Source organism: Odocoileus virginianus, chromosome 3 (assembly GCF_023699985.2).
Source record: "Odocoileus virginianus isolate 20LAN1187 ecotype Illinois chromosome 3, Ovbor_1.2, whole genome shotgun sequence".
NCBI lineage: Eukaryota > Metazoa > Chordata > Mammalia > Artiodactyla > Cervidae > Odocoileus > Odocoileus virginianus.
In genome coordinates, this window is record NC_069676.1 from 39,854,566 (window position 1) to 39,989,160 (window position 134,595).

The 134,595-nt window shown below is 49.7% G+C and overlaps 5 protein-coding genes, 2 long non-coding RNA genes and 1 pseudogene across 14 annotated transcripts in view; 3 read left to right on the forward strand and 5 right to left on the reverse strand.

Annotated features, from left to right (window-relative positions):
* The first annotated feature begins 7,042 nt into the window (after positions 1 to 7,042).
* On the forward strand, positions 7,043 to 16,706 carry LOC110142303 (uncharacterized). The gene is made up of 3 exons (XR_011486829.1): positions 7,043 to 7,141; positions 13,518 to 13,617; positions 16,299 to 16,706. It is a non-coding gene; the product is annotated as an uncharacterized lncRNA (long non-coding RNA).
* Positions 10,623 to 11,995, forward strand: LOC139034378 (MAP3K12-binding inhibitory protein 1-like). Its single transcript, XM_070465230.1, is given in 3 exon segments — positions 10,623 to 11,100; positions 11,102 to 11,777; positions 11,876 to 11,995. Coding segments are annotated over 3 exon segments (960 nt in total). The 5' UTR covers positions 10,623 to 10,875; the 3' UTR covers positions 11,935 to 11,995.
* Positions 16,707 to 20,028: 3,322 nt separating the features above from the next.
* LOC110142286 (histone-lysine N-methyltransferase PRDM9 pseudogene) lies at positions 20,029 to 23,687 on the forward strand (annotated as a pseudogene).
* A 38,833-nt stretch (positions 23,688 to 62,520) lies between these two features.
* On the reverse strand, positions 62,521 to 72,670 carry PLPP2 (phospholipid phosphatase 2). Of its 3 annotated transcripts, none has more exons than XM_020901401.2 (6): positions 72,541 to 72,670; positions 69,285 to 69,436; positions 68,852 to 69,126; positions 63,634 to 63,691; positions 63,242 to 63,418; positions 62,521 to 62,994 (listed from the first exon to the last, which is right to left on the reverse strand). In XM_020901401.2, exons 1-6 carry the CDS (start codon positions 72,590 to 72,592, stop codon positions 62,845 to 62,847), a joined length of 864 nt encoding a protein of 287 aa, XP_020757060.1. In that variant the 5' UTR covers positions 72,593 to 72,670; the 3' UTR covers positions 62,521 to 62,844. The 3 variants fall into 3 exon arrangements, with proteins under 3 accessions (XP_020757060.1, XP_070321333.1, XP_020757061.2); XM_070465232.1 differs by having other exon boundaries at positions 72,582 to 72,657; XM_020901402.2 differs by lacking the exon at positions 72,541 to 72,670 and adding an exon at positions 70,104 to 72,193.
* A 5,226-nt stretch (positions 72,671 to 77,896) lies between these two features.
* Positions 77,897 to 100,498, reverse strand: MIER2 (MIER family member 2). Of its 4 annotated transcripts, XM_020901404.2 has the most exons (15): positions 99,580 to 99,925; positions 92,476 to 92,566; positions 91,758 to 91,900; positions 89,609 to 89,734; positions 89,118 to 89,241; positions 88,582 to 88,673; positions 88,257 to 88,326; positions 82,224 to 82,375; positions 81,918 to 81,999; positions 81,755 to 81,849; positions 80,522 to 80,646; positions 80,310 to 80,443; positions 79,200 to 79,620; positions 78,996 to 79,028; positions 77,897 to 78,813 (listed from the first exon to the last, which is right to left on the reverse strand). In XM_020901404.2, exons 1-14 carry the CDS (start codon positions 99,622 to 99,624, stop codon positions 79,025 to 79,027), a joined length of 1,704 nt encoding a protein of 567 aa, XP_020757063.2. In that variant the 5' UTR covers positions 99,625 to 99,925; the 3' UTR covers positions 77,897 to 78,813; positions 78,996 to 79,024. The 4 variants fall into 4 exon arrangements, with proteins under 4 accessions (XP_020757063.2, XP_070321334.1, XP_020757062.2 ...); XM_070465233.1 differs by lacking the exons at positions 78,996 to 79,028; positions 99,580 to 99,925 and adding an exon at positions 100,447 to 100,498; XM_020901403.2 differs by lacking the exon at positions 78,996 to 79,028 and having other exon boundaries at positions 99,580 to 99,923.
* A 6,424-nt stretch (positions 100,499 to 106,922) lies between these two features.
* LOC110142292 (eukaryotic translation initiation factor 1) lies at positions 106,923 to 107,349 on the reverse strand. The gene has a single exon (XM_020901409.2). The coding sequence runs from the start codon at positions 107,332 to 107,334 to the stop codon at positions 106,993 to 106,995; it is 342 nt and encodes a 113-aa protein (XP_020757068.1). The 5' UTR covers positions 107,335 to 107,349; the 3' UTR covers positions 106,923 to 106,992.
* Positions 107,350 to 110,708: 3,359 nt separating this feature from the next.
* Positions 110,709 to 120,375, reverse strand: SPMAP2 (sperm microtubule associated protein 2). Of its 3 annotated transcripts, XM_020901407.2 has the most exons (8): positions 120,004 to 120,373; positions 119,092 to 119,208; positions 118,879 to 118,950; positions 118,398 to 118,459; positions 117,677 to 117,743; positions 116,485 to 116,602; positions 114,176 to 114,335; positions 110,709 to 111,092 (listed from the first exon to the last, which is right to left on the reverse strand). In XM_020901407.2, exons 1-8 carry the CDS (start codon positions 120,309 to 120,311, stop codon positions 110,854 to 110,856), a joined length of 1,143 nt encoding a protein of 380 aa, XP_020757066.2. In that variant the 5' UTR covers positions 120,312 to 120,373; the 3' UTR covers positions 110,709 to 110,853. The 3 variants fall into 3 exon arrangements, with proteins under 3 accessions (XP_020757066.2, XP_020757067.2, XP_070321336.1); XM_020901408.2 differs by lacking the exon at positions 118,879 to 118,950; XM_070465235.1 differs by lacking the exons at positions 110,709 to 111,092; positions 114,176 to 114,335 and adding an exon at positions 115,626 to 115,904 and having other exon boundaries at positions 120,004 to 120,375.
* A 13,471-nt stretch (positions 120,376 to 133,846) lies between these two features.
* The window catches only part of LOC139032393 (uncharacterized), a 4,657-nt gene continuing 3,908 nt past the window's right edge, over positions 133,847 to 134,595 (reverse strand). The window contains exon 2 of the long non-coding RNA XR_011484916.1: positions 133,847 to 134,078. This is a non-coding gene — a long non-coding RNA (uncharacterized lncRNA). The remainder of the gene's footprint in view (positions 134,079 to 134,595) is intronic.

Below are 134,595 nucleotides of genomic sequence, written 5' to 3' on the forward strand. Positions count from 1 at the left end.
AAGGCTGAAGCCCTGGTGGGTCCTGAGGGGACACGGCTCCTGTTAGAGTGGTCCTGACCCCCACACTACCACCCCCGTGTTCCAGAGGCCAAAGAGTCAGAACAGGTTCTGAGGAGATGGGGCTCCCGTCAGCTGTGCTGGCAGCCAAGTCCTCAGGCAGAATGCACATCCCCAGGGCGGCTCAGAGAGGCGGGCTCACATTCCCTTCCAGCCAATGGGAGAGTGCAGAACAAACCACCCTCACCTGTTCAGTGGAGACCCCACTTTTCTGAGGGCAGTTTCACTGCCTCCATTAAACTGGGGAAAATCAAATTGAAACAGAACCAAATAACCCATGACTTTTCCAAAATTGTTACAGAACAATTAACTGAAAACCATATGGAATGAAATGACTATAAATACAAACTTTAAAATGCAAAACTATCAAAATTACTGAAAAACATAGAAGAAAATCTACATGACATTGGCTTTGGTCTGCAGATCATGAGCTTTGAGTTTAACCCACAAACAGCAAGTGCACGAAAGAAAAATTATTGAGGACTTCAAAAAGTTAAAGATTTCTACTCTGAAAGACCTTATCCAGAAAGTCAAAACACAACCCACGAACTGGGAGAAAAATATTTGTAAACTACATACCTAATAAAGGATCGGGACTCAAAATAGACAAAGACCTCTAAAAATAACCCATTTTAAAAAAATGGGTAAGAATGTGAACAAACACCTGGCCAAAAAAGATATACAGATAGTAAATATTGCACAAGAATTAGATTAAAAACATCATACTACTAGGGAATAGCAAGTTAAAATCATGAGATATCACACCACACCTATTCAGTTCAGTTCAGTTCAGTTCAGTCGCTCAGTCGTGTCCGACTCTTTGCGACCCCATGAATCGCAGCACGCCAGGCCTCCCTGTTCATCATAAACTCCCGGAGTTTACTCAAACTCATGCCCATCGAGTTGGTGATGCCATCCAGCCATCTCATCCTCTGTCGTCCCCTTCTCCTCCTGCCCCCAATCCCTCCCAGCATCAGGGTATTTTCCAATGAGTCAACTCTTCGCATGAGGTGGCCAAAGTACTGGAGTTTCAGCTTCAGCATCAGTCCTTCCAATGAACACCCAGGACTGATCTCCTTCAGGATGGACTGGTTGGATCTCATTGCAGTCCAAGGGACTCGCAAGAGTCTTCTCCAACACTACAGTTCAAAAGCATCAATTTTTCGGTGCTCAGCTTTCTTCACAGTCCCACTCTCACATCCATACGGGAGAAATATCAATAAACTCAGATATGCAGATGACACCACCCTTATGGCAGAAAGTGAAGAGGAACTAAAAAAACCACACCTATTAGGACAGCCTAAATTCCATATACATGACCATATCAACTGCTGGAGGAGTGAGGAACAAGAAGTCTCCCTCACTGCTGGTGGGATGTATGTACAGCCACTTTATAACACAGCTGGGCAGTGTTTTCCAAAGCCAAAACACTGGATCCAACAATCATGTGTTCAGTGTTGTCAACTGCTTTGAAAATTTATCCCAAATTCAAACAAGGATGCAATTATGCACAGCAGCACTATTCATAATAGCTAAAATTTGAAGAAAAAAAATCAGGATATCCTTCAACAGATGAATGCATAAGCAAAGTGGGGTACATCCATGATAAGATGAGTAGAATATGCCACCCCAAAATATGCCTCTCTGGCATAAGGATTATTTCAGTCTAACTTTAAAAAAGAAAAAACAGAAATCTCAGAAAACTAAGTAGCAATTGCCCTTTTGTGAAGGACATTTACAACAGAGAACTCTACATATTTAAGGGCTATCCTCTTTGCACCAGAAATAGGATAATTAAAGCTCGAGTATCTTATCATTGGAGAAGTCCAGACTTAAATCTGCAACAATCATATGCTTCTTTACTGTATTTTGCATGATAATGTGTCATAATGGGCTTTCCCCCTTCCCCAAAGTCTCTTTTATTTTTCTCTAAAGATCGTATTTGAGGTGATGGCTTTGGACATTTCAGGGAGTGACTCAGGTTTCCTGGATAGTTCCCCTATATACAGGAGGTATCAGTCAGTCAGTCAGTTCAGTCACTCAGTCATGTCCAACTCTGCGACCCCATGGACTGCGGCACGCCAGACCTCCCTGTCCATCACCAACTTGCAGAGTTTACTCAAACTCATGTCCATTGAGTCGGTGATGCCATCCAACCATTTCATCCTCTGTCGTCCCCTTCTCCTCCCACTTTCAATCTTTCCCAGCATCAGAGTCTTTTCAAATGAGTCAGCTCTTTGCCTCAGATGGCCAAAGTATTGGAGTTTCAGCTTCAGCATCAGTCCTTCCAATGAACATTCAGGACTGATTTCCTTTAGGATTGACTGGTTTGATCTCCTTGCAGTCCAAGGGACTCTCAAGAGTCCTCTCAACACCACAGTTCAAAAGCATCAATTCTTCGGCACTCAGCTTTCTTTATAGTCCAACTCTCACATCCATACATGACTACTGGAAAAACCATAACTTTGACTAGATGGACCTTTGCCATTAAAGTGATGTCTCTGCTTTTTAATATGCTGTCTAGGTTAGTCATAACTTTTCTTCCAAGGAGCAAGCATCTTTTAACTTCATGGCTGCAATCACCATCTGCAGTGATTTTGGAGCTATTAAACTTCTGTTTTTCTCCTGGAGGTGTCTCAAACTCTGACACCATGCTTTTATAAAAGAACGAGAGAATGAAGCTAGGCTCCTGAAGGCCACTCCTTCTGGTCTAACTTGCTTCTATCAGTGTTGCAATGAAAAGGAAAAAAGAGAAATGATTTTCTTTTCTTTCCTGAGAACAAAGAAGATAAAGAGAACAGTGAGCAGGCCTGATCCCTCCAAGCTTTTACTCCACTGTTCCTAAGCTACAGTCTGTAACTAAGCTTGCTTTTCTGCTCCCTAACTCTGCATGGGCTACATCTTGCATCGATTATCCTTTAACTCCATTCTACTTACATCCTGGTGCTTACTTTTCCTGCAGACCACCCCTTGTAGTTTTCTTTCTTTTTCCTTTTCAGAAAGAAGGCTGCAGTGCGATAAACCAGAGACAACCAGACCCAATTATTGAGCTACCTGATATTAGCTCTGACTTTTGTGGGTTTTTTGTTGATGTTGTTGTTGTTTTATAATTTTATTTATTTATTATCTATTTTTGGCTGAACTAGGTCTTCCTTGCTGTGTGGACTTTTCTTTAGTTGAGGAGAGCAGGTGCTTCTCCTCATCACAGTGTGAGGGCTTCTCATTCAACTATTGAGCCCGGGAGCCACAACTGCTGCGCCCACATGCCGCAGCTACAGAAGCCCACAAGCCCTGGAGCCTGTGCTCCACCACAAAAGAAGCAACACAATGAGAAGCCCTCGCACCACAACAAAGAGTAGCCCCCACTTGCTGCAACTAGAGGAAACCCATGTACAGCAACAAAGACTCAGCACAGCCAAAAATATAAATAAAATAAACAAAATCAACATTTTAAAAACTTAAAGTAAAACAGATAATCAACAAGAACCTACTGTATAGCATAGACAACTACACTCAATATTTTGTAATAACCTACAAGAGGGAAAGAATATGAAGAAAAATAGATATCTGTATCAAGACTAGGTCAGCTGGAATGTAAGGGTTGCTGATGGTGACTGGTTCTGACTCAAGGCTTCAATCAACTGAAGCTTGGGCTCTGTCACTGGCCCAAGGCCTTTCATGGACATGCCTGTAAACTGAAAGTGTTAGTCACTCAATCGTGTCAGAACCTTTGTGACCCCATGGACCACCAGGTTCCTCTGTCCATGGGATTCTCCAGGCAAGAATACTGGAGTGGGTAGCCACGTTCTCCTCCAGCAGATCTTCCCAAACCAGGGATCAAACCCAGGTCTCCTGCACTGCAGGCGGATTCTTTACTGTCTTAGCCACCACAGAAGCCTGAACATGCCTGTTCCCATAGATTAAAGTTTCCCCAACTTTGCAGTTTGGAGAGACACTGCTCTGGAAAGCTCCATGGTGTTCTCCATAGTTCTGCAAGTAATACACTTTTCCTTCCCATGAGCTTTGGCTGGGTTGTACCTTCTGGCTCAACACCCACCAAGAGGTAAACTCACTTTTCTGGTAACATCTCTCCATCCAGACTCCCAACCAGCACTCTTGGCCCCACTTGATAATAATTTCTATAGTCAGTCATCTTGCTTCCAATACATGAAAATAATGTTATTTTTCTATGAGTAAAGCTAGGGAAGGATTAGAAAGTATCCCTATTTTATCTTGTGAAGCCAGTAGATGTCAAGCAAACTCACCTCTGTGAATCCATTGTCCTCCCACTGGATGCCTCCTTTCATGGAAAACACTTGCAGGGCTTTGGGGTTTTATTTATATCTCATTTCTGAAGTCTTTTAATACCTACATTAAACATACAGATTACTCATCAGTGCCAACTTCTGCTTTGAGGTTAAAAATCCTCCAAATTTTTTCTAATATTCTTATTATTCCATTCGTTGCATTTAAATCTTTGACCATATGTTGTTCCTCTTGTGTCTCATCAGAATTTACTTAATTACGCAATTTTCCCCTGGAAAAAAACTGTACTCATCATACACAGTTCTTAGAGCCAAAACTGGATTTTACAAGGTAGGGCACAGGTGAGCCTACGAGAAAGTTCAGGGGCACTACTACAGTCTGGTAAGATTCTAGCTCAGGGTTACAGTCTGGTAAGATTCTAGCTTAGGGCACTGGAAGAAAACATCCAGCCTAAGGTCGCACCGCCCACTTGAGGCTCCAGGACTAAAACGCGATGCCTAAAGGCAGGCGGAGAAAACTAGCTATGAAAACTGCAGAGATGCGCCTGCGCACTGGAGGCCTCTTGACAGACACGCTGGGGACCCAGAGCAGCCAATCCCCGAGCGGTGGGGCGGGGCCTCCATCGCGCCCCGCACCCTCCCGGAGCCTACTGAAGGGACTGCCTCGATCGCAACGCAGGTTGGTGGCTGGTGCCTGACAGGGCTGTACAAGCCGGTTCCTCGCCCTTCCCTTCGCCTCAGCCAGGGAGGACTGGACGCCTCCCAGTTCCGAGCGAGCGCCGGGCCGAGGTGGGCAGCGCCGGAGGACAGCGGGGAGACTGACGGGAACGCACCCTGCGAAACCCTCATAAACCCTTAGCCTGACGACTTCAAATTCCAGGGTGAGAGGCCCCAAATCCCGTCAGCTTTGAGGAACCTGAGTCCTAATCTGAAGGAAGCTTGCGTCTCGTCAGCTTCAGGGACTACAAGTCCCTTCACCCGCAGAAACACCGAATCCTGTAGTGCTGAGACACCCCCCCTCCCAAAATGCCTAGAGGAATCCCAATTCCCCTCAGCCTGAGGAACCTTAAAAATGGCACCCGCAGAGAGACCAAATTTCCCCAACTCAGAGACCCTGAATACCTCAATCCCTTTATCCTCAAGACTCCCAACTGTCCTGCATGTCAGAGACCTACAGTGTCTTAATGAGAGACCCCAGAGCTCCTTAGCTTGAGAGAACCCTGATTTCCTTTTCCTCAAAGATCCCAAGTTCTCTCAACCTGCTCATTCTACATCAGCAAAAAGACCCCCAATCCCCTCCGTCTGAGGAACCCCAGTTCCCTCAGCCCGTTGTGACCCAGATCTCACCAAGCTGAGCAACCTGTCCCTTTTAAGTAGAACCCACGTTACGTCCAGATTTTCCTAGAGTCCTCAGGCAGAGAGCCCCAAAACCCTTCTTGGTGAAGTATTCCCTCTCCCACACTGGAGCAGAGCCCTGGTTTCAGCCTGACCCCAGTCCAGCAGTTAGGGGTTTCCAGGTCTCCTCAAGAATCCCTCCGTCACCCACAGACACATCCCTCCCAGTGCCTTCCCTCAGAGGGGCTGAATTGTAGGGGAACCAAAGAAACCAAATCTAGTTCACATTAGGCTGATCTGTCATAGCTAGTCAGGATCCATCCATCCCACCAACCCCTACCCTGACTTTCCCCGCACCTTCCTGCCCTGGACACTCCACCCAAGGCAAACAGACCTGGATCTAGACAGTGGTCTGGGCTATCTCAGCATCTTCTTCCACAGGCACCTTGGCATTGAGGCAGTCCCATGGCCATGAGCCCGAACAGGTCCCTGGCAGAGAGCACTGAGGGAGATGCAGGGAGAACAGAGTGGAAGCCCACGGTGAGAGGTGGAGGCAGCAAAGCTGGGCTCTAAGCCAGCTCTATAGGAAGGACACAGCGCTGGTCCCTGAAAGCACCACAGACTGCTTGCCCGCGCCACTGAGTGAACTTCTCTGTCAGTGTACACAGTAAGGGAGTGCCTGGTCCTGTCTGAGACAGTGGGGTATAGTGGGGCAGAACAGGACACTAGCATCGTGAACTGCTCTGTGTCCAGGGAGAGTTAGGAAAATGCTCAGTGTTTGCTCAGTTAAGCAGGACACAGTCAGGAAGAGAAAGTCTTCATCCCTGTCTCACAGAGACCATCCAGTAGCTTCAGGCTACTCCCTGCACAAAAGGTGGAGGAGAAGGCCCAGCTCTAAGGTCTGACTTATATTAGTAAATCACTGATGAAATCTATTATTTTCCTTAGGCCAAAGATGCTTTCAAAGACATTTCCATATACTTCTCCAAGGAAGAATGGGCAGAGATGGCAGAATGGGGAAACATCTGATATAGGAATGTGAAAAGGAACTATGAAGTGCTGATTGCTATAGGTAACAGGAAGTGCTGGGTGCCTGTGAGCCTGGGAAACATGAAACAGGTCTTCACCCTCAGTGTTCACTTGGCCCGCTCTTAGGTGGCTTCATCTGCTCACAGTTCCCTTTTGTGTGGAGACTAACCTGGAGGAAATTTTTATTTTGTACCAAAGGGAGGTTGACCCTGCAGTGCAGAGCTCACCTCTTGCCTTATTCTAGATTCTCCCAGCCCATCCTACTGATTGCCCTGACTTTGTAACACTTTCCATTGCCTCTATGCTTTATTTCTCTTTCTTAGAACAAATATTTTGCTTCTTTCCAGGTCTCAGAGCCACTCGACCAGCTTTCATGCATCACCGCAGGCAGGTCATCAAACCCCAGGTAGATGACACTGAGGATTCTGATGAAGAATGGACACCAAGGCAGCAAGGTGAGGGGCCAGGAGGATTTAGAGGTGTCTTCCTGAAACCAGCCTGGGCTTAGGTCTCAACTACATCTCAGCCATTAGCAAAGAAAACATAAGATTCACCAAACTAGCAAGATGCAAAGCACTGTATTATACAGTACGAGACTATCCATATGAAGTTTTTAAATATATAATATAATTAGCCTCCCCTTCTCTGCCATCGTACGTGCAGTTGACTCTGCTCCTCACCAGCTCTTCTCACAAGACTTTCAGGATCAAGTGATTCCTGGCCAAGAAACAAGAGCAGAATCGTCCCACTGCCCCACTGGATTCTAATGAAAACTGGTAGTAAAACAAAAAGAGGACATTGCAGAAGAACCAAAGTAGGTCTATAAGGAGCCACACATGAGGTGGCACACATATTTATGCTGTCAGGGTCACTTGCATCTTACGATATCACTGTGAAAACATCACTAATGCATCCATTTGTTTTATTGAAAAAATTATTTTTCTCTTTGTGTCAGTGTTTCTGCGCTAGTCCTTTGGCTCAATAATAATGAGATCTTTTGTTGGAAAAATTATATGTATTATTTATGCAGTGAAAAATGGTGAATATTTAAAAATCTAAATGTAAATAAGAAGTACCAAATTCAGCAACAGAGGAGTAAGGGCTGACATGTGACTTCACTGTGTCTTGGTTAGTTTTTTGTTTGTTTATTTTTTTGTTTTTGTTTTGAATTCTGAACTGGAAATTAAAAGATCTGAAGTGGCAGAATATTGATATAAGCCTGAATGAAGGAAGGTGGATGTATAGGTTTTTCAATATAATTCTCAGTAGTTTTATGTTTTGAATTTACCATTCTTTTTCTTTTTAAAAAGAATTATTTTTGCTAAACATTCTTAATGAAAGGCAATTAAAGAAATCTTAGACTATAAATTCACCAAAGAGATTCATAATACTAATCTCATAATAATTCAGTTATTGGAGTAAATCTCTTAGAAGAGGAAATTATTAACATATTATGATAAGATACATTATGTATGTATGTATATAAAATAACACCACATGATCTTCTTACCCTGAGGTGAAACTAATTCTTTGTTTGATTCTGGGAAAGTGTTTGAGAGAACTATTTATTCTCCTGATCTTTCCCACATTTCACTGACCAGAGACAGCATCAGGTAAATAAAATGAAGTACACTCATTATAAAATAGAAGTGAGCAGCTCTCTTTCTCTTCTGCTGCTCAAAGAGTTTAGAAGCGGTAATCTGCCTAGACTGGAGAAAACAATTTAGATCATTCTATGATTCTCCATCTATGGATTTCTGTTCTCCCAGATTCTTTTTTGTTATTTATTTGTTTTTGGCTGTGCTGGGTCTTCATTGCTGTGCATGGGCTTTCTCTGATTGTGCTGAGTGGCTTCTCTTGTTGAAGAGTGCACACAGGTTCAGTAGTTGTTACACACAGGCTTAGCTGCCCCGCAGAAAGTGGAATCTTCCTGGACCAGCCATCGAACCTGTGTCCTCTGCACTGGCAGGCAGATTCTCATCCACTGTGCCACCAGGGAAGTCCCTCTGTTCCCTGAGGTTATTAAAACTAGTGAAAGGATGAAAACCAAACATTTGGTTGTCTGCAAAGGTTTTGACATGAAGAGAGATTCTTCATAGGGAACATATATCCCATGGTTCACCATACCTCTACACATCTTTATTTACCCTCTTAACAATTTTTGAGTGTATGGCACACTACTGCGAACTATATACACATTGTTGTACAACAAATCTGTAGAACTTTTTCACCTTGCATGACTGAAACTCTATATCCATTGAGCAACAATTCTCCATTTCTTCCTCCTCATAGCCCTTGGCAACCACCATTCTATTTTCCATTTCCATGAATTTGATTAATTTATATACCTTGTATAAGTGGAATCATACAATATTTGTCTTTTATTGATTGGTTCATTTCACTCAGCATAATATCCTCAAGGCACACCCCTGATGTAGCTAGCATATGACAGAATTTCATTCTTTTTTTTTTTCATTCTTTTTTAAGGCTGAAAAATATTCCATTGTGTAAATGTGTATATAAAATATATGAGGTATATTTTATATATAATCTTTATCTGTTTATCCACCAATGAAGATTTAGGTTGCTTCTACATCTTGCCAATTGTGAATCATTCTGCAATGACCATAAATGTGCACACATTGATTCAGGATCTTGTTTTCAATTTTTCGTGGATATACATGCAGGAATTGGATTGCTAGATCACATAGCAGTCTGTTTCTAATTTTATGAGGAAACTCCATACTGTTTACTATAAAGCTTGCAACATTTTACATTTCCAACAATAGTGTGTAAGGGTTCCAATTTCTCCATATCCTTACAACTTGCTATTGTCTCTTTTATTCATATTGGCCATCACAGAAGGTATGAGATAATTTCCATTGTGGTTTTAATTTGTATTTCTCTATTGATTAGTAATATTGAGCATCTTTTCATATGTTTGTTGGCCATTTGTATATCTTCGGAGAAATGTCTATTCAATTCCTTCTCCCACTGTGTTAGTCAGTTCAGGCTGCCATAACCAAACAGACTGCAAAAAAAAAAAAAAAAACCAGAATGCTTGCTTTAACCACAGAAATTTGTTTTCTTACAATTCTGGAGCATGGGAATTTGATATCAGGATGTCATCCTGGTCAATTAAGTTCTCTTCCTGGCTTATAGGCAGCCTTCATATTGGTATGTGCTTAATCCCTTATCAGATATGTAGAATGGGCTAGTTGCTCAAATGGTAAAGAATCTGCCTGCAATTCTGGAGACCCAGGTTCAGTCCCTGGGTTGAGAGGATCCCCTGGAGGAGGAAATGGCAACCCACTCCAGTATTCTGCCTGAAGAATCCCATGAACAGAGGAGCCTGAAAGGCTACAGTCCATGGGGTCGCAAGGAATCAAACACGACTGAGCAACTACACTTTCACTTTCTATCAGATATGTATTTTACAAATATTTTCTACCATTCTGTAGGTTACCTTTTCACTCTGTTCACTGTGTCCTTTGCTGCACAAAAGTTTTAAGTTTACTGTAGTCCTGTTTATCTATTTTTACTTTGTTATTAATATTTGTGCACTTGGTATCATATCTAAGAAATCATTGCTGATTCAATGTTGTGAAGCTTCACCCTTGTTTTCTTCTAAGAGTTTTATCAAGTCTTACATTTAGGTCTTTAATCCATTCTGAGTTGATTTTTCTACATGATGTAAGATCTTCATTGTTTTGCACGTGTATATTTTGTTTCCTCAGCACCATTTGTTACCCGGATTAAGCATTCCCCGTTGTCTTGACACCTTTGATGAAGAGCATTAGACCATGTATCCAAGAGTTTACTTCTGGGTGTCTATTCTGTTCCACTGATTGGTATGTCTGTCTTTATGCCAGTGGGCTTCCTCAGTGGCTCAGCAGGTGAAGAATCTGCCTTCAATACAGGAGACACGAGTTCACCCCATGGGTCAGGAAGATCCCCTGGAGAAGGAAATGGCAACCCACTCAAGTATTCTTGCCTGAAAAATCCCATGGACAGAGGAGCCTGGCAGGCTACAGCCCAAAGTGTCACAGAGTCAGACACGACTGAATAACTAAGCATGCACTTTATTCTAATACTACACTCTTTTGGTTACTAAAATCAGAGGTCTCCAGCTTTGCTCTTCTTTCTAAGATTGTTTTGGTGTCCTCTGAGAGCCCATATTAACTGTAGGATGGATTTTTCTTTATCTGAAAAAAATCCATTTGGGATTTTAATAAGAATTGCATTGGGCACTTTGGTGTTGGTGGGGGCAGCCTCAGAAAGTGTCATGGCTGCTGCCGCCGAGCTTAGTCACCCGACCATCAGTGACAGGAGCCTGGAGCGGAGCTGCAGCCCCAACCTCTCCCGAGACATAGTCTGTGAAGTCTTTCGCTCCTTGCAAAACCTGGCTGGACAAGTTTGCCCCTTTGAAGCTTAACCTCAGAGATGATGTGGTGAAAATTACAATCGATTGGAACAAGCTCCAGAGCCTCTCGGCACTCCAGCCCGCTTTTCTATTTAGTGCACTTGAGCAACACGTTTTATATTTACAGCCTTTTTTAGCAAAACTTCAGCCTCTGATTAAAGAGGAGAATGCAACTGTTGTTGAAGAAATAGGAAAAACAGAAACGGGGAACAAGAATGAAGTAAATGCCAACTTTCCCATTGGATACCTGGAAGAGGAAGAAAAGCACAAAGACTGTGATTCAGGAGATGTGAAAAAGACACAGATCCATTTTGATCCAGAAGTAGTTCAGATAAAGGCTGGAAAAGCAGAAATTGACAGACGAATATCTGCATTTATTGAAAGAAAGCAAGCTGAAATCAATGAAAACAACGTCAGGGAATTTTGCAATGTTATTGACTGTAATCAAGAAAATAGTTGTTCAAGAACTGATGCGATTTTTACTCCTTACCCTGGGTTTAAAAGTCATGTAAAAGTTTCTAGAGTTGTGAATACATATGGACCACAGACTAGATCTGAAGGAACTCAAGGGTCAGGTCATAAACCTAACAGCATGCTCCAAGATTGTGGTAATCAGGCTGTAGAAGAACAACTACAGAATATCGAGGCTCACTTGCGATTGCAAACAGGTGGCCCAGTGCCAAGAGACATTTATCAGAGAATCAAAAAACTTGAGGACAGAATCCTTGAATTGGAAGGCATCGCTCCTGAATATTTTCAATCTGTAAACTTTTCTGGAAAAAGAAGAAAAGTTCAACCACCTCAACAGAACTATTCACTGGCTGAACTTGATGAGAAAATTAGTGCCCTCAAACAAGCTCTGCTCAGAAAATCAAGAGAAACAGAATCCATGGCGACACGTCACCTTCCATGAAAAACTCCTCTCATTGTCATTTATTTTTTTAGATATGTGTGTGTAACTTACATATCCATTTAATTAATTGCAGTGTTTTTATTAATAGTAGACTTACCTCTGAAATCAAGGTTTATTTTCATGTGAGTCCACTTTGTAGCAAGCAGTCTTTAAATATTCCAGTATACTTTAAGATAGTTAATGTGTTGAAAGTAGCATTGTTGGAATTTATTCCCTTCTGTTTTAAAGGAGGTATTTTGAACATTGAAAACCTTAATTAGAAAGTACATCTTTGTGTGTATGTGTGTTTATCACAGAAAGGAAGATTTATTTTGAATAGTGATGTTTAAGACTTTATATTTTTAATGTTGATGTTAACCAGTTTTAGTTTAAAACAGTAATTTGTACATAATAGGCATTCAATAAAGTTTGAAATAAAAAAAAAAGAATTGCATTGAATCTTTAAATTGCTTTGGGTAGTATGAACAGCTTAATAATATTAAGACTCCAAATCCATATACATGGGATGCCTTTCTATTAATTTTATCAGATTCCTTTTAGCAATACTTTGTAGTTTTCAGTGTATAATCTTTCATCTCCTTAAGTTTACTCCTAATTATTTCATTCTTTTTTATGCTATTATAAATAAGAATGTTGGGACTTCACTGGTGGGCCAGTGGCTGACTCCACACTCCCAAGGCAGGGAACCTGGGTTCAGTCTCTGGTCAGGGAACCAGATCCCATATGCTGCAACTAAAGATCCCACATGCCACAGCAAAGACCTGGCACAAATAAATAAACATAACTAATTTTTTTAATTTAAACTTAGCTCTTGACTATAGCTTTAAAAAATTAAAAATAAATAGGATTTTTTTTTTTTTGAATCATCATTGTTTGTGCATGGAAAGATATTTGAATGTTGGTTTTGTATCCTGCAATTTTCTGTGCAGGTTTTTGTGTGGAATTTTAAATATTTTCTACATGTAAAATCATGTCCTGTGTGAACAGACACAATTTTACTTCTTTCTCTCCAAGTTGGAAGACTTTTGTTTCCTTTCCTAAGCTAATGCTCTGGCTAGGACTTCTAATATTTTGTTGAACAGAAGTATTGAGAGTGGGCATACTTGCCTTTTTTTCCTGATCTTAGAAGTTTTCAGCTTTTCATTATGAATATGATGTTAGAGGTAGACTTTTCATATATGACCTTTATTATATTGTGGTCACTTCCTTCTATTCCAAGTTTGTTGAATATCTTTGTCATGAAAGGCTAGTAAATTTGTTAGACATTTTATGAACATCAGATGAAGCACAGATGAAGTTTTATCTTTTTTAATTTTGAGAAAATTATGTAATGCTCTCATTGGAAGCATAGGAGTTGATGATACAGAAATCACTTTCCATTCCTCCTTTGGTAATCCTTGTCCTTGTCACTCTCTGGCTCAGAATTCTTGTCCTTAATCAGAATGGAGTTTGGAAATATTTACCAACCAAAACACTGATTCTCATCATTTTTTAGGAAAACCTTCTTGGATGGCCTTTAGAGTGGAGTACAGTAAACACCAGAAGGTATTTCCCAAATTCTGTTGACAAGAAAATCCTTACGGATCCAATCACAGGTAACAATAGGAGAATATGCCAAGATCCTAGAAACTGCTGCTTTCCTCTTCTGAGTCTTTAGCACAATGTCTGATATCACCACCATTTTTATAGTTAGTAAGAACAGCAACAATAGTAGGTTGTTCTATTGTTACAGTATTTTCACAGTATTTCAGACTTTAAGCATTTTACATGAATAAACTTACTTAAACCTTAAAACAATCCTACAGTACCTACAGGTAGGTACTATGACCATTACAGATCAAGAAACTGAGGTAAAGAAATGTTTGATTATATGCCTGAGATCACAGTGTCACTGGTAGTGCAATCTAATCCAAAATGCCTTCTCTAAACCCCTTATAAGCCGATTAAAACTTTCATAGTTCTATAGTTTACACTCTCTTATTTATACATCTTTATATCATTCATCTGAGAGATGGTTTCAACCTCAGTTCTTTAGTGCTGTGGTAAATGAGAGATGTGCTAGGATGTCTGACTAAGGGAAGCTTACAGATATATTGGGCAGTTTGTAGAGTGGATGGTCCAACATGAAGAAGGAGATAGGATCCCCACCCTCAGACCTTCCTCCTCCAGTAAGAGGAATCAGCTTACAACCCTGACAAACCTCAGGTTTGATGACTGAAAATCAATAAGAAAATAACTGAAGGACTTCACATAGGTTACCCCCTTCCTTTTGAGTAGAAACTCATCATCTGGAACTGATTTCAAATGCTCTTTCTTGAAGGAGGACGTAACAACTCCTTCCTCTGAGCTCTGATTAGGCAACTTTAGTGTTTGGAATCATTTGTTTAGCGTGCCCCTGATTCGTGAGCTTTGAGAGCCTAACCCAAACCATTAATTCTCAGAAGTCCAGGCCCAGCTCAAAGCCCCTGGGCCCCCTAAATGTTTTGTGAGTGAGTGACTCCACATTTAAACATTCATCTAGGAATAAGAAGATCAAGGAATGCTGAAGATAGTATCTGTGAGCTAGACTGCAAATACAGAAACAGTTGAGGGGGTAAATTGATGGCAGGAATGGACTCTCACATTCATACTGTATTAAATAGCTCACACAACAATTTGTTGAAGGTTATTAAATTTCATGTCCACTATAACATTAAGAATTAGCATGTATACCAATTTATGGATCAGGAAACTAAGGAGAACCAGCTAGTTGTACAGCCTTGTTCAAGCAGAACTGATGGCACCAGCTACTTTAATTCTGAACACTGTCTCTAGCATGTGGCAACCTGAAATTTTCAGCTCATTTTCTCTAGCCTTGGTATGTTTCTGCCAATCGTCTTTCCTCTTCCCAAGCTCATTGCTTTGTAACCTCATTCTCCAGATGTGTTTTGTCCCCTCTGTACTTTTCCACACTTCCTCGTCTATCAAAGGGCCACTATTGAATAGAAAATACCCCCGGTTTTCTCTATGAGCCCTTAGCCCCTTATTTCCCTGACCTTGTTGATTTTCCAGCTATTCTCCCTGCCTTGCTCTCACTTTCATGGAGAAAATTGAAGCAAAAGAACCTTAAGATATGAGTTCTAGTTTTGATTCACTACCCATTTAGGTCCTTTATTTACACTCCAGTGTTCAGACACACACATACACACACTCGCACCAGGTATTTCCAAGAATTGTCAAAGTGTTAACTAAAGACATACATGTAAAAACACTTCATAAAGTCCTAAAGAACTAAAGAAATGCATGTTGTCCTTTACTATGTGGCTCTTATACAGAAAGGAATGTCCAGGGTGCCATTAAGTAAGAATCTATAAATGAATTGCCGGGAGCTGCAAAATTGCTCAAGACAAGTGGCTCTAAGCAGGCCCAGAAACCAGTGCCCCCTCCCAGAGAAGCAAGTACCTCTGAACAGCACCCCAGACAAAAAGTGGGTAGGAGAAAATAATTTGGGGAGTTTAGTTCCTCTAATTGCTATAGAAAGGCTGATAATTATGGTGTGGGTATGTGGGGTGGACTTTGGGTAGGCATGGGTTTAAGCTGGACTGATCTGAGACCTGAAGCCCTAGGGCCATGGGAAAACCTTATACATTTTCTGAGGTCCTGATTGCTCATCTGTAAAGTGAAGATAAGAATACATAACTCATACAGTGTCTGAAAGCATTACATTAAATATAAAAGTGTTGACACAGACAAGTTGTTCAATAAATCCGGTTGTGATAATAGGGACCATGCTTTGTTAGGCCTCTGGGCATAAGTATATGTGCCCTCAACATATATTTTCTGAGCAGATGTGTCAGTGAACTATTTTCTAAGTAAAAAGTTTGGGAGGGTAAACCTACTAACGGAAAGTACAGGAAGCTAACACTGAACTGGGCATCTGTGGTCAGTGTGGAGCCTCAGCCTGTCTGAACCAGTAGTTAAAGGGAGATAAAACAAAGTATAGAGAAGGGATTTCCTGGTGGTTAAGTGGTTAAGACTCCATGCTTCCACTGCAGGAGGCATGAGTTCCATTCTTGGTCAGGGGACTAAGATCCCACATGCCATGTGGCTTGGCCAATTAATAAATACTGTAACACTAAAAAATAAAAATCAGTAAATAAAAATTTTTTAAATAAATGTAAAAAAACTTTAATAAATTGTATAGATGGATAGGTGGGAGATCTCACACTTTCTGATAAAATAGCAACTAACTCTCCAGACCCCACCAGCCTTGCTCAGCTTCTCTTCTCCATCTTAGAACCCAGAAGAAAGGAGACTGAAGTGAAGATGTACAGCCTACAAAAAAGAAAGGGCCATGTGTCCCAAAGGTCACCAACCCCCAGGATGACGACTACCTCTGTGAGTGACCCTGCTGGCCCATTCACAGACAAGGTCTTGGAACAATAATCTCACCTCACCATTTGGTCGCCCCATCATCCCCCTCCTCTATGACACGGGGTACAGGATCAAGGCCAGATGCCCTGAGCGCCCTTTCTGATGGTCTTTATGACCAGCAACATCATGAGGGGATGTCTCCCCTCATCCCTGTTGCTCTCACCTCCAGACTGTGAGAAGTGTCAGAACTTCATCAACAGCTGTGCTGCTCACGGGCCCCCTCCCTTTGTAAAGGACTGTGTAGTGGAGAAGGGGCATGCCAACTGCTCAGCCCTCACTCTGCCCCCGGGTTAAGTGTCACCATCGGGCATCCCTGAGGCTGGGCTTGGAGTGTGGAATGAGGCGTCTGATCTGCCGCTGGGCCTGCACTTTGGCCCCTACGATTACAAACCAGACTTTGGCCAGATTACAGACAATAAAGAGGCAGCCAAGAGCGGATACTCCTGGCTGGTGAGAAACACCCCTCTTCCCCTGTTCTCTGACCTCCAATCGCTGTGTGGCAGGGTTGCGGGGGGGGGGGGACCCCACGTCTACATGCGAGGCTGTGGATGGTGATGACACAGTCAGCCCTGTGTCCTGTGTGCACTGTGCATGAACATGGGACTTCTGTCTAAAGATCAGAGGACAGGTGGGAGCAGCACAGTGGTACAGGCACACAGAAGTGGCTCCTCCCATGTGGGGCCCTTGCCCTGAGTGGACCAATAGACTCAGACATGGAGTGAGGATTAAGGAGCTTACCACGTGGTCACGACTGGCAGTTGAATCCATGCAGGCTAAAGAGCACTGATGACAGCAGAGGGATTCTATTACCTCCCACAAAAAAAAAAAAAAGAGAGAGAGAGCTTTTAACTCTTTTTCTGACACTCGATCACCAAAGGGAGAAACTGCTATGAGTATGTGGATGGAAGGGACACATCTTAGGCCAACTGGATGAGGTGAGTGCAATGAGTCTGCAGGTTCTAGAGGACGCTCCTCCCTCAAGCCCATACCCGTTTCCTTCTCAACCTGCCTCCCTCAATAGCTTTCACATCTTCTTCCCTCTTTTTCCTCCATAACGTGCTCTTTCATTGCAAGGACATTAGAAAGAAAGAAATAGAAATATAGTATATGCCCTCAAAATATAAATCTCTATGCTGCACAAAACTGGGGTACTTGAAAGCAACTTGAGGAGTTTGGATTCACCAGGGACACTTTAACTCACCTAATTAACACTTATCAAGCTTTCTATGTTCCAGTTTACTGATTTTTATTTTTTAGTGTTACTGAAGCAGATCACACAACCCATGTCCTTTTGGAGTACATACTGTAGACAGACATTAAACAATTGATTTCAGGAATATGTAACTTTAATTTTTCTATTTTTGAAGAACTGCACAGTGCCAGGATAACCTACCATGGGGGATCTTGAGTCTGTGAGGGGAGCAACCTCCCCAGGCTCGGTTCCAGCGAGAAATGGGCCCTGAGGCCTGGAAAGGAATGCAGGGCAGGATGGCCGTGACCAGGGCCTTTCTCTGAGGGCCTCTCCTTTCATCAGGGGAGGCAGAAAGTGGATAAACTATTATTGTTCTGTGTCTCGAGCTAATTCAGAATGCTCTCCAAGTTTCCATGGGGAGGAGGGCTCAAGTGAATGGGACCCTGAATACACACAGGGAGACTGGAGAAAAGCCTCGGGAGAGAAGGCAGGCTGGGGTGAGTGCTGAGGGGTGCATGCTAACCTAGAAGCACCAAGTCCTGTGGAATGAAAGAGAACTTAATTTAGAGTTTAAAGGAGCTAGAGGTCACCAGTCTTGTGACCAGTCTAGGTGGAAACAGTGTGGAACTGGGCTCTGGAAAATGGCTAATTAGGTAAGGAGAGAAAAGCATTCCAGCCAGGAAGAGGACCAGAAACAGGATCTGGAAATAGGAATTCACACAGCATGGTCAAAGGTGTGAACAGAAGGTCCCCAGGAGGGGCAGTGGGAGCAGTGATGGCCTCAGAGCCTGAAGGTGAGGAGCTGGGTGTGGGTCTGACATGTGGAAGGAACTCATTATCTGTGGTTTCTTTCCCTTTTCCAGCCTCCACCCCAGGTATGTGAACTGTGCCCAGGACAACGAGGAGCAGAATCTGGTGGCCTTCCAGTATCACAGGCAGATCTTTTACTGAAGCTGCCGGGTGGTCAGGCCGGGCTGTGAGCTGCTGGTCTGGTACAGCGATGAGTATGGCCAGGAGCTCGGCATCAAGTGGGGCAGCAGGTGGAAGAGTGAGCTCACTACCAGGAGAGGTAAGCATCACCACTCTTCCAGCACCCTATGCCATCCTGGGGAGCTTCCCTGGCCCAGCTCTAAAGCAGAGTACAGTCCAGTCTGAAGTCAGTGAAGTCTCAATTAAAATGCCTCAGAAATTGTTTCACTTCATATGACTGTTAGGAAAAAAATTTTATATTAAAAATGTTAATTCTAATTTTTAATATTTCATGCAAAAAAAAATATGTAACATCACCTTCTGCTGAAAGGCTTAGAAGCAAAAAGCAAGTTTTCTAGCACCTACCAGCTCTCTCCCCTTTACCTGTTTCTTCCTCATTTCCTCCCATTTCTAAGTGACACATGTACAGTGATTTGCATTCAGTTACTGTTCCAGTTTGTTGTCATGTGAGTTCATACTCTGTGCCAGACAGGGCTCCCTGCACTGAAACAGACAGAACCACTGCCTTGGGGCAGCATGGCTTCATACCAGACAGGGGCTGGTGCTCTGAGGAAAAACAGTCCAGGAAAAGTGCCTCAGATCAGTGTGACCAGAAGAGGGGTGTGGCGCAGTGACAGCTTATGGTGAACAGTGTTGGATTCATGATCTCTGAAGAAGGCTTAGCTTTAAGACCAGGGACCAGGCTTGATCACTCAAGAGCTTTTGTGTAGCAGAGTTTTATTAAAGTATGAAAAGGAACAGAAAAAGCTTCTGACATAGACATCAGAAGGGGGATGGAGGGTGCCCCCTTGCTAGTCTTAGCAAAGGAGCTATATACTTTTCAATTGGCTATTAACAATAAATCAAAAGAATGTCTCAAGTCTGTAAAGGTCTTACCAGACCCACACTACCACAATATATATTTTTAAGATAACAGGATTAGAACTAAAAATAGAAAGATCTTACCAGACCCACATGGACATCACCAGATGGTCAATACCTAAATCAGATTGATTATAATCTTTGCAACCAAAGATGGAGAAGCTCTATATAGTCAGCACAAACAAGACCGGGAGCTGACTGTGGCTCAGATCATGAACCCCTTATTGCCAAATTCAGATTTAAATTGAAGAAAGTAGGCCAAACCCACTAGACCATTCAGGTGTGACCTAAATCAAATCCCTTACAATTATACAGTGGAAGTGACAAGTAGATTCAAGGGATTAGATCTGATAGAGTATCTGAAGAACTATGGATGGAGGTTCGTGACATTGCAGAGGAGGCAGTGATCAAAACCATCCCCAAAAAACAGAAATGCAAAAAGGCAAAATGGCTGTCTGAGGAGGCCTTACAAATAGCTATGAAAAGAAAAGAAGCAAAAGGCAAAGGAGAAAAGGAACGATATACCCATTTGAATGAAGAGTTCCAAAGAATAGCAAGGAGAGATAAGAACACTTTCCTCAGTGATCAATGCAAAGAAATAGAGGAAGACAATAGAATGGTAAAGACTAGAGGTCTCTTCAAGAAAATTAAAGCTACCAAAGGAACATTTCATGCAAAGATGAGCACAATAAAGGACAGAAATGGTACAGACTTAACAGAAGCAGAAGATATTAAGAAGAGGTGGAAAGAATACAGAGAAGAACTATACAAAAAAGACCTTCATGACACAGATAATCATGATGGTGTGATCACTCACCTAGAGCCAGACATCTGGGAATGTAAAGTGAAGTGGGCCTTAGGAAGCATCACTACGAACAAAGCTAGTGGAGGTGATGGAATTCCAGTTGAGCTATTTCAAATCCTAAAAGATGATGCTGTAAAAGTGCTGCACTCAATATGCCAGCAAATTTGGAAAACATAGCAGTGGCCACAGGACTGGAAAAGGTCAGTTTTCATTCCAATCCCAGAGAAAGGCAATGCCAAAGAATGCTCAAACTACTGCACAATTGCACTCATCTCACACGCTAGCAAAGTATTGCGCAAAATTCTCCAAGCCAGGCTTCAATAGTACATGAACCGTGAACTTCCAGATATTCAAGCTGGATTTAGAAAGGCAGAGGAACCAGAGATCAAACTGCCAACATCCGTTGGATCATCAAAAAAGCAAGAGAGTTCCAGAAAAACATCTGCTTTATTTACTATGCCAAAGTCTTTGACTGTGTAGATCATAACAAACTGTGGAAAATTCTTTAAGAGATGGGACTACCAGACCGCCTTCCTCCTGAGAAATCTGTATGCAGGTCAAGAAGCAACAGTTAGAATTGGACATGGAACAACAGACTGGTTCCAAATTGAGAAAGGAGTACGTCAAGGCTGTATATTGTCACCCTGTTTATTTAGTTTATATGCAGAGTATATCATAAGAAATGTGGATGAAGCACAAGCTGAAATCAAGATTGCCAAGATAAATATCAATAACCTCAGATATGCAGGTGATACCACCCTTATGGCAGAAAGTGAAGAAGAACTAAAGAGCCTCTTGATGAAAGTGAAAGAGGAGCATGAAAAAGTTGGCTTAAAACTCAACATTCAGAAAACTAAGATCATGGCATCTGGTCCATCACTTCATGGCATATAGATGGGGAAACAGTGGAAACAGTGACTGACTTTATTTTGGGTGGCTCCGAAATCACTGCTGATGGTGACTGCAGCCATGAAATTAAAAGACTCTTACTCCTTGGAAGAAAAGTTATGACCAACCTAGACAGCATATTAAAAAGTAGAGATATTACTTTGCCAACAAATGTTGTCTATTCAAAACTATGGTGGTCCCATAGTCATATATGGATGTGAGAGTTGGACTATAAAGAAAGCTGAGTGCCGAAGAATTGATGCTTTTGAACTGTGATGTTGGAGAAGACTCTTGAGAGTCCCTTGAACTGCAAGGAGATCCAACCAGACACACTTGACAGGAGACAGATCTTGCACTGTCAACAGTAAGATGATTAGTGGGGCAGGCCTTACCATGACAAACAAGCTACCTGACCAAAAGCTTCCTCTTTCAGCAGAACCAAAGCCCAAGATCCACACATGTGCCTCCTGCTCTCTGGCCTTCTCCAGTCAGAAATTCCTCAGCCAACATGTTCAAATGCAATCACCCCTCTCAGATCCTCCTGAAAACATCTGCAAGAGACCGCCTCCAACCAGGAGATCCCTGCCCAGGCAATCAGCAGCAGCAATATTCTGATCCACACAGCTGGAGTGACAAACCTGAGAGTCGAGAGGCCAAGGAAAAGCCCCAACCTTTGCTGAAAAGCCTAAGGCTGAGGAGGATTTCAAGGGCCTCTTCCTACTCATCCAAAGGACAAATGGGGTGTTTCAGGGTGCACAGGAGAATGAGGGAAGAGACCAGCACAGGCCAGGAAGTGAATCCAGAGGACACAGGCAAATTATTCATGGGGGAAGGAGTTTCAAGAATTATGAGTCAAGTATGGAGACTGTGGGCAAGGCTCGAAGGATAGATCAAGTCTCATCACACACCAGAGGACACACACAGGGGAGAAACCCTGTGTTTGCAAGGAATATGAGTGAAGCTTCAATGAGAAGTCAAGTCTCATTAAGCACCAGAGGACACACACACGGGAGAAGCCCTATGTCTGCAGGGAGTTTTGGTGAAGCTTTGGTCGGAAGTCAACTCTCATCATACACCAGAGGATACACAAGGGAGAAGCCCTGTGTTTGCAGGGAGTGTGGGCGAAGCTTCAGTAAGAAGTCAACTCTCATCACACATCAAAAGACACACACAGGGCAGAAGCCTTGTTTGCAGGGAGTGTGGGCGAAGCTTCAGTCAGATGTCACATCTCATCACACACCAGAGGACACACACAGGGGAGAAGCCCTGTGCTTCTAGGGAGGGTGAGTGAATCAATACCAATAAACCACATCTTAGCCACAGGAGGATTACTGTAGCCAGCACACCTTAGCCCTGATGGGGCCTCAAATGAGGTCTATGACCCATCACACTCCCCAAGAGTGTGATGAGAGACTTCCCTGGTGGTCCAGTGGCTAAGACTCCACGCTCCTAATGCAAAGACTCATGTTCAACGGAACTAGGTCCCACATGCTGCAATTAAGACATAACACAGCCAAATAAATAATTTTTTTTTTAAGGAAAGAGTATGATGAGGACAGAACTAATTGATTAAATAGACTTTCCACTTTCATGACATGAGAGGAGGTAAACAGCAGAGGGTTTCTTTAGTATTCTGGAGATGTTCATGCCAGTTCCCTTCATGGTTTTTTTAACTCCTCTTCTAATAAATTTTGTCTCCAAACAAATCTGAAGCCCAATCTACATACCTTATTCTCCCATTATTACTGAGAGCATTGGGGTCCAGTGGGAGCTGAACCCCCAGGAAGGCCATAAGTCTGGAGTTACCTCAGACTGGACACTAGGTCGCTGGATAGTCAGTTCCTGGGTTCACGAAGAGAAATCTAGGGTTTGAGACAGACTCACCAGGGAAGGGAATTCCCTGGTCTCCTGGGAAGTGTGGTCTTTCCTCCTAATAGGCCTCCAGTCTTCTTTGGCCTCTCCTGGTTCCCCTCTGGTTTCCTCTGACTTCTGTAGCCTCAAAGGTGAAGGCCACATGGACGTCTGTGTATGCATGCATGCATGTGTGCATACGTTTGTGCCTGGCTCAGTCTGGGCCATCTGATCTCCTTCACTCAGTCTTTGCTCCTCCCTCAAGGTCATCACAGCATCTGGACTTCAGATTCAACCACAGTGGGCCAATTCTCAGCCTTGCCCTCACCAGCTGTGTGACCTGGGGCAAGGTGCTCAACCTCTCTGTGCCTCTGTTCTAATCTGTGATACAGGATGGGAGCACCAGTGTTTTGGTCTGATGCATAAGTACAGGGAGAATCTGGCTGAGAATGCAAGCCCTGATTTTGCTGTTCTTTGTTATATCCTGCATGTCCTTCAGCATCCACATCTTCCAGGTCTTCAGAGCTAGACAAGGAAGGGGCCATAAGAGAAGGAGATGTAAGGTCAGGGACGCTAAGGGAGGGTGACCTCCCTTCCCACCACTGCCGTTCCCACTGAGCCGGGCAGTCCCAGAGCCCCTCCACACAGGCAGGCAGTGCTGACAATCGCCCACCCTGTCAGGAACGGAGTCCGGAGCCGCATGTGCAGGAAGCGGATAAGCCAAGTGTCTCAGAACCTTCCTGCCCAACCCCCATCCCACCCTCCACATGGAGTGTCCTTGAAGCCCACACAGTAGCTTCTCTAATGCACGGGCCTTGTACCTGAGCCCAGGTGCTTAAGTCAATGCCGTCGCCCCCTTGAAATTCTTAACTATAAAACATTTCATCCTTACCCTTAACTTTTATGAGTGAAGTCTAATGGACTACATGGTGCACTAAGAGCAGAGCAGACGCACACAGCACGGGCCTCAGGGCCCCAGCAGTGGAGCTGAGCAGGCTGCACGTGGGGATGAGGTGGACACAAAGCATCCCCCAGGTGAGTAAGGGTGGTGACCGTGCCAGGAAGCCACACTTGCTTAGACCCAGAGCTGAGTTCCAGCATAGGAGGCAAAGGTGTTTCTTAGAGCTGACCACACCCTCCCCTTTGTGAACGACCTCTGCTCTTGTCCTGATCCTTCCAGGATGTATTCAGGAGGCTGAAATCTGCCTGGTCACCAGAAGACACCAAGGAGAGTGTGGGCCATTGCAAGGGGAGACAAACCCCAGGACTGGGGGCAACCAGCTTACAGTCCCTTCCCTGTGCCAGGCTTGTGAAGCATCTCTACATGAATCTGTCAATAATAACCACCCACTATTCTCATTTCTTTCGTACTTTCTTAAAGGAATATGTTTGTCTGTGGCTTTGTTTCCCTACAGGAAGGAAAGCAACACAAACTTTCCATCTTCTGTGGCTTTTGGCAGGGGCCATGGGAGGGAGAGTTAGGGGTGATGCAGGCAGAGGGGCTTCAACTGAAATATGGTGGGGACCCAGAAACTTGCAGGGGCTTCTCACCCGCACCTCCCACCAGAGCTGGGCCTGGAATCCCCTGGAAGGCTGAGTAGGTCAATGCCTCTTCCTCCCCTCCCCTCCTCTGGCTCCCCCCTCCCCTCAAAAAGCTCACTCCTATGCCAGCCCACAACACTCCCAAATCCCCCATCACCCACAGCCCCGCACAAGCTCTCCTTCACAGAAGTGGGATGACCTTCATGGTGGCAGTGATAGTGTGTGACTCCAGAGCTTCGGGTCTCAGCTCACCTCGACAAGGGGGCTGGTGGTATACACACCCTCCCAGTCCTAGGGAGCTGCCAGCAGCCACGAGCCACAATCTGGGAGTGGGGGAGTGGGGATGTGAGCTGTCTGAGGCCCCATCCTGTCCCCACAACACCAGCCAGGCCTCCACCTGACACCATGACTGCCCTGCATACAGGACACCAGAAGTCATGGTGACAGGACAGCCAGCTGCCTCCACTGCCCACTCCACTCTCACCGCAGCGGCCCCGCAACTGGACCAGCCCCACCGGCTCGCTGCTCTGCTTGGCTGCCATGGCTTGGGGACCCTGGCTGAGCAGGTGAGGGTGGAGCACCAGAGGATAAGCCTGTCTTCAGCTGCCATACCCCGCCCTGGTCGCCGGTCCTGTGAGCCTGGCTAGTATCTGAAGCCGGGCTGCCTTTGGGATTAGGACATCACAGAGGCTGATCTCAAAGCTCAGACTCCTGAAAACTTACCAAATAGGCTGTTTTAGTCCTTTTTTAAAATAGGAGGTTTGCCAGCAGTGGTGGGGGAAAATTCCTTGGTGGTGCAGTGGTTAAGAATTCGCCTGTCACAAATAATTTCATAATTTGTATGGAAATACAAAAAACCTCGAATAGCCAAAGTAATCTTGAGAAAGAAGAATGGAACTGGAGGAATCAACCTGCCTGACTTCAGACTATACTACAAAGCCACAGTCATCAAGACAGTATGGTACTGGCACAAAGACAGAAATATAGATCAATGGAACAGAATAGAAAGCCCAGAGATAAATCCACGAACCTATGGTCACCTTATCTTCGACAAAGGAGGCAAGGATATACAATGGAAAAAAGACAACCTCTTCAACAAGTGGTGCTGGGAAAACTGGTCAACCACTTGTAAAAGAATGAAACTAGAACACTTTCTAACACCATACACAAAAATAAACTCAAAATGAATTAAAGATCTAAATGTAAGACCAGAAACTATAAAACTCCTAGAGGAGAACATAGGCAAAACACTCTCTGACATAAATCACAGCAGGATCCTCTATGACCCACATCCCAGATTATTAGAAACAAAAGCAAAAATAAACAAATGGGACCTAATGAAACTTAAAAGCTTTTGCACAAAAAAGGAAACTATAAGCAAGGTGAAAAGACAGCCCTCAGATTGGGAGAAAATAATAGCAGACGAAGCAACAGACAAAGGATTAATCTCAAAAATATACAAGCAACTCCTCCAGCTCAACTCCAGAAAAATAAATGACCCAATCAAAAAGTGGGCCAAAGAACTAAACAGACATTTCTCCAAGGAAGATATACAAATGGCTAAAAAACACATGAAAAGATGCTCAACATCACTCATTATCAGAGAAATGCAAATCAAAACCACAATGAGGTACCATTATACGCCAGTCAGGATGGCTGCTATCCAAAAGTCTACAAGCAATAAATGCTGGAGAGGGCATGGAGAAAAGGGAACCCTCTTACACTGTTGGTGGGAATGCAAACTAGTACAGCCACTATGGAAAACAGTGTGGAGATTTCTTTAAAAACTGGAAATAGAACTGCCATATGACCCAGCAATCCCACTTCTGGGCATACACACTGAGGAAACCAGATCTGAAAGAGACACGTGCACCCCAATGTTCATTGCAGCATTGTTTATAATAGCCAGGACATGGAAGCAACCTAGATGCCCATCAGCAGACGAATGGATGAGGAAGCTGTGGTACATATACACCATGGAATATTACTCAGACATTAAAAATAATTCATTTGAATCAGTTCTAATGAGATGGATGAAACTGGAGCCCATTATACAGAGGGAAGTAAGCCAGAAAGATAAAGACTATTACAGTATACTAACACATATATATGGAATTTAGAAAGATGGTAACGATAACCCTATATGCAAAACAGAAAAAGAGACACAAATGTATAGAACAGAGTTTTGGACTCTGTGGGAGAAGGCGAGGGTGGGATGTTTCAAGAGAACAGCATCGAAACATGTATATTATCTAGGGTGAAACAGATCACCAGCCCAGGTTGGATGCATGAGACAAGTGCTCGGACCTGGTGCACTGGGAAGACCCAGAGGGATCGGGTGGAGAAGGAGGTGGGAGGGGGGATCGGGATGGGGAATACATGTAAAACCATGGCTGATTCTTGTCAATGTATGACAAAAACCACTACAATATTGTAAAGTAATTAGCCTCCAACTAAAAAAAAAAAAAAAAAAGAATTCACCTGTCAATGCAGGAGACATGGGTTTGATCCCTATCTGGGAAGATTCCACATGCTGTGGAGCAACTAAGCCTGTGCTCAACTACCAAAGCCCAAGTGCCCTAGAGCCTGTGCTCCGCAAGAAGAGAAGCCACTGCAGTGAGAGGTCCAAGCACAGCAACTCAGCAACTAGAGAGCAACCCCCACTTTCCACAACTAGAGAAAAGCCCATGCAGCAACTAAGAGCCAGGACAGACAAAAATAAATAGATCTTTTAAAAACAAAAAAATAGGAGCTGGCAGCATTCTCTGGTGGTCCAGTGGCTAAGACTCTGGGCTCCCAAGGCAGGGGGCCTAGGTTCAATCCCTGGTCAGGGAACCAGATCCCACATGCAGCAACTGAAGATCCTGAGTGCCACAACTAAGACCCAGCGCAGCTAATTAAATAAATACTTAAAAGTTCATCCATAACTAAGAGAAAGCTCCTATAACATTCTGATAAACTTAGAGATCTTATTTTGCAAGTACTTGTGGTTGACAGCAACAATTTTCTCACAAAAGCAGCTGTTTAAAAAAAAAAAAGTTTTAAAATTACAGAAACTAAAAGCCATCTACAAGTATGTAGGGAACACCAGTTACTACAGTATCTGGCCGCCATACACAGGAATGCATGTGCGTGTTTTTTTTCTACAAAAACTTTGAGCCTCCACCTTACCTTCCCTCAGGCCTCTGTTCTGCTCACCATGAAGACTGTGCTTTGGCCTCATGACTGAGAGGTTTCCCTTTAACTCAGAGAGAGGCAGAAGAGTGGGGGCTGAGGCTGGGGTGCTGTCCAGCCTGCAGTGAGGAGAGAAGTGTGAGTGCTCCCCTTCCAGGTCCAGTAACTTAAGGAGGCCTCAGAAAAGACACCCAGGAAGAAGCGTCTCAAACACCTTCCCTGTGGCTTCCATGGTTACAACACATCCTATGTCTCGGGGTTGGGCTTGTGGGTTAACAAACCTTCTCTTGTTGGACATGAAAAGTGTCTTCCCAGAGAATCTGTCCAGATCTTGGCCTCGGTTGGTGCAAATTTAACATGGAGGGTGTTCAGGGCCCAGGGAAGTTAATTCTCGAGCTTCCTGGGTTTAGGGATACAGCGCATCCTCAACTCCACCCCTCCCATGGTCACAGAGCCTTTTCTTCCAAAGGAAGGTGTTTGGCAACATTAGCCACAAAGATACATACTAAGGAGGAGAAAGACCTTGGCAAGTGGGGCTGGTTGCTCTCAGGAGACCAGAGGGGCCTTGGACACTTGGTGTTGGACCTCTGCCCTGCCTGCTTCTCCTCCTTCTCACTGAGTGTGCAGCTTTCTACTCCTGGGTGCCTGCCAGCTAGGGGCTCCCAAGTCACCTCAAGCTAGGGTCAGTGATGTGTAAGCTGGATGCCAGGGAAACCAAGTCCCAGCAGCAGGTCAGTGCACTGTGGACAAGGGCCGGCCTCACTGGACAGTAGGCCCTGTCCCTTCACGACACCCTCTTCGGATCCCAGGAGGAGGTGCTGCTGCCCCCAATGCCCACCTGGGTCTCAAGAGGTAGAAAAGAGACAGGATTATCCCTCCCACTTCCTGTCCAGAGAATGACAGTTCCCAAAAGTCGGTTCAGGGTGAGCAGAGCGAGTGCTTGAGTCTCACAGGGTCCTTGTGAAGAGGGGTTTACTCCTGACCAGATCCTTCTTGGCTGGTTCTCATTCTGTGTTGTCTCCATATCAAATCTCACAAGGACAAGGCAGTCCAGGTGTTCACAGTATCACTGGCCCAGGGACTGACGACCCTCTTTATGGTGTGTTTATCATGGGCAGGGAGACAGGGTGGCTGCTGTGACACTGCCTTGGATGAGAGAAGAGACTGCCTAGGTTGCGTTCCCTGTGTGGCTTTAGAGGTTACTGGCAGGAAGGGCACCATCTCTTTTACTAAATATTTCAGACAACCACTGAGTTCTTTTTGGTTTCTGATTTCAGATTTCTTTGATATGGTCCATTTTAAAAGTCTATACTGAATTTGTTACAATATTGCTTCACTTTTATGTTTTCATTTTTTGACAGCAAGGCATGTGGGATTGTGACTGAGTCCAAGCTCATGCTGCTTGCCGCACAACAGGGCAATAAAGCAGAGCTGAGGTGTTGAGGCAAGGAATATGACTTTATTCAAAAAGCTGGCAGACTGAAAAGATGGCAGACTAATATCTCAAAGTAACCATCTTGTCAGGGTCTGGATGCTAGTGTCTTTTATATAACACAGAGCTGGAGAGGCGAGGAAATGAAGGAAAAAGGCCATTAATCTTGCAAATATCTCCTGGAATGGCCACCTCAGGAGGGGATGTGTTAACTTCTTCATTCCTGTAGCCATCCACAGGTGGACAGGGCCCTGAACAAAGGGAAAGGGGCAGGGTTCCCCAAGGCAGCCTATTATGCATGGACAGTATCCTTGTAGTAAACAAACCAATGGGAAGCAAAGGTTAAAGTAAAACATTCAACATGGAGTCAGATTTTGTTCTTCCCTGTGACAATTCCCTACTGTCAGTGTCCATTCCACAATTTTATGGAAAAGGGGGTGATGACTGTCCTAACTGCTTCATCAGTTTCATCTTTGGGGGAGTGTCCACCATCAGTACCAGTGTTCCAAATGTTGAGATTTGTCTTCCTTTGTTGTTCTTTGGAAAGTGTCTACTTCACATCTGTAGACATAAAAATATTTATAACCTAAGTTATAAATATAGAGAGTTATGTTCTATTCAGTAAGAATCTTTTACAATTTCAAAACCAGAAGGCAACATCTAAAGTTAAGGAATTTAGCACTTTTCCATGTATGGGAAGAGTCACCTCATTGAAATCATTCCCTTTCATATGCATCTCACCATCTGGGGCCAGTATCCTGTATTCTCCTTCCTGAGTTTCCTCAGGGCTCACCATGGGGAGTGGCTGCAGCCTGATGGCTGCTAGACTGCAGGTATTCTCTCTCCTGAGTTTCCTGAGGGCTCACTGTGGGGAGTGGCTACAGTCTGATGGCTGCTATAAGGCAGGTATTCTTCTCCTTCCTGAGTCTCTGGGGAACTAAAGTACGAATATAAAAAAAAAAAAAAATCTTACTGCACTGAAGGTTCCCCTTGAGATAAGCAGGGGCAGCGCCAGGACTGCAAAGGGCTTTTGTGGTTTCAAGCAGTAGAAACCCTTGTTCTGAGCGTTGGGACTGGGACAGGGCCGGGGGAGTGAGGGAGGCAGCATCTCACAGCAAGGGGGCCTTTCTGGGATTGTGGGGTTGCCACTATCTGCTGTCCAGGGCCACCCCTAACCGGGGTCACCCATCAGTGGCCCCACCCCTCTGCATCACTCCTGCTGTCAGGCCCTCCTCCCCATGGCTGCTCCCATCCCCTCCCTGCTCAGCTGCCTGTTGTCCTTTTCAACTCCCAACTCTTGCCCCTGAAAACAGGAATCTGACTGATCATTCCAAATACAGGCCCAAACTCTCCCTCCTGGGGCACTGTCCTGCTGACAGACTCAGGGACGCCTGAGCCACGGCTTCTTGGGAAGCTTCTGTTGGTGTCATGGCCATATACCCAGTTCTCCGACCTACACCTGGGACTGAAAAGTACCAGGTGTTTCAAAGGAAAGGAAGCCAGGAAGTTCTCCTTCCCCTCCGGGCCTGCAACCAGCAGCCACTAATGCTGCCTCCTCTGCCCCGACACTGCTCAGTGGGCAGACAAGCTGTGTTCTGATCACCCACGTGAGGCCAAGGCCGTCTCAGACCCTATCAGTGGACCAAACATGAGAGGCTTGGCTCTAACCACCAGGACACAGCTTCCTAACCCCTCAGCCCAGCCCCCACCAACCACTTCTCTCCCTCTGATTCGGGTACTTGGCCTATCTCCTGCCTTGTGACCATTGTCCAGACAGGACTCCCTGGACGAGGGTTGGGGAGAAGGGAGGACAGAAGGGGCCTGGGATCAGAGCGTGATGGGAAGGTGGGAGTGTGGAGCATTGCCCTCCCCTTCAGCACTTAACAGTTTCCCAGTCCCTGAAATTAATCACATCAAGGGGAACCTGTTCCCCCATAGTGACAGTCACATCGAAGGATGCCCTAAAGATTTCTGGAAGAATAAACAAACCATGTGGAAACTATTATAATACTGTGGTGAAGTATTTGAACTGGAACTTGTATCATCAGATGTCATTTGATCATCTCCATCATGAGTGGACTACAAGGGGATACATCTAATCTTAGATTTTATGTTATTTTGCTTTGTCACATTGGCTGAAACTATCAACTCCCCTCCCCTTTGTCCCCACAGGAACCTCTGTGATGCGAGTCTCAGCATCGGATGCAGATGGCAATAAGGAAGCTGACAACACAGACAACTCGGCCATTGCCGACACCCTCAGCCAAGACCACCCAGTGCCACGTCACATAAGCTAGCGCATGGAGGCCACCAGCATGCCCACTGCCGGGCTAGACCCACAGGTCAGGGATCGGCAGGGGCCCACCAGTGCTGCAACCAAATTTACACTTGTCCCCGCCGGCAAAGCACTGACACACCAGCCAATCAGAACAGGCACCAGCGATAAAGACACAGGACACGACATGGTAAAACCCCTAGAAGAGAACACAGGCAAAACATTCTCTGACATAAATCATACCAGTGGTTACTTTGGTCAGGCTCCCAAGGCAACAGAAATAAAAACAAAACTAAACAAAGGGGACCTCATCAAACTTACAATCTTTTGTACCATAAAGCAGAGGAAACCATAAACAAGATGAAAAAGACAACTTCCAGAATGGGAGAAAATATTTCCAAATGATGTGACCAACAAGGACTTAATTTCCAAAACACACAAACAGCTTATACAACTCAACAACAACAACAAAAAAAAAAACCCAATCAAAAAAAAAGGGGCAGAACTAACCAGACATGTCTCCAAACATGAAATATACAGTCACCAACACCACCGACCCTCTGGCTCTCAGCCTGACTGCAAAGTCCAGCTGAGGCCAGCAGACATCCCATGAGCTATGCTGTATGGCAGCCCCTGTGTCGCTGGTAAGCAGCAGTGTCACAATGCAAGCCAGCAGTACTCAGCCTGGCAGATTGCTAGAATCAGTGGGGACACACTGACCCATGAACACTCCCAGTTCTGAGCCAGGCAGTGACCTGAATGGGCAGACGAGTGAAGAAAGCAAAGTCCACAGTTCAGACAAGATCCAGCCATCCCCAAGCAGGGAAGTGGCCCCATCTCTGGCCGGTGCCCTCGGGATCACCTGGCTTAAGAATAAAGAGGCTTCAGGCACAGCTGGTGGGAACAGACTTGGAATTGCTTTTTAAGACATTCAGGGCAGGACACGCAGGTGAGTGAAGGCCAGAGGGAATTCACCATAAAAAACAGAGTGTCTGGGGAACAGATGGGCTTGGGTGGAGCTGAGCCCAAGGGGGCTGGGAGTCCGGACTCAGAAACCCTGTATGCCTCTCTCCAGTCTCGGCCTCCTAATCTACTTAACCCCCACTCTGCAGCCTGATGTTGTCCGTCCTGTGCAGCTCCACACTCAGACTGTCCATTCATTCAAAAGATACTTGTTTAGCACCTGCCTCTGGCCAGGTCGTGTTCCAGGCACCAGGACAGCCATGAAGAGACAGACAATAACCCCAGTCCTTGGGGAGCAGAATCTCTCCCAGAGGCCAAACAAATCCCTCCTGTGGCCACCGCCCCCAGCCTCACCCTCAGCCCACTGGCCAGCCCACCCGGAGCCTCAGCCCGAAGACACGTTTCCATCTGAGTATCTCCTCTCGTCCAAGAAGGCAACTCTCTGGATTCATTGCCCATCAGCCTCTGGCATCCCATGCCCTATGTCCTTCTCAGCACATACCACCATCTGAAATGGCCTCCCCGTCACCTGCACCACCTCAGTATACCTGGCAACGTTATGTCTTTGGTGAAGGAAGTTCCCAGATGCCTTCACAACCTTTCTGTTGAGTTCTCACCACAAATTCCCATCACGGCAGCCTGGAAGAGCTCTCTGACAGGTGTGGAGCAGGGGTTCAGCAGGCCAGGAGGGGTGGACTCACATGGACCGCTCTAGTGTTTCAGGATAGGACAAGGGCCTCCCAGCACCGGCTTGGACCTGGATGTCAGGCAGACCAGCTTCATTCTCCCTGGGACCACAAGGGGGCGAGTCTCTTATTGCTGCTCAGGGTCTTGGCTGCCCGGGAAGGACTGTCAGTTCCAAGGTACTGAGCACCCTATGTGCTGTTACCCGTTGTACCTGCGTGATCTCAATTCCCCCAGGCAGAACTCTTTGGGCTACATGCTTGGAACAATCAACAGGAGTGGTTTAAAATCACAGTCCAGGACCTCCCCGCACCAGCTTGGACCTGGATGCCAGGCAGACCAGCTTCATTCTCCCTGGGACCACGGTGGGGGCGAGTCTCTTGTTGGTGCTCCACAATCCAGGTAACACAATCCAGACACAAAAGGCCCCACATACCTGCCATGAGGCCCAGGGGTAACACCAGGAAGCGAGCTGCTTATCTCCTCCTCAGCATCTCGCGTCTTCCTTAGCGCAAGTCGTGCCCTCCTGATGCCAGGGGGCTGCTGCATCTCCAGCATCACATCACACAGTCAGAAGGGAGTGGGAGGAGGAGGGCAGGCCCACCAGCAGAACTGTGCTTTGCTCCCAGGAGCCTAAAGGTGCTGAGTGGACACTGCTGGCCGGATCCAGTCAGGCAGCTACCACTTCAGGGGGTCATGTGGTGAGCATGGCATGGCTGGCCCTTAGGCTGGACCACCTGCCTTTTCTTAGCCCGCTGCCCTCTTAGGTTCCAGGGGAAGCCTGCAGGCTGGTCAGGGGCCCTGGTGAGGTCTCAGAAGCACCTGTGGCAACACCCTGCCCGGCCCTGTGCTCTCCCAGGACTAGGTTCTCCCTTGGGGCAGAGAAGGTGTGAGGGCTCTAGACGGGGAGGGTGACAGGGCAGCCACCAAAAAAGGTTTGATTGTTGTTGTTCACTGGCTTCTGACATCTGTACAAGGAAAGGTTACAGAGTGGAAACGATCAGCCCGTCGACACTGCTCGTCCCAGACGTGGTCCTGGCATCCCTCTCCTGTGTCCCACACCAGGTGTTCCAGCACACGGCCCCTCTGCACCTCGGCTTCACCCTCTGTGACACCGGGACTCTGACAGCGACAGCCTGAGCCTGTGACAATGACGAGGTGAGCTAACCCTTGTAATGGAGTAAAAACGGCTGCCGATTCAAACCATGAAGCTATACTGCCTCCCCCCTGGTCACCAGCCACTACTCACCCCTCACCTCACAGGGCAGCGGCCTCCTCACTCTGTACTGGGCTGCACAGCTGCCGGTGTGTGGAGAAGTTCATTGATTTAATTGTCCCTCGTGGGAGCAGCATGATTGTTTCTGGTCCCATCCCCATGACTGTTTGCCTAAACAGGTGTGTGTGTCTCTGTGGGGTCACCTCCTAAAAACACAAACCCTGCCAAAGCTCATCCTATTTACATCTCAAACACACACTTACTGGTTACCTCCAAAGCAGTTGTAGCCAACACACAAACTTTGCAGAGAGGTCTCCTTCCCCAGCTCAGAGGGAATCTTTAAGGCTCAAACTGACCAGGCTCGCTATCCAATCATTAGAACATGCACTTTAGTGAGAAGAAAAAGGGCACCACACCCAGAGCAACACAACCCGGCAGGCAACGTTATGCAGACTGTAAACACAGAATGCCCTTATTTGTATCTAATCTGTTACAAAAATCTGTTCAGTATGCACATCATGTGATATTTTAATACAATGACAGGATTCACGCCTGTATGCTCAGCCTTGCCTCTTCCGTCATTTCCGCACAGCCCGGACCCTACGCTGTCGGTGTGGGGGGGTCCTTGCACCTTGGGAGTCGAAGGCCAGAGCAGGTAGGAGGAAGGGGAGTAAACACGACCACAAGAGTGTCACCCCGCACTGTCACTCTCAACCCGGGGTCGCTCCTGCCTGGGGCGCCTCCACGAGACCTGTCGGGGCCTCCAGCAAATCCTGACAGCCCAGGGAAGGAAAACGAGCTGGACCCTGGGGGTGGTCGGGCTCCTCCTGCGCTGCCAGCGCGGACTTCGGCTGGAGCCCTGCCGGGTCTTTCCCCTACCGCCCGCACCGGGTCCTGCGTCCCTCCCGGTCCTGCGCGCCCACTCCGACCCGCGCCCCCTCCCCCATTCCGTGCTCCCCATCCCCCGTCCCGCTCCCCATCTCCCCATCCAGTGCCCCTTCCCCCATCCTGCGAGCCCTCCGGGTTCTGCGCTCTCTCTCGAGATCCCCGCCGGGTCCCGCCCAGCTCTCCACCCCCAAGGTTCCCCAGCCCAGCCCCTCGTGCCCCACCCCCACTCCCACCCCCACGCTACAGGGTCACTCCGCTTGCTCCCGGGAGGAGCCTCCGTGACCCGCAGGTCTGCGCACTGATTGCTCAGTTGCCCCCCACCCCCACCTCAGTTGCCATAGTTTACTCCAAGGCGCTGCCTCTACATGGGTTGTGGAGACAAGGACGCCCCACAGGTCCAGGGCAGAGGCGTGGAGCCGGGCCGCCGCCCGCTGACCGCACACGTGCTGGACACTGCCTCAGCTCTCCCAGCCCTGGGACTCTGCCTCTGTCCAGACAGGAGGACCCTGGCCAGCAGTGGACCGAGCTGAAGAAAAGGTAGGAGGGTGGTCTGGGGCAGGGCTCGAGTCCGGAATACCCCTCACCCCACCCCCCCAGGGGCCCTGCACCAGGGCAAGGTGTGGACACGGATAGCAGGTGACAGGGCTGACCTGACCAGATGGGCCCCCTGCCGACTCTCGGAGCTTCTGTTTCAATAGGCTGAGTAGTCCTGGTCAGGACTCAGCTGCGCTGGCAGAGCTTACACCCGGAGTGCCCGGAGACAGAGACGGGCCTGTCTCTTCCTGCCCACTGGCCAGTTGAAGCCTGAGGAGGAATCGGCAAGGCCGGGTAGTCACCATGACTGGCGGGTGACCTGTGCTGGGCAGCTCTCAAGTACTGGACGTTTGTTAGGTTCTCACTACACCCCGTGTGCAGACCCCACAAGCACCCTTTTCACACATGAGGAGACTGAGAGTGAGGCGGGAGACACCTGCCCCTGGTGGACCCCAAAGGTTCGGAGCCTCAGGTTATGGAGCCCTTCATGAAAGGGGCGTCCAGGTCACATCTGAGCTTGGAGGAATACACGGAGCCACTCCCTATCTCTCTAAACTGCGCTAGTAAATGCTGCCAATGCTGATCACAGCACAGACACTTGAGAGCATGGCTGCAGTGAGCAGAGGCCCTCAGAGCCTCTGGCGCTGCAGCTGCAAACAGCCCGCCATGCAGATGGCAACCTGGGCACAGTTATTGACCCAGAAAGCCATGCGCAATGTAGTAAACAACAAATACACCTTACAAGGGCTTCCCAGGTGGCACTAGTGGTAAAGAACCCCCCTGCCAACACAGGAGGCTTACAAGACCCAGGTTCGATCCCTGGGTCAGGAAGATCCCCTTGGAGGAGGGCATGGCAACCCACCCCAGCATTCTTGCCTGGAGAATCCCATGGCCAGAGGAGCCTTGAAGGCTACAGTCTATAAGGGTCGCAAAGAGGCCTACACTTAGCACACATGGACACCTTATGGCTAGTAAAAAACAAGTTTTTTTTAATTTGTAAATGAGCACACTTACGCATAGAGAAAATCTGCAAAGTCTTTGCGTCAGGGCACAGGGGACGGGCAGGTTCTCTCCCTTTTCTTCTGTGTGATTCCCTAAGGACAATGACCTTTTCTTCTCTCTGACTCCCTAAGGACAGTGAGGCAATATAGCCCTGGTCCTGGACACTGCCCTGCTGCAGAGACGTCCAGGCCCTGCTCACCCAGATCCGACTCAGGCCACTGGGCACACAGACCCAGGAGGCCCAGGCCAGGATGGCTCTGCAGCGCCCCCGCCTCTCCCCAGTCGCAAAGACCCACCCGGATTGTCCCTGCCCTGGGCTCCTGCCGCCAGGCCAGGTGAAGGCAGGCACCTACAAGCTGTCCTTCAACCCTGAGGGCTACTGGAAGAAGAGTGGCCAGGAGAGCTTCTACCCATATGTGGAGGAGGGCTAGACGGGTGGAGGCCAGTGATGCACTGTGACCCGCAGGCCTGTCCTACCCCAACCCCTACCACTGAGCACCTGCTCTGAGCTCCCTTGACCACAACACACCCATGCCACCTCACCCCATGAGAAATTAGTCCGCTGGGGGCTGTGTGTGTGATGCTTTAGGGGGAAGAAATAGTGAGAAACAAGTCCATGGGTGTTTTTGTTAATTTTAATACATATATATATTAAATATATACTCCCATATTTGACAGAGTATAGTTGACTTTGAATGTTTCATGTGCACAGCAATTTGACTCTGTGATCCATATACACACACATTATTTTTGAAATGATTATCCATTCCATGGTATTAAAACATAGTGACCATAGTTCCCCTGTGTTATATGTAAACCTTTGCTGTTTGTTGCATATCTTTCTTTTTTAATTAAAAATGTAGCATCCTATTCCTACTACATCAAACAAGTGGAATCCAATGTGAAAAAAATTCTAGTAGGGCAAAATTTCATAAGGTTTCTAAAATAGATATACACATTATTCATATATATGGATACAGAAGCTTTACTACTACAGGTGATGAGGGCCAGAGAAAGAACATCAGAGAAAAAGGAGAGATGTAGGGATTGGAGAACATCAACTAACTGACATGGGGGCTCTGAAGAGAAAATATGAAAGTGAAACAAATGAGGTCAACATAAGAAGTCATCATACAGTTCAGCTGTTTAAACATAGATTTCTGTTCAGTAGACACCTATGTGGGTCTCTGGCCAAAGAAGAAAGCAGTACCTGGGCATTTGTATTTTTCAAAAAATTCCAAGATAATTCTGATATGCTCCTGATTTTGTAAAGTGATTAGAGGTTTTCCATGGTACTTTTGGTGATATAGAGTCCTATTATTTTTCCCATTGACCATTCCAAGACCTTCTGCATTTGCTTAGGCACATTCCACCTCAGTTCACATCCCAGGAAGCTGTATCTGCCTTAGGCTCTGGTTGCCACCACCCACCCCACCCATCCCCGGGGAGCAAGTGGTGGGCAAGAAAAAGTGTTGCCAACTACAACTTGACCACAGGGCACTCAAGGCACCTAGAATTCACAAGGCCTGGGGTTATGTGAATGACAGTTGACTTCAGGAAATGTCCTGGGGTGGGTATTGCAGAAATAAATTCCAGACACAACCGACTCTCAAGAAGTCAACCGCCACCAATAAATTTTCCTCACACCCCTTAAGGAAAAACAAAATGCACCTAAACCTCCACCGCAAGAAACCAAACTCAGCATCCTTAATTGCTGCAGGAATGTCAATCAGAGCCACAATGGGAAATCAAATCCATCAGTCACAATGCTCATCCTCACAAGTCTACAAAGAATACACGCTGGTGAGAACCTGGAGGAAAATGAATCCCCTACACTGTATGTGGGGGGAAAAAAGTTGGCAATTGTCAGTGCAATGGACACTCTCCGAATAACTGAAACAAAATTCTCAAGAGGCACTAATGCTAGGACTTGGCATCCCCACACCTGGGCCTATATCCTGAGAAATTCGTCGATCAAAAGGAACCTGCACCCTGACCAAGACTGAAGCACAAACTCTAATAACCAAGACAGACAACCAACAAAATCTCCAAGAGGTTAAAGCTTGTACCAAATGTGGTCTATATATACGATGGACTATTGTTCAGCCATACAAATCCACCACTGAAATTAGGGAGTTCTGACAATGGTCGTCACACAGATAGACTTTGAAGGGTCAGACACTATAGGAAATCCATCAGGCAGAGGAAGACAGTCTCTGATGCACCTTCCAGGCAGAGTAGAAACTGACACACTAACACATTTACAACCAGAAAAGAGTCTGAGAATTCAACGCCCAAGAAAAGGTCCCCAAGGCAGGGTGCGGGGTGGGGGCGAGGGGTGGGAAGGGAGGGAAAAACCAGGAAGACATGGAATTCTGTATCTGCAGTAGATCATCCTCTTCATTTCTTCCTTCCTTCCTTGCACATATACACAGAAATCGGTATCTCTAACCTATACCCAGAAATTTGTATCTCCAGGAGGGTATCCACAGAACTTATCTCCCACCTTCACTCATTGTATACACAGAAAACTGAGTCTGAGGCGCATATTCCTCAAGGACCTGATGCTAAGTCATCTGCTCCACTTCTAGAGTGAAAAATCTAGAAGAGAATACAGATCACCCCTAGATACATCATACCTGAATCATGCAGCTGTACACTGACAACAGTCATAGTATTATAAATTGACTCTACTGCAACATAGCATGGGCGTGATATTAAAGAGAAGGGAAGAAAACCAGTGCTTACTTTCTTCACCCCGATCCTGCTGACTGGGGCTGTGATCCCATCCTTGGAAGCCTAACCAGGCTTGGGTCCCACTGCTGGACTTGGGTGGCTTTGAGATAGCCTGGCAGGGTGCTCTTCATTGAACCCTTCTGAAGCGGCTGCTGTCTGCTTTGTTCTGGATCGGACCAGAGTCCCCGCGGAATACAGGCCTCCAGGGACTTGGGGGAAAATATTACCAAGGAGATCAAACCAGTCAACCTTAAAGGAAATCAATCCTGAATATTCATTGGAAGGACTGATGCTGAAGCTGAAGGTGCAGTACTTTGGCCACCTGATGCGAAGAGCCAATTCATTAGAAAAGACCCTCATGCTGGGAAAGATTGAAGGCAGGAAGAGAAGAGGACAACAGAGGATGAGATGGTTGGATGGCATCACCAATTCAATGGACATGAGTTTGAGCAAGCTCCAGGAGATGGTAAAAGACAGGAAAGTCAGGCATGCTGCAGTCCATGTGGTTGCAAATAGTTGGACACAACTGAGTGACTGAACAACAACAATTACCAAGCCTACACATGCCCAGGGAGTTGGTGGCTCAGAGGGTAAAGTGTCTGCCTGCAGTGCGGGAGACCAGGGTTCAATCCCTGGGTTGGGAAGATCCTCTGGAGAAGGAAATGGCAACCCACTCCAGTATTCTTGCCTGGAGAATCCCATGGACAGAGGAGCCTGGCAGGCTACAGTCCATGGGATTGCAACGAGTCGGACACGACTGAGCAATTTCACAGCTTCACAACACATGCCCTGGTGCTGGGCATTCTGATTCAAACCTCCTTCCCAAAGTGCAGTTTCCTGGGCACCTAAGCACCCTCAGCAGGGTGCCACGGTGCCAGTAGTGATTAGTCTGGTGGGGGCTGTATGTGTGATTCTTTAGGGGGAAAAAGTAGTGAAACACAAGCCCTTAGGTGTTTGCTCAGGCACTTTCCACTCTAATCGACAGTCCAGGAAGCTGATTTTCTCAGGAAATACAGATGTGCATTAAAATGTGCAGCCACCTGTAAACATTTCCTGAAACTACAACTTGACCAAAGAGGCTGACCAGCATCTCTAATTCACAAGGCCTTGGGTTTCTGTTAATGACAGCTGCCCTCAGGAAATCTCCCAGGGCAGAAATAAATTCCAAACACAACCATCTTTCAAGAAGCCAATTGTCACAGGTAAATTTTCCTCACACCCTTTAATGAAAAGGATAAAAAAAGAAACAACAAACACAAACCTCCACCACAGGAGTAGATGCACAGCATCTCTAATTGCTGCAGGAATGCCAGTCAAAATGACAATGGAAAATCAAATCCCAGGAGTCAGACTGGCCATCCTCACAAGTCTACAAACAGTAGATGCAGAAGAGAGCCAGGAGGTGAAGGAACCCCATTACCTGTGTGGCGGGAATGGACATTAACAACAACAACTAGAAAGGACAGCCTCTGCATGTCAAAAAAAGAAAAAATTCTGTCAAGAGAGCCAAACCTAGGATCAGACATCCCCACACCTAGGCCAATAACTTGAGAAAATCATCATTCAAAAATACACATGCACGCCAACATTCACTGCAGCACTACTTACAACAGCCAAAATAGAACCTGCACAAGGTCCACTGACAGATTAAAGGATAAACAAGGTGTGTTACATACGGACAATGGACTAGTAATCAGCCATGAAAAAGTGCTACTGAAATTATGAAATTATGCCACTGGTCATCAGGTGGATGGACCTTGAAGGATCATACACTAAGTGAAGTCAGCCAGACTAAGGGAGACAACAGTCTTTGATGTCCCTTCTAGGAAAAAAATTTTTAAAGATACAGAGGAACTAATTTACAACCCAAAAAGAGACTCTGGGAATTCAAACACAGAGGGTTCCAATACAAAAAAAGAATAGGATGAATTAGGAGGTAGGGACTTACATATACACAGAAAGCTGTAGCTGTAATAGATAATCCAAAAGGATTATCTCTTTCCTTCCTTCTATATATACACAGAAATCTGTATCTCTAATAGATGCTTAAAAAGGGCCTGATGTTCAGCAAGTAGAACTTTGCATGACCTTCAACAATAACCTCTGTGGTAAAAGAATCCAAAAGAAAACAGACACGCTGTATGTATATGTCATAACTGAATCAGGCGGTTGTACACTGGCAGCAAGCAAAAACTGCAAATTGACTGTACTCCAACATAGCTTCAGTATGACATTAAAGAAAACAATAGGAAAAAAAGCAATGCCTAATTTATTCCCTACAACCTCCCCGATTTGGGCTGCTATCCCATCCCTGGAGCTTGAGCAGGCTTGTGTCTCATGTCTGGGTTGGGGTGGGTTGAGACAATCAAAATTTTAAAAAGATGGGTAACCTTGTGATTTCGGCCCCACAAAATACAATAGCCAAGACTGGGAATCAAGCTAACTATAGAACCACAGATGACTGTATACAGACGATGGGGTACATATACACAATGCAATATTTCTCAACCATAAAGAAGTAGGAAATAATGCCAAATCCAGCTTCGGGAAACAAAGCAGAGATGATCATTCTGAATGAAGTAAGGGACACCGGTAGAGATGAGTATCACTATCATATGATATCACTTCTAGGTGTAACCTAAAGATGGATACTATTGAACTTCTTGCCCAGAAACAGAGCCTCAGAGACTTAGAAAAGAAACTTCCAGTCACCAAGATATAAAGATGTGGGGCATGGAGAAATGAGTTGCTTCAGACTAATATATGCACACTACTATTTTAAAAAGACTAGGACCCACTGTATAACACAAGGACAATTACTCTACACTCTGTAATAACCTATGTGGAAAAGAAATCTCTCTCTCTCTCTCTCTCTCTCTCTCTATATATATATATATATATATATATATATATACATATATACATCTGTGTATTAATAGAAATGAAACTAGTTGTGGTAAAAGGAAAAAAAAAAGCCAACCCACAAGACTGTAAATCACCTATATACTCCAAGTTCAAATGATGAGATAAAAACAGCTAAAATGAAAAAGAAATGCTGCCTCTGTTTCCCTCAGGACTTAGTGACCTGGGCTGGTGCTATGTCCCTGGAGTCTGATTGGCTTGGGTCCCAAGGCAGGAGTATCCTGGGACTGAGAGAGCTGAGAGCATGTGGCAGGCAGTGTGCCTCTAAAATGAACCTGGAGTGCCTCTGGCCCTCCAGATACAGGCGGGATAATTTACTGGATTGGAGTTAACATATACACATTAATATATATCAACCAGATGTTCAAAAAGGACTTACTGAATAGCATAGGGAAATTTGTTGAACCCACTGTAATCACCCATATGTAAAAAAGAACCCAAAAGAGAGCAGATAAATGTCTCTGTGTTAATATAACTGAATCAAGTTGCTGAACAGCTGAAACAAACACAGTATCAGAAATCAATTATATTTCGATAGAAAATAACAAGGAAATTGCAGGGGGAAAAAAGAGTGCAGCAGGAAGAAGTGCTGTCACCTTGAGGCCATTTTCTGTTACAACACCATGAAGAACTCTGCAGCCGGGCATTTAATACTCAGGAGGATCCAGGTTGTTGATCAGTTGTTAAGTCTTTATGACCCCATGGACTGCAACATGCCAAGCTTCCCTGTCCTTCACCATCTCCCGGAGTCTGCTCAAACTTATGTCCATTGGATCAGTGATGCTTTCTAACAATCTCATCCTCTGCTGCCCCCTTCTCTTTTTGCCTTCAATCTTTTTCAGCATCAGGGTCTTTCCCAATGAGTTGACTGTTCGCATCAGGTGGCCAAGAATGGAAGCTTCAGCTTCATAAGTCCTTCCAATGAATATTCAGGGTTGATTTCCTTTATGAATGCCTGGTTTGATCACCCTACTGTTCAAGGGGCTCTCAAGAGTCTTCTTCAACACCACAGTTTAAAAGCATCAGTTCTTCGGTACTCAGACTTTTTATGGTCCAACTCTCACATCCATACATGACTACTGGAAAAACCATAGCTTTGACTATGCGGACCTTTGTTGACAAAGTGGTATCTCCATTTTTTAATACATCCATCCATACATGACTACTGGAAAAACCAGAGCTTTGACTATACAGACCTTTGTCGACAAAGTGACATCTCCATTTTTTAATATGCTGTCTAGGTTGGTCGTAGCTTTCCTTCCAAGGAGGAAAGCATCTTTTAATGTATATAAATGAACTTCTTTCCCAAAGAGATTCAGACTCACAGACTTAGAAAGTAAACGTCTGGTCACCAGTTAAGAAAGATGTGGGTCAGGGAGAAACAAGCTGCTTCAGACTAACTTACGTATGCACACTACTATTTATAAAATAAGTCACTAGCACCCACTGTGTAACACAAGGAAACTTATGTCACTCTCTGTAATAACCTATATGGAAAAGGAACTTGAAAATATGTATATACATCTATGTGGATGTGAATCAAGTTGCATTAGATTGAAAAGGGGAAAAAAAAAAAGGCCCACAGATTGTAATTCACCTATATACTCCAGTTCAAATTATAGGATAAAAACATTAAAAAAAAAAAAAAACTGACTCTATTCCTCTCAGCCATAGTGACCTGGGCTGGTGTCACATCCCTGGAGCCTAATTGCCTTGGGTACTAAGGCTGGAGTGTCCTGGGGCTGAAAGAGCTAGGAGCATGTAGCTGGCAGGGTGCCTCCACAATTGACCCGGAGTGCCTCTTGCCCTCTGCAGGGCCCCTAACCTCTAACCTCCTGATACAAGTGGGAAAGATTAAGAATTTGGAATTAACATATACACTGTAACATATGTCAAATAGATGATCAAAAAGTAACTACGTAATAGCATAGGTAAGTTTATGAACACACTGTAGTCACCTATATAGGAAAATGAACCTGAAGAGAATAAATAAACATCTATGCATAACTGAATCACATATCTGTACTGCTGAAACAAACACATCAGAAATCAAGGATATTCCAACATAAAATAACAAGGAAATTACAGGAAAATAAAAAAAGAATGGGGCCTGGAGAAGTGCTGCTTCCTTGTGGCCTTTTAATTTAATAACATCCAAAAAGTAGTGCCACTTGGTATTTAATATGCACAAGGATCAAGGGGCGGTAAGTAAAAAACATCTACCTTGGAGAAATGTCCTAGGTGCTGTCATTGAAAAAAGAATTCAAAACAAGACAGGTGTTCAAGTGGCCAATTTCAAAAGGTAAGTTTAATTCACACCCTTTAAAAGAATCACATGAAAAGATGCCAACATCACTAAATTAGAAACATGCAAACCAAAACTACATGGTTCACAATGGCCATTGTCCAAAAGTCAACAAACAATAAATGCCGGAGAAAGTGTGGAAAAAGGGATCCCTCCCACACTGTTAGTGAAAAGGTGAATTAGTAACAGACATTATGAAGAACAGTATACAGGGTTTTTTTTAGAAATGGCAATAAGAATGAAATTAGAATAGTCCCTAACAGTATACACAAAAATAAACTCCAAATAGATTAAAAACCCAAATAAAAGGACAGATAATATGAAATTCTTAAGGAAAAACGCAGAATACACTTTGACATAAAATGTGGCAAGTTTTTCTTTGACCCACCTCTTAGAAACATGAAAAATAAAACAAAAATAAGTAAATGGGACCCAATTCCACTTAAAAGCACTGGCACAGCAGAGGAAACCATAAACACGACAAAAAAATAAACCTCATAATGGAACTATTATGTGCAAACAAAGACACCCACAGGAATTTATCTCCAAAATATACGAACAGCTTATGCACCTCGATATCAAAGATACAACCCAAACAGGGGCACAAGATTTAAATGGATCTTTCTCCAAAGAAGACATAGAGATGGCCATGAAACAGATGAAAAGATGCTCAGCATCTCTAAGTATTAGAGAACTGTGAATCAGAAGTACAATGGGGCATTGCCTCACACAGGTCAGAATGATCATCATAGAAAATCTACAACAATAAATGCTAGAGAGGGTGTGAAGGAAAAAGATTGCTCCCACCTGCTGAAAGTCAGTAAATCCACAAAAGAGAACAGGACAAAGGTTCATTAAAAACTAAACAGAGAAGTACCATATAACCCAGCAATCCCATTTCCTGGGCATAGAGCCACGGAAAACCATAATTTTAAAGGACAGGTGCACCCCAATGTTCATGGCAGCACTATGTACAAGAGCCAAGACTTGGAAGCAACCTAAATGGATAAGGACAGATGAATGGGTAAACAGGATGGGGTACATACACACAGAGCAATATTGCTCAGCCATAAAAGGGGTGACATCATGCCATGTTCAGCAACAAGAAAGGAAGTAGAGACAATCACACAAAGTGAAGTAAGACAAAGAAAGACAAGTTATCATATGATATCACTTAGTGGTGGATTCTAAAAATGGAAACAAATGAACTTCTTTACCAAATGGAAACACCCTCACAACATAGCAAAGCACCTTATGATTACCAAAAGGGAAATTGGTGGGCAGAGGAAATGAGAAGGTGGAGATCAACACGACTCTTTGTAAAATAATCAACAAGAACCCACTATAGAATAAGGACTCCTATTCAACACTGTATAATAAACTACATGGGAAGAGAATCCAAAAAAAGGACATGGGCACCTAAAACAAAAACAAACACACCCTACAACATTGTAAGTCACTCTACACCAATACAAATTACAAGAAGAGAATGCTGACTCTCTTCCCTTCAGGCCTTAGTGACCTGGGCTGCTGTCACATCCCTGAAGCCTGAGCAGGCTTGGGTCCCTTGGATGGACTGTCTTGGGACAGAGGAAGGTGGGGAGGATATGCCAGCCAATGAGCCATGCCCCATAGATGTGGTGTGCCTGTTCCCCTCTGCACCCGCCCACAGTCTCCAAATCCAAGCGGGTCCTCCTGCAGTGAAACTACACCTCCTGCACCCAAAGGATGTGGAGCCTCTGCGCTGGAAGAGCTTTGAAAAGCCCCCTGGGCTCCATGCCTCCTGATAGTGAGGTTCCCACCTCCAGCCTCCTTCCTTGCTGTGGCCGCACCTGTGGATGAAAGCACCTTCCACCGCGTGGTGTTGCAGGAACTGGGATGTGTCCAGGAGACAGGGGTAAGGAAGGAAGGAAGAAGGAATGGGACACAAGCCTTGGGTGTTTCTTCTGGCACATTCCACTCTAATTGACAATCCAGGAACAGGACTTTCCCTAAGGCTCTGGTTCCCCCAGTAACCAGGGTAGGGGCACAAAGGCATGCTGCTGCCTCGTGGCCATTTCCCATAACAATAACTGAAACCTTTGCTCACGGGCACTTAATAGTCACTAGGCCTGTGGGCTATAAGTAAAAAACACCTGCCCTCAAGAAGTGTCCTAGGGGAGGTCAACAGAAAAATATTAAAAAAGAGAGCAGGCATTCAAGAAGCCAATTTGAATAAGTAAGTTTAACTCACACTGTTTTAAAAAATCACATGTGAGAGGACATCAGGCGCCCAGAAAAGCAGCCCATTGTCTTCGAAGGGAGGTAGGACAAAATATAAACAATAATAAGGGAGTCAAAAGAGCTACGGACGGAGACCCGTCCCGAGAAGGGAGTCTTAATAGAGGAAGTTTCCAATCACCAGGAAACCCTCGCACTGGCGGGACTGGGGGAAGTTTTCGGCAATCTAACTGGGAGGGAAAATTAAACAAGGCCCACAGATTACGTGCCTAAAAGCAACTCCCAGCAGAAAAGTACCCCAGAGCCCGCACCCGCCAGCAACAAGCGGGGGCGGAACGGAGAGGAGCGGGCAGCATTGCTTAGGGTAAGGACCGGCCCGAAGACCCTGAGAGCAATCGGAGGGAGCTTTTTAAACTGTGGGATAGCAAGGGACAAAATTAACCGGCCGGAACACACTGCCGGCTGTTCGCAAAACAAAGGGACTAAGAAACTCCAGAGAAGAGCCGGCCCACCCTCGCTGGAGGTAGGAGGCAGGGGGGAGGGGAAAAAAAAGATAAAAATAAAAAATCACATGTAAAGATGTCAACATCGCTAAACATGAGAGAAATGCAAATCAAAACTTCAAGGAGGTATCACTTCATACCAGTCACAATGGCCATAGGTGGAAACTACAAACAATAAATGCTGGAGAGGGTGTGGAGCAAAGGGAATCCTCCTGCACTGATGCTGCAATGGAAATTGGAATCAGCCACTGTGGAGGACTCAGGGCAGTTCCTTAGCATGAAAATGAGAATGAAATCAGAATGCTCCCTAACACCATACACAAACTCAGAATAGGTTAAAGACCTAAATAAACGGACAAATACTATGAAACTCTTGAGAAAAAGAGCACGCACCTTGACATAAAAATGCAGCAAGCTCTTTTCTGATCCACCTCATAGAATCATGAAAAGAAAACAAAAATAAACAAATGGGACCTAATAAGCATTAAAACCATCTGCACAGCAAAAGAAACCATCAGTGGAAGAAAAAGACAACCCTCAGAATGGAGAAAAATTCTTACAAACAAAGATACCTATAGGAAATTTCTCTTCAACACATACAAACCACTAGTACAGCTCAACACCAAAAAAACAACACAATAAAAAGTCAGCTAAAGAATAAATGCACATTTCTCCAAAGAAGTCATAGAGATGGCCATAAAGCCCATGAAACGATGCTCAGCATCACTAGTTCTTAGAGAAAGGCAAATCAAATATACAATGAGGTATCACCTCACTTTGATCAGAATGGCCACATCAAAAACCCTACAACAATAAAGTCTGCAGAGGGTGTGGAGAAAAGGGAACCCTCCTACACTGTTGGTGAGAGTGTAAACTGTTACACATACTAGGGAGAATATTATGGAGGTTCTTAAAAAACTAAACATAGAAGTATCCAGTGACCCAGCAATCCCATACCTAGGCATAGATCCAGAGAAAACCAAAATTTAAAAAGATACCTTCACCAAAAGATCATGGCAGCACTAGTTACAATAACCAAAACACAGAAGCAACTAAAGTATACAAGGACAGATGAATTAATACAGAATATAGAAAATGCAATATTGGTTTAGTGGTTTAATCGCTAAGTCATGTCTGACTCTTGCGAACCCATGGACTGTAGCCTACCAGACTCCTCTGTCCATGGGATTCTCCAGGCAAGAATACTGGAGTGGGCTGCCATTTCCTTCTCCGGGGGATCTTCCCAACCCAGGAATTGAGCCCAGGACTCCTGCATTGCAGGCAGATTCTTAGCAACTGAGCTACAAAGGGAGGCCAGTGCAACATTATTTAGACGTAAAAAAGGATGAAATAATGCCATTTCCAGTTATAGGGAAGAAACTAGAGATAATCAAACTCAATGAAGAAAGTGAGAGAGAAAAACAAGTATAGGATATTACTTCTGGTGGAATCTAAAAATGGATACAAATAAACTTCTTTACAAAAGAGAAACAGCTTCATAGAAAAGAAACTCATGGTTACCAAAAAAGAAAGGCAGAAAGTCAGGGAGTAATTAGCTGGTTCATATCAATATATACACCTTAAAACAGATGCTAAAGGGCTCTGCATAGTCACAAGTTCGAGAGGGCTATAAATGACACCTGCTCTCAAGAAATTTTCCTTGGGTAAATCATTGGGAAAAAAAATTCCAAACAGGGCCAACTTTCAAGAAGCCAGATTCAATAGGTAAATTGTTCTCACAAAATGTAAAATAATCATAAAAGCATGTGCAAAGATAGTTCACATCATTAATTGTTAAATCAATGCCAATCAAAAATACAATGAGGTATCACCTCATACTGGTCACAATGGCCATCAGCGAAAAGGTCTACAAAGAATAATTACTGCAGAAAATGTACAGGAAGTGGAATCCTCCTACAATCTTGGTGAAACCACTGTGGAAAACAGCACGGCGGTTCCTTGAAACACTAACATAGATCCTACAATCCCATTCCTGGCTTAAGTCTGGAGAAAATCTCACCATTCACAATAACATGTGCACCTTGATTTTCAGGGCAGCACTATTTACAATAGCCAAGACACAGAATCCACCAAAATGTCCATTGACGGAAAAATGAAGACCATGTGGTATACGTATACACTGGAATGCTACTCAGCCATTAAAACAGAATGAAATAAGGATACTGGTAGGGATGTGGATATACCGAGAAACTATCATACTACAAATACTTTTCAGAGAGGAAAGGACAAATATCCTAAGATATCACATACAGGTAGGATCCATAAGTCCATACCACTGAACTAATTTATAAAATAGAAACAGACTCACAGACTGAGAAAGCCAAATTATGATTATCAAAAGAAAGAAGGGACAGATAAATTAAGAGTTTGGGGTGAAAATATACACACTAATATATATCAAGTTGATAATGAAAAAGGGCCTACTGAATAGAACTGAGGACTCTACTGAACAAACTGTAATAACCTGTATGAGGAAAATAACAGAAAAAGAATAGATATACATCTATGTATAACTGAATCAAGTTCATGTACACCTAAAACAAACAAAACATTGGGGATCAATTCTATGCCAATATAAAATAACAATAAATTACAAATTAAATTACGTGAACTTGGTCTAGAGGAAATCAGACAGTGGTGACCCTATGAATTAGATCTATGACGTGCTGTGACATTAATGTGACACCACCAAAGGTTTTCACTCAGAACACAAAGCAGAACTCACACAAAGGTGCCTGACCTCATATGAATGCGACAAGATGAAGAGAAGAAAAAGGACCACAGGTTAATCAGAGTAACACCCTCCATTCAGATGCTGGAAATCCCAGAGCGGGCAAGACATACTGAGGTAAAGAACAGATACGGGGTCTCCAAGTACAGGATCCGGACCCATGTGAATGGGGTGAGACCCACACAGCCTCCAGACCCTGTGCCTGGGGTCACACGTCCACAGTCTCCAGGGTGACCTCCCCCAGACCCTGCACCTGGGGTCACACGTCCACAGTCTCCAGGGTGACCCCCCAGACCCTGCACCTGGGGTCACACATCCACAGTCTCCGGGGTGACCCCCCCAGACCCTGCACCTGGGGTCACACGTCCACAGTCTCCGGGGTGACTCCCTCCCAGACCCTTCACCTGGGGTCACACATCCACAGTCTCCGGGGTGACACCCCCAAGACCCTGCACCTGGGGTCATACATCCAGTCTCCAGGGTGACCCCCCTGACCCTGCACCTGGGGTCACACATCCACAGTCTCCAGGGTGACCCCCCTCACAGACCCTGCACCTGGGGTCACACGTCCACAGTCTCCAGGGTGACCCCCCCAGACCCTGCACCTGGGGTCACACGTCCACAGTCTCCAGGGTGACCTCCCCCAGACCCTGCACCTGGGGTCACACGTCCACAGTCTCCAGGGTGACCCCCCAGACCCTGCACCTGGGGTCACATGTCCACAGTCTCTGGGGTGACCCCCCCAGACCCTGCACCTGGGGTCACACGTCCACAGTCTCCAGGGTGACCCCCCCTCAGACCCTGCACCTGGGGTCACACGTCCACAGTCTCCAGGGTGACTCCCTCCCAGACCCTTCACCTGGGGTCACACGTCCACAGTCTCCAGGGTGACCCCTCCAGACCCTGCACCTGGGGTCACACGTCCACAGTCTCCAGGGTGACCTCCCCCAGACCCTGCACCTGGGGTCACACGTCCACAGTCTCCGGGGTGACCCCCCCCAAGACCCTGCACCTGGGGTCACACGTCCACAGTCTCCGGGGTGACCCTCCCAGACACTGTACCTGGAGTCACACGTCCACAGTCTCCACGGTGACCCCTTCCCAAACCTTGCACCTGGGGTCACACGTCCACAGTCTCCGGGGTGACCCCCCCAGACCCTGCACGTGGGGTCACACGTCCACAGTCTCCAGGGTGACCCCCCCAGACCTTGCACCGGGTGTGGCACAACCCTTGGTTAAGACACCAGGTCTCTGCTGGATGGGCCCCTAAGGCGGAAACAAGTGGGTTCCTGTGATTTCCTGGGATGGTAGAAAGAAGTGTAGGGTTGGTCCCCTCTCCCCAGACTTGCCGCAGAGACGTCCTCCTCCTTTCCGTGGTTCTGACTGATATTAACTACTTTTACAGCTGCACGATAGCGTTGAACTCACTGCCTTGGTTCTGGCAGGCTGGGTCCTTTCTTGTCCCCCTGAGGTGCTGAGAAACACATTGGGCACTGGAAGACGAGGGGCAGGTCTGGGCTCTGCTGAGTGTGGACTGTCTACTGGAAGGAGATCACAGCAGCAACCTCACCTGCTGCCCACTGGCTTTTTGCCTGATCCATGTGCCATGCAATCCATTTACCAAGTGAATCTGTCTCCCTTCTCACTATGGTCGTGCCAGTGAATTGGAATAACTACCAGGTAGCCACTTGAGGAATCTCCAGGAGCCCCAGGGAGGGTGAACCCGGCAGGGAGAAAGACCAAGAGCCCTACCGCAGCACTGACCCGTGAGAGGGCCTTGGAAGTCGGCTCAGAAGAGCAGGGTTACCCAGAGAAGCCCACCTTAGCTCTGGGACCCAGACATCTCAGCACTGACATCAGACGAAGGCACAGAGTTTTTCAGGACCAACGCCAGGCCGGTCTCTATGTCCTGGTGCACACAGAACATGATCTAAGCGTTCTCGTTGTAGAAAGCACATTACCTCATCTAACATGTTCAGCGTAGACAGAACTTGAAAAGGGAAAGGGAAAGTGTTAGTCACTCAGTTGTGTCCCACTCTTTGGGACCCCATGGAGTGTAACCCACCAGGCTCCTCTGTCCATGGGACTCTCCAGGCAACAATACTGGAGTGGATAGTATATATCCAGGGGATCTTCCCAACCCAGGGATTGAACCAGGGTCTCCTGCATTGCAGGCAGATCCTTTACCAACTGAGCCACCAGGGAAGCCCATAGACAAGACTTAGGTCTAAATCTACCATGTATGATAGAAGTTGGTCGGGTTTAGACTGACTTAAAGCTGCTCTCCTAGGGGGCACAGGTGCAAGCAGGGTCTCTCACTGTTGGACAGGGGGGTCTCACCCTCATTGGGAACTAGGATGTACATTTCTTGCAAAAAAAACCATCACTGAGCTCCACACTTCACAATTTACCCACATCAGGAAACTGAAATAACCTGTGTCTTTAAACATTTCAATGGGTGGGCAAAACAAACATGTTACTGATTTCTCTGGCTATAGGATGACCAGGATCCAGAGCAGAGCCAGAAATTTCTTAGAGTACAAGCCCAGTATCCTGTGAAGACAGACAGGATGTGACCTGATTCCAGCATCCTAGGCTTCCAGCAGGAGGCAGCCACACTGGAAGCCTTCTAGAAAAGGATATTCTTTATTATTTTTTAATTTTTTAATGAAGGATAATTACTTTACAGAATTTTGTGGTTTTCTTGGAGAAGGAATGGCAACCCACTCCAGTACTCTTGCCTGGAAAGTCCCATGGACCGAGGAGCGTGGTAGGCTACCGTCCATGGGGTTGCAAAGGGTGGGACGCAACTGAGCTACTTCACTTTCACTTTCTTTTAGTGAATGGAGTGATGCCCATTCTGCAGTGTGTGCAGTGAGGTCTGTAACATGACTGTAATAAACTTGTTTCTAGGACACTAAAATAAAACACAGTTTGCTAATGTTTTATAAGCTTACTCATTATCAAGTCACAATAAAACATGAAAAAAATCAGAAAAAAAAAAGAATTTTGTGGTTTTCTGTCATACATCAACAAGAATCAGCCATGGGCATACCTGTGTCCCTTCCCTCCCAGACCTCCCTCCCATCTCCTTCCCCACCCCACCCTTCAGCCTGTCACAGAGCCCCTGTTTTGAGTTCCCTGAGTCATAAGCAAATTCCCACTGGCTATCTGTTTTACACATGGTATTATGAATTTCTTTATTACTCTCTCCATACATCTCCTCCCTGCTCTCCTCCCACCGTGTCCATAGGTCTGTTCTCTATGTCTGTGTCTCCATTGCCACCCTGAAAATAAATTCATCAGTGCCATCTCTTCAGATTCCATATATACATGTCAGTATACAATATTTATATTTCTCTTTTTGACTACTTCACTCTGTATAATGGGCTCTAGTCTGAAAAGTATATTCTTTATCAGAATAAAAATATATTCTTGAAATTGCCAGCACACTAGCTATTATCTGCACACCTAGACTAAAATGTTGTTAAAAACTTGGCACCTGATCTTTGCAGTTCCCATTGGTACCTTCATGTTCAAATTTTCTGAGTAGAAACAAGCCATCCTTTCAAATTAGTTTCTTCTAATTCTGTTATTTGTTATTATATGAATGAAAGGTCACACTTGAAAACAATACAAGAAAATTCCTGCAAATAATTAGTGACTCAAAGAGCCCACAAGCTGCATATACTTTGTCTTCTAACAGTTTTATTTTTCTCCCTAAACAAACCTAAAAAAAATTGGCTCCCTGACTTGCTTGCTTCTCTGTTCAAACGGAGCTAAAATGAAATTAATACTCATATCAACAAGTAAGAGTTTTGAATTTTGAGATGTCATACCAGGGTAACAGGGGCTACAAACCACATTCTGAAAAATTAGCTTCATTTCGAATTGGATTTAATTACAACTTAAGTGGTAACATGAACCAAGAGCCTAAATATAGCAGGCAATATGTGAAGACAAATTTCGTATCTCGTATGTGAGAGTAAGGGCTTCCCTAGTGGTTCAGACAGTAAAGAATCTGCCTGCAATGCAGGAGACCCAGGTTTGATCCCCGGGTCAGGAAGATCCCCTGGAGAAGGGAATGGCTTCCCACTCCAGTGCTGTTGCCTTGAGAACTTCATGGACACAGGAGCCTGGCAGGCTACAGTCCATGCAGTCACAAAGAGTGGGACATGACTGAGCGACTAATACTTTCACTTTTCATTTTTTTTATGTGACAGTAAAAGTTTCTTGTCAGATCTGCAGCTGGTATGCACAAATTATTTTAGAATACTCTCCAACATAGACTGTCTCTAAGTGAAATTTATGAATTAAGAGGTGATCTATTCATTCCAGGCAGGAATAGTACATTACTTTGACCAGTCTGTAAAACTTACATATAATCCACTCAAAATTTCAAGTAACAAAACATTTATCTGAAATGTACAGGTTCCTGGGAAATTACAGGCTCTCATATTGTGTTCTGTAAGTAAACATTTTATCTGCCCTTTCTGTCAACGACTTTTCATAGTAACACTTTAACTCCTCAGTTGCTGATATTATTACCAAGATAAACTTGTCCTCCTGGGTGAGAGAGGTGGATTTGCTCCATTGTGATCGCTCTCTGATCACATGGGTGTCCCAATTTCTAGTTATGTCCCTACATTCACTTTTTCTTTTTGTATCCATCCAATTCTGCTTCTCAGATCTTCACAACACCCAATAATAAATACTTAGAGTCCCTTGGACTGCAAGGAGATCAAACCAGTCAATCCTAAAGGAAATCAATCCTGAATGTTCATTAGAAGGACTGATGCTGAAGCTGAAGCTCCAATACTTCTGATGTGAAGAGCCAACTCATTAGAAAAGACCCTGATGCTGGGGAAGACTGAAGGCAGGAGGAGAAGGGGACGACAGAGGACGAGATGTTTGGATGGCATCACCAACTCAATGGACATGAGTTTGAGCAAGCTCCAGGAGATGGTGAAGGACAGGGAAGCTTGGCCTCCTGCAGTCCATGGAGTCGCAAAGAGTGATTGAACAAAATCAGCAAGTTTGGATTATATTAAACACTCTTTCCATAGCTTTTCCTATATCAAAGTATTCAGAACATGGTGAAGCAGGGAGAAGGGTTGAGATTTTAAATGATTTATAAGGCCCCTAAAAAAAAAAAAAAAAAAAAATTAGACTGAGAAATCCTAGCATTTACTGGTCTATACTATACAAATGAATTACAATGTGTCTTTTTTTATGAAAGTGCAACAAATGACTAGAGTTGCAACAAAATTAGAGAGTTTTATTTGGAATGATTTGAGTTGAAATAGGCTAGATGAGTGCATATAAGGATGTATGGGATGATACATACTTAAGGAGGTATCAACAAGTATGTTTACATAAGTTGATAAAGTATACCTTTGTAAACAAAGATGAAACATTTAACTATCTTTTTCACCATCTGATCCTTCCAGAATTTGCTATCTCCACCTGACTCCCCTATGGACTTGATGGTTTACTGCCAAGAGATTAAAACTAGTTACACAAATCATGGTTAGATGTGTTCTCTTTGTTTTGAAATTGTTTCTGTCTCTCTCTTGTATGATCTTCTAAATGCTACCATCTGTATCACTTATTTTGTCTACTTTATAAGATTGTCTCTTGCCTTATCCACTGTGTAGCAAGGCCTCGGTGTAGAGAAATATTTTATATATTTAAAAATGGGGAAAGGAGTACATCATGGCTGCATATTGTCACCTTGCTTATTTAATTCACATGCAGAGCACATCATGCAAAATGCTGAGCTGGATGAATCACAAGCTGGACTCAAGATTGCTGGGAGATATATCAACAATCTCAGATATGCAGATGATGCCATTCTAATGGCAGAAAGTGAAGAGAAACTAAACAGCACCTTGATGAGGGAGAAAGAGGAGAGTGAAAAAGCTGACTTAAAAACTCAACATTAAAAAAACTAAGATCATGGCAACTGGTCCCATCACTTCATGACAAAAAAGGGAAAGAAACAGAAGTGGTGGCAGATTTATTTTCTTGGCTCCAAAATCACTGCAGACAGTGACTGCAGCATGAAAGATGCAGGACTTCCAAGGACTTGCTCCTTGGAAGAAAAGCTATGACAAACCTAGACAGCAAATTAAAAGGCTGAGTCATCAATTTGTCAACAAAAGTCTGCTGTGGCTGTAGGTGCCCTCCATCCACCCCACAGGGCAGAGACCACAGTCCCCTTATAGATTGTTACTAAATTAAGTCCTATGGACCCTACTCGGTCCCTAGTCTGGCCAGGGCTCTGCCTCAACAGGGAAGGTTTCCTTCTTCCATTAGTAGGTGATAATCAGTAGGTGACTATGAAACCAAAGCTGAGACCAACTCAGCACAGGCTTTATTCAGAGGCCAAAGAATGCAGAAGTGAGAACTAAGTTCTCAGGTCAACTTCTCACCCACCTGGAGAGAGTGGCTTGATTATAAAGAGTAAGGGCAAAGAAGGGGGTGTGAGGCTAATGATGGGGAGCCAGGTGCATTAGGGGGAGGGGCAGGGTTTTTCCAAGGGAGTGAGGTGCAACCTCCTTTTTTATCATTTTTTGGTTCTACCTGTCTGGTAATGGCAAGGTAGGTGTGTCACCTAATATGATAATACAGTAAAATCAACATACAATGAGACTCGAGGTCTACTGGGGGTCAGATTTGTTGCCATCTTGGTCCCAGCTGGTTCCATCTGATTTTCTTTCTGGTAGCTTCCTCTCTTCTCTCTGGACTCCTTTAAAGACTTCTGTTAACTCCTGCTAAAGGTAGGGGTTGGAGGGTTGTGAGCAAGGACATCCCTTTTAAAGGTGGGTTCCCGGGTTTTCAGCAAGGGCCTGGAGCAGCTCTGACAACACAAGGCTGAGATGGGCCGTCGGTCGGACACCTGCACTGGGCTATGGCCAGATGGGGAGGCAGTGAGCAAGGGGCAGGCGGTCAGGGGAGGTTCTGTGTTTACAGAGAACATAGGTCCAGATGCACACTGCCTGCAGACCCTGCTGCAGAACCTGACTTTTCCAGAAGATCCTGGGTAGGGAGGGGGTGTTCAGGCAGCAGGGAAGACAGCTTGCTCTGGATGTTTGTGTGGGGAAGGGGGGCACAGCAACAGAGGCTCTGCCTGCAAACCCCAGAACCACTCCCAGATCAGCTCCAGAAGTGCTCCTGGAGTGGCAAGAAGAAGCGGGTCTCCCACCTACTAGACATGGAGGAAGCAGGTGGGGTGAGCAGGGCTGGGTCTTCAAGCCTTGCAAGGGCTTTTTCTCTTGCAGCAAGTGGGGGGCTACTCTGTAGTTGAGGTGCACAGGCTTCTCATTCATTGCACTGGCTTCTCTTGTTGCAGAGCATAGGCTCTAGAGCGCGTGGGCGTCAGTAGTTGTGGTAACCAGGCTTATTTGTTCCGTGGTATGTGGGATCTTCCCAGACCAGGGATTGAACCCACATCCCTTGTGTTGGCAGGCAAATGCTCAGCCACTGAACCACCAAGGAAGTCCGGCACCACATTCTTTGACTTCAATCTTGGCAATATCTTCTGGATCTGTCTTGTCAGCAACAAAAGCAGAATAAACCAATGGAACTCCATCCAACTGAAAAGCTTTTCAGGGGTGACAAAGGAAACCCTCCACAAAATGAAAAGGCAGCCTACTGCATGTGAGACAATACTTGCAAACCATACATGTAAAAAAAAAGAGTTCATATTCAAAATAGACCAAGAATTCACACAATTCAAACTCCAAAAGACTGAAATCACAACTAAAAAATTGGCAGATTGATATATATACACTGATACTATCTATAAAAGAGAACTAATGAGAACCTACTGAATAGCAACAGGGAACCTTACTCAGTGATTTATGATGACCTAAACGGGAGGGAAATCCAGAGGAGATACACGTATATGGAGAGCTGATTCACTTTGTTCTACAGCAGAAACATCAATAAGCAACTATACTCCAATAAAATTAATTTTAAAAAGGTTTTTCATCATTAAAAACCCAACTCTTAGCTTTAATCTTTTATATTGTTTTCCTGTTCTCTACTGTAGTTATTTCCGTTCCAAACTTTATTTTCTCCTTCTAATTGTGGTTCGTTTTCCAGCAGTTCCTTGAAATCTAAGGTGCTTATTGAAGATTTTTTTCCTTTTTAATGCAGGCATTTCTCTCTATAAACTTCCAGCCTAGTACTGCTTTTACTGCATCTCACAAACTTTGGTAATTTGTTTTCATTTTTGTCTCAAGATACTTTTAAATTCACTTTTTATTTCTTCTTTGGACCACTGATGATTCAAAGTGTGTTGTTTGATTTTCACCTATTTGTGAATTTTCCAGTTTTCCTTCTACTGCTGATTTCTAGTTTTCTTTCACTGTGGTCAGAAAAGATTCTTGGTATATCAGTCTTAAGACTTGTGACTTGAGAATGTGCCATAAATACTTGTGAAGAATGTACACCCTGCTGTTGGGCTAAAAGTTCTACATGTGTTGCTTAGGTCTGTTTGGTCTGTGGTGCTGTTATTCAAGCCCACTGGTTTTTTGTTTGTTTTTTTTTTGGGGGGGGGGTCATCAGTTCTGTTAGATCTACCCATTATCTTAAGTGGATAGTATAGTCTCCACTATAATTGTATGGTTATTTCTCCCTTCAGTTTAGTATATGCAGAAAACTCCAGTTAATGGATGTAGATACTCAGCCACAAAGCATGTGGAGCTATCATCCACTGCTTAAGACTTTGACCTTAATCCCATCCTAACCCTGACGTCTGACCCTGACCTTAACCCCTAAAGGAAATCAGTCCTGAATATTCATTGGAGGGACTAATGCTGAGACTGAGGCTGCAATACTTTGGTCACCTGATGCGAAAAACTGACTCATTAGAAAAGACCCTGATGCTGGGAAAGATTGAAGGCAGGAGGAAAAGGGGACAACAAAGGACAAGATGCCTGGATAGCATCACCAACTCAATGCATATGAGTTTGAACAAGCTCCAGGAGATGGTGAAGGACAGGGAAGTCAGGTGTCCTGCAGTCCATGGGGTCGTAAAGAACCAGACATAACTGAGCAACTGAACAAACAAAATTAACCCCTACCCTTCACTTGACCTCAGAACCTTAACCCTAATTGAATTCTTAATTTTAATTCTCTAAATAGTGGAGAAGGGGTTAAAAAAAATTTTTTTTTAATTCTCTAAATAAGAATATCTCAATAGTATTCCTCTGATGACAGAAAATGTCCTTTATCTTCTACTCTGCCTTCAGTGACTGATAAACTGGATTTTTATTTTGTTAAGTTAAATTGAATTTTAAAAGCCTCGTGTCATCAGTGGCTTCCATATATGGACAAAGCACCACCTGGTGCCCTGGAGTTGATGTGAGAGGTCAGCATTTTCTCTGGAGGCCAAGAAGAGACGTGCATGGGGGGACCCATGTACCTTTATAGGTAGAAGCCTGTGGTCAAGCGATTCCAGCCTTCTTCCAATTGGAAATTCTTAGTGCCCTAGATTCACCCAACAATGTGGCTTTCAATTGTACAAACTGGGCCGCTTGGGTCCCCAAAAGTCACACTGATAAAAATGAGGCCAACAGAAAAAACTTAAAATTCTAAGTTTATGTCAGACATGGGAAGTCAGCAGGCTGACAGGAGACCCTGGAGCTGTCCAGCTGCTGAAAATATGCTGAAAGAGGCTTAAGAAAAATCACAGGTTTTAAAAGTTGCAGTACAAACTGCTCCCCCATAAGAAGCGCTCGACGGCTGACAGTATTCAGAGGGTTAAACAAGCAGGCTTGAGGCTACTAAGTTCCAGGAAGAATGCCAGTCCACATGGCCTCAGGGGGTGACCCCCGACATGTAGACCCCCCCCCTACAAATGGCCTGTCCTCGCTCAGACAGACATGAACATGGTGAGACATGAGGACACCACATCCACTGCTTTTGGTTATCCAGAGCTGAAACTTCTACAGTCACCAACATTACAAAGAGCTTCAACTAGGATTTTATGTTGTTGTAACTTAAACAGTGAATGAGCAAATGAATACATGATTTTTCAACTTAGGAAGATTTACTTAGGTAGAGTTTTCCTGTTTTGAATAATGGAAAATTTTTCAGAATGCAGTACAGAGTGACACAATGGATACCTATACGCCAGCAATTACTAAATTTTTCCACATTTTCATCCCATTTTTGTCTTGTGAAATACTGCTGGTCACAGCCCTTGATAAGTTTCATTCCTCTACTCTTCAGTGTGTGTGTGTGTGTGTGTGCGTGCGTGCGTGTGTGTGTGTGCACATGCACACTCAGTCACGTCTGACTGTTTGCAATCACATGGACTATAGCCCGCCAGGCTCCTCTGTCCATGAGATTTTCCAGGCAGGAATACTGGAGTGAGTTGACATTTCCTCCTCCAAGTACTCTTCAGTATGCACCTATAAAAAAGCAAGGATGACTTCCCATAAAACCACAGCACTGTGCCACACCTCACAAACAACAGAAATTCCTGCATATGGTTCAATACTCAAGTTAGGAGGGGTTTTCCAAAGCCTATTAACATCTGACGGTAGGGGGATGTTGAACATGGGGAGCATGCCATGAGATGATATTTACCTGGCTAAGAATCTAGGAGCTGCCCATGAGAATCATCTAAATACCACCACCACCATCCCCCACGGTATAGAGAGGAAAAAAGAAAAGTACAATTTTTGCTGTAGAACCATAAGGAGCATAAACCTCAGATTACATATAAGAGCTTTCCATAGCTCCATCTAGGTGTAGCACTATGTCCCAGTGTTCCAGTGTGATCATACACTGATGCCTGGATTCGTAAGTATCAGTGAACCTGAGACACAGCATCTCTGCTCTTCTCATAAGATGCAGGCCAGTGCATGCACCACCCCTCAAGGGCTGTAAGCTGCCTAAGGACCCTTTGGGGATGGACTCGACTCTGCTCTCATGCTGTGGCTCCTTGGGGTCTTTGTTGAACCCAAGACCCTCCCAGAGTCAAGGCCAAGAACCATACATTCATCTCCCTCCTCCTGCGCTTCTTCTGCTCCTCAAGGTCATTGGGGCAAGGGAGTTCTTCATCTCCAGGGAGGGTTGCTAGGCTCCATGTCTGCCTCCAAGCATTAAATTATCCTGCTCAATCCTGCAAGGGCTTCAGAGTAAGATGGGTTCTAGGTGCAGATAAAATGGAAACAGACACTTAAAAAGAAACCACCCAATTTGCTCAGATCTTTGATGAAGATTAAATTTCCTACTTACTCTGTGACTGCACAGATAAGCTCTATGTGCTCAGAAAGTCTCAGGGACACCGGCCCATCGGTGGCCAGGCCCAGAAGCTCGTGTCACCTTGGACACCTTCCTGGTGCCGGGAGTCCAGCCCTCGCTGTCTGCTTCACTTTCTGACTCCCACTCAGGCCCACGTTTCCCTCCACTGCCCATTCTCTAAATTTTTCCGAATTACGAAGTCTCCCCCACACTGAGGTTTCAAACCCATTTTCCCTTTTTGAGGTGTGTCTGTGGCCACATCTGTGCTGCTTCCCTGACATTCACTGATGTGGTCAGTGAGGTAGGGGTTCCCATTCCAGGGCAGAGGACGGAGGGGCTACGTACACAGGGTCCCTGCGGCGGGAGGGGAGGGGTCAGCTTCAGCGAGTCCTCCAGGGACTGAGGGAGTGGAGGGACTGGGAGCTTCAGGGGCTCAGCTGCAGGTGGGCACTGCTGAGATGGGACAATTGGGGAGCAGGGGTTCTGGTCTTTCAAGGGGAGCGACTCTGAGGCCTGGGCGGGAAGGGGGTGCATATATCCCTGAGCAGAAATGGGACAAGGAGCCTGCTCCAGGCCCAAACAGCACATGTCATCTTCCACATAACAACCCTGGCGGAATGGGGAACTGCCCCCTCACTGGACCTTGGCACAGCCCTGCACACAGTTGTCTCTGGAGTGCTGGCCACGATCCTACCCACATCCGAATCTCTGGCAGGCTCCAGGTCCCTCAGCAGACACCTCCTTACTGTGGAGACACTTCTCCGCCCAACCAGGACTCAGGCCTCTCCTAGCCTCTCAGGCCTTGGGGGCCAAACAAGAGCAGGTGCCTTTTGTTCAGGGCTCCCTCCCTCTGCAGGGTGACCCCCAACCTTAGCTTGGGCCTGCAGCAGACTGGGCCAGTCTGGCAGTCAGCTTTCCTTCCACTTACCTCCCACCTATGAGACCGGAATAGCAAGCCAGGCATGGCTGACCCACCCAGCTATGCCCACACCTGGGCTCAGGTGAGCCCCTGACCAGCAAGCCCCCCACCACCCCCACTGTAGGAACAGAGTCCTCAGAATGGCCAAAAGAAACAGGTACTGATAACATTTGTCAAGCAAATGCCCTATTTTACTAAAAACCCAAGTATACATTACATTTTACAAAAACAGCATCCATCAGGATCTCTTAGTCCCTTCCCTAAGCCAACAAAAGATGGGGGCTCTGAGGAAGGGTTCCCCTCCAAATGCTGGGGCTGCCCCAGGCACCCTCAGACCCCTGGTCCAGTGCACAGAAGGTGGGGTTAGTGGAGCCCCTGCCAGGATCCAGCCTGGGGCCTGTGCAGGGCCCTCACCACGATGCTAGGTGAGGGGCCTGCCGAGACCATGGACACGCTGCCCCCACTGGAGCCCCAGCTGGTCGCAGCTCCTGCCTCAGGAGGAGGACACAGGGTACCCGTAGTGGTTGTGGTCAGTCTCGGCCAGGGCCAGCGTCAGAGACAGGCTGGGCTTCCGTTCCAGCTCTTCTTCCTCCGGGCAGTGCTGCGGGGGCCGAGCTTTGAAGAAGTCAGAGACGTACCGGACCTGGCAGAGAAGAGGAAGGCAGGAGCTGCCTGGGGGGAACAGGACAGGCCAGGCAGGCTGGGTACAGTGGGGCAGGGGAGCCCAGGAGTTGAGGGGTGTCTTGAGGGGTCAATAAGAGAGCAGAGTTGGGAGTCTTAGGGGAAGATGGGAGCACAGGGCAAGGGTCTGGGAGAGGCGGCCCAGAGAGGGCAGGGGTCCCAGAGTGGGGTCTCTTGTCAGGGCAGGGGGTCGGGGCCTGGGAGCTCACAGTGAGGCTGGCCACCAGCGCCCCCTGCAGGAGGCCAACGAGAACGTCACTCCAGTGGTGTTTGTGGTCAGACACGCGGGTGTAGCCCACGTACAGGGCGAAGGCTACCAGGAAGAACTGAACGGTGGGCCGCAGCAGCCGTGCCCACTTCCAGCAGAGCCGGGCCTGCACATAGAGCTGGGGTCCAAGAGCAGAGTCAGTCAGGCACCCGCCAGGTCCACCCTGCTTGACGCATGGACGGCGACCCTGGGGCCACAAGCCTAGAATCCCCAGACACAGGGCCCCCAGTTTTTATCAACACAGCAGAACCTCCACCTCCGCCCTGGCTCTCCCAAGGCCCAGGGAAGGGCTGGCCACGGGCACAACACGTCAGTCACAGACAGCAGACTCACCGCCAAGAATACCATGCAGTACATGCCAAAGGAGGAGTGTCCGGAGTAGAAGGACAACCTGAGACAGAGAGGGTGGTGGGGGTCATGGGGCGGTGTGGGGAGGGCAGCCAGAGGGTTTACTCTGTCCTCAGCCTCCAGACACCTGGCCCCCGCCTCGCCCCCCAGGGTCCAGGAGGACTTTATGTAAAAACGCGGCCAGCGCTGGATGCCCTCAGTCCTTCCCTTTCCAATTTTCTGACCATGTGGTCAAGTCTCATGGGCTTTAAGGCATCACCATGAAGCTGCTTCAGGCCCTGAATGCAGAACCCAGGGCAGACAACTGGGTCCAGACAGCAGCTCCACTTTCACTGTGTTTCTTCTCAAGATTATTTTCCACCTGTGCTCACTGATATAAGGTTTGCATTTTCTTTTTATAGAATGTCAAGTTTTAATAAAGGACATCAAAGGAATAAGTCAAGGCTGTATATTGTCTCCTTGCTTATTTAATTTATATGCAGAGTACAGCATGCGAAATGACAGGCTGGAAGAAGCTCAAGTTGGAATCAAGACTGCCAGGAGAAGTATCAATAACCTCAGATAAGCAGATGACACCACCCTTACAGCAGAAAGTAAAGAGGAACTAAAGAGCCTCTTGATGAAGGTGAAAGAGGAGAGTGAAAAAGCTGGCTTAAAACTCAACATTCAAAAAACAAAGATCATGGCATCTAGTCCCATCACTTCATGACAAATAGATGGGGGAAAAATGGAAACAGTAACAGACTTTATTTTCTTGGGCTCTAAAATCACTGAGGACGGTGACTACAGCCATAAAATTAAAAGACACTTGCTCCTTGGAAGAAAAGCTATGACAAACCTACACAATGTATTAAAAAGCAGAGACATTACTATGCCAACAAATGTCTGCATAGTAAAAGCTATGGTTTTTCCAGTAGTCAAGTATAGATGTGAGTTGGACCATAAAGAAGGCTGAGCACCGAAAAATTGATGCTTTTGAACTGTGGTGCTAGAGAAGACTCTTGAGAGTCCCTTGGACTGCAAGGAGATCAAACCAGTCAATCCTAAAGAAAATCAACCCTGAATATTCACTGGAAGGACAGATGCTGAAGCTGAAGCTGCAATTCTTTGGCCACCTGATGCAAAGAGCCAACTCACTAGAAAAGATCCTGATTCTGGGAAAGACTGAAGACAGGAAGAGAAGGGGATGACAGAAAATGAGATGGTTGGATGGCATCACTGACTCAATGGACAGGAGTTTGAGCAAGCTCCAGGAGATGGTGAAGGACAGGGAAGCCTGGTATGGTGCAGTCCATGGGGTCATGACGAGTCAGACACAACTAAGCAACTGAACAGCAACAAAGGACATCAATGGACAAGAAAGAAAATGGCAGATTGAGAGCCCCCACCCCATGAAAGCGACTGGAAAACTGACAACAGCCAGAACCAGACTGGTGGTGGCATGTGAACCAGAGAAAGGAGGAGACCTACCTCCAACGCCTGAGACTGTACGGTCCTGACCGGTGCCTCCCTGGAGCACTGGCCATAAACACTGACAGCAAATGGAATAGTCACCACTGCCTGGGGCAGTAAACACAGCAGGATAAGAAGGCTAGCCAAGAAGCCGAGAGGAAAGGCCAGGGTGAGCTACTTCGCAGAATGAGGCTGGGAATCTGGGGGCCAGGCTGGGCCCATCAGCAAAGACCTGCCAAGGTGCTCCTGTCTCCGCTCTGGCCAACTCGCAGACATGTCAATTGACACGGTCCACATGGCACATGTACCCAACATAGACACGTACCCACACAGCACACACACCCCAACACACACACCCCACATGGCATACATACCCCAACACAGCAACACACCCCAACACACACACACCCACAGGGCACACATACCCCAACACAGCACACACACCCCAACACACACACACCCACAGGGCACACGTACCCCAACACACACACACACCCACAGGGCACACACACCCCAACACAGCACACACACCCCAACACACACACACCCCACATGGCATACATACCCCAACACAGCAACGCACCCCAACACACACATACCCCACACAGCACACCTACTCCAACACACACATACCCCAGTACACAGACTCCAACATGGCTCACATACCCCAGCATGGCAGATGTACCTCACCATGGCACATGTACCCCAACACACACATACCTCAACATTCATGTACCCCACACGGCATACAAAGCTCATCTGTAAAATGAAAGCTTTTTTCCATGGTTCCAGGTATTTAAGGACATATCTGTCCACTCACTAGCTTATCACTCAGCTAACAGCACAACTTCATGGCCACTCATGACAAAAAACAAAGACTTTACAAAATTAGTTCAGAACATTTACCTAGCAAACAACCAAGGACAACAAACAGCAAAAACAACAGAAGAATCTGATCTCCAGATGTATGCTACATCACATGTATGTATGCTACATCACATGTATGTGTACTACATCACACGTATGTATGCTACATTACAACATTAAAAACGCTCTGGGAAAGGGGACACATACATACCTGTAGCCAATTCATGTTGACGTATGGCAAAAACCATGACAATATTATAATTATCCTCTAATTAAAATTAATTTATTAATTTAAAGAAAACTGCCCAGGGACTTCCCTGGTGATCCAGTGGCTAAGCCTCCCCACTCCCAATGCAGGGGGCCCAGTTCCATCCTTGGTCAGGGATCTAGATCCCACATGCTACAACTAAGATAGACCTGGTGCAGCAAAATAAATAAACAGTTTAAATATATTTATGTAAAACAAACCAAAAAATGCCAAGTTTTCAACAACAATAAATATTTATAATAGATGCACAAAAAATGTGGGAAATGCCCAGGGGAGAAAAGTCTATTACTAGAAGCAGTCGCTAAGAAACTCAGATATCAGACTTACTAGATAAAGGCTTTTTTTTTTTAATTTGATAGAGAAAGACTTTTAATCTGCCATTTAAAATATGTTCAGAGAGCTAAGTGAGAATGATGTCTGACCTAATAAGAGAGTACCAAAAAGAAACAAAAGTTGTAAAAAGGAATCAAATAGAAATTCTGGAGTTCAAAACTATAGTATGTGGAAGATGAAATCACCAGAGGGGCTCAAAAGCAGATGTGTGCAGGCAGAAGAGCGTGTGAACATGTAGACGGGTCAATCAAGACTTTTGGTCTAAGTAACAAAAAATGAAAAGAATGGAGAAAGTTCAATGAACTCGTCTTGTGGAACACTATCCAATGTACCAACATATGTACAACAGGAGTCCCAAAAGGAGACCAGAGAAAGGGGCAGAAAGAATATTTGAAGAGGAAATGCCTACAAACTTCCCACATTTGATGACAAATATCCATCCACACACCCCAAAGGTTCAATGAACTTCAAAGAGGATAAACTCTAAGACAGCACAGCACAGTCAAGCTACCAAAAGATAATGAAGATTTCGAGAGCTGCAAGAGAAGGCACTCGTCATGTATAAGAAATCCTCAATAAAATGAACAGCTAATTTCCCATCAGAAGCCATGGAGACCAGAAGGATTCCAAGTACTGAAAGAGAAAACTCTATGAATCATGAATTCTACATGTGGCAAAATGATCTTGTAAAAATGAAAAGAAGTTTAGACATTTCCAAACAAACAAGAACCAATAAAATCCATAGCTGATACGCCTACAAGCTCTATGAGAAATGCTAAAGGGAGTTTTCCATGGAGGAATGAAGGATACTAGTCAGTAAGTAAAATCTACAAAAAAGACACAAAAGACACCAGTAAAAGTAATTACAAAACATAAACAGCAGTGTGAATGTATTCTGGTGTATGATCCTATTTTTCCCTACATGATTTAGAAAAGAAAAAATCAGCTAAAGAAAAAAAAACTAGATTAACTGTATCATTCCACAGTAGATATCACATCATTATGCTGTACATCTGAAAGTAATACAACGTGGCAACTATGGGTTTCCCAGGTGGCACTAGTGGTAAAGAACCCCACCTGCCAATGCAGGAGACATAAGAGACGCACATTCAATCCCTGAGTTGGGTAGATCCCCTGGAGGACAGGGTTTCCCTGGTGGCTCAGTGGGTAAAAGAATCTGCCTGCAATGAAGGAGACTCCTTCCCTTGGTCGGGAAGATCCCCTGGAGAAGGACATGGGAATCCACTCCAGTATTCTTGCCTGGGAAATCCCATGAACAGAGGAGCCTGGTGGGCTCCCAGCCCATTGGGTCGCAAAGAGTCAGACAAAACTGAGGTGACTTAGCGTGGCAAATATAGCTTAATTTTTTAAAAACCATGTAAAACAGTTATTATAAATCTATGCTGATGAGTACATGATGTATAAAGATAAAATCTGTGACAATAACCTCATAAGGGGGTGGAGATACATGGCTGCAAACGTTTTGCACAGTAAGTACCTATGAACAGAAAAAGCAGTAATGGGGAAAAAAGCAGTAATGGAGAAATTTTTTAAAAAGATACAATATATAGAAAACAAATAACAAGACAAAGGACATTCACTGTGAGAAAAGGATCAATCCATCCAGAGATATAACAACAAAGATACAAGCACCGAAACTTGAAAAACACTGCAGAATCCAGACCTGAAAGGACAGAGGGTGTGATTCCACTGATAGGAAATGTTCAAAACAAGCCGATCCACAGACAGAGAGTGGGTTCCTGGTTGTCAGGGGCTGGGGTAGGGGTGACAGCTAATGGTGTGGGCTTTGTGTGTGTGTGATGAGAATATTCTAGAATATTAGAGTGGGGACAGATGCACAGGACTGGGAATGCACTAGAAATCAACAAATTGTGCACGTTAAGATGGTTAAATTGGTGGATTTTATGTGTTGGGAATTTTATTAAATTTTTAAAGGAAAATAGGACATCAATCAAATGAAAAGTTCACCAGTAGAGATGGTGAGAGGACAGAGCAGAATGTGAGGGTGGGGGCCTGACATTTCGAGGAGGTGGGTCACCCCTCCTGACACCTCCTGCTCTGCCCCAGGGCCAGATACCCCAGCCCCACCTAAGCTCCCTGCTGGCATGATGCATGCACAGGCACCTCCAGGCCTTGCTCCTGCCCGTTCTCCGCACCTTCTCAACCTGGCAGCTCATCCCGCAATACCCAGCTCCTGAGGGCCCTTCTGCAACCCCCACCCTCCTCCCCGGACGGGGCATCTGTGGTCCAAGCACTGCCCACCTGGACTCCGTGACGTTAGCAGGGCTCCCCCTGCACACCTCCAGCTGCACGTACGCCGAGCAGTTGACGCGGCTCCAGTCAGGGTCACACACGGCCAGGAAGTTGGGCCGCAGGCGGCCGGTCATGTACTTGGCCAGGTCTGTCAGGGACTGGCTCACTGCCGCCCCAAACAGGAACGTCCCCACCACCTTATAGAGGGCGGCCAGGTAGTTGTTGAAATCAGAGCGGGAGTAGAGGCGGTCCGTGTACACCAAGTAGGCTTCCCCAGCTGACACCTGCAGACAGCAGCCGGGGGCTTCAGCATCCCCAGCCTCTTTGAGATCACCAGGGAGCTGGGGACCCCAAGAGGGCTCTCTTCCACACAAACACCACCCCGGGCAGGACTGGACCTGCCAACGCCCCAGCCACCACCCCACACGCCCTTCTGCCTTACAAGAATGACAGTGGCTGTGATGATGACCCCGGCCATGAGCCCATGGGTGATGGTGTCTGGACGGTAGGGGTATCGGATGGAGTCATCTCCACAGTAGAAACCTCGCTTGTATGGAGTGTTGACGAACGTCAGGATGGCACAGGGCAGAGCGGCTGGGGGGGTGGGGGGGAGAGGAGGCCGGTAGGCACGAGGTGCTCCCCATAGCTGCTCCCCAGCTCAGCCCCACACTCAGCTGTGCCTTCGTCTGGCACTTGGACCCGGCCTCGGCCTCCCTCTGGGTCTCCTCACCTCCCTGCCCACCCAACGGTCAGCTTTCCTCATGGTAAATGAGAGGAAAGGTCGCCACCCTGCTTAAAACCCCTTGTACTTGGAAAAAAAAAAAAAAAACCTTCTGATTCCCCTTCATCGTCAGATCAACACTCAGGTCCTGCCCAGGCCAGGTGTCCACCCCCTGCACACCGCCCACCCTCTCCTACCCCTTGCTTCCCTCCAGCCTCCTCCACTCTGCCCAAATCCAGCAGGCAGCCACCCAGGCCTCTGCTCACAGCCCCACTGGCTGCCCAGAACAGTTCTGACTGACTCCTGTCTTCCCCACTGACCGCCCCACTCCTGGGGCCCCTCTCACAGCCTTTCTCCAGGGTCCTCATCTTGTGTAATCTGCAATCACCCTGTGATACCTGAATAACTCCCCAGACACCGCTCCCCTACAGTGAGCACGTGGGGGGCCTGTCATCATCAAGGACTAGTCTCTGGAGCCTTCTCAGGTGGGGTTGCAGAGGTAAGTGTCTTCCCAGGTGGTGCTAGTGGTAAAGAACTCACCTGCCAATGCAGGAGATGTAAGAGACTTGGGTTCGATCCCTGGGTTGGGAAGATCCCCTGGAGGAGGGCATGACAACCCACTCCAGTATTCTTGCCTGAAGAATCCCATGGACAGAGGAATCTGGCAGGCTACCGTCCATAGCGTCGCAAAGAATCGGACACTACTTAAGTGATTTAGCACACATACACACACAAGGAGGACGCCCTGCTTGTAGTTCTAGGGTTGGCCAGAGACCAGGAACACCTGGTGAGACATCTGCATCCACACGCCGTCCCTGAGCCAGCCACACAGGGACCGGACAGGCCCGGCCCAGGCCAGGGAGCTCAGTCCAAAGGTACATTCAGGAGTCACTAGTCATGACCAGACCCTGCCTGGCACAGCCGCAGCCCGAGTCCAGAGGCCCCAGGAGCCAAGGGCAGCTGGAGCACAGGGCTCCCCGCCTCCCCAGGGTGGGGCACAGAGACAAACCCAAGCAGGGTGCCCTCTGGCCCTGGCAGGGCAGGTGACACGTGAAAAAGGGTGTGACCAGGGCAGGGGGAGGGCAGGGCCACACCCCCTCCCAAAGGTCATGTTCTGGGCCTTGGGGACCACCCATGATGGTGGGTGATGCTACCAAAGGCTTGGTGAAGAACACAGAGGTCTGGCTCATGGAGCTGAGGGGCCAGGAATAAAAGTAACAGGCATGGCAGGACTGGGAGGTGGCTGTGGATGTCAGTGGCGTGTTGGGCAGGACACATGGGGAAGGTGGCTTAGAAATTCAGAGGACATCTGGGAAAGAGCACCCCAGAGGGACGGCCAGCACAAAGGCCGGAGAGTCTGGAGAGCCGAGTGCTGGGGGGAGCTAGGTGGGGTGAGCAGAGGGAGCAGGTTGGAGACAGACAGGCTGAGACCCTGAAGGGCGGAGGCGGGGGGGCTAGAAGAGGCAGAGAAACCAAGTCAAGCCCCACCCCCAGAACCTGAGCAGAGCAGGGGCTCCCATGGGGGTTCCCGTGGCAGGGGGGCAGTGAATCAACCTCCAGCTCCTGTCCCCCAGGCCCAGCCCTTTCCCCTGGAGATTAGGACACACACAGTCAGAACTGGGGTCAGGCTCTCCTTGGATTCAGGAGTCCGTTGCCTCCCTCTGCCTGAGCTGCTCCGGCTCAGGTGTCCCCACGGCAGACACGCCAGAGCCTTCCTGACCTGGTGTCAACCCCCGTGTTTCCCTCAGGGCCCTTGTCACCTTCTACAACTGAATTACTGCTATACTGAAGCTTCTAGACTGACAGCTGTGTCGGCCTGGGCCCCAGTCCCCTGGCACACGGGCAACCCCACCCAACCTAATCTCTGCTCAGTCACCCCCGGCTGTGTGACCTACAGAGGGAAGCCGAACATCCCTGGGTGGAAACTGGGGGACACAGCAGCACCCCCCCCCCACAGGCTGACTGGAGGAAAAGGTTTAATTATCACAGGCGTCCTAGTGTCTGGTATACTGTAAGTGCCACAAAAACGATTAAAGAAGTGCTCAGGAAAGGATGCCCAAGGTGGGCGGAAGCCCTCTCCCAGGACTTCCAACTGCCAACCGGCTCTTCCCCAAAGGGGTCTCTTCTGGGACGTGGGGGGAGGCACTGCCTCGGCCAGCAGCCAGGGCAGACCCCTCCCGTCCCAGCGGAGGCGCAGGAACCAGACTGGGGGGAGGGCAGTTGAGGCTGGAGGGGCCCCCTCCCTGCGCCAGGGGTAGAATTCCGGGGCTATTGTCCACACAGCCCTGGAGCAAACACTCAGCCTTTGTTTCCGAGACCTGGGGGGGTGGGGGGGAGGGGACTGGGGCTGCCCCTTCCCCCAACCTGGCCCGCAAACCCGCCCGACAGGTTTGGTCCGCGCCACCCCGAGGCCCCCAGTTCGACAACAGCCGGGGGCCCGGTTTCTCTCCCGGGCCCGGTCTCTCTCCCGGCTCTCCCGGGCCCGAGACCGGAGGACGAGTGTTCGAATCCCACCAACGCCCGGGTGCCCCCGGCCAGGGCTCCGCCCTCCCAAAACCAGCCAACCCGAGCATGGCTCGCGGTGGAGGGCCTACAGGGGCGCCCCCCGCCCTGCCAGCCTCACCCGGCCGCCGCCCGCGTGAATCACCGGGCCCGGCCTGGCCAGGCAAGGCGGGCGGTGGAGGAGGTAGGGGTGGCGAGCGGCCCCGGAGGCGACTTCCTGCTGCCGCGAAGGGGCGGGGGGCACCGACCCCTCCGACTGGAGGCCCGCGGGGGAAACCAAGGCCCCTGAGGGCGCGCGCAGACGTCGGGGCCGGCGGAGGGGGCGAGGTGGTGACCCGAGGCTCCGCCCACCTCCGGAGGCCTCCGAGGGGTGGGGGCCACGGCCCCCACCGGTCCTACAAAAGTTCGGGGGGATCGGGGACGGGGCCGCCCGGGAAGGTGTCCCCCCACGCCCCCAGGCCCCTGAGGCTCTTACCGACCAGCACGCACAGCACGTCGAGCAGTACGAAGACCCACCTCCGCTCCATGCCGCCCCCGCCCGGGCCGCGCCCGCGACCCCCGACGCCCGTCCCACCGCGTCCCGTCGCGTCCCAGCTGGGCCGCACGGTCACATGGCATCGGAGCCCGGCCCAGCCCGGGGGTGGAGGGGGTGGAAATGAGGGGGGCAGGGCCCAGGAGGGGCGGGCGGGGCGGGGCGGGGCCGCCCGGGGAGGGGGTGGACTCTGCCCCCGCCCCGCCCGCGGCCCGCGGCGGGGGAGGGGCGTGGGTAACCGGGTCGGTACCGGCCCGCGACTGGAGGAAGGGTTTCGAGTCTAGGAGCTGGCAGGGTCGTCGGCGCCCAGCACTCCCCCCGTCCCCCACGGGAGGCTGAGGCCGGGGGACCGTCAGTCCGGGGTCTCCCCGCAGCGTCCGCGCCCGGCCGCACGCCCCGGGCACCCGCGGACTGGATCGGCTGAGTCTGGGGTCGGGAGAAAGAGCGAACAAACGAAGGAATGTGTGAGGGGCGGCCGGCAGGACGGGGCGTGGAGGACGGAGCTCAGGTACCCCAGGACCGTCCCTGTGGGCCCCTCGGTGCGCCTCGGTTTCCTCTTTGGGGCACTCGAGCCCCTGTGTGCGCGTCTGAATACTTCTGAACCAGGAAGTGTCTACAAATCGATGGGGCGTCGTGGCTTAACTGCAAGGTTTCTTTCTTTCCTCTTGGTGCTTAAAATCCTGGTGGCCCTTATACATCCCCAGCATTTGAAAGTCATTTCCTCAACGCCCACCCTGTTTCTGCCAGGCCCTGCTCCCATGAGGCACACTTCCCACCCCCGTTTACAGGGAGCAAATCATGCCCGGAGGACTTGCTCACACACTGCAAACGGTAAACTTAGGGCCTGTGCCCTACGTCTCCTCCAGGTCCCAAGGACTGAGCTGGGACGTGCCGGGGTTCGACACAACCGCACTGGGTTCTTTGGGCCACAACCATATGAGAGGCTTTGGGGAGTGTCACCGCCTCCGGGAGAGCCCTGGACACTTCTGCCACTCTCCCAAAGTCACATGGTGAGAAGAGGCAGGGCTGGGGTTTGAACCCGAGCAGCCTGGCCCTAGCCCCACCCCCGCCAACAATCTGAAAACCGGAGATGTTCCCGGACTCTTTTTTCAGAGATAAAGGGAGCCAGGTCCAGAGAGGAGCACCCTCCAAGGTCAAGCAGCTGAGAGGTGGACTCGGTGCCCCCTTCCTGAGGGAGCAGGGGTCGGCAGAGAGGCAAGGTGTGGGGTGGGGGGGTGGCAATGCCCAGTTCATCTGTGGCTCCTCGACCCCTGGTCAGACGGTGGGATTGACATGGTGTCTCTGGACCGAGTCCCCCGAACCCGGGAACGACTTTCCTTAAGCAGTCCAGCAGACTCCAGTACCACCACCACCCCGCCCCTACACACACTCAGAATAACTCGGCCCACCCCCAGGACTTGAGCAGGTTCTGCGTGGAAACCAGACCTGGATTTTCCGTCTGCGGTGTGGCAGACAGTGGGAGGCACGTCCCAGCAACCCCGGCGTTCAACCGCACACCCAGGAGCTGGGGAAGGCACATCCTCAAAACGCAGCTCCCTCCCTCACCCCCACTACCTCCCAGGCGTCCCGAAGAATCAGATTACTCGCCCGCAGGGCTTCCCTCGGTCTGGGCGGGGGAGGGTTGTGTCGCCAGAACCTAGTTCAGGTTGGGGCGGGGCTCTCAAAGTCCTGGACTCCGGTTGACGCGCTCCTGCCGGTAAAGCTCTGCCTCTGCCCTTTGGCTCCTCCGACTACACTCACACAGGGAGGGGCGGCCCCGTCCATCGTCATTCATTCATTCATTGGTCAGTTCACTCATTCAAGCGGTGGAATTACCTGACAAAATACCTGTGTAGGTGCCTGAGTCACACGTAACACGGACGTTATCCGGCATCTTTATTGGGCACTTTCCCCATCAGCCTGGCCACCCCGCTCCCTGTGGTCTTAACACTTCCAGCCAAGGGTAGGGAGGTGCAGCACGGTACTGGCATGGATGAAATAAGCACCTACTGTGTGCTGGAAGGGGCAACCTGGGGGTGGGGCTATGGGATTGGGCGCGAGTGGGAAGGAGCAGGAGGCCAGGTGGCTGGACAGCGGGCGGCCCTCCCCTCCCTGCTGACGTGGGCAGAGATGGGATCACAACATGGTGAGAGCAGCACGGATTCGGGTCAGGGCTGGAATTAGGGCTAGCTGGGAAATCCACCTCGGGCCAACGAGGCCCACCCTGAGGACAGAGCCTGAGCTGGGAGACACTGACGTAGCTGCGCCCCTAGCTGGGTCCCAGCCAGCATTTCCCAGAGACTGCACCTCCCCTCTTGCCTGGCCATCGGGGCTGCTTTGCTGCACCTGAGGGACCGGGGGTTGGCTCCAGTGTCATGAAGATGCAGGAAGAAGTGCCTGGGGGTGAGCGGAGAGGCTAGCAAGCAGCAGGCGTCCCTCACCCAGTGCACCTCCAGCCCTGCCCCTCTCTGCACCTCCCTTGGGGCTTAGATATAAGAAACCCGGATTCAATCTCTGGGTCAGGAAGATCCCCTGGAGAAGGAAACAGCAACCCACTCCAGTATTCTTGCCCGGAAAACCCCATGGAGAGTGAAGCCTGGCAGGATATAGTCCGTAGGGTCGCAAAGAGGCGGACACGACTAAAGCAACTTAGCATTGCAGCACTGTTGCTCCCAGGACTCAGCACGACCGTCCAGTTAGGAACAGGGTGAACTCCAGTTCAGCTCCAAGTCCACATGCAGGAGCTCGGGTCCTAGGACGTCGCCCCTCATGCAGGCCCCCTCCCTCCCCTGCTGTACCCTCAGCCTGCGTCTGCTGATTCCCAGCCTGGAGCTTTAGGAGGCAGGACGGACCAACCAGACACTCCGCTGCTGCTTCAGAACCCAGGTGAGCCCATGAGCAACGACCCGCCCAGCAGCCAGAGTGAGAGCTCCACAGGATCACAGGCATACAACACAGGCCCAGAGACCTGTCTCCACCTGCTCCTCAGGAAGTGAAGGAAGGCGGGGCAGGTCATGCCTCCAAGCACAAGAGCACGCTCCCAGGGCACCCTCCCATGGCACCCCTCCGTCCCTGCCCGAAAAGCCAGGACCTCCACCCCCACCCCCCACCAAGCAGCACACAGTGCAGACCTGGAAGCACTGCAAAGTCACCGACCCTGGTCCCTCCAGGCAGGTGGTGACTGGTGAGAAAAAGTGGCACAGACAGCAAGGGAGGCTGAGAACCTCTGTTCCAAGACCCCACTGCCATCCTGGGTTTCACCCCCTGGGGACCGTCCATGGGAGCAGACCTGAGTCCACTTCCCAGGAGCTCACACAGGCCTGGATCCAAGCCCACCACCACAGGAGGGACTGGGGGCAGTGTGCATAGGCAGTACTCCCCACAGACATCTCCATACTCCAGCCACCACCGCCCACCCTCCCAACCTTACTGTGCGGGGGGGGGAGTAAGCCCACCCACTGGACCCCCAAGATGGAGGGGAGACACAGGTTCCAGAACCTCCCGGCTGGTGGCACAGGAGTGGACTCTGCCAGATGCTGAGGCAAAGTGATAGCCTAGCACAACCTCAGGATAACACCGGGGCATCTGCGCTACCAGGAACTTGGGCCTCCTGTCCTCACAGCAGCCCAGGATGAGGGTTGCTGGGTCTAACAAGTGCGTGCACAGGACTCAGGTGAATCTGAATCCCAAGTGAACAAGTCACTTTTAATATAAGTATGTCCCACTGTATGGGATACACTTACCCTTAAAGATTTGTTTACCTGATTTAAATCTAAGTGGGAGTCCTGTACGTCATCTCAGAACCACAAACCAGGAAAATATGAGCTGTGGGGACAGCCCAGTCCCATTCCAGAGCCCAGGGTCCTGGGCCAAGGAGGACAAGGCCCTAGCCCAGAACTGTCTGCATGCAGCCACCTCCTCCATCCCGCCCCCACTCTGGGAGTTGCTTGTGGGTCCAGCCTCTAGTGTGGCCTAGCTGATGGCCGGCTCCTTCAACAGAGTGGCTGGTACCAGGATCACCTCCTGGCATGTCCTATGGGAAAGGCTCCCCCAGACTGAGCACCTACCTCCCCTTGTGTGGTTAGAAAGTAGGTCACAAAAGAGCTCCACTCCGGCTATGAGAAAACACTGGATGAACTAGAGAACAGTAGTAGTAAAGGTACAGTGGCACTTCTGTCTGTGAGAAGTCCATCCCAGAGGTCAGTGCAGGCATCTCCTAGCACCAGGACAGAGCAGGAAACCTGGGTGCAGGTGGTGATTCTGCCTGCAGGTCTGGGATGGACACCAGTGGACCTGCAGACAGGCAGGCAGGGCCAGCTCACCATCAAGATGCCTAAACCAGGGGCTTCCCTGGTGGCTCAGTGGTAAAGAAGCTGCCTGCCAAAGCAGGGGACACTACTGAAGCCCACGTGCTAGAGAAAGCCCGTGCAGCAACGAAGACACAGCACAGCCAAAAAGTAACTAACCAATAAGAAATACACAATGTGTGTGTCAAAGATGGGCCAGGCGGTGGCCAAGAGCAGTGGAAGGAGGGCCAGGGGGCAAGTAGCAGAGAGAAGACAGGAAAACGCACAGTCTGAGGACAACCTGGGCTCTGCCAGGCAAGTGGGGACCCAGGAGTAGAGCCCAGAAGGGGCAGCAGAAATGCCTGACAAACCAGACGGGAAGCCCCATCCCCACCCCCCACCTCCCCACCAGTGATGAAATGCACTGACCCTCAGGTCCCAGGAGCTCCACAGAGGATAGATACCAGGCACATCACATCCAAACATAAAGAGAAAATCACAGTCGGAAAGAAAAAGATGTCGTGTTTGGGGAACACAAGTGAGAATGACAAACAAGAGAAGCCAGGAATAAAGGGGACACCAAGGACGCCAAGAAGAAAACGCCAACCTGAAAAGTTACCGCTGCTCCGCCGCAAAGTCGTTTCCGACTCTTATACCACGTTAAAAACAAATAAGTGCTTGAGAAACAAAGGAGGGGTGAGGACTCTCAGCCATCAAGAGCCAAGAAGAACCAGTGCAGGTTCCCTGCCCAGCCCATCCATCTGCAGTCTCCCAACCTGTCTGCCGCCCAGCACCCCCACATTTCACCCGCTCCCAGGCAGGTCCATCCCCATCAGGCGCCAGCTCAGAATCACCTCCACTTACCTGACGACCTCCCTTGCCCCATCATCGAGGCAGAGCTTGCTCCCCACAACCCCCAGGCCCCCAGGTCCCTGGAGCCAGACCAGTATGGGGTCCACCGAGTGACCGGCACCTTCTGCCACCCACCCGCCCGATCCACCACAAGGCACCTATGGGGCTTCAAACCAAGTTTAATAAATAAAACAGCAAGGGGGTCAAGGCAGTGTCACTTCACAGTGTGGTCCTTGGTGGGGCAAGGGAAGGTCGAGTCCAGCCCTGTGGATGGCTCGAGCCAAAGCCCCCTGGTGACACGGGGTGGGAGCACTGCCCTGCCCCCAGAGGACCCCACTCCCATTTGTAAACAGAAACATAAATAAAACAAGGCGGCTGGGGAGGAGAAAGCCCAGGACCCCAGCGGTCCAGCTGGGACCTCAACAAAAACACAACCTCCTCGGTCAGGGAAATGGGCTGGAGCCGGGCCCCCGGTGCAGCTCGGACAGGGCCTCGGTGCCAAGAGGTGTGAGTCCCGTGTCCTCAGAACCACACCCAAGGCAGCCAAGGACCCAGGGGGTGGGGGTGGGGTGCGTAAAGTGCAGCTTTTCCTGAAGTGGAGAGCGGGCGGACAACAGGGCAGGGCCAGCATCGAGGTATATGGCTCTGCGCCCCACGGGGTTTGGCACCGAGTAGCAGCTGCCCCGAGCCTGGGCCGGGGCGGCCCGTGGTCCAGCCGGGAGCAAGAGACGAGTGAGCAGAGCGCTGAGGGTGCCCGGCGGAGGCTGCTGGTGGGGCGGCGTCCGGCCCGTCTCCCCTGTCCCTGGCAGGGCCTCTGCTGCTGGACAGGCTGGCCCTCCATGCCCGGCCGCCTGATGGATCCCAGGCTGGGCGTGGAGCCTGGGTCATGTGGTGTGTGGCATGGGAGGGCCCCGCTCACCCTGGTCCTCGAAGAGTTCTGAGCAGAAGAGACGCCACCCAAGGCCCGCAAAAAAGGGAGGGGTCGGGAAGACTGACAGGCAGGCCTCACAGTGGCCCCAAGTCCAGTCCAGCTACATGCCCGCCTGTGGCCAGGGATCAACAGGTCATCACGTTACAGCTGCAGGGGAGAGCGGGAGAGACAGGAGACGTCAGTGCAGCCCCCAAGCACCGGGCCCACCCTACCTCCCAGAGACCCACCCCCACTGCCGACAGCCCCTCCCAAGGCAGCAAGGCCTGGCACCCGGGGAGGGCTGGCGGCTCGCAGGGCCAGGAGCAGCCTGGCACTGGCCCCGTGTGTACCTTTTTGGATTTTGAACCGTATGAATGTATTACCTAGTCAGAAAAATAAATAAGCCAAATTTAAAGTAGAGAATAAAGCTAAAGAAACCAACAGCCTGCTCGCGGGCCACGCCTCCCTCGGGCCCTGGGGCAGCCCCTCCCGCCAGCCTTAGCGTGGCCTGAGATGGGGGCACAGCAGATGGGGGGTCTGGGGGTAACACTCACTGTGACAGGGGCTCCGAGTGCAGCCCGGGGGCCGGGCATGCCGGGTGGGAGGCCAGAAAGGGGTTCACGTCCCCGATGCCGATGAGTCCAAACTCGGCCACTGACAAGGCCACTTGCGGAGGGCCCACAGCCTCCTCAGGCTCTCCATCAGTGTCCTCATGGCTGGAGACGAGTGGCAGCTCCTCAGGCAGGGTCAAGTCCACGGCCAGCCTTGGGCTGGCACCGGGCTCCGGAGCGGCCGTGGCAGGCGGGAAGAAGGCCGGCTCAGCCAGGGCTGGGGGCCGCCGAGGCAAGGGCAGGGCTGAGGGCTCATCCAGTGGTGGGAACGAACGAGGCCCTGGCTCCGAGGATGGGGGTACATCAAGGGCCTCCCCAGGCTCGCCAAGACTCCCAGACATGCTGCTGCCCATGCTCAGGGGCTCTGCGGGGGGAGAACGCAGCTGTGGCCAGGCCCCCACGGTGCCCACACCCAGCCCCGTCAGGTCAAAGGCAACGCAGCTGCAGCCAGCAGGCCCAGAGGTCCTGATCACCTCAGGCTGTAACCTGTGTGGGCTCCAGCCTGCTGGGCCCAGCAAAGCCAAGGACCCTTCTCACAGAATGCTCACACGAACGTGTAAGACACACGAGGACACGAGGGGCCTGACTTGTGGGAAGGACATGACTCTGTTCCTCAGGGTGGGCCAGGACACAGCAGGTTCACAGAGAAAGTGAGGGGAACGCAGACACCTCACCAGGCACACCAGGGACCCGACCGCACTCTGGAGCCAGGACAACGGAAGCCCTGCAGGCCGAGACCAGGGTCCTTGTCCCCTGTGGTCCCTTCACAACCGCACTAACCACCTGGGCCTCGTCCTGCTCCCACACAGCCCTGGGCCTGGATGCCAGAGGGGCACAATACCCCCCGGGCTCCCGCCCAGGGCCACAGACCACACGAGGCTCTCCCCACAGGGAAAGCCAGACCCCAAGGGCGCCTCATGTGAGAGATGCCCTATGAGACCACATGAGTGGAAGGACAGGGGGCCCAGACCCCTGCTCTTCTTCAGTGTCCAGTGGCCCAGGCTGGAGACCAGGGAAGAGGGGCCCCGACGACAGGGCCTGCCCCCTACTCACCAGCGTGCATCCGGGCCAAGCGGTCATGCTCAGGACCCGGGCCGTGGGCAGCAGCAGGCAGGGGCAGGGGTGGCGAGGAGCGGGGGCGGCCAGGGCCGTCAGGGTCACTGCCCTCCAGGTCCTGGTCGGCATCCCTGCAGGGAGAGGGGGTGAGGGCTGGGGCTGCCTCAGGCCCAGTGCCCTCCCAGCACCCGTGGGTGCCTGGCACGCACGTGTTTCCTGACGGGCCGTACTTCCGGCGGCCTAGCCGTGTCTGCTGAGAGAAGTAGTCGTAGCGCTCGGACTTCTTCCACAGGTAATAGTACTCCACGCACTCGCCCACTGACCGCGTGCGCACCTGCGGGGAGTGCCAGTCAGCTCAGCCCGGCCCTACCTCCCCCACTGCCCGGACAGCAGGGAAGAGCAGACCCCAGAGCAAATGCCGCAGATGGTGGCCCAGCTGCTGATGGGAGAACCTACTGCTGCGCCCAGAACACAGGACCTGACACCCGTGCCTGGGAGGGCCTGGGACGAGAGGTATAGAACACCCCCCACCCCCAGAAGCAAGCAAGACTGGCTTCCTGGAGGCCAGCGTCATGGCTGACTAAAGACTCGTGTGGGAAGAAAACCATGAACCCTAAGCCAGGTGCTCAGGGAGGGGGGCTGGGGGGCAGTGGTTGGGGGAGGTGAGGTGGGGCGGGGGTGGGCCCACACTGGGGGCTTCAGGAGCAGAAGCAGCCCCCATGGGAAGACCAGGGGGCCCAGGCATGCTGGGCCTGGTCTTGGGCCCATCCCTGCCCACAATAGCCCACATGGGCCCCACACTACTCCAACCCTGTGGGGGAAGACCCTGAAGCCCCAGCCGTGAGCATCCCATGGAGGGTGGAAGGACCAGGCCTGCCAGCCCTAGGGGAGCAAGACAACTGTCAGGGATGACGGGCTGGAGGAGTCACATGAAAACAAGAGGGAGAGTCAGGCTCCCAGACAAGCCACGGGCACCCAGCTAGACAGATGTCTGGGGCTGTGTGTGGGGAAGGCCGGGGTTGTGCCATAGGTCAGGGAGCCACAGGCAGGCAGCACTGAGCAGGACATGGGGAGACTAGCAGCGGCAGGTCTGGATGAGAGGGACATGGGCTTGGGGAGGAGGAGGACACAGGTGTGGGGAAAGGCATGTGGACCTGGGACCTGGCAGCCATGCTGGCCACACCCCGTGGGTGCCATGGCAGGAGAACCTCCTCCTTGGGTAGAGTGAACATGGAAACCTTTAGTCCCTACGCAAGGGAGTCGGGAGGGAGCACAGGTGGGGTCAGAGTTGGGGAATCAGCAGTGAGCACGGATCTGTCCCCAGACTGAAGCCTTTCCAGGGGAGCAGGGGGGAGGAACCTAGAGCCACCAGGAGCCTGGCAGGGGGGGTTCGTCCTGATCTCCTGCTGCGGGTGGAGCCATGGGCAGCAGGCAGGACTCACCTTGTTGGCCTGGATCAAGTGGAAGTTCTTGCCATGCACGCGGAAGCCATGCTCGAAGTTGCGGCGCTCCTCCTCACTCCAGGCGCACAACCCGTCTGCAGGGGTGGGGGGCAGTCAGCAGCGGAGCAGGAGTTAGGGGACCCCCAGGCAGACCAGCGCTCACCTCGGATCACCTTCACGTTGAACCGCAGCCTCCGCAGGGCCTCCTCCGCATTGAAATTGCACTTCACCAGCTCATACAGCGCCTGGGGGTTGGGGGGATGGCAGCCACTGAGACCTCTGCCTGCTCACCTCAGGGGGCGGGGGCTGGTCCACATTGCCACAGAGCCGGGGAGATGGATGGGGTGGGGGCGCCCACTCCACCATTTCCTGTCACTAGCGGTTTCCAAATGAATTCATCACAAGCATAAGACCACGTTGGCTCCTGCCCCTCTGGCCTGGCAGTCCCTCCACCCCACGGGCAGCCCACCTGCTCGCTGTCCTTCACGGCCTCTCCCTCCGGAAGCTGAGACCCGGCCATCTCGTGCCACCTCCGCTTCACCGCCCGGTACAGGAACTCCTCCACTTCCCTCTCGGGAAGGATGTTGGGGTCCCAAAGCAGCTGGTCTTCATTCTCGTAGACTGTGCAGAAGGGGCAAGGTCACGTGTGGGCATGCAGGTCATCTTCTCTGACCACTTCCCAGGAAGCCCAGCAGCCGCAGGCCAACTCTGCCCCTCCAGAGGACAAGGGCCTGACTGGTGGCCTGGGCTGGACCTCCACCTCTGTGCCCCTCAGGGCCGGCTCTGGGCACCAAGGCGGGAGTGGGGAGAGGCCAGTGGGGACCGAGTGGCCAGAAATCAGGGCCAGTTTCCCGGAGGAGGTAGCAACTAACCTGAGGCTGGAAGGGGGACTTCTGACCCTAGCCTTTGAGAAGGCAGCTGCAGAGAGAGCTCAGGGAGGGGAAAGGCGGGATCAAGGGAGCAACACATGGAGCCCAGACTCAAGTACGGGTGAGACCTGGGTGAGAGCCTCGCTCAAGCCAGAGCCCCCCAGCCACTACAGCCCTCAAGTCAGCACCACACACCAGCCAGACTCCCCCCTCAGGCTGCAGTCTGCATCCAGCGGGCAGCCCCTAGGTGGGCAAAGCACATAGTGGAGACGAGGCAGAGGGATACCCCAGTGCCAGCACCTCTCAGTTATCCAGGGATGAGTCACTGGAACCAAAAACTAAACAACACACACAAGCCCAACACCCAGCGGAGGGACTGAAGATGGAACCCACTCCAGGCTGGACTCTCTCCTGTGGGGGACCAGCAACTCCAGGGCTGATGCCCAGGGACCTGCAGCCACTTCTCTCCACCTCCAAAGTCAACCTGAGTCCCAGGCTGGACCAGGAGGGTCAGCCAGAGGGGAGAGCGGGCCGCTCCAGAGAAAAAGTGACACCTGCCACCATGGCTATGTGCTGACCTATCACAGCAGGGTGAGAGGAACCATGCAACCACACGTAAGTCCACAGACAGTGAGGCATCAGAGCTGACACGCAGGATTTCAAAATAACCATGATCCATGAGGTAAGACAACAGCAGAAAAGAACAAAACAAATAGAAAGCTGCGAAATTTCAGCAGAGAACTGAAATCCATTCAGAAGAATCACACAAGCATCCGAGGACTGGAAAACACAGTGTGTGAGTTATGAACCACCAGGTAGCTTCAACAGCAGCAAATGACATGATCAGTGACATCACAAAGAATTTTGTTCAAATATATCAAACTGAAGCTTTAAGAGAACACAGTTTGAGAAGCGAGGGCGATGGACAAGCACCTGAGACGTGTGTGACTGAGTCACAGAGAACAAGGACAAGGCCCTGGGCCAGCTCTAGAGAGAGGAGGGCGGGAAGTCCACCGGCAACTCTGACCCACAGAGCCAGGAGCTCAGGGCACGCCACAGTCTGAACCCCGAGAAACAGAGGAGAAGGCAGAAGGGAAGTAAACAATCTCAATGGAAACAGACACAAAAAGACAATGGACAGAAGTTGTTCAAGTGCTGAAAGGATAAAACCTGAAAACCGAGACTTCTGCACCCATGAAAACAGTCTTTAAAAATGAAAGTGAAATTAATACTTTTCAGAATTCATCCACAGCAGAACGGCACAAGGAGCACTGAAGAGAAAGTTCTCCATCTCCTGGCCATGGAGGCTGGAGGGATGGATTGCAGCCTGAGGGAACCATGGGCAGAGACGCTCGCAGCTGTGACCTGCTGGTGCGAGCAAGGCTGGGGAAGAGGTGGGACGAGTCACACTGTCTGAGGCCCCTGAAGTGAAGGGGAACGGGGGCGCATGCATGCAGAGCAAACCAGGGTAACTACTGGGAAAGTGATGCAGACATTAAGACCAGAGTCCAAAGAGGACAAAACAACAGAATAAATTACCTGATGAATCAAAGACAGGACAAAATAAAGGAACAAAGAATACACAGAAGAGGCAGAAGACACAGCACGACGGCAGACGTGACCCCCTACTTGCAGGGGTTGCAGGACATAAGGACTGGACTCAACATGCAAACTGACAAAAATCAGATCCCAATGTACTCCGTTTACAAAACCACACTTTGTGAATAAGAAGGCAGAAAGGAATGTACTGTGCGAATACCAGACAGACAGACAGACATCACAGGAACATTCACAACACCGGCCACAGGGCCCAGCCCCCTGACCTCAAAGGACGGAAAACAGCGCCCAGCCTTGGGCCTCAGAGAACTCCAACTTAACGTGAGCCACAGAAGGGGGACCAGAGAAGCCTCAGCGCCTATGCTAATAAACAACCAGAGTCAGAGAAGGTACCACAAAGGAAACTAGAGAACAGGACAAAGCTGAAAAGAAGGAGGGAGGTAAAGATGGAAATAAAAGTCAACTACACAGAAATCAGATGACAGAGAGACATCAACAAAACAAAAATTAGCTGTCCCTTGTGAAGGGCAATAAAATTAATATAAACTCCAAAAAGTTTGATCAAGAGAGAATACAAAACAAAAACTGCAAACTACCAGTATCAGAACCCAAAAAAGAGACATTATTATAGGTCCTATACACGTTAAGAAAAGAATAAGAGAATATTATAAACTTTCTGCCAAAAAGTGAACAATTTAGGTGAAAGTGGTAAACTTCTCAGAAATACAACTTATCACAACAGGAACAGAAATGCTAAACAGACTGATGTTTAGTAAATAAACTGAGTTAATCATTCAGACTCTTCCATACACAAAATCTCCAATTAAAATAAATTTATATTAAAAAAATAAAATATACAACAAAAAAAAAAATCTGAACCCTGAGCCCACAGAGCATCACCACAGAACCCTTCCAACATCTAAAGAAGCAGCAGTAACTGTCTTACACAGATTCCTCCAGGCACTAGAAAAAGGCACTTCTCAACCATTTCCTAAGGAAGCGTGACCCTGAAACCAGAGCCCCACAAGGACAAAATAAACAGAAATGACAAGCCAATGTCTCCACGGACACACGTGCAAAACCCTGTATAAGGGGCTGACAACACACACCAGGCCTTCTCGGGGGCAGCAGTGCTCAGCGGTGGCCAGTGCAGTGTGCGGAGCACAGACCAAGGCTCCGGGGAGGACAGGTCAGGGTCCCCCAGTTGTCAGGATCTGGCACGCCTCTGGTCAAAGCATGGGCTCAGCTCATGCACACAGCTCAAGCTGTTCACATGAGCTTCTGTTTAAAGACACCTCATTTCATACATGTCGTGGGCTCACTAATACCGAGTTCACAGCAAAAGCTCATGCCTGGACAAAGCTCACCTCACACGCGTTTTCTCTGACAGGCACGCCTCAGCCCTCATGTGCTCAAGATCCCAGAGCACCCCCAGCACCACACCTGGGGCCACTTTAAACCGCAAAACACGAAAACCATAGGCTTCAGTGGACGCGAGTGAGGCTTATGTTGACAGCTGAGAGCTGAACAGAGAAGGAAGCTTCCCTGGGTCAACCTTCCCAGGAACATGTACTCCGGACAACTCAATGTTTCTACCCTCTGTACACATGCATACCCAAAGACTCTGAACAGGTGTTCATTCTGGGCTCACACGTTAACTTTAACCACAGGGTAAATGCACAAATACAGAATCCGCAAATAAAAAGGATTGACTGTACACATCTGTATCATTATCGTAAAAGACAGTATTTCGTGACTTGGTACGGTTTACTCCAGAATCCAAGGCTGGTTTAATGTCTGAAAATCTACCAATTCACTACATCGAAAGAACAAAAGAAAAAATGACCAGAGATGTACAGGCAGAAAAACTTTTCTGACAAAATTCACAGCAAAAATTGTCTGCTACTAAAATCAGAAAGAAACCTTCTCATCTAATATATGTAATTCTATGGTTACACCAAGTGGGGAATGAACACCTCCCCGAGTCTGGGAACAAGACACAGATGTCCTCAGTCACCACTTCGTTTTACTTTTGGAGTCAGTGAAATGAGGCAAGAAAAAAAAATAAAACATACAAAGATCACAAAGAAAGAAATAAGGTTATCATACACAAATGATATGATTGGTTACATTTAAAAATGTAAAAGAATCTACAAGGCATTAAAATTAGTAAGCGAATTTAGTCAAGACACTGTGTACAAGTTTGAACTAAAAGAATCCAAACTGCATTTCTGCTAGCAAGAATCACAAGACCCTTAAAACTCTGAAACTAATGAAATTAAAGACCTAAACAGAGAGGTCAGCCATACTCACAAACTAGAAGTGTCAGTATTGTTAACGTGTTGCTCCTCCGCAAATTAACTTTAAGAGCCAATGCAACCCTAATCAATCCCGGCAGGCACTTCTGGGTCAAAGAACAAGCTAATCTGAAAACTTCTGTGCATGCACAAACAAAAGTTACAAAGTTGGAGGTTTCAGAGCATCTCAGACTTACTTAAGAGCTGCAACAATTAAGATAGAGTGGTCAGGATCCCAGGTCAGACAAAAGAAAACAAGAGAAACCACCAAAGCAGAGGGACCTTGCCAACATTGATCTCTGATACAGGAACCCCTGTAATTCAATGGGGGAACGACGGACATGTCCATGTGCAGGACTTGGGGGGGGGGGGCAGTCAACCCTGACCCATACCTCCAACCTACACATTAAAATTAAATTAGATCATAGACTCCAACATAGAAGAGGGTCTGCAGACACCTTAGCACACAAGCGAATTGTGGCTAAAATAAAGACAAGCTAGACTTCACTGAAATCAGACCCCACTGATGGAAGAACACGCCTGCAGTGCACACAGCCAGCCACAGACACACCCAGGACACTGCAAGGCAGGAGAGGAAGGCACACCATTCAAAGGGGAAAGGCCTGGGCAGGCATCTGCAGGAGACACTGACTGGGAGGAAAGCACTTAAAGCCACTCCACATCCACCAACAAGACGACCACCCAGGCTGAGGAGGACGCGGAACAACTGGAACTCCCGCACAGCTAGCAGGGCCCGTGGTGCCCACAGATGATGACCCAGGAAAGAGCGTGAGTGTCCACCAAGACAGCCACACCACAAACCACCAAAACAGCAACCAGCTAGAGGAGGAGTCAACACAGGCGTGCACACAGGGGACCTGATGCCGCAGCACCTACGGCGCACACGCTGTGTGGGGGGGTCCCTGCAGGGAGAGGCCAGCTCCCAGCCCAGAGACCAAGGGCAGACCTGTGGGAGAGCACAGGCTCAGCTCGCGGCTTCCTCTGGGGAGATCCCATGTGCCAGCACATCCTGGGACCTGGCTCAGCCGCGGCCTCCTGTTTCCCATCCTTCACCCGAACTGCCTATGAGGAGCAAGCACATCCCACCAGCCCACATCCAAATTCGGGCCCTGGGAGGCATTCCCCTCTCTACCAAGGGTTCCTGGCTCCCTCGTCTATCCCATCCCCCAATCCCAGCTGCCGAATAGTCTTCAGAAAAGCCTCTGAGCTCAGAGTGCTGGCCCAGGGCATGCAGGAGCCTTGGGGCAAAGAAAAACAGATCCTAGTTGACAGGCACCTGCCTTCATGTCCTGACCTCAACACCTGCACACAGAAGGGATGCCTTCTTCCTCAAAGAACGGAGGCCCAGCTCTACATTCCAGTGAGATCGACAGACAGACAGACATCAAGTCAGATGGCGAGTGCCCTCAGGAACAGGGCAGAGCAGAAAAACACTGCTCAGGAAAAGCCCCGGATGAGATCAGGGACTGACCTGTGGGCAACATGCAGAGAGCCCGCACACCCAGGAGAACAAGCACAGCAGCCCTGGGCCAGGGCTCAGGGTAACTTCAGGGCCCACGGCCAGCCAGCAAGGAGGGACAGCTACCTCCCAGAGCATCCTGCAGGTCGGCTGCCCTAGGTAGCACCTGAGCTGGGCTGGGACTCTCAGGCTCACTCAGAGGACCTGGGAACCGGCTCTGGCTGGACACCAAAGTCTTTCCTGGAGGACTGGGTGGCATTTCTCCTGCTCCCTGCCCCCCAGCTCCCAGGCCCACTTACTCTTCTCACCATGCCGGTTCGAGTGCAAGTTGCTGAGGTCAGCTTGGAACTGAGGCCCAACCATGATTTCCTGCAAAGGCAAAGGCCCAGGAGGGTCAGGGCGGACAACGGTGCTGATGGGGGCTGCGGGCCGCTGCCCAGAGCCAGGACTGGCTGAGTCTTCCTGTGTGCTCTGAGGCCAAGCCTAGGAGTGTGCAGGTATGCGAGCAATGGTGTGTCTGGCATAGCCAGTCCTGTGGTGGGGTGGAGGGAGTCAGGGAGCCCCCGGAGAGGACCAGGGCACAGCACTCATGCCTGAGTCCAGTCCAGCGTCAGAGCTGCTCACCTTCTTACACTTGTTGGCAGGAAGTGGGTCCTCCTCAGCATCTGATGAGCTGGAGGAGCCAGGCTCCTTGTCCACATCAGCCAGGAAGCAGGCTTTGGAAAAAGAGGAACAGTGAGACACGTGCCCTCTGCCAACAGACCCTGGCAGCCCCCAGACCCCCACCCCACTCTCCAGCCACCTGACCCCCAAGTGTGCCCCTCCTGAGAGGTAGTGGGCCCAGATCCCAGCCAGGGGACGAGGCGAGATGGCACAGAAGCAGGGTCTGCAAGGGGCTCTGCTGCAGTCGTAAACCCAAGGGGGGCGGAAACTCAACACCTCTTGTTGTAGTGCACCACCCGCCGGGTCACAGCCCAAGATCCCCTGGACGTAACAGACATTCAGCCACAAGAACCAACATGCTCCCCCCTCGCATAAACCCAGGTCACCAGCCTCTGCACAGGGATGGTGCCCAGAGGGGCTCCAGCAAGAGCAGGCATCCCAGGGGCCCCGAAGTCTGAGCCCCCAGGAGCTCGGGGGCAGAAGCAGGGGTCACCTACATCCACTCTGACTAGGGAAAAGGTCAGAGGCCTCGTGGGAGGTCACAGATGGGGTGAGGTCATCAGCTGAGGACTGTGTTTCTTCTTCTTCTTCCCCTGAAAGCAAATCCTTCGCTATTTGGTCCTTTTAACAAGAAAGTAAAGAACAATTTTGTGCTTTATTTTTACGATCTCAAATAACACTAATGATGATAGCGTGGTGGTGCCAATGTGGATGAGCCTCCCTGTAGGAGCACCCGGGACCCCCGAGGGATTGCTCTCCCCAATCCCCAGGGGCTGCCAGCCAGGGAGGGGATGTGCCTCTGCCTGAGACCTAGGACAGTCAGAACCCCTCCCCTCTGACCCCGCCAAGACCTGCTCGGGACCCGGTGTCTCTTCCCTCCCAGGGCCCTCCCCTTGGCCACACAGATCCTGGGTGGGCAGCCCACACTTCCTGACCACACCCCTACCTGTCCAGGGCCCTCTTGCCCAGCCCCGAAGCCTCCCCTCACCTTGTCTAGGGTCATGTCGGGCAGGTGGGCTGCAGCATCACTGCCCTCACTCTCCTGCTCCGAGATGGGGTCCGAGGTCTCGTAGCCATACAAGGCCAGCAGCTCGTCAAGGGGCATGTCGCTGCTCTGTGGGGGCAGGGCTGTGTCAGGGGCACTGCGCTGGGGGCTCTGGCCCCCTGCCCTTGAGCCCATCAGCCCCACGACCAGTCCCAGTGGTTCACACGAGCCAGACCCCAAGTCCAGCCCTCATCTACCGACTCCTTTCAGCCCCCCAGAGGGCATCCCAGTCTTGGACCAAGGGAGCAGCTCCTTCAAGAGAAACCACTGCTGCTTGTCACCAGAGTAAACCTTGGCATAAATGCTTTCGAGCAGAATATCCCAATTTTGGAAAACTTGGATCTGACGGCATGAAACTAACAAACCCCGATGCCCACTGTAAGGCTGGAAAGGGAACATAAAAGGCAGGTGTATCCGCTTTTGCTTTGGATGTTATTACACATTCTTTCTTTTCCTTAGTCAGCAAATAAAAATTGTATCTGAAGAAAAAGATGTTTTTGGCTGCACCATGTGCCTTGCAAATCTCACTTCCCCAATCAGGGACTGAACCCTGTGTTCCAGTGAGAACATGGAGTCCTGACTGCCCAGCCCTCCAGTGAGAACACAGAGTCCTGACCACCCGACCACCAGGGAGCTCTCCTGAAGGAAATTAGATAAGGTATTCAGCTAAAGAATAGCTGACTTTTTTTCGGTTACTTTTGAGAAGCTTTGAATTCAAGTTGAACTCTTTAAAACTGTTTTCTCCTTTTTGAACAGAAGACATGCTTTGGTTTTAAGACCAAACCAGTACTAAGTGACACATGGCACCAAGCTAAACAAATGTCCAGTGACGACTCTTTGGTCCCAGTACTTGAAAGACATCTGGTAAGGTCAGTGTTGACACTGAACAAACTGACGTCTGTGTGCCCCACCTCCAAGCTGACATGATGAAGCCCCACTGTGACTGGAGAAGTCCACGCATCTCAACTAGAGAGTAGCCCCCGTTTGCTGCAACCAGAGAAAGCCCATGCACAGCAACAAAGACCCAACACAGCCAAAAATAAATTAATTAATTAATTAAGGCTACAGGACAGGGCCCTGACCCAGGAGGCCAGTGTTCTCACAAGAGACCAGAGAGCTTGCTCTCACCCTGACTGTGAGGGTCACAGTCTCAGAGGCTGCACAAGAAGCTGCATCTGCAGCTGAGCAGCACCCTGCAGACATGCCAGGCCAGGCCAGCCTTGGTCTGGGGCTTCCAGGCCCCAAACAGTACAAAAATAAACCTGCTGTTTATAACATCCCATTCTATGGGACTGGCACACATGTGCTCTCTAGATTTTACACGGCGGACTCTGTGCACACACACAGGACTTACACATCATGGCACCAGCAGCCAGCCAGCATCTCATCCACACAGAAGGTGACGAGATCACACATGGGTCAGGACCACTCTGGGGTCAGGGTTGCCAGGATCAGGGCCACCCCGGGGTCAGAACCACTCCAAGGTCAAGACCAGTGGACCCTAACACAAGGACAGAGTTCATCGGATGTGGCTATGGGGTCCAGCCCATGAGGCTGCCACCTTCTGCACTCTGCTGCAGCATCAGAGAGCATCCACAACTATGTCAACAGACTGGTAAATACTCCTGCCTTTTCCATGAACAGATCTGTAAGAGGCAAGACTCACTCTCTAACCTAAGAGACAGACCACAACAGACTGACATCTGCCTCAAGTCAGCATTTCACAGAGATTTACAGAAATGTAAAACTAGTTCACTCTTTTCCCTTATATGTTTTTTGTTTGGAAAACAGTTATATTTTCACAAAAATGTGTTATTTCTACTTACAATGGGTTTGCTGCATCACCTACATAAACAAAGCTCCTTGAGATCACCAATAACTGTTAAGAACACAAAAGGGGGGTCTGGAATCAAAAAGCTGGAGAACACTGGCTCACTCTCCAGGCCAGCTGGTCTGGAGCCCAGCGCGCCATGAAGGCAGGAACGGCTGGTGCGGCCGCGCCTCTGCTGACAGAGCCAGGTGGGCTCAGAGACCGAGTGGACACGTGGAGCAGCTGTGAGGCTGCTGATGCCCTGCCCGCACTGCTGGGTACCTGGGAGACGAAGTCCTTCTCCAGCTCCTCCTCTGGCTTCTCTGGGCCCCGCGCTGCACCCTCGTGCTCCTCCCGGACGCCGTAGTTCTGTGACAGGATCTCAGCCAGGTGGAACTGATGGTCTGCAGAGCCCATGGACACCACTGTGGGGGACAGCAGCCTGGTGAGCTCTGCACCCATCCCAAACCTTGCGCTACGGCTGAGACCACGGAGTAGAGGAAGCCTGGGGGCCCGGGGCTATGTGGGTGTATGCACGTATGTGTATGTCCACACAGCCGCCCAACAAATGCCCCACCCTCCTCTGGTCCCAGCCCAGTAGCTGGCAGACATGACCAGATCTGGAGCCTTCCCCAAAGACCCAGGATGTGCTCACTGCTGTATCTCCATGCTGCTCCTCAGCACAGTGACTTGTAAAGAAACAAGAAAGGACACAGCCAGGTCTCATTCAACCCCAGCAAGAAATAGTGAAGGTCTGCATGTGGGTCCCAAGAGCAACAGGAGGGAATGGAGCCTCCAGAAGCCAGACAGGAGGAGCCAGTGGCCAGTCTGCGGAGGCACAGAGCCCCCAGACAGTGCCCACCCAGCACCCTCCCTCCTGCAGCCCCCGCCCCCAACTTGCGGGTGGACCTGGCCAAGAGGGAGGTCCTGACCACCAGCTGGCTTGCCCTCACCCCCACTGAGGCCCTGGCAACCCAGGGAGGGGTGACAGGTAAGGTACCTGCTGTGGTCTGCAAGCTGGGCTCCCCGGGGCACAGACTGTGAGGCAGGCAGGAGGCCGCACCAGGGCTCTGCCTCTCCAGTGAGGAGGCCTGTGGAGGAGAGGAGCAGGGTTATGGCCCGCAGGCAGCCACATGGCCTGGCCATGATCAGAGCTGGCCCCCAGGTACATCAGGGCCACAGGAGCAACCTCCACTGGCTGGGGGTGGGGGCACAGTGGGCCAGACTTTCAGTCGCAGTTGGAGTCCAAGTGCCCAGGCAAAGATGCTCAGGGGCACAGAGCTGCCACCAGAGAGTTCGGATCCTCCTCCATGTGGGAATAGCACCTGTGGGCACCATGAGGAGCCTGGATCAGCCAGCTACCAGCAGCTGATCATGGCCAGGACACAGTGTCAGGTGAGCCAGGCCCACACACAGCCCAGCCAATACCTGCAACCAGGTGCTGACACCACAGCCACACAAAAGGACCCAGCCTCCGAAACGTCATGTTCAAAATGCAAGAGCCACCATGGAGAAATACGGAAATTCCTCCAAACAGAAACAGTTACCAAATAACCCAGCAATTAACTCTACTCCTAGGTACACACCCAAAGAACCAAAAACCTATGTCCATACTAGGTGTACACATGTGCTCACAGAAGCGTGACTCACAACAGCCCAAAGGTGTAAACACCCTAAGGCCCATCAACAGGTGAAAGAATAAAGAAGACACGGTCCACCCTCAGGATGAAATATTAGTCGGCCGTGAAAAGGAGAGAAACCCTGACACTTGCTACCACGTGGACAGATCCTGAGAACAAGATGCTCAGGGAGAAAAGGACACACAGGGTGTGATTCCACTGATGGCAAACGTCCAGCACAGGCTGATCCACAGACACAGAGTGGGTTCCTGGTGGTCAGGGGCTGGGGAGGGGGTAACTGTTGATGGGGGTGGGCTTCTATTGGGATGATGAAATGTTCCAGGTAAGGGTGAAGGTTTCAAAGCTTTGTGAACATACTAAAAACCACCAAATTCAACACTTTAGGTGGGGATATTATGAAGGACATAAGTTATACCTCAAATTTTTAGAACTACGTAAAAAAAAAACGTACAACAGCTACCATTATCACGATGTTCAAAAGCTTACTAAGAACAAGAAAACTAGACCAATAACTTTTATAAACAGAACCACAGTATTCCCCAACCAAACACGAGCAAACTGAATTCAGCGACATGCAGAGAACACCACACAGCGACAAGGAGTGGCTCAGCACAGGGACGCAACACACAGGTGACACCCAGCACGACAGCCGACCACAGCACAGACCAGATGCACACCCACGGCGTCCTCTCAGCAGACGCACAGACACAGCACCTGCCCGAGCCCAACACCTCTCACGATGGAAACACTGAATGCATGAGGCCTGCAAGGGAACTTCCACCCAACCCCAGCCACTGCCGCCTCCCCGAGACCAGGGAACTGTCTACACAATGCCGTCCTGGAGGTTCCAGTAGGCAGGCAAGTAAAATGAAGCGAATCAAGTTGGAAAAACACGTCATGACCTGGGACACAGAAGATACTAAAGATATTGAAAAAACTAGAACCAGTAAGTGAGTTCAGCAAGGTTGCAGGACACAAGCCAAGCCACAGAAACTTTACTACTATGCAGTACCAACAAACAATCTAAAAAGAAAACAAGGAACACAGTTCCATTTACAACAGCATCAGAAGGAACAAAATACTTAGGGATAAAAGAAGCAAAAGAAGTTCAAAACTAATACTCTGAAAAGTGCCAAGAATGTTGAAAGAAACTAAATATCTACATAAAATGGAAAAAGACTATATTCCTAGCTCAAGACTTACAAATGCCAAGATGTCGATGTTCCTCAACTCATCTAGAGGTTCAATGACAGGCCCATCAGAACTCCAACTGGCTTCCACACAGAAACTGTCCCAAAAATCACAAGAAAACTCAGGGACGCTGAACAGCCAGAACAATCTTGAGGGGAAAGAACGTTTTCCAACCTCAAAAGTACTGCAAAGCTACAGTAATCAGAACAGTGTGATGTTGACATAAGGCGAGATAGTCAGATCAAGCTAACAAAACTGAGGATTCAGAAGTAAACCTCTGAATTTACAGGCAAACAAATTTTTTAAAGGGTAGCAGAAAAATTCAACATGTAATAAACAGTCTTTTCAACAAATTGTGCTGGGATGCCTGGCTATCCACACACAGAATAATAAAATTCAACTCCTCTCCCACACCACACAAAAATTCACTCAAAATGGATCAAAGACCTCGAATATAAGAGCTAACACCATCAAACTCTCAGAAGAAACCAAGGCAATGAGTCTTTCTCACCAGGCAATGGTTTCTTAGGTAAGACACAAAAAAAACAATGAAAGAACAAACAAATTGTATTTCATCAAAATTAAAACTCTCTGTGCTTCAAAGGGCAGCATCATGAAAGTACCAAGGTAACCCAAAGACCAGTAAAAGATATGTGCAAATCACGCAGGTCTAAAACTGGACTTGTATCTAGAATACGTAAAGAATTCTTACAGATCATCAAGAAAAAGGAAACCAGATTTTTAAACAGGCAAAGCCTCCAAAGAACTACACACACAGCCAATCAGTACATGGAAACAAGGCTCGATGTCAGGAGGGCAAGTGAGCACACTGAGTGAGGAGGATATATGACACCGAGTGTGGGGACGTGGCCCCTTAGGAGGGGACCTGCAGTGGACAGCGCAAGGAGCACACCTGGGGGTCGGGGGTACCCCCAACACACCGCCCTGGCACAGTGTCAAGCATGGAAGCCAGTGAGAAAGCAGACCGACCACCTGTGTGCAGGGGCGGAGTACACACAGCCTACTGACCAGCCCTTCACCCCTCTACCCATGAGGCACCGCCTCCAAGGGTCAAGGCCTTCCCTCTGCACTGACCACCCTGTTGTTCACACCCTCCAGGGGACTCCTCACAGGGTTCTCCCACATGACACATACCACCTGCCTAACAAGCTGCTTGTTTCTCTCTTGTGAACCTGCCCTTGTCAGCCTGAACCACGGGGCCCCAGACAGGACCCAGGCAGGCAGAGGGAAAAGTCAAGCCTCTCCTCCCTGACAACACCCAAGAGAAGCAAAAATCTTCATCCACATTGAGACCTGCTTATGAGTGTTCTCAGCAGTCTGACTCACAATAGCCAAAGGAGGAACAAACCCAAAGAGACAATGGGTGGAATATCACTCAGCCCCGAAAAGGAGAGAACTCATTACTTCATGGATGGACCCTGAGAACACGAAACTCAGAGAAGCAGACACAGAAAGACACACAGGGTGTGATTTCACTGATGGGAAACGTCCAGAACAGGCCAATCCACAGACACAGGGAGTGGGTTCCTGGTTGTCAGAGGCTGGGGGAGAGGAGAAAGATGACTAAGGAGGACACAGTTTCTTCTGGGCTGGTGAAAATGTTCTAAAATTGACTGGTGATGCCTATACAACTCCGAATATACAAAGAACCACTGAATCGGACACATTAAAATGAAAGAACTGTAAAGTAAATGAATTACACATACCTCAGTAAAGCTGTTTACCAAAAAAAAGATTAGAATAGTTAATAAACTAAACTTTAAAATTTTAGAAAAAAGTTTAGTAAGAATTTCCTCACTGAGTCAAGAGGTTGCGTAATCATTTTCTTCATTAGAGAAATACGGGACTTAAAACTCCGAAAGATCAAGTCACTCAGTAAAGCTCACACAGCATGTAAATGGTACAACTACAAGTGCAAACTCCAGCTCTGGAACTCAGAAACGCTTAACAGAACTGTCACTCTTCTTGGGAGCATGAACAAAAATACACAAATGGTCAGTAAAGCCACAGAGAGCCGGGCGGCAGAGCAAGCCGGGGCCCTGGAAACACCAAGGTAAGAAGTCTGAAGCTTGCCAGGAGACTGGCCCAGTTCTTGGGGAGGAAGTGTAGGGGAGCCCCCATGAGCTTGGCCGGGAGCACCCCAAGTTCTAAGAGGAAGTGTACAGGGGGAATACCCCAAGGGCTCTCTCAGGAGCATACCAAGTTCCATGAGAAAGTATACGGGGCACCCCAAGTGTTCGGTGGGAGCACCCCAAGTTCTAAGAGGGAAGAGGTGCCCAGGGGCACCCCCAAGTGCTCTGCCTGGAGCACCCCAAGTTCTGAGAGGGAGTCCCCACACAAAGGCCGCTGTAAGAAGATTAGCCCCTCAACCTGGGGCAGGAGGTAACAACACTGGGAGCAAGGGAGCAGCCTGGACCCGGCCCCGGAGTGGCACCCTCGGCCCCCCCAGGAAGGGGCCAGCAGCCTGCAGGCCATGGGCCACCTGCAGGGGCCAGCCCAGAGATGTTCCTTCTGGGCAAGGCCCGAGCATGAGGACAGCAGCAGGCAGTCGGAGAAGGGCTCAGCCCAGTGCCCCCTCCACCTTGGAGTCTGCCCTGGGACACCAGCAGGGGAGCCCGGACAGCAGCAGGGGTAACAGTGGCCATAGAACAGTGGGAAGGCCAGGTCTGCTCAGCCTCCCCACAGGCCTCAGAGCCCCAAGCTCACCTCAGGCAGCTCTGGGAGCACCACGGTTGCCCCAACACCGACTTTCAAGCTAGGCCCATGCGCAGCAGTGGGTTCCCAGCGTCCTGTCCACCTTACCCTCCCCTCACCCCATTCAGAGCACTCTGGAGCCCAAGGCCCCCATTTTGCAAAGGTGGGAGAAGGAAACAGATGAGGAGCTGGTTAAGGGCATTCCGAAGTTAAAATGTTTTATAAAGAAAAAAAGAGGGGGGAGAATCAAGGTTAGAAAGAAGGAAAGGCAGCACTGTGGGGACTTGGTCCCCAAGGCCACTGTGGGGAGGAAGAACAAGCCCAGGGTGGGGAGCTGCCTTGGCCTGGGGCCCAGATGGGAGGGAGGGGGCTCACTCAGGAGGAAGGAGGGGCCCTGCCCTGTCTTCAGTTGGGGGCTCAGACAGAGCAGGGGCTCACACAGGACGGAGGCACAGCTGGACGGGTCAGAGCAGTGTCTGGGTCCAACTCACCCACAGAGACATCGGGGTCCATCCTCCACTTGGCGAACCAGGCACCCCACCCACAGGCTCTTCCTCCAAGCATGGGACATCCCATGCCTTCCATCCAGAGGGGGGTCCTTCACCCCCTTCCTGTGCAATGGCTGGGCCTGGGACTCTGGTGGGAGGGATCCACGTGACCCCCAAGTCTAGGCTGTGAAAGGCAGTGTCATCTCCACCAGCCGCCACTCTGTGAGGAAGCACAAGCCACAAGGACAGGCCACGCTAGCATTGCAGCCACACGTGGGCGGCTCAGCCCAGCCACCAACCAGCCGCAACCACAGGTGGGACCAGCCAGACCTCCAAGCTGGAGGTAGTTAAGAAGCACTTAACAGGTAGGTAAGAAGCACTGGCTGCTTTGAGAAACTGACTGCAGAAGTGGCTCATCACACGGCAGCAGTTAACCAGAACCCCCACCGCCCCCCCCCCCCCAGCAGGTGTGTGGTCCCACTGGGCCGCCCAGCACCTCACTGCTGACTGACAGTCCATGCAGCACCTGCTCTGCACTGGGACGCAGAAGGCCCCAGGGGCACAGCAATCAACAAACAGGTTCTGCCTGCCAGTCTCGGCAAGTCACCCACCTAGTTGGGGACACTGACCAACAGCAGATGTGCAGGGTACTGAGGGGAGAAAACAGGGTGGGGGCCCTGCACCAGGGATGAAGGAGGGCCTGTATGGCTGTCTCCACAGAGGCCAGTAGGGCATCGGACGCCACCACACAGCGAGGCCCCCATGGGTGCAGATGTCACAGGGACACAGGAGCCCAGGGGTGGAGAAGGTGCAGGGGATCCTCGAGAACAAGGCCATTGGGCTGAGGATCACAAGGCAAAGATGCACTTTACCCTAAGGACAGCAAAAAGCCGTGGCTTAAGCACAAGATACAGACAGTGGACTCAGCTTTTTAAAGATTAAGTTGGGATCCGCGAGCAAAACAGTAAGAAGCATCCCACCTTTTCTCAGGGTGCTGATGGCTACCTTGATGATGAGAAAAATCAGCACTCACTGCTTGGTCAGGAATCACCATTTGTACTGGTTCGAAACAGGAACTGCACAAGGCTCAGCCTCTGTGCAAGCACGGAGCCAAGATCTTGTGGGACCTCAGCTCAGAGACTGGCCCAAGGCGGCAGGGTGAAAGGCTCCAGAGATAGGGGCAGCCTCCCAGGCCCCAGGCAAAAGCCAGCCATGCCCTCCACCACTGGCATTTGCATACCTGTTGTCCCTCACTGCCAGGCCCTCAGGGCCACCCACTGAGTTGGTTTTCTTTTTAAGAAACCAGCTCCAATGCACCCCAAACTGAACACCTGGGAGCCCTGACAGGGCAGAGTCAACAACCAAACCACGGACCACTGGGGCAGGTTGGCTGGGGAGCCTGTTCCACCCACCTGTTCTGCTGGCCCCTGAGGCAGACACACCCACGGACAGCCAAGCTCCTGCTGGGCTGTCAGGAGACCTGGCTTCTACCTCCATCCCACAAGTACAGCCACTGCCCAAGAGGCTTGCTTCCCCAAATGTCCTCTAAGCAAAGAGAACTACTCTGGAAGGGCCCTTTGGGTTCAGCCACCCGCATATAAGACAGGAATGGGCTAGGGAGGTCTGGCCTTGCACTGGCATGCCCACACCCTCTTTGGCACAAACGCAGGGCCTGTTGTTGACCCTGCGAAAGTCACTGGTGGGACAGAATGGCCAGTTCCACCCTCTAGAACACCCACCCACACAGCGCCAAGACACACAGCCCAACGTGGCTCCCTGACCAGGCCGAGCATCCCAGGACCCGGGCGGGTGTCTGCTCCTCTCTGGGCCTGGGCAGCCTCACCCACTGCGTGAGAATCACTTGCTGAGTCCAGGGACCTGCCTGGACTCCCCACACTGACCGTCTCCGCTAAGAGTCACGTCTGCTGAGTCCCTAGCAGATGCGTTATTCATTTCATCCTCTCTACAGCCCCAAAAGGTGAAAGAAGGTTCGCACTGCTTTATCCAACATTCCAAAAAGCCCTCAAAGTGAAAGTTTTTCATCCCTGGTTCGACCCGCCACGAAACTACCGGGTGTCTGGGTGTCGACGATCCCAGCTGAGTCTGCTCAAGCATCACAGCCCAGAACCCCACAGATCCTCAAATCCGAAACAGTCTGAACTCCAACATCGGTCCGGCCCCAAGGATTCGGGGTCTTGGGCCCGCTTTGCGAACGGAAAGAGAAGGCTCCGCGAAGCAACTTCAAGCCGCGGAAAAAAGCAGCCCTCCGCGCAGGGCTGGCCCCAGGTGGGAGCTCGAGTCCCGCCCAGGGTCCCGGGATCCGGCGGGAGCGCGACTCCGCGGGACCAGGGCCTGGCGGTGGGGAGTGGGTAGGGTCAGAGGGAGCAAGATTCCGCGAGGTCAGCGCCGGGGGGTGGGGGCTGGGGGCCGGAGGGGGCACAACTCTGCTGGGCGAGAGCCGCGGGATCAGGGGTGGGTAGGGTCAGGGGGCTGAGGGCCGGATGGGGCACGACTCTGCAGGGAGAGCGCCGCGGGGAGGGGCGTCAGCGGGCGGGGGTCCGGTGAGCCAGGGTCCGGTGGGAAAGCGCGCTCCGCGAAGTTAGCTGACGCTGGGCGGGCGCCGGGGGCGGGGGGCGGGAAACTGCGGACGCGCGCCCCCTCCCCGCCCCCGCCGCCCCCGCTCCACCCCGCGCCCGCGACCCCCGCGCCGCACATGCGCACTGCCGCCCGCGATGTGGCACCCGGGAGGGGGGGGGCCGGGGCCGGGGGCGACGGCCGTTGGAGCCCCGCGCCCCTCAGGCTCCAATGGGAGCCGTACTGCGGCCCGGCTCCGAGCCCCGGCCTGGGGCCTCGGCGCCCAGGGCCCCCACGCGGCCCGGCCAGGCGGCAGGGACGCGGGCCGGGGCGGGGACCGGCTACCCCGGCCCGCTCACTCACCTCCGCCATGGCCGTGTGTGCGCGGGAGGCGGCGGCCGCGCCGGGATCCCCGGATGCGGGGCCGCGCGCTCATTGGCTAAAGCGCCGGGGCGGGCGGGGGGCGCCTGGGCGGGGCCGGGGGCGGGGCCGGGGCGGGGCGCGAGCCGGCGCGTAGTAGGTGCGCGATCTGAGATGCGCGGGTTTCGGCGGACCTTGGCCTAGGCTTGGAAGGTGGGGACACCCTGGATGGAAGTGCCGATTCCTGATTAGCAGAGCTTAAGCGCGGGTCCCCAGTCCTCCTTCCAAGCCATGGTGTCCCCCCAAATGTTACAGCTGAGGACCCTGAGCCCCAGAGAGACTCCCGCCCTTAAAAGGACTGAAGTCTGGGCAGCATGGGTCTAGAACTTACCACACGTTTGCACCAGTGACGACGGATCTCACTGGGGGCTTGGAAACTGAGTGCCCAGTGTCAGCAGGGCAGGTGGAGCCCAGCCCGTCCACTGGCTCTGGACCTGTTGCTGTCTTGAGTTGTGTCTAATTGATGAAATGTGATGGGCCTGAGCTGGCGGCGAAGTGCATGAACAAGAGGGTCCAGACAAGAATTCCCCATACTTGCATCTCAGAGATGTGCTGAGAGCATCAGGGTGGAAGGTGTAGACAGAGGGGGCAGAGCAGAGACTAGGATGGTGGCTAGAGCAGAGGTGGAGGGCTGGGGAATATGGGCAGAGCAGAGAGGCGGCATACAGGTTTCAGGCTCACACAAACCAGGAAGAACGGATGCAGGGGAGACCTAGGACTCAGCCCTGGTCCTTTTCAAGCTGCCTTTGATATCAGTGTCAACCGGGTGCTGGATGCTTGATGTAAAAGCGCTAGCCCAGCCCTGGGGGAGCCTACCATCCAGGAGAAAACTGGTCTTAGAAGGCCTGCCCTGCTCTCCTCTGCATGAGTCACAAGTTGCATGAGTCATAAACTCCCCACTCACATTGGTGTACATCATACAGATTGAGGGTTCAGACCCTTGGAGGGAGGGTCCTCACTGATAAGGGATCAGTTTGGTCAATCAGTCACTCAGTGTCCCCTGCAGCCCTCAACTGGGTACTGAGGTCCAGTGAAGTAGGAAGGTGAACCAAGACACAGTGACAGTGGGGCTCTGTATAATCACACGTGGCAGCAACAGAGGGAAAGGGCTTGAGTAAGCCTAGGGGGCCAGAGGAGACTCCTTGGAGGGAGCTTTAACAAGAATCATCAAAAATGAGGGACAGGGAAGCCTGGTGTGCTGCAGTTCTTGGGGTCATAGAGTCTGACATGACTTGGCAACTGAACAGCAGCAGATGGATAGATGGAGAGAGGGATGTGTTCCAGGTCTGAAAGGTTCTTCCCCTGTAGTATAAGCTGCAGTCATCAAAGCAGCATGGTATCAGCACAAAACAGGCATGAATCAATGGAACAGAATAGAGAGCCCAGAATGACACCCCCACCTATGGTCAGTTAATCTTAGAGGAAGTAAGAATATACAATGGAAGAAAGTCTCTTAAGCAAGTGGCATTGGGAAAACTGAACAGGCATGTGTAAATCAATGAAGTTAGCACGCTCCCATACACATGCACAAAAATAAACTCAGGTTGGCTTAAATAGAAGACATGACACCAAAATACTCCTAAAAGAGAATATAGGCAAAACATTCTCTGACATAAATCTCACCAATGTTTTCTTAGGTCAGTCTCCCAAAGCAACAGAAATAAAAGCAAAAAAAAGTGAAGGGGAAGCAGAGTCTCTTGATGAAGGTGAAAGAAGAGAGTGAAAAGGCTGGCTTAAAGCTCAATATTCAAAAACTAAGATCATGGCATTCGGTTCCATCACTTCATGGAAAATAGATAAGAAAAAAATGGAAACAGTGGCAGATTTTATTTTCTTGGGCTTCAAAATCATTGTGGATGGTGATTGCAGCCATGAAGTTAAAAGACACTTGCTCCTTGAAAGAAAAGCTATGACAAATCTAGACAGTGTTTTAAAAAGCAGAAACATCATTTTGCTGGCTAAGGTTTGTATAGTCAAAGCTATAGTTTTTCCAGCAGTCATGTATGGATGTGAGAGTTGGACCATAAAGAAGGCTGAGGGCCAAAGAATTGACGCTTTCAAATTGTGGTACTGGAGAAGACTCTTGAGAGTCCCTTGGACTGCAGAGACCAAAGAAATCAGTAGTAAAGGAAACCAGCCTTAAATATTCACTGGAAGGACTGAAGCTGAAGCTCCAATACTTTGGCCTCCTGATTTGAAGAGCCGTCTCATTGGAAAAGACCTTGATACTGGAAAAGATTGAAGGCAGGAGGAGAAGGGGGTGACAGAGGATGAGATGGTTGAATGGCATCATGGACTCGACATGAGTTTGAGCAAACTCTGAGATAGTGAAGGACAGGGAAGCCTGGCATGCTGCAGTCCATGGGGTCACAAAGAGTCAGACACCACCTAGGGATTGAACAACAACCAACAAATGGAAACTAACCAAACTCACAAGCTTTTCTAGAGCAAAGAAAACCATCAACCTACAGACTGGGAGAAAAATATTTTCTAATGATTAAACAAATTAAGCAAGGGCTTGATTTCCAAAATATATGAACAGCTCATACAACACAACAACACAAAAAAACAACTCAATCAAAAAATGTGCATTAGACCTAACTAGACATTTTTCTCCAAAGAAGACAGATGGTCAATAAGCATGTGAAAAGATGCTCAGCATCACTAATTAATGGAGTAATGCAAATCAAAACTACAATGAGGTACCACCTCACACCAATCATTAAAGCCATCATTAAAACATTTACAAATTACAAATGCTGGAGAGGGTGTGGAGAAAATGGAACCCTCCTACACTGTTGGTGGGACTGTAAATTGGTGCAGCCACTATAGAAAGCAATATGGGGTTTCCTCAGAAAATGTAAAATAGAGTTTCTATATGATCCAGCAATCCCAATCCTGTGCATATGTCCAAACAAAACTATAATTCAAAAAGACACATGCACCCCAATGTTCATAGCAGCACTATACACAATAGCCAAGACACGGAAAAGACCTAAATGTCCATTAACAGATGAATGGCTATAGAAGACTTGATACATATATACCGTGGAATATTATTTGGCCATAAAAAAAGAAATGATGCCATTTGCAGCAACCAGGATGGACCTAAAGATTTTCATACTAAATATGAAAGTCAGACAGAGAAAGAAGCCAGACAAAGACAAATACTATATGATATCACTTACATGTGGACTCTAAAATATGACACAAATGAGCATCTACAAAACAGAAACAGACTCACAAACTTAGAGAACAGACTTGTGATGGCCAAGGGGGAGGGGGTAAGGGAGGGCTGTACTGGGAATCTGGGGTTAGCAGACGCAAACTATTCTGTGTAGGATGGGTAAACAGCAAGGTCCTTCTGTAGAGCACAGAGAACTATAGTCAATATCCTGTGCTAAGCCGTAATGGAAAAGTATGAAAAGAATGTATATATATGCATAACTGAATCACTTTGCTGTATAGCAGAAATTAAACACAGCATTGTACATCAACAATACCTCAATAAAATAAAAATGTGAAAGTCCCTTCCCACAGATTATTATTAGTTAGAGTGGAGAAATGAGGCAATTATCCCGCCAGGTGAGAAACATTTACCCCACAAGTGAGGGAAGGAAGTGTGCCCTGAGAAAGACCATCACTTGTGCCCAGGAATACATAACCTGTGTCTATACTTGAGGGACTTCACACAAACCTCAAATAAGGAACATTCTATTAACAACAGTTAGAACCAGACATGGAACAACTGACTGGTTCAACATTGGGAAAGGGGTAGGACAAGGCTGTGTATTATCACCCTGCTTATTTCACTTACATGCATAGTGCATCATGCGAAATGACAGACTGGATGAATCACAAGTTGGAATCAGGATTGCCAGGGGAAATATCAACAACCTCAGATACGCAGATGATACCACTTCAATATGGGCTTCCCCGGTGGCTCAGCAAGTAAAAGTGCCTGCAGTGCAGGAGACACAGTTTCAATCCCTGTGTCCAGAAGATCCTCTGGAGGAGGAAATGGCAACCCACCCCAGTATTCTAGCCTGGGAAATCCCATGGACAGAAGAGCAAGGCAGGCTACAGTCCAAAGGGTCGCAAAGAACTGGACACAACTGAGTGACTAAGCACACACATACACAACATTCCAATGGCAGAAAGTGAAGAGGAACTAAAGAGCCTTTTGATAAAAATGAAAGAGGAGAGTAGAAAAGCTGGCTTAAAGCTCAACATTCAAAAAAACTAAGATTGTGGCATCCAGGCCCATCACTTCACAGCAAATAGAAGGGGAAAAAGTGGAAGCAGTGGCAGATTTTATTTTCTTGGGCTCCAGAGTCACTGCAGACAGTGACTGCAGCCATGAAATTAAGACACTTGCTCCTGGAAAGAAAACCTATGACAAACCTAGATAGCATATTAAAAAGCAGACATCACTTTGCCAACAAAGGTCAGTATAGTCAAAGCTATGGTTTTGCTAGTAATCACATACAGATGGGGAGTTGGACCATAAAGAAGGCTAAATGCCGAAGAACTGATGCTTCTGAATTGTGGTGCTGGAGAAGACTCTTGAGAGTCCCTTGGACTGCAAGGAGATCAAACCAGTCAATCCTTAAGGAAATCAATCCAATACTTTGGCCACCTGATGTGAAGAGCTCACTCATTGGAAAAGACCCTGATGCTGGGAAAGGTTGAAGGCAAAAGGAGAAGAAGGCAACAGAGAATGAGATGGTTAAAGGGCATCACTGATTCAATGGACATAAATTTGAGCAAAGTCGGGAGATAGTGAAGGACAGAGGAGCCTGATATGCTGCAGTCCACAGGTCACAAAGAGTCGGACACAAGTTAGCAACTGAACAACAACATAAACAAGGGAGGAAAGGACAATATTCTTCAAAAATATCAACACCATAAAAGATTGATCTGTGGAAATGTTCCAGATGTGAGAACTAAACACATTGCCTGATGCTGGGCTGGATCCAGTAGGTTGGAGGGAAATCACTAGGTCAACTGACAAAGCTGAAACTCAGATATAGATGGAATAATGCACTGTATCAGTGTTAAGCTTCCTGGAATCAGTAGCTGCTCTATGGTTCTATAAGAGAATGTACTTCTTAGAAAATTCACATTGAAGCCTTTAGGGATGGTTGTAGGCAAAATATCTGTGTGCCCTAAAAACTGGTATATTAAAACACAATCCCCAGTGTGCTGGTGTTAGGAGATGGGCCCTTGGCATGTGATTATGTCAGAAAGGCAGAGCCCCCATGAAGGGATTTACTGCCCTGATGAGAGAGACTCCAGAATGCTCCCTCAGCCCTTCTGCCCTATGAGGACACAGCCAGAAGATGGCCTTTGAACCAGGAAGCAAATCCTCACCAGACCCCCACATCTGCTGGCACCCCGATCCTGGACTCCAGTCTGCAGACCCATGAGAAACACAATCGCTGTTGTTCATAAGCCCCTGGTCCATGGCCTTTTTGTTAGAGTCACCCCAGTGGATGATGCCAGGGGTCAAGGGCCACGACATATGCAGCTCACTCTCAATGTCTTCAGAAAGACGTGTTTTCTGTCTACAAAACACAGGCATGGAAGGGAGAGCAAATGACAGAGCAGGTAGGCAAACTGCATGGCTGAGTCTGGGGGCAAGGTTTGCAGGGGTTTTCTTACTATACTTTTTCTTGCAATTATTCTGTAAACCTGAATGATTTTCAAATAAAGAGGACAGGAAAGGAAACTAGGAAAATAAAAAGCAGTGTCTTCGGCAGAGATGTCAGGGAGGAAAAAGAGAGCTGCAGAGGGTGTTCCCGGCCTTGGGAGCAGCACAAAGGATGCACCGTCCAGCAGGGCGATGGGCAGAGCCTCCCCAAGTCCCTTCTCCTGGCACTGCTGTGCCTGGCCTGACAGTTGAGCAGTGGGCTAAGGTCTGGGCTACCCCCACAGCTAAGCCCAGCAGAAGGAGGGCTAACAGAAGGGAGAGGTGCTGGGTGCTCGCAGCCCGGGGGCAGCAGTTCATCCACTAAGATTTCTTATTTTTTAGTGTTATTTATTCATTTTTGACTGTGTTGGGTCTTCATTGCTGTGTGGGCTTTTCTCTAGTTACAGCAAGTGGGGGCTACTCTCTAGTTGTGGTGTGTGGGCTTCTCACTGGGGTGACTTGCTTGTTGCAGAGCACAGGCTCTAGGGGGCCAGGCTCTAGAGCACAGGCTCAGTAGTTGTGGTACACGGGCTTAGTTCATCTGCAGCGTGTGGGATGTTCCCAGATCAGGGATTGAACTTGTGTCTCCTGCATTGACAGGCAGATTCTTTTTTTTTTTTTTTTTGGCTCCTTTCAGTTTATTGCATGAAGGAGTTACACTAGTCCAAGTTAAAAGCAGACCCCAAATGGTTACATTATACAAGCTGTGAGGTTTTTAAACTTGTGACAAGGGACAGAAGGGAAATTCTACTCATTGCAAGGAAATCCTCACTTAAGCTTCAGTGAGCCAAAAGCACTTAAAACCCATGAACCTTCAGCTGGTCGTCCTTAGCCAGTCCAATCTCTACCAGGAACTGGCATATGTTCTTGCGTTGGTCACCCTGTAGCTGAATTACTTCTCCATATTCTGGATGCTCAATTACAGTACCATTGCAGGCAAATTTCTTCTTAAACGCCTTCACTAGTTTCTTTTTATCGTAATCATCAGCGATCCCTTGGACAGTAGTAAGGGTCTTCCTGCCGTTTCTCTGTTGAATTCTTATATGGATATAATCCTCAGTGCCAGCAGGAAGCAGATCATCACCCTTACTTGCATCAGCAAAGGGGTCAAAAGAGTGGAGGTTCTGGATAGCGGACATACGATACGATTCCTTTTCCTCGGTGGAGACAGGCAGATTCTTGACCACTGAGCCACCAGGGAAGCCCCCCTAATCTTTCTGTTGCAAGTTCCCCCCACCCCAGAAAAAGAGGCCCTGGAGGAACCATTTCCCGCAGACAGTACCCTGACCTGAGCAGCTCCGGGGAGGTGGGTACTGCGGGTAGGTCTGTCGCCCCAACACACACCCCCATACCCCACCCCCCCACATCACACACACAAGAAGTTTCCCCACTGCTGGGAATGCCCAAAGGCCAACAGGGACAGCATGAGGCTCCAGAGCTCCCGCCAGACCTGTGGGGACTCTGTCACCTCTGCTGAGTCCTGCCAATGGTGACCACAAGGGCCGCCCCCCGACACTTTCCCATCTCAGACTCTGTCTCATGGTCTGGTTCCTGGGGACCTATAGCCCCTGACACAGAGCTTGAGTCATATTTTGAAACATTTTGAAAAAACATAAAAGAAGTAACACAAGTTGAAAGTGGTAAGGTAAAGGGGAAGAACTGAGCCTAATGCCGGTCCTGTCGGGAAGCGTGAACAAGCCCATTTCTGCACTATCCAGATGAATCACAGGGCAGGTCCTGGCCCTGGGCAGACATGCTGTTGTTGTTCACTCAGTCGTGTTCGACTGTTTGTGACCCCATGGACTGCAGCACGCCAGGCCCCTCTGTCCTTCACTATCTCCCAGAGTTTGCTCAAATTCATGTCCATTGAGTCAGTGATGCTATCTAACCATCTCAGCCTCTGCCACCCCCTTCTCCTTTGACCCTCAAATCTTTCCCAGCATCAGGGTCTTGTCCAATGAGTCAGCTCTTCACATCAGGTGGCCAAAATATTGTAACTCAATGAAGCTCTGAGCTGTGCGGTGCAAGGCCACCTGAGACAGACGGCTCAGAGTGAAGACTTCTGACAAAACGTGACCCACTGGAGAAGGAAATGGCAGCTCCCTCCAGTATTCCTGCCTGGAAAATCCCATGGACAGTATGAAAAGGCAAAAAAATATGATGCCAGAAGATGAGCCCATAGCACAGAAGGTGTCCAATATGCTACTGGGGAAGAGTAGAGGGCAAGAACTGATGGCTGTTTTGCAGTGAGCCAGCATCAATCCTGAGAGTGAGGGTCACACAGAGTCTCCTCCGCCCAAACACTTCCCAGTTTACTGAGTCCTGGACACTTCAGCCTACAGGATCAGCGAGCAGCTGCCGGTCCAGGAGAACAGCCTGGACTCAGAGCAGCTTCAGGCGGGGCTTAAACTTGTGGAAGTTGACTGCAGGGGTGGCTACGCTCACCTGCATCAGTGATGGTAAAACCCAGACAGACAGATTTTCCTTTCTGTTTTCAACAAAGCAGAGCATAGATCACACTGGACTCGTGAAGTATACATGCATCTTTATCTGCTCACTAAATCATGATATAATGGTTGACGTGTGGGCAGTTAAGGTCACATTTTATTTCTTCAGGACATGTCAGTGTGAAGTTAGCTTTTTTCTCAGCTTGAAGAGGGACACTAAAACACGAGGGGTCTTTGACACAAGGATGAGTGCGCCGTTTTGGACACTTGGCTGGTTTAAAGCCTTGTTTTGTGTTGTGTTACAAGGTCCCTAAGGTTGACCACCCCTGTTGGTGGAGCTGCGCTCTTGGCCAGCACAGCAGGTACCAAGGGTCTAAGATTTCTAACCTGCCTGGTTTCCTACTCATCACAATTCAGTAGCTGAAACAACAGACCTTAATCCCCTGGGGGTTGGGAGTGTCCGCAGGGTCTCCTCCCTCCCTCCCGAGGCCCAAGGGGAGACGTGCATCCTTTCAGGGCTGCGTCCCTCCTGCCTCAGGCCAGGGCACAAGGCATGGCTTTAGTGTCACTGTGTTTCCTCAGCTTCTCTCTTAAGACATGCCATGGTATTAGACCCACCCAGGGAACCCATGATAACCTCCCTGGGCCCTGTCTGTGGAGCCCCTCTGCCGTCCAGCATGCCATGTTCCCAGGCTCAGGGCTTGGGACCTGGATATCTTTGGGGCGGTAATCAGCTGACCCCATAGTCCACCATGCTGGATGCAGGCCACCCTGGTTCCAGGCGGGACTCCTGACTCACCAGGGGTGTGAGTCTGTGTGGATATGCTTCTGATCTTCATCACGACAGTGGTACCCACCAGAGCAACAGGGAGAGAGCAGGGGTCATGTGATCACCAGATGAGTGTGCATGGCCATTGCCCTGCCCGCCCACGAGAAACCTGCACTCGGCGGCACCCACAGGCTCAGCGAGGCATCTGTGCATCCATCCATCTGTGCTGCCAGGTCATTCAGAGAAGATGAGGGTGGGTTTCTTTTTAACCTTTTTCTTCTGAACCTCCATCCAGGTCTGCACCTATTAACACTCAACAAATGTCCTTTACGTTACTGAGTGAAGTAGTGTCCTCAAAGCGTCTGGGAATCATGGCTCGGGACCTGACGCGTGGTGGGCTTGAGAGAAGACGTGAGAGCAGTCAGGACGCCACCCCTTCAGGACCCAGCAATTGGTCCCCAAGTGAATGAGCAGGAGCCAGAGGCAAACGAGACTGTCTAGGACTGCAGATGCAGACAGATTCTCCCACTGTGCTCAGCAGAACAGCCACAGAGACACCCCCCCCTTCCTGGTCCCTGGGCCTGTAAACATGTCACGAGGCTGAAGAGACTTTGCAGGTGGGATTAAGCTAAGACCCCTGAGATGGGGACTACCCTGGATTCCCTGGGGGTCCCAATATCATCACAGGATCCTTATGGGAGGGAGTGGGTATCAGAAGCAGAGAGACAGGAGATGCTGCACTGTTGGCTATGAGGATGGAGGGAGGGGCCACAAGCCAAGGATGTGGTGCCTCTAGAAGCTGGAAAAGTGGGGAGACTGTGCTCCCCAGGAGCCTCCAGAGGGACCACCCCTGCCCAAGCCTGGATTCATCCCCGTAAGGCCCGAGCTGGACTCCTGACTTCAGGACTGTCAGAGAATGAATCTGTGTGGTTTCTAGCCCCCTGTTTGAGCTGACTTGTTCCAGCTGCTGTAGGAAACTCACGTGGGGATGGGGCCTGTGGGTCTTTCATAAACTCTGTGACTCTCAGTCTCCACCTCAGCACAGTGGTCCCCACAAGGGGACCTCAGACACTGATGGTCCCCAACAGGCTCCCCCTGCAAAGATCAGTAAATTGTGCAGCAGGCATTAGCTGGTTCCTCACAGAGCTCAAGGTGCTGTGGACACTATAGATCAGCAAGTCAGGATAGGACTCAGAGGGAAATTTCTGACATGCGGAAGGGGAGGTGTGCTGTCCGAGGGGCTGGCGACGGCAGGGGAACATGAGTGGGAAAAAAGGCTGCAGGATTGCAGGCTGGATGCAAACATAAACATCATTATTATTATTGTCTCCTCTTTCAGCCACTGTCCTCCCGCCTCCAGGCCAAGGCACTCAGAGCCACACACAGGGTCAGGTTGCACTTGGGTGTTTACTGGGAACGGGCTCAGAGGCCAGGCCTGTGGCTCATGCTTTCTTGGTGATGGTCTTGGGGGTAGCGAGCTCGTACAGGCGAGGGGACGCCTGCGCCACCAGGGCGGCAGGGGACACATGGGAGGGGTCATAGCCCTCATTCAGGTCCTTCCGCACTCGGGGTTTTGCCAGAGACAGGATGCGGGGACTAGCCACTGCCTTCTTGGTGACCTCCAGCACCTCCCAGCGCGGGTCGCGGTCAGGAACACACTTGTCCGACTGGGCCTTGGGCACTGGAGGGGGCAGGAGGCGGGGCGCAGTGTCAGCAGCCGGAGCCCCCGCCCCTTCCCCACAGAGAGCGGTCTTCTGAGTCAGAGCTCCCAAATTCAATGTCCTGTCCCTCAGCAGATGATGGATAAACACACACATCCCTCCACACACGCGAGCATCACTCAGTCATGAAGAGAAGACCTGACACTCACTACCACGTGGACGCACCCTGAGAACACGATGCTCAGTGAGAGAAGCAGACACAGAAGGACACACAGAGTGTGATTCCACTGATGGGAAACGTCCAGAACAGGCTGACCACAAAGTGAGTGGGTTCCTGGTGGTCAGGGGCTGGGGAGTGGCTGAGGGGGACAGCTGATGGAGATGGGGCTTCACTTTGGAGTGTGAAATGTTCTGGAATTGATTGTGTGGGACACAGAGAACAGACTGGTGGATGCCAGTGGGGGAGGTGGGAAGGAAGGGAAGGATTGGGAGTTTGGGGTTAGCAGATGCAAACTATATTATACACAGGATGGACAGACAACAAGGTCCTACTGTAGAGCACAGGGAACTATATTCAGTATCCGGTGATACTTGGAACTCTGCTGCTGTGTTATATAACTCAGTGTTATGTGGCAGCCAGGATGGGAGGGAGTTTGGGGGAGAGCAGATACATGTATGTGTATGCCTGCGTCCCTTCACTGTTTACCTGAAACTATCACAGCATTGTTAGTTGGTTATATCCCAATACAAAATTAAGAGTTAAAAATTCCTGTGATAAAAGATAATGGAAAAAAATATGAAAAAGAATGTGTATAACTGAGTCACTTTGCTGTTCGGCAGAAATTAACACAATTTTGTAATTCAACTACACTTCAATAAAATTTTTTTAAATAAGTAAAATAATATATAATTTTTTAAATAAATAAAATGGATTGTAGTAATGTGCCCACAGCTCTCTGTGAGTGTACTGGGAAGTACTGAACTGTGCATTTTGAAGGGTGAGTCATAAAGAACAATGTCGCAAATGGTCACGGGCCCAGACAGGGACTGGAGCAGCAGACATAGGTGCCCTGGTGGCTGGGGGTGAGGCAGGGGCTCCATCAGCCCCACTCCCCATGCACCTGTGGCCCCAGCTGCGTCCTCCCCATAGGGTCCACCAGCCACATGTGACCAGCACCCCATATGGACCGGGATTTTATCCTATTTAATTTTAATAAAATCCATTAATTGAATTAAATCAATAGGTTGATTGACATTCAGTCCATTTCAGTCGTGGACAGACGGGTCTCAGAGCAGACCTATGGCTCAGCCAGGCCCACTGCTCACTGGCTGGGAGCCCTGGCCCTGCTCCTGCTTGGACCCCCTACCTCTTCACCACCCCTTCCCGCACAGTGGGAGCCTCGGGGCTTGGCCCACATGGGGACCAGGAGAGAGTGACCACTGGTGACTACTGGTGACCACTCCTATCTCTAGGCCCTTCATTTCTGAGGGTTTCCTTTCCAAACCCCTCTTTGCCCCAAGACTCTGCAAATGCAAAAAGGCTGTCTCCACTCAGCAGAGGAGCTGCAGCTCTGGGGAGAGGCCCTCAGTGAAAAGAAGGGGGGCCTGTGCTGGGGCCCCCAAAGGGGGTACTGGGGGGCCTTGGGAGGACCTGCCAGAGCCCACCTTCCTGGAGTCCTGAGGGAGACTAGGGGGCTCCCCCTGTTGTAACATCTGGGCTCTGAAAATCTATCAGTCACAAACTGACAGTGTGACCTATCCACAGCCACACAGCACCCACACTGCATAGACCAGTGTTGCCCAGGGACCCTGCACGGCGTGTTCCCTCTCTTCACTTTTTAAATGCTGGTCAGAACCATCAGTGGGTGGGAGTCTGCAGTTGGAAATACATGGCCCTATGCCAGTTTTATCCATACATACACACACAGAGGGATATGCGTTGATAACATGCTCCTGTGAAGCTTGGATGAATACACACACATGTGTATGTACAAATGTACATGTGCTTATGTTCCAGATGTGTGTGTGTCCGTATGTGTGTGTGTGTGAGAGAGAGGCAGAAATGCATGTGTGCTTCTATCTCTGTTCATTTAACCAATCTTCAACAAATTCAATGAATACTTTACCAAATATTAAGGGGCTTCCCTGCTGGCTCAGTGGTAAAGAATCTGCCTGTAATGTGGGAGATCCAGGTTCAATCCTGGGGTCGGGAAGATCCCCTGAAGGAGGAAATGGCAACCCACTCCAGTGCTCTTGCCTGGAGAATCCCATGGACAGAGGAGCTTGGCTATGGTCCATAGGGTCACAAAGAGTCGTGGATGCAACTGAGCGACTAAACCACCACCAAGGAAACAGATGAATGAATCAACAAACAAAAGAAACTATAAGCAAGCTTGAAAGAAAAATGACTGGGAAGAAGTTACTTTGCAAGGTGCTCAACAAAGGGTTAGTGATCATCTCACATAAAGAGCTGCTGCAAATGAATTCCCTCCCCCAACACCCCAACAAAAACAGGAAATAGGAAACAGAAAAAGACACAGCAGAGTAAACCAAAATGGCCAGTCAAGCTCCCTGGTGATCCTGCGCCAGGAGCCGGGGCACACTCGAGTTTCCCAAGCCCTTGACTGCCTTTGGGTGGTGAGATCCCTTTCTTCATGCCTTGCTACATTTTTCCGATTCTCTACAATTACTGCATATTACTTCTGTTGTGGGGGAGCCAGGTCTTCCTTTGTTTTCAAGGACAGGAAGAGACTCTGGCCAGCACCCTTAGGTCCCAGCTTGGCTCTCCAGGCACTGGCCTGCATCCCAGGTTTCCCTTCTGCACCTATGTGCCGTGCTGGAAGACCCACTCAGATGACACACTCGGCTCAGGCCCATAACCCCCATCCCAGGGGGAGTGATGCCCTCTGCCAGCCCCCAGGGAATGCGAGCAGATGCAGTATGAACTGCCCACAGGGATTCAGAGAGTGGGTCTGCAGGTTAGTGGGAGCCAGGGGAACACGAATCTTGCAGAACCAGCTCCAAGAGGACTGGCTGCTCCCAACTGCATCCAGTGTGGGAGAGTGCTTCATGAGACATTGAGCACCCCCCGGGACCCACTTACTGGCCAGGTGAAGAAGGCGGTTATAGTCTGACACGTGTGGCTTGGGTTTTGGCATGGGGTCCCACTCTTCCAGCAGGGTGGCTGGAGCCTTGGGCTTTGCCAGTCGGATGATCCTCGAACTGGGAATGGCCATCTGGGCTGCCCTGGACACTTGAGACACCTAGAAACAGAGTTAGAGGGAAAGAATAAAGCAGCCTGTGATGTTTCACACACCCCTGGGTCAAAAGATCCCATAAGCAATGCTAAAAGACAAAAGACTGGCTAGGAAGTTAGTCTGCAGTGTGTTCAGCAAAGGATTAGTAGCCATCATATATAAAGAGGTTCTTTAAGTCAATAACATGAAAAATCAGTAGGAAATAGCTAATCATGAAGGAAAGTAAACCCAAAGGATCAATAATCCTTTCTGTGCAACAGGGAAATGCAAATTAAAACAGCAAAATATCACTCCATGCCAACAAATTTGGCAAAAGTGACAAAGTCTGGCATTATCAAACCCTGGCAGGAAGGTGGGAGGACAGAGAACCTGATGCATGGCTGGTAGGAGGGTAAATTGCACAAGCACTTTGTTTGTATGTAACATTTAATGTTTTACAGAAGCTCTCCACTGGGTGTACTCTGCTGGGTAGGATACTGCCCAGAGGCAGAGGACTGGCTGAAAAGATCCTTAGGGCCATCATTAAAATTTGTGTCTCTTTCCTCCTGAAATTGTGCCGCTTAGAAATCACATATACTTCTCATACCAAAGACATCCTGGTGTTTACAATTTAATGTCCCTCTCAACCACCCATTCCATCCCCCCTCCTTTCCTCCCCTCCTTCTACCCCACCCCCACCCCATCAACGGTCCGCACAGCTCCAGTCACCAGCTGAGGTGGATGAATCAGCCTGCAGTCCTACCCTCAGGGGACCGCCAGCCTGGAGGGGTGATGGGCAGGGAAAATTCATTCATCCACACATTCAAATAACATTGATGACCACTCCATGCCCTGTGCATGCCAGGGCGGGAGACTTGTTGAGGGACCTGCATTTACTCCCAGGGAGGCACAAGGGAGAGTAAGGGTGGAGAAGGCCCCATCCTGCCAGCTTTCTTGGGCACTAGGGAGCCACAGAGGGTGCTGGAGCACAAAAGGGCTTAAAGGCTGAACCGGCAGAGGCAGGGCAGGGGCCGGGAAAACAGCAGTTACACCTCCCAGGAAAAGCTGAGGCCAGACTCTCCTCTGGATCCTTGTCCAAACCAACTGACTGTGAAGCCTTCTGAGACAACTGGGGAAATGGAACATGGATTGGGGATTTGAACACTAAGGTATTATTGTTAAATTCTTCTAGTTGGATCATTGTTGGTATGTTTATTACTTTGTTTTTATTTTTTCATCTTTTTGAGAGTTGTGAGTTAAAGTTTTATTTGGGGAAAAATGAGGACTGCACCCCAAGGGATATCTCTGAAAAACTTTGTTGTTGGTATGGTTTTAAACCATCCAAACCATGTAAAGTCTGAATTCAGTTGTAAAAGTTTTCAAGTCAGGAGGGGGCGGGGAGGGTTGGTCTGTCAAACAAACACACAAAAATACCCAGGGACAAGCTCTTCTATGCATGTTAAACCACATGGTCCAGGACTTCCCAGGTGGTCCAGGGGTTAAGACTCCCCTTTCTAATGCAGGTGGCTCAGGTGGTAAAAGAATCTGCCTACAGTGCAGGAGACCCGGCTTCGATCCTTGAGTCAGGAAGATCCCCTGCAAAAGGAAATGGCAACCAACTCCAGTATTCTTGCCTTGAGAATTCTAAGGACAAAGGAGCCGAGTAGGCTACAATTCATGGGGGTCACAAATGGTCGGACACAACTGAGCAACTAAGACTTTCACTTTCACTTTTCCAATGCAGGAGGCCCAGTTTCCATCCCTAGTCGGGAAACTAAGGTACCACATGCCATGGGGAGAGATAAGGGCCGGATTCAGGATGGACTGAACTCTGGTGTCACCTCTGAACCAGCTGTCATGCACTCATTCAAGCAGATGGCTCGGGGCTCCCCTCCACGCAGACCTGACCAGCAGGGGAGCGTGAACCCTGCCTGCCTTCAAGGGGGAAGAGGAAAGTTAAGGGGGGGGAGTAAGCAGGGTGGGGGAAGGGGGGCGGGGAAAGTGAAGGGGGCGGGGCTTCTTGAACCCACACTGGGACTCTGGATGGCTAAGAGAAGCAGCCACACGCCTGTTCCTACTTGTCCTTGTGTGTCCTCTGAGCCCCTGGATGGGGGTGGGGGGCAGGTGGGCCCCCCCAGAGGGAGCCAGGGAGCTCCAGGGATGGAAGGGCACCCACCTCGGACATATTTATGCTCCAGATGTTGTTTCGGACCTTTGGGGTGGCCAGTTCCCGTAGTCGGTTGGACGCGCGATACTCCAAGGTGGACCGCGGAATGGGCCAGATAGAAGTGGTCCTAAGGGAGAGCCTAAGTTTGAGATCCCAGCCCACCCAGGGGCCATGTCTGTGTGTGTCTGAGACCCTGGCCCTGCAGGAAGATGTGTCTGTGCACGCGTGTGCGACTCCTCTCTGATTCTAGGGTTCAGGAGAGCCTGGGGCAGAAGAGAGTTTTCTAATCCCTCCAAGATGGGTCCTTAAAAGAACCCCTAACAGAGCCCCAACTTCCTCTCAAGGATGGAGCAATGTTCTCCAGGGTCATACCCTCCCTGCTGCCCCCACAGCCCCCGCCATCAGGATGGAGTCAGGAGGTGGACCAAAGGGATGAAGTGAGCCCTGCCTGCCCCCCAAACTCATGTTTCAGCTCTGCCTCTGCCCCAGAAACAGCCTTATTTCATTGATCCGAGGCCAATTCCTCTCTTATTTTCACCTCTGTGAGCCTGGCATGCAGTTCTATAATCTGTGGTGACCTCTTTGTGACCTGTAATCTGGGGTGAGGCTGGAATGAAGCAGATAAATACTGTCAGCCTGGCCAGAAGGCCCGGGGCCCTCCTCTTCAGGGCAAGCATGTCAGAACTGTTTGTACGGAGGTCACTCCAGATCACAGGTCCCACAGAGGTCACCCCAGATGACTGGTCCCTCAGAGGTACCTCCAGATTATTCTCTGACCAGCATTAAGGGGAAAAGCTATTGTCACAAGACTGGCACAGAGTCAGTGGCTGGAACCGGTTAACACTGGTAAGTGGGACTCCCCTCAGCCACTTATCCTTCCATGTGTGAGGGAGAGATGAAAGCAGAGTCTGTGTGGAATAACTTCAGACCCCACGTTGGCCATCGTGGAAGCCCCATGTGCTAAGACAGAGTCACACAAGGAGGCAGGCACCTAAAACTAAATCTCACAGCCACCCGCTGCCTAGGGGACTCAAGCACCCGCCTTGAGACCCACCAGCATCCCGTCTCGTCTGGGCCACTGGGCCTCAAAGGCTTCGTGCCCGAGGCCTGGGCCGCGTGGATGGTCGCCTGGCCCCCAGACCTGGGCCCATCCCCGCTACGACACCCTGACGGAGAGAGGTCTCTGCCCGGAACCCCCTACCTGTTGTTGTAATACTTCGAGTAGAACCTCTTGGGTCGGGCTAGCTCCTCCACCCGGCGGGACACCTCTGCACAAAAGAAGCAGCTGCCCTGGAAAGCTGCCCTCCCCTCCCACCCAGGGCTGTCTTCCCCCCGACCTGGCTTCACACCAGGTGACAGCTCATACCAGACACCCCCACTGGGGACCACAGGACACATGAGGGGGGTTGCTCAGGCCCTCCTGCTCCTTAGCCCCGCTGTGGATTTGGGCCTGAAGTCAGGATGGGCCTGGGCTTGAGGGGGCCTCCGTGCTAACTGGGGGTGGGGGAAATTCTAAACCTGAGTGAGAACTTGCCCTGAGGCTCTGAGTGTCTCTCCAGAAACAAGCTCTGGAAAGGAAAGGGGTCTTTTGTGAAGTTCATACTGCCCCCACTTTGGCTGAGATGCAAACTGCGATTTCCCCTGGAGAGTTTGCTCCCTCTCCTCCCCCAGGACCAACCTCCAGCTAGGAGAGGAGACACCCTCCCTGGAAGACTGGGGGGACACTCCTGGAAGACAGCAGAGGGGCAGCCCCACAGAAGCTCTGAGAGGCTTGGGCCTGGGAGGCCCCAAAGTCTCCCCTATCAGAGCCAGACACAGGCCAGGGTGAGATAGGGGCAACCAGGCCATAGGCACCAGGCCAGCCCCAGTCCCCACTCCAGCACCCCCACAAAGAAGTGCAGGCAGTGGGCAGGTGGACCTACCGGGCACAGTGATGGTGAGGGTGGTGTCCTCGAGAAATCTCTCTGTCCAGTACACGGATGGCCTGGAACATAGCCAGCAGGGCTCATGAGGGGAGCCAGCCCCGGCGGGTGTACCCCACTCAGAAGCAGAGCTCAGGGCGCCCCATGAACACAAACAGTGGGAGGAGTGCAGCTGGAGGGGGAGAAAGGGAGAGAGCAAGTGGATGGCAGCAGGGGCAGGTCAGAGAGGAGCAAGACAGGGAGGCCTGAGGGGCACGGGAGAGTATAGATTATTTAGCAAGGCTGGTGTTCAGGGAAGGAGGGAGCTGGAAAGAAAAAGAGAGGCCTAACTGAGAAGGGAGCCCGGGCGGTGCTGGTACAGGCCCACCTCAGACAGGGGCTGGGGTCCAGAGCTCCAGGTGGGACTGAGAATCCTGGGGTGGCCCAGAGCAGAGCCCTCTCCCCTCCCCGACCCAGGAGAGGAGAGGGCCCCCAGACTCACCAGTAGATACAGAACTGCAGGCTCCGCATGCGCGGGGACACCCAGGCGTGGCCCCTGCAGCAGCACCCCATCCTGCAGGAGACAGGCCCGCCAGCCTCCGCACTGGGCTCCCCTGGACCAGGTTGGTCTGGGGCTGCTGCGCATCCCCTCTCAGACCGCCCCCCCCCACCACCACACCCGCCAGGCCAGCCACCAGCCCGCCCGTTGCCTCACCTGTCTTTCAAGACTTGCCAGTTGGTCTTGGGCTTCGCCAGCTCAAACAGCCGCCTCCTCTTCTTCCTCTCTGGGCTCACGGAGGTGTGAGGGGCCCTCTGGGAGATGGAGAGCCGCCTGGGGGGAGGTGGATGGTGAGGTCGAGCCCTTGCTCCCCCAGCAGGCGGCCCCACCCTTCTGCTCCCGCCCCATCCTCTGGAGGTGAACCTGGCACCACCAAGACCTGGTCTGAAATCGTAGCTCTGCACCAGCCAGTCCCTCAATTCCCCCCTGCCGGGCCCCAGAGGGGACGCTGAGCCAGGGCGAGTGCCCCCAGGAAGCCCCCAAGAGCCCCAGACATCCCGTCTCCCCTCCTGGCTCAGACGTCCTCCCCAAGCTCCACCCACGCCCCCGTTCCCCTGCCTGGCCAGCCACATCACACGCCATCTCTGTACTCGTCACGCCAGCTCCGTGGGAGCTGGAAATCAATGTCCCCAGAGGGCAAAGGCCCCTGTCTGTGTCCAAGGGGACGCGCACTGACCCAGGAGTAGGGGCCAAGGGACCCAGGCATATCCCAGGGCACAGGGTCCCACAGGAGGGAGGGAGCACCCGCTCATTTCCCGGTGTCCTCCTCTCACCCAAAAACATTTCTGGTGATTTGTGGTACTTGGAAGGGTTTCAGCTTTAGAGCTTCTTTTTCTGTCTGTGGATGGCTGCTCACAACCTCTCAACTCTGCCATCTGACCTCTGCCCACTCCAGGTCTCCTGTCATGCGGACAGGAGCAGTTTGCTGACACCCTCCTCAGGGCAGCAAGGAGCTGATCCCTTCACCCTTAAGAGTGAGGGCACGGGCCCAGAGTCCCCAGGCCAGTGCAGCAACCCCCAGGGCCACTCCTGCCACACCCTAGCCTGGGCGCCCGCTCCCCAGCCCACCTCATCTCAGGCATGCCCTCCTCCATGTCTTTCTCCAGAACCCTCTCGAGCTCCAAGAGGGCCTCTTCTGGGTTCTGGGCATCTACAGATTCTTCCTCAGCCACCTCCTCGGGAGGAATCTCCTCTTCTTGGTCTTCCAGTTTCAGGTCCCCATCATCCAGATCCTGGAACTTGGGGTCCTTAGACTCTACATTCTCATATACCGTGCCCTGGAGGCCCAGCGAGACATCATCCTGCCCCCTCCCTGGCTGGTCCTCGGCCTCCAACGTGTGGTGGTCATAGAACGAGTTTTGCTGGTGGTCCCCCATGTGCCAGGCCCTCCCCAGCCTTGCTCCCGCAACACCCAAATGTGTCTGTGGTCACCCAGCAACCGGAGAATGGCCTGCCCACATTCTCAGCCCACATTCCACCCCCAGCACGTCTGTCTGCAGGTACCCCCCCACCCAGACAGCACCGAGGCTCCCGGGGCCACCCACCCCTCCAGCCTCACCTGCTGGTCCCTTCTTGCTGCTCTGCCGTTCTGTCCCCTAAACATGTGCCCACCTCCAGATCTTTGCACCTGCCAGTCCTCTGCCCACACTCATCCTGGGGGGCGCCTCCTCGGGAAGGCAGACCAATCCCCGGGTCTGTCTGCATCTCGGCACCTGGCATGACTTTTCTGTGTGTTTGGCATGGCCTGAGATGATGCTGCTCACTTATTCCTTTCTTCTTCAGTGTCTATGTCTGCCTCATAGAAAGTTGCCTTCCCAGGCCAGGGGCTGAGAGCACCCCATTCACCGGGGCCTGGGGGTGCCTCTCGGGGAAGGGGTCCTGCTGGAACACACCCAGCTCACCCTACACTTCCTCTTAGTCAGGCCCATTTGTGCTCAGATGGGGGAGTTGCCGCCGGTGGTGACAGTTCATCAGGGGTCCCACACCCTCCCTGGGACAGGCTCAGAAATGGGACCAGAGAGGGTGTCTGCAGGGGCCTTGAGGGATGGCATCCTCTGTCTTGAAAGGGGACAGGAGGAAGAGACTCTCTTCTTGGTTGTTTCTGGGACTATGTGTGATGTCTGGAGCTCAGGCAGCCATCTTGTTCCCGATCACAAGTCCATGTGCCCGATGCATGGTGAGGCCAAACAAACCATAACATTAGAGTCTGAAGCAGAGAAATGTTTATCACAGGCCATACAAGGAGACGGGTGGCTTCCACCCCAACACCCTGAACTCCCCAGAGGGATTCAGTAAAACCTTTTTAAGGCCAGGTGAGGGAGGGGTGTGGTTGTCGTTGCAGACTTGCTGGTACGGGAATTCTCTGTTCCTGCAGCTGTCCATGTAGGTCAGGTCACGACGCTCCTGTAAACCTCTAAGAAGTCACATGTTATTCTCTACTCTGCAACTTTTCATCTTCATATGAGTGGGCTCTTGGAGGTCAGAGCCCTGAGAAGAGGCTGCCAGCAGCATCCTTTTAGTTAAGAGAGGGGCAGAGCCAGCAGGGGTAAGCACAGGCCACAGAGCACGGGGTTAAACAAAGGAGCAGATGCAGCGTGGAGTGAGATTCGTTCTTCCCTGTCACACTGTGACCCTGACACCAGCAGGATTTGAACCTGAAAGGTTGTTGTTGCGCCTCCAAACCTGGCAACCCTGGAGCCCTCTGGGCTTCCCGTTACTTGACACAATTAATTCTCTTGGGAACTTGGGGGAACTTTCTTGGCGTTCCAGTGGTTGGAAATCTGCCTGCCTTCTCAGGGGACAGGGGAGTCGATCCCTGGTCTGGGAGGATCCCACGTGCCACAGAGCAACTAAGCCCGTGTGCCATAATTACGGAGCCTGCGCTCTAGAGCCCAGGAGCTGCAACTACTGAGCCCACATGCCTCAACTACCAAAGCCAGCGCACCCTAGAGCCCACAGGCCACAACAAGAGAAGTCACTGCAATGAGAAGCCCAAGCACTGAAACCAAGAGGAACCCCCGCTCGCCACAACTAGAGAAAATGCAGCAATGAAGACCCTGCACAGTAACAATTTTTTTTTAAGAGCTTATATTCCTCCTTGGAAGTACGTTTCTTAAAAAACATAAAAATTCTTTTCATTATAAGAAAAAAAAAGAGGGAGAGGACAGCGATGGTGTGAAGGATTCAGGGTGGGGATTGTAGATGGGGACATTACTGGTGATGTTCTCATTCATGGGTGTTCTTTACAGTATGAATGAGTGGATGGTGAGATGGATGGGTGAACAGATAAGAGAGGGTCACATGTACACAAATGAACTTGTCTATGAAACAGAAACGGACTCACAGACATGTGGTTGCCAAGGGGAGGTGGGGGAGGGATGGATTGGGAGTTTGGGATTAGAAGATGCAAACTGTTATACACATGATGGATAAACAACAAGGCCTTACTATATAGCACAGGGAACTATATTCCATATTCTGTGAAAAAGTGTAATGGAAAAGAATGTGAAAGAATATACATGAATAGCTGAGTCACTTTGTTGTACAGCAGAAATTAACACAACATTAAAAATAAACTATACTTTAATAAAATAAAATTTTAAAAACCAGCAATTGCTTGAAATCCCTCTTGATAAAAAAAAAAAAAAAAAAAAAAAAAAAAACAGAAAACAACTGAGGGTCACATAAGGGCAGGGAGAAAGAGAAAAGAGAGGCAAGCAGTGGGTGACCGCTCTCCTATCTCTCAAATTCCCTCCACCCAGTTTATTTTAAAACCACTCCACATTAAGCAAGAACCACAGAAAAAGGGCCCCTGGAGAATGGCATGGCAACCCATTTCAGTACTCTTTCCCCAGAGGATCCCACGGACAGTGGAGCCTGGCATGGGCTCCTCCAGGTCCCATAGGGTCCATAGGGGCCCACAGGGTCACAAAGAGTCCAACACAACTGAAGTGACTTGGCACAGCACACATAGAGAAAGGTACCCCTGATTTGGGGAGCACTGAATACATCACTCATTTCAAAACAGGGAAGCCAGGCATTCAGAGGCAGAATATGGACCAGAGGCAGAATATGAAACAGAACCGAGGGATGCTCCCCGACACGTGGCCATCTGGCAGCTCCCCGCCCCCACCCCCAATCCGAGTGGGGGTGCTTTGGCCAGCAGGATGGAGCCGAAGTGAGGCCCTGGGCCTGACTCCTGCCTCTGCCCACTGCAAGGGTCACCAGGGAGGAAGGCTGACTACCTGGATCCAGCACGCTGGGCGGAAGCCCAAGCAGCACCCCGAGGTCTGGATCCGGAAGGTCTGGGTCGGTGCCCAGTGAGACTCCCTCCTCCCAGCTCGGAGCCCGACAGTGAGGGGAAAAGCCACACCCAACACTGCAGCCCAGCAGATATGGTGTGTCCAGACAGACAGCGGTCCCACTGAGACCGGCCCAGGGGCCAGACACACAGGAGATAACAGACTGTGATTTCAGGTGGCAACTTGGGGCTGTCTGCATCCAACAAAGCATCACTGAAGCCCACCCTCCCCATCCAGTCCTGGGTCCTTTGCCAAAGGAGGGAGTTTGCCAAAGTGGCTCAGGAAGGTCTGCAGGGTCCCTGCCACCCGCTACCTTGCCCCCATCACTTGCAGGGGCCCCCTCCCTGCCCCTCATCCAACTTCTTGCGGCCCAAGGCCAAGCTCCTACTACTTGCAGCACAACAGGAAAATCCAAAGGGTTGCAGCAAGGAGTAGCGACGGTATTTGGAAAGCCAGTAGACAGAGAAGGCAGTGGACTGTGCCCCAAGAACCATCTTACCTGAGTTAGCATCCAAGCTTCTTTTCTACTAAAGGGGAGGGAGTGACATCAAGCATTTCCTGGTTCCCAGCAGCCTCCGGACTTCTTCCTCTTGCAGCTGTTCATAGCTGGGCCTGGTCAGGCAGTTTTCTGTGAGCTAAACGAAGGTATTTTGGCTCAATTCTCATTACCTGGGATGCTGGGCTCCCACAGATGGACCACTGTGTGTAATTTAAGTTTAGAGGCAACATCCTGTAGTGATTAGCTTGTAATAGAATATGAAGTTTCTCCCCTATTCCACCCACCTGTGCACTCACCCTTCCCTTGGTTTTCATGTGAATGCGTTCCCCAATAGGCACCTTAGATATCACCTCCTCCAAGAAGCCTTCCCTGATCACCCATCTGAAGTACAGCTTCCTTGTCTTCCTACCTAAATCTACAGGGATTTTGTTGCTGTTGTTGAACAGCATTTATCATGACCTCACATATTGCATTTTTAACACAACTGTCGTCTTGTTAGCCCATTAGGATGGAGGTTCCACTGGAGCCAGGTGGTGCCTGGACTCCCCACTGGAGAAACAGGGCTCCGCGAGCGCAGGGAAGAGGCTGCAGTATCATGTGACGGACACAAGATGTCGCTGCTCTCAAGGGCACGTTGGTCCCTCCACCCGGGCGTTAGGTAGGACCTCACCGGCTTCCCAGTAGCATCTCCTTGAAGGCCCACCAGCCACGCCACGCCCCTCCACCGCTTCCCATACACACACATGCACACAGTCTTTGCAAGGTACGCTTTATCATCAGCATCCCCATTTCGCTTTCACCCAGGGGGAAACAGGATCAGAGAGGCAGTCATTACCTAAGACGGCTCAGGGGCTCGAACCCCCAGCATTCTGCGCTAAGCTACTTCAGGTGGTGCCTCCAGCTGGGGCCGCATTTGCAAACTTCAGCGGTGATGCGGAATGGCCTTGACAAAAGATCAAAGATGCATGGGCCTTTCTGAGGCTAAATTAATCTCCCTGGAGACCAGCCACACTCTTCCCTCACTCAGCAACCTGCCCTGGCTCCCACCTTCTACAAGAATGTTTCCCGAAGCAAGGACAGGGGGCTTGGTGTCTTCAAGGTGCCACTGAGTGGGATACAGTCCCTCCTTCTTCAACAGATGGGAATACCAGACCACCTTATCTGCCTCCTGTGAAACCTGTATGTAGGTCAAGAAGCAACAGTTAGAACCAGACATGAAACAATGGACTGGTTCAAAATTGGGAAAGGAGTACATCAAGGCTGTATATTGTTACCCTGCCCATTTAACTTATATGCAGAGTACATCATGGGAAATGCTGGGATGGAGGAAGCAAAAGCTAAAATCAAGATTGCCAGGAGAAATATCAATAACCTCAGATATGCAGATGAAACCACCTTTATGGCAGAAAGCAAAGAGGAACTAAAGAGCCTCTTGATAAAGGTGAAAGAGGAGAGTGAAATAGCTGGCTTAAAACTCAACATTCAAAAAACTAAGATAATGGCATCAGGTCCCATCACTTCATGGCAAATAGATGGGGAAACAATGGAAATAGTGACAGACTTAATTTTCTTGGACTCCAAAATCACTGCAGATGGTGACTGCTGTCACCTCAGCATGATGACCAAAATCAGAAGAAAGTAGCACTCATACGTTCTTGTTTGGATTTTACAGGTTGTCCCAGTAACATCCTTTATAGCTATTTCTTTTTTTTTTTTTTTTTAGCTATTTCTTTTTTTTGTCCTGGCCCGGGAGCCAGGCCTGGTGTGACAGGATGTTTCTATCTCCTTGCAGCATGCAGCATCCTTAGTTGTAGCCTGTGGTATCTAGTTCTCTGACCAGGGATTGAACCTGAGCCCCCTGCATTTGGAGCGTGGAGTCTTAGCCACTGGACCACCAGGGAAGGCTCCCTGATCATTAATTTTAGAGAATATCCTTCCACCCGGGCTTCTTTCCTGTCATCTCGTGATCAGTGAGAGGTGGTGTGCCCTCCCGGGAAGGTGGTGTCCAGAACACCAGGTCCCCTCACTGGAGGGATGACTGAGTTAGGTGGTCTGAGTTAGGTGGTCTAACTGAGTTAGACCTCTAACTGAATTAGAGGTCTAACATCCTCTGAATTAGGTGGTCATCCCGGGCTCCTCCACAGTCAAGTAAGTGCTTCCCCTTAAAATTAATGCCATCCTTAAAGAGCCACTTTAATAGCAGGCAATCTGTTTCCCCTCATCAAGTTTCATCCACTAGTTTTGACACCTTCTTTTCTTCTCCTCTTTAAAAATATCTTCTATTTCTTTAAGGCAAGTGGTACTGGTTTTCCATTTATGTAGACAATACACTTCTTTTTGCACATATTTATTTAGGTGAAAGATTTGAGGACGTATAACAGGCCATAGGTATACAAGTGGACAGGGCCAAAATCATGACAGGAAGTCAGAATTCAAAGGCAATGCATCAGGCCGTGAGAATACAGGTGAATGCGGCCAAAACAGGGATTCAGAATTCAAAGACTGTGTGCTCCCCTCCCAAGGCTCCTCCTGCTCAGTGGCCACACCACTTCCAGACTGCGGGCATCCCTGGGGCAGTTCCGTACTGCAAGAAAGGGTGACGGGTCACCATGGAACCCGGCACCTGGTGACATTGCATGCGTCTCCTGAAGTTGCCGTAAGAAATCGCCCCAAATGTAGTGGCTTCAAAGCAGACACATTCATTGTTTTTACAGGTCTGGGGTCAGAAGTCCAACTGGGTCTCACTGAGCTAAAGACAAGGTATGGCGACACAGCTTCCCCCGGGAGACTGCAGGGGCACCTGTTCCCACAGATCTGAGAAACAAAATGAGGCGAGGAGATGACTCAGAGATTAGCCGCATCCAGGAGATAGGACCACCAGGGGTGGTGTTGGAAGGGTGGGAACAGAGGCCACCTGGTGGGAGCTAGGACCTCGGCCAGTGCTCCCAGGAGCTGGAACCACAGGGGTGATGCTGTCTAAAGCAAGGAGAAAGGGAGACAGAGACCTTGAGGGAAAATCTGAGCTACAATAAAAATCCTCAATGTTTTTGTCTGTGGCACGATTGCATTTTGTTGTAATAATTAAATTTGTCCTGCCCCGCAGCATTTTTTACAAACTTTTATGTCCGCAGAACATGGCCTGCACAAAGGCCCAGTGCTCACCCTCCTCTGCACCCATCCTCTCTGTCATGGGACCCTGGGGCTCTCTCCCTAAAGCAGAATACAGTTCTCCCCTCTGGATGAGCTCTGACAGGGTCAGGTGGAAGCGGCGGTGTGTTTCCTTCGCCATTGCCATGGAAACGTGTCTGGAGGATGAGACGTGGACCATGGGCAGGCAGACAGCCGGCCAGGCCAGGCCAGGCCAGGCCAGTCAATGGTCACTGAGTTGCGGGTGTCTGTTCTGAAGACAGCAGCACCCCAGGGAGGCAGATGGCTTGCCTCACACAGTTCAGTGACAGAAGCCGAGGGACCCACTGCCCTTCCTGCCTCTGGGGGGCTGGACTGTGCAGTGCCCATCTTCTCGGGAAAGGGGTGTCCCAGAGAAGGCAGAACTGAGGTTTCAGGGTCCCAAGCCCTCCATGTCAGGATTTCAAAGTGTAGTCCGGTTCCTACAGAGATGCAGGAAAGGAAACCTATGACCAGCAAAGCTCCCTGAACTCCACCCCCTACCACCAAGACTAAGTTAGTTTCTCTTGAGTTAGAGGGTCAACAAGTCTGGTGAGAGTCCACACTGGGGGTCCTGGGAAAGGCAGTGCAGTCCACCTACCTGCAATTGTGTGGGGGAGATGATGGGGGCGGGGACCCGGTAAGGCTAGGGGTCTGTTGTTATTGTTCAGTTGCTTAGTCGTGTACGACTCTGCGACCCCATGGACTGCAGCACAGCCGGCTTCCCTGCCCTTCACTATCTCCCAGAGTTTGCTCAATCTCGTGTCCATTGTGTGGGTGATGCCGTCCAACAACTCATCTTCTGTCGTCCCTTCTCCTCCTGCCTTCAATCTTTCCCAGCATCAGGATCTTTTCCAATGAGTCAGCTCTTCGCATCAGGTGGCCAAAGTATTGGAGCTTCATCTTCAGCATCAGCCCTTCCAATGAATATTCAGGGTTGATTTTCTTTAGGATTGACTGGTTTGATCTCCTTGCATTCCAAGGGACTCTCAAGAGTTTTCTCTAGCACCACAGTTCAAAAGCATCAGTTCTTCAGCATTTAATCTTCTTTATGGTCCAAATCTCACAACCATACGTGACTACTGGAAAAACCATAGCTTTAACTATATGGACTTTTGTCAACAAAGTAATGTCTCTACTTTTCAATATGCTGTCTAAGTTTGTCATAGCTTTTCTTCCAAGGAGCAAGCGTCTTTTAATTTCATGGCTGCAGTCATCGTCTGTGAGGGGGGGCGCAGATGGTTACCAGTATCTGAGAAAAGTCTGAGGAGGTGGCGTGGGGCCTTGCATCTGCTGTGTGTTTCATTTGTACATAGCAGGGTCTCCTGGGCACCGTGGACATTGGGTCACCCTCTGTGGGGCCATCCTGGCTCTGTGGGTCTTGAACACATCCCTGGCCCCACCTTCTCCAATGCCAGAAGCTCCCAGTTGTGACAACCACAGATGTCCCCAGACATGACCCTGCATCGTCTGGGGCAGGACCGTCCCCGAGAGGAAATGACTGATGACAGTGAGGCCCGGTGAGGGGTGTCCACACGGCAGGATCCTGCTACCTGCTCGTGCCTCAAATAGCAAACATCCTCCACTCGTGCTTAAGAAACTTAGTCTGTCCTGAAAAGGACGCTGCTCATGGCTTGACTTCTTGGCCCTGAGAAGGAGCGTCTGACTTCTTCCCACAGTGAAAAACCCTGGTGGGGGGTGTGGCTGAGAGATCACAGCAGGCCCCCTGCACACCCGCTGGTAATGGGTGACATGCATGCTTTCTGCCTGACTGGAAAGGGCACTGGTGTGAGCAGAGAGAAAGTGAGGCCTCAGCAGACAGCATGTGGAGTCTGGTTCCCAGGAGCAGCCAAGACCCAGAAGGTGCTGGGTTATTAAAATAGCAGCCTGCTTCTTCCCACAGACATCTGGGAACGAGCAGCCCATGCCCAGCTCGAGCTGTGTCTATGCCCCACCCCCTTGGTACTTTTCTACTTTTTAGAAGGATTGAAGATCATCTCTCCTAAGCGTGGAGCACAAAGAACTTTCACAGCAGACTACACCCAGCTCACAGGACCCCCTCGAGCCCTCTCCATCTCCTCCCTCTTTCCTACTCCCCTCCCTGCCCTCCACACACATCTCAGTATTGGAACTTAGTCACATGGCCACAACTGGCACACCAATGTGGGCTGAAGCAATGAGGCTTGGAAGCTCTCTCCTCCAAAAAGAGGCTCCTGCACTCCTCCCAGCAGGACTCCTCCTCAGAGCCTCCTGGCTCTGCTTTTTCCTTGACTCTGCCTCCTTTCACACTTATTCATCCTCAGATGGTCAGCAGGGCTGCAGCTGCTCCAGACATCTCATCATAAAGCTGCAGGGGCCACAGGCAGAAAGGGACCACTTTCCTGCCACATCCCGCCCCCCTTAGGAGTAAGGAAATGTTCTGTGGCCAGCAGAATCACAGCCTCCAAAATGTCTCTGTCAGAATCCCCAGAGCCTGTGAATATGTCATGTTGCTCCACCAAAGGGTGGAGGTGGGGGAGGGGCAGATGGAAGGAGACTTCTAATCAGCTGCTTTGAGGTGGGGAGATTATCCTGGATCATCTGCGTGGTTCAGTGTGATCACAAAGACTCTTGTAAGTGGACACAGGAAGCAGAGGAGAGAGACCCAGAAACTGCAGCTGGAAGGATTGGTCCATGTCTCCGGGTTGTGGGGGTCAAGAACTGAGGAGCCGCCCCCCACTGCCCTCACATCTCGCTGCCCAGAAGGGGGCACACATCCACCCACAAAACAGTCCCCCACAAAGGGGTAGGATGCCCACAGGGATTCATGCCAGCACCCAGGCACGGTGGGGAGTAGATGCCAGACAGTCGCCAGGCTCCTCCACAGGAAGAAAGGCCAGCAGGCATGTCTGCTCTGAGAGCACAAGGGCTGGTGCCAGGGGGGCAACATGGTGTGCAGGGGGCAATAGCGGGGGCTGTGGGGCCAGGGACAGCTTGGAGATGCCCAGTGTGGATGCCCACCCATCGCCTTGCCCAGCCGTGCCTAACCTCTAAAGCCACTTGTGCTATCTCCCCAGAAAGACATGCTCAGATCCTAGCACCACCCTATGATCTGAGAAGACCAAGAGGAGCCTTGCTCTACGTGGCCCCCCAAAGCTTTATAAACTCTCGTCCAGAACCAGCACCATCTCCAGGCTTGGGGAGGGATGCTTTCCCTTCCTCCCACCAAGGCTGGCTCCTCAGAGCTGCTGCCTGGTGACCTGGCTGCCAGCATCCACTGCCATGACAACCTGCTCAGGTACCAAGCCCCCCCACCACCACCGTGGGGCATCACTGGAGCAGCTGGTGACATTTTGAATATGGACATGGGCTGGATATGAAGACTGTATCAATGTGAGATTTCCCCATCTTGAGAAATGCACCAGATTATCAAGCAGAATCCTGGTTTTTAGAAAATACACAGTGATGTGGTTATGGGTGGAGGCACACCACACTTCTAACACAGTCGTAAATGGTTCCAAAAATGTATATAAATACCTGTGTATGCATATAGGGCATAGATGTAGACACAGGCACAGGTAGTTACGGACACAGAGTGCGGCAAAGATAACTGAGCAAAATGCAACCAATTGGTGGATCTGGGTAGAGTCTATAGGAGTTTCTGGCACTAATCTTGAAATTTTCTCTAAGTTTGAAATTATACCAGAATTAAATCTGATGAAAACAGTATCCACAGTGCAGCATTCTAGACCCCCAGAGACTTGACTCTGCAGGTCGAGATGGGCTCAGAATCCGACTTAACCAGCAACCAAGGACCAGGAGAGTTTGTGGGTGAATTGTGTCCCCAAACAGACAAGTTCAAGTCCTAGCTCCCAGTTCCTGTGAATGGGACCTTATTTGAAAATAGGGAGTTTGACCATAAACAGAACAAAAAGACAACCTATGAACTGGGAAAAAATATTTGCAAATGATATGACCCACAAGGGCTTAATTTCTAAAACATACAAACAGTCCATACAATTCAATAACAGAAAAACAAACAGCCTAATCAAAAATTGGGCAGAAGCCCTAAATGAATACTTCTCCAAAAAGGACAGACAGGAGGCCAAGAGGACATGAAAAGATGCTCAACATCACTAATTACTGGAGAGATGCAAATCAAAACTACAATGAGGTACCATCTCACGCCCATCAGAATGGCCATCATTAAAAACTCTAAAATAACAAATCCTGGAGAAGATGTGGAGAAAACCCTCCTACACTGTCAGTGGAGATACAAACTGGTGCAGCTACTATGGAAAACAGTATGGATGTTCCTTAAAATAGGGACTTCCCTGTGGTCTAGTAGTTAAGAAGCCACCTTGCAATGAAGGGAGCACAAGTTTGAGCTCTGGTCTGGGAACGAAGATCCCACATCCATGGGGCAACTGAGCCCAGGTACTGCAACTACTCAGCAGGTGTGCTCCGGAGGCTGCACACAACAGGAGAGTCCGTGTGCCGGAACAAAAGATCCTGCATGCTGCAACTAAGACCCAGTGCCCCCTAATTAACTAACTTTTAAAAACTAAAAATAGAATTGCCGTATGATCCAGCAATCCCACTCCTGGGCATATATTCTGACAAAATCATAATTCAAAAAGATATATGCACCCCAATGTTCATACTAGCACTGTTCACAATAGCCAAGACAACCTAAACAACCTAAATGTCCATTAACAGATGAATGGATAAAAAAGATGTGGTATATACACACAATGGAATAATACTCAGGCATAAAAAGAACGAAATAATGTCATCACAGCAACATAGATGCAACTAGATATTATCATACTAAGTGAAGTAAGTCAGACAAAAACGAATACCATATGCTATCACTTATATGATACAAATGAACATATGAATGACACAAATGACATATGACACAAATGAACATATCCATGAAACAGAAACAGAATCAGGGACATGGAGAATAGACTGATGCATGCCATGGAGGAGGGGGTGGGATAGGGTTGGATTGGGAGTTTGGAATCAGCAGAGGCAAACAATTGTACAGACAACAGATAAACAACAAAGTCCTACTGTAGAGCCCAGGGAATTACATTCAATATCCTGTGATAAATCATACTGGAAAATAATATGGAAAAGTATATATATATATATATATATACTGCTGCTAAGTCACTTCATTTGTGTCCAACTCTGTGCAACCCCACAGACAGCAGCCCACCAGGCTCCCCCATCCCTGAGATTCTCCAGGGAAGAACACTGGAGTGGGTTGCCATTTCCTTCTCCAATGCATGAAAGTGAAAAGTGAAAGTGAAGTCGCTCAGTGGTGCTAGACTCTTCAGGACCCCATCTGACTGTAGCCTACCAGGCTCCTCGGTCCATGGGATTTTCCGGGCAAGAGTACTGGAGAGGGTTGCCATTTCCTTCTCCAAATATATATATTTGTGCTTGGTTGCTCAGCCATGTCCGACTGTTTGTGATCCCATGGACTGTAGCCCACCGGTCTCCTCTGTCCATGGCAATTCTCCAGGCAAGAATACTGGAGTGGGTTGCCATGCCCTTCTCCAGAGGATCTTCCCAACCCAGGGATGCAACCCAGGTCTCCTGCATTGCAGGCGAATTCTTTACCATCTGAGCCACCAGGGAAGCCCATATATATGTAAAACTGTCACTTTGCCTTATAGCAGTAACGAACACAGCACTGCTATTCAACTATACTTCATTAAAAAATAAATTTTAGAAAGAGGATTGGTACGCATATACAATGGAATATTACCCCGCCCCGGGCAGTCCGCCCAGCCACAAGCAGCCGCCCCCGCCCCAGGCTCCTGGAGCACGTGTCTGGGAAGATTTCCCCTGCAGGCCGCGAGCGTGGACACGTGAAGGACCACGAGGGCCGGGCGGCCCCCGCACATGGGCTGCGCGTGCTGATGTAATTTTAGGTTTCCTCGCCCATGGCCCGCCACTATTATTGTGCAATTATAGCACTGGAGGCAGCGGATCAGGCGGTAGAAAATAGCCTGTCCCCGTCAGCCAGAGCGGGGAGTGGTGGCGGGAGCCGCCTGCAGCCGCCTCGCACGGAGGAGGCCGCCCGGCCCCTGCTGGCGACTTCCCCACAAAGTCCGAGACCGGGGCCTCTCGGCGGTTCAGCTGGACGGACGGCGGGGGGGACGGCAGTCTGGCCCTCCTGGGGGAGAAAATAAAGAGGGGAAGTGGGGGGGGTGCATCTTTGATCAATGGCCAGGGGCGCCCTTTCCGCGGTGAGAGTCGTGAGACCAGTGGAGAGTTCAGGGGCGGTCCTGGGACAGCCCTGCGCCCGGCGGGTGGGAGAGGAATCAGCGGGGGACAGGGGCAGGAGGTGAGAGCGAGGAGGGGACGGGAAGGAGCAGGGCGTGTAGAGCCCGGGGACGCGGGGGGCTCGACTCCCACCAGAGGGACACGGAGCCCCCTGGGCCTGGGAGGGGGGCAGAGGAGGGAAGCGACCCGCTCGCTGCTCACCGGCGCCCTCTGGCGGCTTCGGGGAGAACAGGCCGTGGGCGGTGCGGGGACGCAAGCGAGGGGATTGCGGGGGTCCCAGACGGGTAGGGGTGGAGGGTAAGGGATGATGGAAACGGAGGATGGGAAGGTACGGTGCAGGAATGGTGGGGAGTGGGGTGGGAGGCGGGGAAGATGATGGGTGTTGGGGCGACGAGGTGGGAGGATGATGGAAAGGGCTGATGGGGTGGATGTGGTGGCAGCGGTTGGGAGTACACCCGTCGGGGAGGTATGGGGGGGTACGATGGTGGCATGGTGGGTGGATGGTGGGGGGCCTGGAGGGGAGGGTGGAGGTGGATAGTGGGACTTGGGTAGGAGCCAAAGAGGAAGCAAGAAATGGGCAGGTTCTGGGAAATGATTTTTTTTCATGTCCTTTTGTAATATAGCTTATACACGGTAAATGCACAAATTGTTGAGTACATCAAGCTCCGTCAACTTCTTTTTATTTGATTTGATTAAAACTCATCTATTTTTGGCTGTGTTGGGTCTTCATTGTTGGGCAGGCTTTCCCTAGTTGCCTCTAGTGGGGGTTACTCTGAGCTGTGGTGCACAGGCTTCTCACAGCAGCGGCTCCTCTCGCAGAGCGCCTGCTCCAGGCGGCCAAGGACTTCAGTAGCTGCAGCGCAGCACGTGGGTTCAGTAGTTGTGGCTCCCCGACCCTAGAGAACAGGCTCAGTAGTCGTGGCACACTGGACCTAATTGCTCCACAGCACGTGGGATCTTCCTGGACCAGGGATTGAACTCATATCTCTTGCACTGGAAGGTGGATTCTTTACCACTGAGCTGCCAAGAAAGCCCTCGATGAACTTCTTAAAAAATTAAAGTATAAGTCACATAAAATACAATCATTTGGGGAATTTCCTGGTAGTCCAGTGGTTAAGACTCCATGCTCCCAATGCAAGGAGCCCGGGTTCAATCCCTGTTTGAGGAACTAGATCCCACATGCCGCAACTAAGGCCCAGCAAAGTCAAATAAATGAATATTTTAAAAAACAATCATTTTAACATGAATAATTCAGTGTCATTTAGTACAGACACAAATTGCAACCACCACCTCTAATTCCAGAACATTCCATCACTTCAAAAGAAAGCCCCATCCCCATCAGCAGTTACCCCCATCTCCTCCCCAAACCCCTGACAACCAGGAGCCACTCTCTGTGTCTATGGATCTGCCTGT

Excerpts from the sequence above, each read along its gene's own strand:
- PLPP2 (XM_020901402.2), bottom strand. The coding sequence starts at position 70,212 with ATGGGATTCTTCAGGCAAGAATACTGGAGTGGGTTGTCATGCCCTCCT. Across the intron at positions 69,437-70,103 it reads TACATCTCCTGCATTGGCAG|CCGCTCTGCCCTGTGCCATC; the intron begins GTGAGTTCTTTA and ends CCACCCCCCCAG. Across the intron at positions 69,127-69,284 it reads TCACAGCCACTGTCATTCTT|GTGTCAGCTGGGGAAGCCTA; the intron begins GTAAGGCAGAAG and ends TGCTGTCTGCAG.
- MIER2 (XM_020901403.2), bottom strand. The coding sequence starts at position 99,624 with ATGCTTGAGCAGACTCAGCTGGGATCGTCGACACCCAGACACCCG. Across the intron at positions 92,567-99,579 it reads CGTCGACACCCAGACACCCG|GCCTCCTCACTGGAGAGGCA; the intron begins GTAGTTTCGTGG and ends TCTCCTCCACAG. Across the intron at positions 88,327-88,581 it reads CTGCCAACAAGTGTAAGAAG|GAAATCATGGTTGGGCCTCA; the intron begins GTGAGCAGCTCT and ends TTGCCTTTGCAG.
- LOC110142292 (XM_020901409.2), bottom strand. The coding sequence starts at position 107,334 with ATGTCCGCTATCCAGAACCTCCACTCTTTTGACCCCTTTGCTGATGCA.
- SPMAP2 (XM_020901407.2), bottom strand. The coding sequence starts at position 120,311 with ATGGGGGACCACCAGCAAAACTCGTTCTATGACCACCACACGTTGGAG. Across the intron at positions 119,209-120,003 it reads GAGGGCATGCCTGAGATGAG|GCGGCTCTCCATCTCCCAGA; the intron begins GTGGGCTGGGGA and ends ACCTCCCCCCAG. Across the intron at positions 118,460-118,878 it reads CTGCAGTTCTGTATCTACTG|GCCATCCGTGTACTGGACAG; the intron begins GTGAGTCTGGGG and ends GCTATGTTCCAG.